The 144,179-nt window shown below is 43.2% G+C and overlaps 4 protein-coding genes and 2 long non-coding RNA genes across 11 annotated transcripts; 1 reads left to right on the top strand and 5 right to left on the bottom strand.

Annotated features, from left to right (window-relative positions):
* Positions 1-13,477: 13,477 nt before the first annotated feature.
* Positions 13,478-17,383, bottom strand: HLX (H2.0 like homeobox). Its single transcript, XM_064707037.1, has 4 exons — positions 16,491-17,383; positions 15,745-15,924; positions 15,092-15,276; positions 13,478-14,297 (listed from the first exon to the last, which is right to left on the bottom strand). The coding sequence occupies exons 1-4, from the start codon at positions 17,053-17,055 to the stop codon at positions 13,959-13,961; spliced, it is 1,269 nt and encodes a 422-aa protein (XP_064563107.1). The 5' UTR covers positions 17,056-17,383; the 3' UTR covers positions 13,478-13,958.
* Positions 17,384-17,633: 250 nt separating this feature from the next.
* LOC135445000 (uncharacterized) lies at positions 17,634-19,842 on the top strand. The gene is made up of 4 exons (XR_010439418.1): positions 17,634-17,728; positions 18,203-18,260; positions 18,378-18,472; positions 19,010-19,842. It is a non-coding gene; the product is annotated as an uncharacterized LOC135445000 (long non-coding RNA).
* An 18,393-nt stretch (positions 19,843-38,235) lies between these two features.
* LOC135445933 (uncharacterized) lies at positions 38,236-46,849 on the bottom strand. The gene is made up of 2 exons (XR_010439637.1): positions 41,329-46,849; positions 38,236-39,132 (listed from the first exon to the last, which is right to left on the bottom strand). It is a non-coding gene; the product is annotated as an uncharacterized LOC135445933 (long non-coding RNA).
* Positions 46,850-53,549: 6,700 nt separating this feature from the next.
* Positions 53,550-61,273, bottom strand: LOC135445932 (mitochondrial amidoxime reducing component 2-like). Its single transcript, XM_064709164.1, has 7 exons — positions 60,880-61,273; positions 60,557-60,730; positions 59,688-59,850; positions 58,138-58,278; positions 57,414-57,475; positions 57,254-57,325; positions 53,550-56,740 (listed from the first exon to the last, which is right to left on the bottom strand). The coding sequence occupies exons 1-7, from the start codon at positions 61,125-61,127 to the stop codon at positions 56,611-56,613; spliced, it is 990 nt and encodes a 329-aa protein (XP_064565234.1). The 5' UTR covers positions 61,128-61,273; the 3' UTR covers positions 53,550-56,610.
* Positions 61,274-70,922: 9,649 nt separating this feature from the next.
* Positions 70,923-74,535, bottom strand: C3H1orf115 (chromosome 3 C1orf115 homolog). Its single transcript, XM_064707036.1, has 2 exons — positions 74,057-74,535; positions 70,923-71,744 (listed from the first exon to the last, which is right to left on the bottom strand). Exons 1-2 carry the CDS (start codon positions 74,348-74,350, stop codon positions 71,625-71,627), a joined length of 414 nt encoding a protein of 137 aa, XP_064563106.1. The 5' UTR covers positions 74,351-74,535; the 3' UTR covers positions 70,923-71,624.
* Positions 74,536-77,165: 2,630 nt separating this feature from the next.
* MARK1 (microtubule affinity regulating kinase 1) lies at positions 77,166-134,728 on the bottom strand. 6 transcript variants are annotated; one of them, XM_064709162.1, is made up of 18 exons: positions 134,379-134,728; positions 111,797-112,000; positions 111,171-111,224; positions 104,852-104,900; positions 103,671-103,736; positions 102,632-102,702; positions 101,589-101,645; positions 97,683-97,919; positions 97,474-97,593; positions 93,297-93,396; positions 92,565-92,677; positions 91,167-91,320; positions 89,936-90,129; positions 87,214-87,314; positions 84,930-85,088; positions 83,859-84,113; positions 81,325-81,369; positions 77,166-79,245 (listed from the first exon to the last, which is right to left on the bottom strand). In XM_064709162.1, the coding sequence occupies exons 1-18, from the start codon at positions 134,427-134,429 to the stop codon at positions 78,891-78,893; spliced, it is 2,385 nt and encodes a 794-aa protein (XP_064565232.1). In that variant the 5' UTR covers positions 134,430-134,728; the 3' UTR covers positions 77,166-78,890. The 6 variants fall into 6 exon arrangements, with proteins under 6 accessions (XP_064565232.1, XP_064565228.1, XP_064565229.1 ...); XM_064709158.1 differs by lacking the exon at positions 134,379-134,728 and adding an exon at positions 129,661-129,899; XM_064709159.1 differs by lacking the exon at positions 134,379-134,728 and adding an exon at positions 129,661-129,893 and having other exon boundaries at positions 83,859-84,110.
* Between the last annotated feature and the right edge of the window lie 9,451 nt (positions 134,729-144,179).

The following is a 144,179-nucleotide window of genomic DNA, read 5'->3' as shown; positions in this document are numbered from 1 at the left end:
TCAGTGACTCCATTGGCAGTCTTGGAAATGTTTTTGCCATTTCTCTCAGAGCTATCAGCCCACTAGAAAAATTAATAATGTTGAGAAGCAGGACTGTGCTGTACCTACCTCGAGTACCAGAAAGCAACACTGAGGCAGACTCTGGTGCTGAGTAAAGCTTGTCAAGACACAAAATTAGATTGGGTTAAAAAGACTTCTGTATTTCTGCTCTCTTCTGTTTATATAGCTCGTATCAACACAGTATTTTAGTATGTAATGTCTATTTATATATTTAACAGTTGTTAAACTTCTGTGCAAAGCACTGTCTGGGTATTTTTATTTTAGTTTAAAAGTGAGTCAAAATACAGTTATATGTGTAGCATGATTTAAGGCTACCAGGGCTTTCCAGTGCAAAAGACAGTGCAAAAACTACTTTTTCAGAAATTGTGGATGTCCTTTTTCTGGAAGTATTCAAGGCCAGGTTTGATGAGGCTTTGGGCAACCTGGTCTCGTGGGAGGTGTCCCTGTTCATGGCAGGAAGGTTGGAACTAGGAAACCTCTCTCTCTAAGGGCTCCTTCAACCCAAACCATTTTATGATACTAACAGAGACCCACCTTGCCCATAGCCACGAGTTCCTCCCTTCATCTGAATTATGCATCCCACAAGGAGCCCTTCACTGTAGGACAGGATTATAAACACTTGCAGGGTAATTTCCAGCAAGGCTACAGTAGGAACAAATTTGCCAGAGCTGGAAAAATGAATCTGTCGTCACAAGATCAGTACTTGCAAGTAAAAGTGTTCAAGTTTAGCTTATGAAGTTGTTTGCCTTGGCTTCAAGTCTGTCACTTTTAATAGATATTTTGTATTTCAGAAGCATAGAAGTGAAGGAGTGTGTACTTCCATCAATATTTCAACAACCTCTGGCTTTGGAAATATCTCAAACAGCCCATCTCTGCACGTTTTTTGCTGTGCATATGTAAAAAATGGCATGATCTCTGCTATTTCAACAGGTGGCTTCTCACTGGAATGTGCTCCATGTGCTGCACAGGTCTGCACTTTCCTCCTGCAGTCGGGCACCTCCGTGAGCAAAGCAAGCTCAGCTCTCACACGGTAATGTCAACAGTGCAACCCAAAAGTCAAAATTTTGAAAAAACACTGCCAAGCAAACGGATCCACGCTGGAAACAAAAACCAAATACCAAATACAGGAGCTGAAAGCTGGATTCGTTTCACATGCCTGAGTAAGAACAAACTGAATCTGTCAGTCAGCAAAGGGCTGTTACAAGGAGTTGTCTCTCAGGAACTCCACTCTCTGCCATGGATGAGAATGTTTTACCTCCATCAAGCATGGGATGCCTATCCATTTTCATATATCATTCCCAGGTAGTAAGAAAAAATTAAATCAATCACAAGATTCATAATAAAAAGTAAGTATGTATCACTTCATCATCACTACTGCTCTTAGGTAACAGTCTCTCATTGAGGATTACAACGATAGGATTATTGTCCCAGATAATACCTTCTTCAATACCCTCTTAGGCATTTCAGATTTCACTCTTAAAGGGGCCAAACAAACCTGAAAGGAAAAAAATTGTTCCCAGAAATACTCGTTAACAGAAGGTACCTCCTGCCTTTTGGCAAGGCTGTTTTGAGGGGAGCAGTTCAGCCTTCTGTCAGAGGCAGTCTCCAATTTATGTCTGAAGGCATTAACTCCACCCTAGCTGATTCCAAGACAAAAACTTTAGGCACCAAACACCTCTGAATCACTTCTTGCACACAGCTGATTAGTACCAAGGCAAAAGCTTTCACTGCATTAGAGATGAGCTTAGAAAAGCCAAAGCTGAAAATAATTCAACATTCCAGTGCAACAGCAGATTAAATAATCGCTCAAGAAAATGCATGCAAGGCCCATTATTGGTACACATTTTAGGAATATTTTAGTCAACTGCCTTTAAAAAAAGACAAGTATAGATGAAAAATACCCACTTAGCATTTCTTTCCTTCAAGGAGCAGCCTAGGGTTTCATTTGACTCATTTTTCTGATTACTATTCCACACCACCCTTTTTAAACAACGTCATTCAAGGAATCTTACCTGCTGTGCTTTGTGTAAACTGCCTTTAAAATATTTACATCATGCTAAAATTTCTTTTTGAAAGGTCAAAAAATTATTAACAAACTCAGTCTTTTTTTCTACCAGCAGACTTATTGCTATCACTTTTTCTTTTTGCCCTGATTCTTTTTCTGCCTCATGGTTATAGAGATAGTAGAACTGGCAAAAAAAAATGGGGACAAATTTAAGCCTAAGTAAACCTTGGTCATGATGCATCAGATCAGTGAAACTTGGGCCCAGAATTAAGACTTCCCCAGCAGAAAACCCTTAATTTTAATCACTGCCTTTCACAGCACAGATCTTGACATAGCCTTCCATCAGTGCCAGCTCCCAGGCTGCTGGCATGGGTGAGCCTCACCACAGGGGCAGAGGTGCACACAAAGCACACATCTGCACAGCAGGTTTGCCTCAACCTTCACAAAGGGAAGGAGAGAGCTGTCAGTGTTCTCAGGACCAGTCTTGGTGTGCCCAGTTTGAGCAATGGGATCTTTGTGAGGTTGCACCGCTGGCTGGGTCAGTTCCCACTCAACCACGTTGTGCTACCAACCACCCCCAGACAGGACTAAAAAGAGCAGGGGCTGTACTGAAATTTGGCCCAGGGGGGACAGCGAGGGTTTAGCTGGAAGGGGCACTGACCAGAGAGCTAGACAGCGCTTAAGGCTTCAGCAGCCCATCAGCTCCTGGCATGGAGACCACTCCACTCACACCCACCCCACTGTTCATGGGGATGGAGAGCCACCATGCTGGGATTCATGCACTGCCAGGGTCTTCTGGCCTGCATCTGCTCCAACATCAGCCAAGGAGGACCCTAAAATAGCACCTTAAAATTTTGAGTGGGAAGAAGGAAGGGGGAAATCTGATTACGTTCAAGGCAAATGGCCCCTTGGTATCAAATTCCCAACCTCACAGCAGCAGCCTGCTGGTCTCTGGGGTTCAGTGTGACCCAGAGTGGGTGGGCAGTGAGTCACTGAATAGTGCATAGTGACCCTGCCAGTGGGTACATGGGCTGGAGAGCAGCTCCTTTCTAATGGTGAGGCAGTGGGCCAGGCCTGGAGGGCGTCAGTGACCAGGGCCAGCTTAGGAGCTCATGCATTTCAGAAACACTTTAAATGAATAAGTAGACCCAGGATCAGTAACCACTGCTCCTGTAGGAAATTTATGCAATGAAAAAGTCATCAGCCCTACCTTTTTTTATCCATTCCTCTCATTCCTCAACTTGAATTTTTTTCCATGCTGTGCTTTCCCACTCCTCAACCCCCTACCTTCAAACGTCTGTTTCCTTCAGAGCTGCAACATTTGCCACAAGCAAGGAAGAAAAAGCTGATAAAAGATGATACACAACTCCCACTATTCCACAGTTTTCTCTAGGCAGATTTAGAAAGGTCCCGAAAGCAAGGAAAAATTAAATCAGCAGGTAGGAAGACAGATGCGAAGTGAAATTCAAGATGCTGAAGAGCTGCTTTTCTCCAGAGTTCCTGCTCTCCCCTCTGTCCGGAAGACAGGAAAGAGCAGACTGTTCATGACAGAGGAGAGAAAACTTCAGGGGGTCTTTAGGGAGAACTCAATCAAAGAAATTATTTTCCCACAGACCAGAGCTGAACAAACCTTAATGGCTTTTTCCTGATTGAAGAATAAACCGACTATTAATTTATGACTTGAAGCATATAAACAACCTTCCAAATGTTTTCCAGTTCTGTGCATACTGATGCTCATGTCTTTTCTGTTTGGGTTTGGTTCTCAGCAGCTAATTTTGCTAACAGGCTAAATATAGCTCATGAAGCTACATCTTAAAAAAATAATTTTAAATGTCTAATTAAAAACAAGGGTCAGCATAATGTTACATGTGTGTGCATAGAGAAGCACGTGTATCAGAGATAAAGCATAAGCACATGGGGGGCTGTAGGGAGGGTGTTTGCTCACAAGGGCCCCTGTGCAGGTCGCTGGTGAGGGGACAGTCCTGCTCGGCGTGAGCGGGGACAGAGCAGAGGGGCTGACGGAGCGCACACGGCATCGCTGCCTGGACATCCTGCTCGCTGGACTATGATCGGCTCCCTATTGCTTTGTTTGCTTGAACGAAAGCCGACATTTTAACAACAATAAAGGGCAGGCTAAATAATTCACTGGGCCGGTGAGTGTGACCCCTGGGATTATGGGCTGCCTCTCAGAAACTGAACCCCATGGCACCTTGGTGTGTATACACCTCCGGTTTGGGTGGACGGGACAAATTGTAACATGAGATGGCAATATTTGCATCTTCCCTTGGCTTTCCCTCACCGAATAGAACTGCAGAGAGAACACTGCTCAAGCATTTCCTTTATGCTCGTAAGTAAATCATGAAACATCAGGGAACGAGACGGGTTTATGGCTTTCCAGTAAAATGCGATACAACTCTCAGACACTGAGTGATTTCGCAGTTACCTTCCCAAGTGCGGCAAACAGAACAACAACAAGGGGGGGTAAACCTCAACACCCTTTGCTTCTTGCTGTTGAAGGCTGACAATGAGGTTGCAGGAGAAAATAACATTTGTGACTTCCGAGCCTACTGCCTATGGACAGAAATACCAGCGGTAACGAAGCCACGGGACACTTTAAGCAATTTATTAGAGGATTGGGTTCAAAAGACTGAGCGCCGCCCCCAAAAATTAAAAAAAAAAAAATTATGGGTTCACTGCTGTTTCAAAGTTAGGGACGTAGTTGGGGTTCAGATTTTCGTGATGCCCTTGGCAGCCCCTGCCCGCCCGGTGTGCTGCTGCCGTGTGTTAAGGAAGAATTGAACTGCTTTCCCCAAAGCGTCCGTGCCCTCGGCGGGGCGGGCAGGGGAGGCGCAGACCCCGGGGACAGCGAAGCCACCCCGGGCAGGTCTCTGCCTTGTCCCTGCTGCCTGATGCCGGCCCTCCCCAATATCATCCCTCTTCCAGGCGGAGACTTCAATGCCCCTTACACCTCTGAGACTACAAAGAAGACGGTCGGAATACAATAAAATACAAAAATTCGCCTCTTTTCTCGCAGCACGCCTACCCGGGCATGCGGGAAGAGGGGGAAAATGAAGCATCCTTCCACCATCATCCACTTTAAAATGGGAGTGGGCTCCCCCGCACGCTCCCCTCTGGTGCGCCCGGGCTGTGACTCCCACGGGTCCGCTGCAAACGCCGCTCTGAGGCGCCTTTCCCTCTTTCCCGGCTCAACATCCCCAGTGCTCCCTGTTGGCAGGCTTGGGAGAGGTTCCCAACGCCTTCAACAAGGGAGAAGAGAGAGGGAGAGACCGAAGGGGAGTCCTGAAGGTCAGCGGGCACTCTCCTCCGGGCTGGCAGCCCGGTGCCATCTCCGAGCCCGGCTCCTCTCGGCGAGCATCGCTCTTTCCGTCTGCCTCCCGCCCGCTCCAACCTTCATGGCTAAACAAGTTCACAGTTTGCACGCAGTAAAACGTCGATATTGCTCTTAATGGTTGCGGGGAACGGGGTCTTTGCAGGGATCCTCATAAAAACCCTTTATTTAGTTTCGAGCATTTTCTTGTAATCAATAAAAGTTGTCTGTTATCTCCCGGTGCATTTAGCGGGGAAGTTTATTGCCTGCCGGGCGGATTAAGGGCGAGACAGGAGTGCACCATACATGGAAGGGACTCCCGAGTCCCTAGATCCGAGCCTCGGATTCATAAAACATAACCATCCATTACGGTGCCGATATCTGGAGCCAGCAAACATACACACGCCATAAATTGTGGCCGGCGGGGTGCGGGCCGGGGGCTCCGCCCGCCCACATTCCTGCCCGCCCGGGGGGGCCCGGGGGTCCCGGCCCATCCATCACCGCCGTTATGACTCTGCGATGCGGCAAATGGGTTGTGTAAAGAGGCGGCGTTTGACAAGGTGGCATGGTTATCCTGTCCAAATGATGCATAATATTAGTATTAGGGCTTAGATCATCGCATGCTTTTAAAATCATCACCGCTAACTAGGGCTGGTGGGGGGGTAGGGAGGTGGGGAGGTTCCTGGGGGCTGCAGGGGGCAAAAGTTTCCATGTAGATAATGATTATAGATGGTGGGATTTACGGGGAGGGATGCGCACACAAATAAACACGTCTGCTGCAGCGCAGAGCGGAGCCCGGTCCCGCCGGGGCCGCCCCCCAGGCCCGCTCCGCCCCGGGGTTTGCGGGGCCGAGCGATGGCGGGATCCCAGCAATCCATCCGCAGCTCCGGAGGGGGCGTCAGGACCTTTCCCACCGCCACCCCACCCGGACAGCATTTCCAAAGTTTTGATAATGCAGCAGAGAACTCCTCCTCCTCACCCACGGGCGGTTTCCTCGCCACGGCCGCGGGCACAGGCGCTGGTGGGTGCGGGCGGGAGGGAACTCTGCGGGATGGGAAAGGCACCACTTGAGGCGGGTGATACCCATTAAGGTTTGTCCTTGGAAATACAAGGCTGTGAAGCGAACGGTATTAAGCATTGTATTAAGTTCTAGAGAGCTGAAGAACTTCAGTAAAAAGGGTAAGCCGTACAGAGCCAAGCCCGAGCCAGAACTAAGCTCCACATCCTCCCTGTTACACCACTGGTAAAAATACCATCTCCCGAGCAGTGCTGAAGGGCCGTAGCCATAAGAAGGGGCTGCTGTATCAGCTGCAGTCTAACCCCTTATCTCCTCATCAACTGCCCATTTTTGTAGACTAAGCTCACGCTACTTCACCAAGTCATCTTATAGTCACTGTCCTGAGCATCTCTGTTAGGATCCAGACAGATGTCGTTATGGCCAGGAATTAAACATGCCTGTAGTCTAGAAACTTTTGCCGAAAAGGTATTTTAAAGACATTGATGCCTCGCACAGTCTAGTCATTTACACAGACAGGTATTTGCAATGAGCTGCTTTTACATATAAATATGCGTGTATGTGTGGCCATGTCCATACTCCAATACCCATGTACGGATTTCTGTATGAATGCGCTGAAAAAGAGAATTCTGATATACTTCCACCGCCGTTAAAATAATTATGATAATAGAAAAGCTCAAATGGATTGCTTGCAAAACACAGGCTGTAATTGCCTCGAGTTATTTTTCATCTGCAACTACATGTTTTATTTATGCGGTGTCAGAGGACAATGACAAGGCTTAGGGCCAGGTCCTGGGCTCGTTCATGGAAGCGTGGAGCGCTCTAGCGACGCGGGCCAGCTTGGGAGCTCATGCATTTTAGACTCGTACTGGCTTGTTTTCGGGGAGACGGACCGGCTCCGCGCCGCATCCCATCCTGCTTCCTCTGGCTTTCCATGGCTGCGTTCAGGCGCGGGCTCGGGAGTCAGATAGAGCTGGGCGGGTCTGTCCCGGCCCCGCACGGGTCACAGCCCTTTGTAGCTCGGCTTAAATGGACCAAGGCCGGGTGAGCTCCGGGTTAGGGGCTGGCGGGGCCGGAGTGCCTCTTCATTTCGTACCGGTTCTGACCCTTTGCCTCGGGGCCGGCACCAGGGCGCAGCCCGCGAAGAGTTTTCAGCAAATCCCGGTGACGACGGTGCTGTGAGGAGGATAAAATCCCTGCTCGGCGTGATTTATCAGCCGTGTCTGACCCCTGAATACTTGACTTAGACGGCTGGTGACACATTACCCGGGAAATGAGGCTGGAGTGATTTGTGTGTGTGTGTTTGTGAAAGCGTGTCACTTCCCCACCGACCCCTCTCTTGGGCTGCTGGGCAAGAAATCCTCCAGCCTCTGTGTTCTCTCCACCATCCCCATCCTTTCGTCACCCCCACTCTGCCATGCATGTGGCAGACCGAGCGGATAGGGCTGGTCCCGAGCCTGTTTTCGTGGCCGAGAAAAGGAACTGGTCATCGCGAGGGGGCGGGAAGTACGGGCGATGGCACGAAGGCCGGGAGAGATGGCCTAGGACCAGGCATAACTGGAGAGCTGTGATGGCTAGAAACCTTTGATTTGGGGTTTGCCCGGAGAACGGGGGTGGAGGAGGGCGACCCGGGTTTTTTAAGGCAAGCAGAAATTTGATTATAGCGTAGGGTAGAGCTCTGTGATTTGCGGTGAGCGGATTTCATTAGCTACGGCCATTCGAGTCTCCGAAAAGCTGCTCGGAGCCGCGGGGCCGGGAATGGAGCTGACCCCGAGGGCGGGTGACGAGAGGGGCTCGGTGGTGGCTCCGCTTCTCGGGGCCGGGGAGAGCGCCGCGGCTCGGGGCTGAACGGGAGCGGGACTGGCACGGCCGGACGCTGCCCGTGCCGCTCTCCCTTTCCCGGGATCGGCCCCGTGCCGCTTTCCCCGCTGCCCGGCGGACAGGGAGAGCCCCGGCCCCGTGCTTGCTTTCTGCAGGGGGGTGTGGGTCACAGGGCTCCTCCCGCCCCACCTGCACCCATGTCACCTGCGCCCATGTCACCTGCGCCCATTGTCACCTGCGCCCATGTCACCTGCCCCCATTGTCACCTGCGCCCATGTCACCTGCACCCATGTCATCTGCACCCATGTCACCTGCGCCCATGTCACCTGCACCCATTGTCACCTGCACCCATTGTCACCTGCCGCAGCCGGCACCGAGGCGGGAGGAGCGGCTTTGGCTCTGCTCGCAGTGGGGCTCAGCTGCGGCGTTTCCACGTCTGCTGAAGATGACGATGGTGGGTGGTGATGGTGGAGGCAGCAGCGGGCAGGAGGTGCCCGGAGCGGCCGCGCAGCCCAGCCCGGCCCGTCGGGGGCTCTCGGGGCTGCCTGGCGGCCGCCGGCGCTGCGGCAGGATCGGCTCTGATTGCCGTCAACGAATGTCACCGGCAGAAGGAAAAACAAAAGCTGCTTCCAAAGATCGTGGAGCAGAATTTGGCAAGGCTCCTAAAGACACCAATTAGCAAAGGCTAAACCCATTAATGAAGTGGCGGCTCTCTGGTTTCAGCCAGGTGGTGCAGATCAGAGCGCCTGTATCTGCAGCAGAGCCCCGCTTCCCTCCAGCCGGGACCTCACAGCAAACCTCCACATCAATAATGCGCTTAATGGACCTCATTAGGGCTGGGGCCTCGAGTCCCGGCCTGGGAGCGGCGGGGCTGAGGGGAGCAGGAGGGCAGGACGGATCCGGCTCCCTCCAGGGCCGACGGACGGCGGGGCCGCGGCTCCCTGCGCGGTCCGGAGCTCGTGGGTCTCTGCACGAACTGCGTTTATCGGCGGTTCTGCCCGAGATAAGCGGGACCTTGGTATCGCCTCACCGCGCTCACCAACCCGCAAGCCACACACCTTCCCTTATAACCAAAGCCGCCTCTGCCCGCCGAGCCACGAGCATCCGCGGCGGCCGGGCGGGCTGTGCTCCCGCAGCGCGCCCCCGAGCCGGGGCTGCGAAAGGGGAGAGGAAGGGGCTTCTCAAACGGATTTAAAACGAAAAGCTCCCGGACCACACCTCTGTAAAAAGGGATCGGGGGAAAGGGACGAAAAATTTCCGCTTCAGCTGGGGAAAAACATAAAAAAGGGCGCGGGGGGGGGGGAATGAAAACCGAAGTAGTATAAACCTGGCCGAGGTGAGCCAGCGTATTTAGCTAATGGACGTGGACTATGAAAAGAGACCTCATATTTCTCTCGGAGGAGTCTCTCCAGGTCCGCAGCCGAGAATACACACAGAAAACGTTGTGCTTGAATTATAGCTGAGGCTTTGCTTTATTTGAATTCACTGGTGTTTATTTAAGAAAGTGAATAAAGGTTTTGTGTAAACAGCCATTATTTCTGATGAGCGCTCAACAGCAATAAGAAGGGGGTGGTTTTTTTAGTCGAGATTGTGGCAAAAGTTGACATTTTGGAGATTGCAGTTTGTCTTGCCGACGCCAGGCAGTCCCGAGGCATGAACTGCAGGGAAAGCTGTGTGTGCCTGCGAGTGTGAAACGGCAATGCCGAGCGAACTGGGATCTGAAAACAATTATTTTTTAAGACATCAGCTTAAGCCCGACATTAAAATAAAATAAAAATATTTTGCTAAGGAGCGGGGCCGGTCTCGCTCTGCTAACGAGGGAGGCGAACTCAGGTTTCGCTGCGCCGGCTCCGCTCCCGCGGAGCTCTGGAGGGGCAGCGCCGAGGCGGGGGCACCGCGGCGGACCCCGAGGCCGGTTCCTCACCCGGCCCTTCTGCACCGTGCATCTCTTAATTAAAATATCGGTTCTGATTTGTTGTGTTATTGTTTTGGGTGTTTTTCTTCTAATGTGGCTGTTATTTGTGAGGTTGACTCAGGTCTCTGGAGATGGGAGGTCTCTGGTAAGAAATCGGGCGAAAAGTGTCTCGTTGGTCTTCCGAACACAGCGCCGGGGGAAGGTGGGGTTATCGGTAAACTGCGTCCCGGGAGGAAGGCTGGCCGGACCTGGCTCTGATCGCCCGGCTGCGCATCTCTGTGAGTGTGGATGCCCCCAAACAGGGCTGGGATATCGGAGCGTCACGGCGAGGCCTCCCGCTTCTGCATTAATCCGATTTCCCATCCATGCCAGGCAGGAGGAGGCAGGAAAACCTCCGTGCGGTGAAGTGTATCGCTCCCGCTTCTTGGTCTCTGCTACAACTTTTCATTCTAAATCAGCGCGAAAAATTTCTGCGGGGCGTGCAGGCGGGGCAGTGAAGAGACGAGGAGAGTTGGGGCGGTGAGTCTGCCCCGGCCGGCACCGCGGGACCCGGGCAGCGCCGGTGAAGCTCCGCGGCCCCTCCGTGGGGACCCCGGCCCCCCTCGCTGTGCCCGGCCGCGCTGTGGCGGGCAGGGGGTGCGGTGCCCGAGGGGTGCCCGGCACAGACACGGAAAGAATCACAGCGGATCTAGGGGAGCTGAAGGGACCGCCACGAAAGCTGCTGCCCCCGATTGAAACACCGTCAGGGATTTTCGTGTCGGCAGTAAAACAGTGCGCTCGGGCGTCTCTAGTTCAGAGACAGCCAGCATCAAAAGCCTTTCTTGTTACCTGGCCGTAGCAAGCAAACAAAGTAGAGGCTCCTCCAAGCTTTCTTTGGCCTGTTCTGGGAGCGGGGTGTTGCATTGCACTACGGACATGTCCCCTTCGCCAGCCAACGGCGTTGGAGCTGCCTGCGGTCACGACATTGTCCCTGTTTTTTCCCGCAGAAATAGAGCAGTAACTGCAGCCCCGCGGGACCGGGAAAACTTCCTTCCCTGAAGAGACGGGCACGAATCCCTCCATGGGCTCATCTTTTCCCAAACTCGTTTTCGTGGCTTTGCTGTACCTGCACGAGCACAGCAGGGGCAAACTGGAGAGAGATGTAATTAATTTTTCCTTTAGCCGGGAGAGAGGAAGAAACCCATCCGCCCCTTCCGCCGCTTGGCCCCTTCTTCCGAACAGCCCCCGAGGTGCACGGAGCACAAAAAGAGGGCGCAGGACGAAGGATTTTTATCCCATCTCTTCCATTCCGACCTGAGTGTCTTTACCCAAAGCTCGAGTCCCAACAGCATTATTTCCCCCTCTCTGTCCTTTTTTTTTTTTTTTTCTGTGTTATCTTAAAATGATGCCATAAAGTCATTGCCTCGCTCTCTCCCCGACTCCAAGTCCAGGCGGGCGTTGCTCCCATTATTTGGGGAGGCCGAGGTGGAGAAAGCCTGGACCGCGCAGCCAGCCCCGGAGTTGTAGGAGATTCCTTTAACCCAGGGGAAGAGAAACGCTTTCCCGACGCGCTTTTCCTTTCTCGTCTGACAAGAGCCACTCCAAAACCCTCTCTCCTGCACGGGCCAGTCTTCAGGAAGCAAACTCAAGAGGCAAACAAATTCCTGCCGTTCCGTGAGCCGCACCACGGTGGTTTATCAGAGGAGAAACAGTCGTGTTTCCCTGGGCATCTGTCCCGCGGCTTCCCTTGCATTTAGGGGAGTTCCAACATCACGGCAAATCCCGCGCTGAGGGGTACAGCCACTTTCTAGGGCTGAAAGCGAACTGCAGGGCCCACACCGTGCCCCGATTAGCCGTGACACGCCCTAGATTCCTCCCTGGCAAGGTTTTAAGGCAGAACATTAAATTACAAAGCCCTTACAGGTAATTTCTTCCCCCGTCCCGCTTCTCTTTCCCAGGACGGGTCGTTCAGGGGCGGCGCCCCGGGAGCGCTGCCTCCTGCGGGCATCCAGGAATGCACCAGAACTTTGTGCGCGCCCCCCTCGGGGATCGCCCTGCCTGTGATGGCTCTGACGGAGCCTCTGCCCTCCCGGTTACACGTTTTTTACCTATTCACCCGTCCCTTTTTCCTCGCGCAAGATTTCTCTCGGCCTGCTGTATGCCCCGGCTTCTTCTCCCCAGGGCTCCTGGCGAGGGAATTCTGTGGGTGTTTCCCTTTCCTCGGGGCTCTGCTAACAAGGGTGGTCCCCGAGGAGAGTGTCCTTCCTGGAAAACTCCCCCAGCCCCGAAGGACATTCTGAGCAGCAGCGGGCGAAGGCCAGACGTGCACTCGCCTCCATATCATTGCAGGACACAGGCATTTTCCCGGTCCTTCACTTTATTCCTCTGTCTCCTCTTCCTAACCATGTCCCAGGTTCAGCGCCCATCGCCCGAGCTCGTGGGGCAGAGGGAGGGCGGCTGGGCCGCTCCTGCCCTTCCCCTGGCTCCGTGAGGAGCCTCCCGGCCCTGGCGGACCTCTGTGCCGAGGCAAAATCTCTGTTCCCAGGGGGAAGCGCGGGGGCTGCTCACGGCCGCGGCTCTCGCTCTAGTCCGTGCTGCTTGGCAAGGGAGGAGGGGGAAGCAGAACGCCTCAGAAGCGGCCCCCGTCCTCCCTCGTGGCCCGGGAGGAACGAACACGGAGTAGCGCGGCGCTTTGTATTTTTCCGAGGGCGAAGCTAACTCTGCACCCGAGCGGAGTGGTTCCAGAACCACTGGAACCACCCAGGCTCCCAGCCCCAGCGACACAGGGCGAGAATGGGCCGTGTGTCCGTCCGCCCAGCCCGGGGCTCACCCTGCCCCGCGTCACCGCGCGCTGCGCCTCCGTGACGTCACATGGCGGCCCCGGAGCGGCGCTGTGACGTCACGGGGGCTGGTGGAGAAGCGCGCGGCGAAGCGGAGCGACAGCAAAGCGCGGCAAAGCGAAGCGAACCAAACCGCGCACGTCGGGTCCCTCCCGCTCCCTAAAACCGCCCCTGCGGCTCCCGGGAGCGGCGCCGGGAAACGCGCTGGGTCGGACAGCCCAGCCCTGCCCGGCACCCGCAACCAAAAACCGCCGCACACGGCTCCGGCACATGCGGGCTGCGAATGCCACTGGTGACTTTCTCACCGCGGGCACAACTTTGCGTCATCAAATTCAGTCCTTGTCACTGCCTTCATTAGGAAAAAAAAAAAAAAAAAAAAGAAAAAAAAAAGAATAAGAAAAGGCTGCCTGGGGAGGCTCCGAGGCGAGGAGAGGCAGCTGCTGCCTTCGAGCGGGGTGAAGGAAGCTGGGACAGCCACGCCAGCCCTCGCCCCTGGTCAAAAGACTGACGTGGCTACAAACCATAGCAAACATTTTATTTACAGGAGTTATATATATATATATATATATATTTTGTCAGTGCAGTATTTCTTGGCCGGATTATTCGAAGCAACAAGTTGCAACCAATGAAGACGTTGGCAAAATACTTCACATTGTAAATTGGTTAGGGGGTGGGAGGGGGGAAAGGTGGGTATTTCTGAGAGCGTTCTCGCAATCCCTCGCTCGGATTTTCCTTGAAGAGAACGAGAGGAGGGAAACGGAGAATTAGGGGTTTTTTTTTAAAGGGGAAAAAAAGGGAAAATCCCCCGATCTCCTGCGAGTAGCTCTGAGGGAAAGGCGGCCGCCTTATGCTCTGCCGCCCCGGGGCTGGGGCTCCCCGCTCCGCCTGCATCCTCGCCCCGGCCCAGGCGCTGGGGCCGGGGCTGGGCCGGCCTTGCCGAGCTCCCGGGGCGGGGAAGGGACATAAATTAGCGCACAGGTCCCGGGCCGCCCCGACTATAGACCTCCCCGCGGCTCGGGGCTGGCGGGCGGCGGGGAAGGCAGGCCGGCGCTGCCGGAGGACTTGCCCAGCCCGGCGGCCGGCAGGCTCCGCTCGGCGCCCTCAGTCCGTTCCGTGTCGCTGGGGGCCATGTCGAGGGACTCAGCGTCGCTGCCGTCGCTGTCGCCGTCGGAGCGGCTGGGGCTGCGCTCGGGCTCCCCGGGGGCGGCGGGCGCTGATGTGCCGGCTCGCTGGGCCGCCGGCTCCGGCTCCGGCTGCGGCTCCTTGTCCTTCTGGGCCTGCGCTTCCTTGGAGTGCCGCCACTTCATCCGCCGGTTCTGGAACCACACCTTCACCTGCGGCCGAGCCGCCCTTAGACGGGCGGCCCGGCCCCACGGCGCCCCGCACCGCGCCCGGCCCCGACCCCTTCCATCGGGACCGGCAACGCGGGGAGAGGAGGAGGCGCCGTCCTCCCCTCCCCGCTGCCCGCATCCTTACGCGACTAAAGGGCTTTTCTTGGTTGTTTCCTCCTCTAGTTTGTGTATTTAAGTACTGGGCACACCCCTCCCCGTGTTTGTTTGTTTGTTTGGATGGGGTTTTTTTTCCTCTCCCTTTCTACTTCTTCTTCCAGGAAACCAAATCTTGCTCAAGAAACCACAGCGTTATACAATTCTGTGCGCTGCGAGCCTCAATAGTGGAATCATTACAGAGTGGCGTTTAATGCTTCCGTTTGAAAAGTGTTTTCACTTCCTCAGAACGAAGGATTTCACAACGCAAGGAAAGATTTAGAACAAAAAAAGATATTACCAAAAAAAAAGGATATTAAGAATAGTGTTTTCACTTCTACTTCCTTTGCCCTAAACTGCCTCCTAGAGCACTCCAGTAAAGCGCACACTGATGGCCTGCCCTGGCCCTGCTCATCTCTCCGCCCGGCCTGCTCCTCGGTGGCCAAAGCAAAGGCGAAAATTCCGCACTGGGTCGCGGTACGCCACGGAACCTGGGTGCAAGAGATGCTCGGGGCAAGGTGCAGCTCCTCAGACAGACTCCCCACTCGTGATAAAGGAAGAGAAATCACTTTGAAACTCCACTGCCCTCTGGTATTCATCTAAACTGGAAGTAAGGTTTGAAATAAAAACGAAGCCATTCTTACTTGAGCATCTGTCAGCCCCAGCATCGCCGCCAGTTGCTTCCTGTCCGGTTTGGTGACATACTTCTGGATTTCGAACCGTTTTTCTAAACCTTTCCTCTGCAGGTTGGAAAAAACAGCCCTGGACCAGGAACGTTTCCTCTTGTACGTCTGGGGCAGCGTGTCCTTGGTTAGAACTGCGTACGGACCTGGGGAGGGGAAGAGAAAGTGGGGGAAGAGAGGGGGAGACGGCGTTATTATTATCGCAGCCTGAAAGGAAGAGATTTAATCGATCTGAATACGAGCTGGAGCGCGATGTGCAGGAGGGCCGGGGCCAGCGTGGCCCTGCCTGCCCGGCGGGTCCATGTCCTGTCAGCTTGTGCTGCCTCGGGCACGGGTGGAGCTGCACGGAGCTCCCACTTCTTCCTCTCCCACCTCCCCGCTTCTTCTCTCTCTGGCCAAGGTTATTACTCCTGTACGCGATGGGGCGATCCTCTAGATCAGGCCCTAGGCGGCTCTTCCTCCCCCCCAGGCAGCCCGGCTTTCGCCCAAAATCTGAACCTCGCTACACACGCCCGGCCTTGCAGAATTGCCTGGCGGGTCCCTCCGGGAGGAAGGGGCTCCTCCAGGACGGAGGGCCCTGCGCCACGGGAGGGTAGAGGAGGGACGAGATGTACCTGGAAAAGTGTCTTGAAACTGATGCTGCACTGAGCTCCTTGGGTTTGTGTTTAAGGGACCCAGGATAGCAGAGGCCTCGTTAATAGGGTCTAGAGACGCGAAGAACTGGCCGGCGGAAGGCTGCAAGTTGGGGAGATGAACCCCAGTTTGGCGGCTCGTAGTTAATAAGGAGGTCAGATCTGCGAGCACAGGAACAAGGAGAGCGATGTTACACCGCGGTCGAGAACGACAACCCGGCACGACTCGGAGCGAGTGCCCGGTCGGAGGGGCTCGGGGGCCACCAAGCAGCCATCTCCCGCCCCCAGGGGCTCTCCTCAGGAGAGGCGACCCTGCCCCGGCAGTGAGACATCCTCCGACATATTTACTCCCTAGGTCAGGATGTTTACAGGCCGCGAGGGGAGATGGATTGAAGCGAAACAATCACACGGGCTGTGTCCTGGGAGGCAGAAATCCCCGGCCGTTCCGGGAAGTGCGGAGCGCTCCGCTCGCTACTTTCACGCTATCGCTGCTCTCCCCGGGCCTCCAGCCCTGCGCCCCGGCTCTGCCGTGCGGAGGCCGGAACGGGGAGGGAGGGGGGGTCTCACTGAGAGCTGTTAGAAACTTTGATTTATAAAATTTTTTTTAATAATTCTTTTCTCGCCTAGATCGAGAAGTTTTCAAATCGCGGGTGAAGTCGCTAATCACAGTACAAGTAAGAGAACATCGAGAGCGTTAGCAGGGAAAACGGATAAACCAATTTCTCTACCTCTCAGCGTGTTGCCTTCCTTGACTTTGGGGTCAAACTCCGCCGATAAAATGCGGTCGATGCCGAATTTCAGGTCCTTGCTGGCGGGCGCCGGCGCCGAGCCGTGCGTGTGGCCGCCGGGCAGCCGGGCGGGGGCCGGGGCGCCTGCGCCGCCCGCCGCCGCCGCCGCCGCGGGGCCCCGGTGCTGCGGGGGGCGGTGGTGGTGGGAGTGGTAGGCGCTGGAGAGCGGCGAGAGGCGCGGCGGGAACGCGGCGGGGGCGTCGGGGGCCACGACGGGCGTGGGCCGGAGCGGCGAGGCCGCGGCGTGGAAGGGCCCGCCGTGGTGCACGGCTCCCAGCGCGGCCGGCATCCCGGTGCCCGGCCCTCCGGGCAGGCTGTCGGCGGCTCCGGCCGCCGCCTCGCCGCCGGCGTGGAGGATGTCGGCGATGCAGAAGGACGGCTTCTTGGCCGCCGCGGCGTCCAGAGGGAAGCAGCCGCCGGCCGCCGGCCCCGATGCAGAGCAGTACGCCGCTGACCACAAGCTGAAGTTGGAGGCGTAGAAAGGAGCCAGCCCGGCCGTGTACATCCTGCCCGAGGAGGGGACGCGCCGCTCCGCAGCTCAGCTCCCGGGTGCGCGCCGCGGAGCTGCCCGCGGTCCCGGGCGCATGAGGAGGGATGGCGAGGCGAGAGGCGGCTGGTGGAGCCCTTCTCGGAGGGGCAAGGAGAGAGAGTCAACCGCCAAAAAATGACGAAAAGAAAAAATTAACCCCGAAAATTAAAAAGAAGTCCCCAGAACCCACGGCCAGACGAAGAAAGCGAGCGGGCGAGAAGAGGAGCGGCGCAAACAAAACAAACCCAAAGCAAACCCCTTTCCTCGCACTGGGGGAAGAAAAAAACATCCACCCCTCCGCAAAACTTTCTCTGGCAGCGAGCGGCCCTCGCTCCCTCCCCACGCCCAATCCACGATCCGCGGGCCGGGCAGCGCCGCCCGCCGACACGCCCACGCCGGGCCGGGGCTGCCTTCGCCGCCGCGCCCACAGCGCCTGCTCCGCGCCCCGGGACCGCGATCGGAGCGGTCTGCCCCACAGAGTACACCCCAACACACGCCTATAGCCCCTTAAATTGAGCTCTCGACTTTGAAAAACCACTTTTCCCCTTTCCCCCCAAAAACACAGCGCAAAGTCGCCGCGCTTGCTGCCACGGCGATTTCCAAACGTTTGAAAGAAATGCGCGGGGAAATTCTTGGCCATTGGAAGCAGGTCTGTTCTCTTGGAAACGATTCTCAAGGAAATCTGTTTTCTTCCCGGATAAATGAGCCTGGGATAGTCTGGAAGAGAAGGAGTCCATGCCGATGCATGCAATATATGTATTTATGAGAGCTCCCAGATATTCTGGGCCCAGGACACCTTGGATCCTGCGTTAGTAGCGATTAATTACCTAGTATTATTTTGACGGCAGTGTAATTTTTGGATAGATTTTTGTCAGGCTCTCCATCCCGGTGGCTGCATCTGCTTGCAGATCAATTACACCTTAAAATTACTTAATAATTTCTCAGACATTTAACGTCAGAACTATCCCAATTTTTCCAGTACACCAGAATCACATGCTATATTCACTGCAATGATTTAGGGACAAATCTACGAAAGCATCTTTGGCGCATTTTTTTTTCCTCCTCTCTAACATCACATTTGTCCCGACCTGACTCTGAAAATCAACTGTTTCTTTATTTTTAGTTTTCGTATAAGTGAAGCAGTCGCTGTCGTTTTGAGCAGCCTGCCGGGTCAGACGATTGTAAGTTTGCTTTGATTTTGTTTCAGAAATATAATATTATTTTTTCCAAAGCATTTCCCAAATTCTGACGGTTTTGGGGGAACGGCCAGAAAGGCGAACTATTTTTTCTTTCGCCAGGTATGAGGATGTAGCTTCTGTGGGAATATTGAAACCACCTGCGAGCTAGAGTGAACATGTTCCTTAGCCATAACCACGTTCCATAACGGATGAAGGTGAGTTTGGCTCCCCGGGAAAAGCCAGGCACCTCTTCGCTTTGGTTTGGTTCTTGTTAACGAGACAAAACCGAAAAAATGAAGATGGGCTGTCTTGCCAAGATGTGTCCCAAACCCGAAGGAGGCGAAAGAAAATGTTGATTATGTCCCAAGTTTTCCTGCCCCGACATCGGAAAGCCCTGTTTCCTTGCATCTCTCCCCCATTCTCCCTCACGGCAGGTGACCCCAGCACTATCCTCTGGCTCTCAAAGCGAATCGAACGACTCGGGTTCCACTCACGTTCCCTCCGCCGGGCAGAGCCGCCCCGCCAGCCCGCCCGAGGGACAGGCAACGAAGTGTGCCTTGGGTGCTGCATCGCGGCAGCAAGCCGCCCCGTTAAATTATTGCTGCAATTAGCACTGCTACCCCGGGGCGTGGGACCAGCCCGTGGATGCTCACCAGGCAGTCAAGGCAAAGGAGAAAAAAAAAAAAACCAAAACCAAACGCGGTGGCTTGTTGTTGTGGTTTTTGTTTTTGTTTGTTTGTTTGTTGTTTTAGGAGCTGATTGCAAAACTCCTCTGGCCTCGCTGCCGTGCAGGGCCCGTGGGATGAGCAGCACGGGGGGACGGGCCCGTTTGCAGCTCCGGTGCCGCCGGAGGCCGGGATCCCTCCAGCGAGCGCTGAAACAACTCAAAAGGAAAAGCTGAACTCCTCGCACTAAAGCCCTTCACCGCCGGGCTGCGCCCCAGGAGGGCGAGGGAACCGCGGAGTCCTGGCCGCGGGGCAGGTGCTTTCCGGGGCTCGGCTGCGCTGCGCACCCGCGCATCCTCCGCGGCCGAAACCAGGAGCACCTGCCTCGCCCCCGGCCTCTCCATCTCCCTGGGACAAGGGTGCCCCTCCTCCCCAAAGGCGTCCGCGGGCCTCCCTGCCTGCCCGGGGACCGCAGGGCTGCCGGGGGAGGCAGCGGCCCCTCCTCTCCGCGCAAGGAGGGAGAAGGCTGCAGGAAACCCAGGGCTAGCTGCAGTCCAGGTCATCTCCTGTTTTTTGAGAGGTTCCAACTCGGACTAAATGAGCGGATGTGCCTGCGAGATTTGTCCCAAAATAGAAGCGGCTTTAGTATTTTAGGATACAGCAGAAATCCTTATTTCTTCCGGAGAAAAACTTCATAATGAGCGCGAGCACTTCCCTTTTCAATATTTGTGCAACTTTATCTCGACCAGCAAGTTGCTTTGGTGACGCAAATCCGCCCTTGTGTATTGCAACTACAAAAATAAATGCAAGGAAATCAATTCCCTTCTAGCAATGAAAACATAAATATACAGCTGCGACTTTCCCCTTTAATCTTGCTTTCCGAGGGACTCGAGAAGGAGGCGAATGAACTGCGAGGCAGAAGCGATGCTGCTTTTTTTTTTTTTTTTTTTTTTTTTTTTTTGAATAGAGTCTCGAAGGACGTTTTTTCTTCTTCCTCGAGGCCGACAAAGGAGGAGGAAAAAAATTATTCGAGTTCTTTATAGGGGAAACTAGAAGGACTAAGCCCGAGGCTCTGCAGCTCCCCCGTCCCTACTCGAGGGCACGGAACCGGGAGCATCCCGGAAGGGCCGGGCGCTGCCAGCGCCCCGCGGGAAAGCACGGACAGCCCTTGCAGCGCTTGCAGCCCTTTCGGCCAAATGCCTGCCCCGTCCAGCTCCCCGGCCGGCTGCGGGCAGGTCGGTCCCACGGATCCCGCCGGGATGCTGGCAGCCCGAGCCCCTGGCCGCCTCCCCCGAGCCCCGAGCGGTGCCCGAGCACGGCGCAGCCTCTTCACCCCGCTGTGGCTCCCCGACACCAAGGGCAGCGCTCGGCGGCGCAGCTGCGGGGAATGGTAGCCGGGTTTGCCCCTGCGAGCCGGGCCAGGGTGCTGGCAGAGCGGCCTCCAGCCCTCCTTCTCCGCCGCCCGCGGCTTGCGCCTTGCACGTTGGATTTTAGGCTTCTGTATATTCTCTGATTATTCCTATGTTTGTATCTAGAAACGTATATGTGCGAGATAAACAAAAAAAAAATTAAAAGTTAAAATACCATTATATCTCTCTGGAAGAGTACTTGCAAAAATAAATATTTAATCCTCACGGGAAGCCCTGCAGGAGGAAGGTTCGCTCGGGCGGCGTTGGCGGAACCTCGACAGCGCTATCCCGGGCTGCCCGGGGAGCCGCCCCCCCACCCCCAAAGCCCGTGCTCTGTCGCCACCTGCCGAGTCCCTGGGACGGGGCTTGCCCACCCTTCCCAAACCTCCCATTTCCAAACAACCCTCTCTGGGGATGCGAGAGCAGCGGGCAAACGCGTTTGGGGAGCCCCTCCGGCCGTAGCCGCCCCGGGCTGGGGCTGCAGGGTGGGCAGGGGCCCAATGCGGGAGCCGGGGGGTTCCGGGCACTGCCGCCCCTGCTGCTCCCGCAGCGCCGCGGAGTGCGGGGGGCGCTGCAGCAGGGCCGTCCCCTGACCGCGGGCCGGGACCCCCGGCCGGAATCCGCCGCTGGAAGAGGCCGGTGGGGCTGGAGGGACTTCCCCAGCTGAGCACAGCTCGTTATCTGAGAGGCTCCACAGCAGCGCAGGCAGGAACTGCCCAGAACCGCAAGCGAACCCAGAGACTGAGCTGGTCAAACCCTTGGCGTTTCCTTTCCATTGTTTCACGCGTTATTTAGTTGAATACCTGTGTCAGTAAGTCACGACTAATGTTATGTCATCTGCTGTGCAGCCGTGGAAGGCGTCGGAAAGCAGGCGGGATCTGGGTTTCCGTGCAGAAGGGCAGGATTTCAAGCCGCCTGGGGGTGTATTTTAACTGCTGTTTGAATTCGAGTCAGTGTGCTTTTGGAGGGCAGCGCCTGATCCTCCTCACCTGCAGCTTTGTAGCAAGGAGAAGTTGAGATGCACACCCAGGAATCCTAGATGGGAATTGAGTCCACAAGACATGCTAAAATTGCTCTGAAGCAAGATTCCTCTGAAATGTCTATGTTGTAGTTGTCTGAAAACTGCACGGGGTTTTCTGAATGTGAGCAGTCCCAAGAACTGTCCATATGTTCCAGCAGAGTAGATCCCCTTGAACGAGTCCATATGGGAGAGCCGATCAAAGACTGAAGCTCCCAGCTCCAAGGACAGCACACCAGCCACTGAGCTGGAGACTTACTCTCACACTTGCACGTTTGCATACTGTGGCTCTCAACTGCTGAAGCTGCTGTTTTCTGAAGAAACACATTAGAGCATGGGAAGCTGAGGGGTTTCACGTAGTCCCCCAAATGCTGTTTAATGCCTCAGGTCCCTTCAGACAGAGAGGGGACCTGAAAACACTGATTTATCTCTGCTCTTGAGTGCCTGGCCCAAAGATCTGGGATGTGGGAGGGCACAGCATCTTTCTACAGCTATGTTCACAGAAGAAAGAAATGATCTTTCCTCTCTATTTTTTTTTTTTGGTGTGTGTGTGTGTGTGTGAGAGAGAGAGAGAGAGAAAAGCTGCAGATTCATAAATCTTACAGAAGGGTCAGGGTAGGACATATCAGCTGGAGAGAAGTGCCTCTTCACAGCCCCCAGGAAATAAGGCAGCATTCTGAGGACTAGCAGGATGAGAACATCCCTTCCCCAGGTTTTCCTATGGGTTAGAGCAGGCGCGTTCTGCTCCTTGTGTTGGCTTTTACGAATCCCATTTTTAGGCACCTGATGCTGTGCTGGGAGATAGACACTGTGATCCTGCAATGTCGTGATGGTTTAAGCTGCTTGAAGTTACAAGTGCCAGTCTGACTTTCTCCCTGCATTCCAGCCTGCCTGTTCCTACCCCTGGGGATATCAAATTAACTCTGCCAGTATGAAAAGTTTCATACTGCCATAGTACCCCAAACTAGCTTCTTTATCATGTGGCCAGCCAAGGTGAGGATGCTGGGAGAAACACACATTTGGGCAACAGGCTGGCAGGACTGCTGTGACCACCTTCTAGTCTGCTCTAACCTCTCATCAGGTCACCCATTAATTTAAGTGCTGCTTCTTGTATCTGCTTTCTGCAATCTAGAATGGGTCCTTCATGCAGGGAGAGCCCCTGAGTTTGTTTTCCTTTCCATCAGCATCATATCATGCACACCATCCAATCATGCTGATTTCATAGCTTACTCCACCTTCACGCTGCATAATCTGCAGGCAGGGGGACTTATCCTGGACTAGTTGCGATTTCCCAGGCCTCACCAACAGAGAGGTTTACAGAGAGCTGGTGTGCAATTAACCCTCTGCCTGCTGATTGAAGGTGACAGGACGTGCAGAAGTGCTGACCCCCTGCTCTCACGTGCAACCGCCCATCAGGGAAGCGTTTGCTTGCACATGCTGGATTGAGTTGGCGCAGTGCACAGTGACTGAAAGCAAGCACCACTGCGTGAAATGAAGGTGATTTGACTCTCAGTTGGAAAAGACCATCCACAGGTATTCCCTAAATCTGACAGGAGAGTGTAACTACACCTGTTTTCAGCTGAGATCTGAATAGGCAGCTCCTTAACCGAGGCAAACTAGTGCTGTTGAGGACAGGCTCAGGGTACCTCGGTTTAAACTGAATATTTAGATGCAAGTATAGATGAAAACTAAATGTTATTTTTTTTTAATTCCCATATTTGATCATCATCTCTATGGTTTTGCCAGAACAATCCCAGTCTATTTCTACAAAAGCTGACTGATGTCTTTGGCCCTTTGCTTCTCCAGCAGCAGTATATTAAAGTTACAGCACAGAAAAACCATTCAATATTGAAGAAGGAAATACTAATAACTGCCTAATAAAAGTCTTAGTAAGAAACAGTTTACTCCTTGCCAACAGTGGTAAAATTTTTGGAAGCTGGAAATAAAGATATCAGAAGGCAGACACATAAAAGGCAAAATCAACCCCATAAGGAAGGCAAGTTTCTAGAAGAAAATTACTCTGTAAAACTCATCTGGATTTTAGAATATTTATTGTTTTTCTTCTGCCCCTCTTTTCATGTTCAAAGTGGATTTCAATGCAGTAGGTACATATGAGCCCAACTTTAAAACCAGGTCTTTCCTTGCTATTAGCATGTATAAAACACCAGGAAAATAATGTCATCAAGGCCCTTACAAAAAGTCCTGTTTTAACCTTTTTTAGCCCAAGGGAGAGGCTTCATGGTGGATGCCAAATGGGAGTGCCAGCCAGAGGAGTTTCATGGGCCCATAAACAAATGTGCCAGACTATGCAGCACGTATATAGCATCTTCCAGAGCAGCTTCCCTCACTGGAACTGAATCTGCTCTAAATAAAGTCCAGCCATTGCTTGGACAGCTCACAGATTCCCTGTGCCAGGCTCCCCCAGGTCACCTCCCTGTGAGACACCCAGGAGGGTGGGCAGATGTTCTGAGAGCTGAGCAGGACGGTGTAAGCTATCCCGTTCCCAGCTATGGGTCTGGGATGCTGCCTACAGCAATAGCTGCTCCTCCACACCTGCAGCAAATGGAAACAAAAACAGAGGAGGCGCAGTCAACGCAGCAATGCAGCACACAGGGGAAGTAATTTCCTACTGATACCTCTAACCCATCATTTTATATCTCAGTGCCTGGGATCTGGTTACCTTTATCTTAGCCAAAAGACTAGCGGTCATAAAAGGTATTTTGCTTTTATCTCTTCTAAGAAATTATCATGAGATTTTGATTTATCTGTCCTGTAGCAGTGAATTCCAAAGTCTCATTATCTCCCACGTCTGCCTTCACTGTCCTGTTCTTAATTTTTTCCCTGATTTCTCAGTTCCTTGAGGCATCCATTCATCTCAGAATTGTGAAATGGAGAGAAAAAAGGCAAGGCTGACCAGTTTTTCATTTCATTTGTCACAGTGTCTAACCCAAATGTTTACTCTTGCCCCCCAGATGTATAAACTCTTTTCTAAGCCAAGACATTCTCGTTTTCCCAGCTAAGCAATCCATTTCATTTTGAGGCCACTCTGAATGGTAATATGAACCGCAACACGTTTCAGGTCTCAGCCTAACTTTGCAAGGAATAAAGACATCGGAGGTGGTCCCATTACTGCGATCTTTCTCAAAGCCTAATGAAGCAGCACCCTCTAGTGCAAGCTAACAATAAAATCCTTAATCACAGCAACCCTCCTAGGTCACATTTGATCTGGGTGCATGGCCACTGGAACTGCTGGGAGTGAGCTCAGCCACAAGGCTTTACTCTTCTCAATGAAACTTTCTCAGGTTTCCTCCCTAGGATGCTTTGGGCATCCGTTGGATGTTGGATGTTCTCCAGGGCTCTGGCATACCCAGGCAGCAGCATTGCCTGCAGCCAGGAGGCAGGGATGGCTATAGTGTCAAGCTGCTTTCTGTGGGATACTGCTACCCACCAAAGTCTGGAAGTAGAGAAATATTCCTTATGAGGAATCTGTCTCCCATCTTGGGTGTTTTGAAATATGTAAGAGGTTTCCTACCTGATTTGAAAGGACCAGAGACCAAAGGGAAGGTGAAAAGGAGTTGGCTGATGCAGGGAGGGGGCTGAGCTGAGGGTTGGGCTGCAGGAAGCAGGGCTGGGTGTGGAGGGGGGAACTGGGACTTTCACATGGAGAAAGGCACTGGTTTCTGGAAGCTCTGGGGACTAACCAGGTGTGAAAGCTGAGGCTGAGGGCAGCATGGTGTTGTATTACTTCTGGTGCAATTTGCTTTCATTACTAGCAATTTCCATACGTTTCATCAGTTTTATTGTTGTTAGGAGGAAAGAGAACAAGAAAATGACACAATTTTGGCAGACCCTGAGCAGGGGGTGACCTGTGGGGTGAGTGAGGGGTAGCGAGGTCATTCCTGGATGCCATCGGCCACAACACAGAGCCAAGTTAACTGTGTCGTGTCCCGCACAAAATCCCACTGCCTCAACGCATAGCTGGGGGTTTTATGAAAACACAGACCTCCCCTCTCACCCTCTAAAAATAATACCAAGTAAATAGCTACTTGAGATTTTGTAAAAATTAAAATAAACCATATCTGCTTCACCAGAGGTGGGAATTTTGTCCTACATTTCAAGGCTAAACTTTCATTAGGAGCTAGAAGGAAGCTGCAGTGCTTAAGGCAGGGAAGGAGGGTAAATTCTCAGTGTCAAAGCAAGGTGATGCTGAGGTTTGGGAGCCACTGTGTGCCTGCACAAACACAGGGGTTGGCATTCACCCCAGGCACATGCAGTCTTTGCAGAGCGAATACCAGAGCCAGAGCCCTGGGGAAAGCAGGCAAGGCACCAGAGCTAATGAGTTGCGTGGTGGTTTCACCCAGTTCTAATGCTTCTGCTTTCCTAATATACCACTGTGAGACCAGCTGTGGCTTCAGTGTTAAAGAGAAATGTAGGAACTGCTGCTTTTTCTTGAGACGTGAGAAATAATGTCCACAGTGGTGATTTGGTTTTGGGGAGGGCTATTTTTAGGCTGACAACAAGGAGTTCCACAGGGTGAGGTTGAACCATGTGGGTAAGGGGGTGGAGGTGGCCTGAAGCCATCTCAGCTCTCTCCAAATATGCGGCTGCCCTGGGGAGGAAGCAGGGGTGGAGGGAAGAAGGGAAGCAGGGGTGGAGGGAGGGAGGCTGGACCTCTGCTCTCACCCAGCCTGGGTGGGGGCCTGCGGGAAACAGGACAGCAGCGCTTTCACCCTGGGCCATAGCACTGTAGCACTGTTCCAGTTTTCTGGAGGAGCTCTTCCCCTCATCACCATTCCCTACCACCTCTGGGGGCTTCTGTATAGAGGCTGGATACAGTTCTGCTAGGTTGGGAAGCGGATATCTTACAAGAGACGCAAAAACCCGTTGCACTGGAAAGAAGAAATGCTTCTCTACCTTCTCCGTCTCCACTCTGTATTTTACTATTCTCTCCAAATGAAGCAAACATCATTATTTCCCATTAGGTGTTCCTGGTGTAAGAGTATTTCATTGAAAAATGGTTCTTTAATGCTAATGGGAATTATATTCCTAGCGTGATTTATATTAATAAGGCATGTGCAGTTCCTCAGTACATTCAGATCCAGATGGGAAATGGATTTTTTTTTCGTCATTCCACACAACATCTGATGAAGTGCTCCAAGCACACGATTTAACAAGCTATTCTCCTCTGGCCTTACAGATGAAAAATAGTCCGTTGTGTCAACTCCTCAGATGCCTATTTTTACACCTTCTGTTTGTTCTTAGTTTGACGTTGTTAATCACGGTCCCACCAAAGCCCCATTGTTCAGCTCTTCAAGAAGAATGTTGTTATATTGACTGTGCGTCAGTCCAGCTCTCTCTGGAGCTGCACTTGGATGAAATTAGATAATTTCCATTAGGAGAACAGGCATTATTAGTCCCCAATGCCAAATTGGAAAGAGAGCCAAGGTTACTATTTCTGGCCGTGTTCACCTCAGGAAGGAACCTTCTCAGCTTTAATGGGATTTTGCTATTGTTGGTTGCCTTCTGTTTGACACTGGGCCAGCAGGGTTGAAAATTGTTTAGAAAGCTGCATGAAATATAATAGAGCCCAAGCCATTTGCTGCAGCACATTCCAGCTTGATGTTTATTTTGAAAAAGAAAAAAAAAAGGAAAAAAATTATTGTCCTTGGCAGTGAAAAAAAAAATCCCACTAACTTGACTTAGAGAACATATGCTTCTTGTTGCTGTTGTGCTCTTACAACATGCTGCCAGGATTGGCATGTTACACAGAGAAGTGATAAATCTAATATTATTTGTAATGATCTCCAGCACTTGTAGAAGCGGATCACAGGCATAGGCAACAACTTTATGACAAGAAAACAAGGTGAGGGATGATACCAGGTCAGGCCCAAAGGATGAAGTTAAGTCCCACAATAGGCAAGAAATGTGAGTCCTTGTGCTTTGCTGCTCGGTTTTCCCATCTGTAAAATGGGGTCAACATTTCACAGGAAGAAATTAGAAGAACATGTGGTCCCTGAATGTTGCCTTTGTGGGTGCTGGAGGTCATCTGAGCCAGGCTCAGCCTCTCCCCAGCCCCAGGGGCACAGCTCTGCCCATCCCACTGCCGGCATCTCTCCAGCAGTGGCCAGGCTCTGCTGTTACTGCTATTGCTTGGAGGGCAGCTCTTTTTTCTCCCCTGTGTCGCACCCCTCACCACCACCTCGTGTGAACACCTCTCCTGCATCTCAGCATGCTGATCCTTAACATCCAGCGTGAGAGTGGGGATGAGGGCTGAACTCTGTCTCAGCCCCGAATTCCTCATGGGTTTCTTTCTGCTCCACATAGTGCTGTTTTGTTCTCTCAGTGCCATCTTATTAATGAAAGCAGAGTTGACTTTGGAGTGAAGGTTTCTGGTTCCTTGGCATTTCCAATCTATCTAAAGGTACCAAAATGCAAGACACTTTTGGGATGAGATCAGAATCCAAAACCACATTTTCCTGCCGGGCCCCTTCAGAGCCAGACCCACCTTTGCAGCACTTTACCCCTGGTCTATTCAAGCCCTTATGAAGCTGTGCAAATAGAACAAAGTTATCCATCTTTAGAAAAATAAATAGAGCAAGAAATCTTCAAAGCCTTCAGATGAGGATCCACACAACAATGCCGGTGTTATCCCTGGGCAATAAACCAGAGCACTCCTTTGTTTATATAACAAAGTGTTTACTTCTGTTTTAAAAAACAAACATTGACTGATTGCATAGTCTTGGCTTGAAACCATCTGACAAATAATTAAAAATACAATTGGGCTAAAAGGAAAAAAAAACCACGGCAGACGCCAGCCGACACATTTCCTCCACACAGAGCTGCCACCCACCTGCACGGAGTTGCTCGGACTCAGCCAGAGCCCAGCAGTGATTGTCCCCAGCAAAACCAACTCCCCGGACCCTGCCTTGACCCGGGGCATTGGCCACCTGCAGGGCCTGCCCCTGTGGAGGCTCTTGTGGAGCTGAGCTGGCAGGTGCTGTTCAGATTTGGCAGATGCTGGGCTAGGATGATCCATTTTTGTGCTTGCTCATCTACCACACCAGCTGTCCAGTGGCATTGGCATTTTTAGGAGAGGTCTGAAGCTGACCCCAGGTTCTCCCTGCCCAGAACATCCTTTGGCATTGATCTGACACAGGAGAGGTTTTGGGTAGGCTCTGGGAGATGCTGCCCCTTCCCCACAAGGCTTGGCAGCTGGAGGAGGAGGAGGTTTCTGTCCTGCAGGAGCTTTCTCTCCTTACAGCTCCAAGTGCCACCACACAGGTCAGACTCTAGTTTTGCTGCCCAGTAGGGAACAAACTGGTCCCAGTGTGACCTGTGTTCCTGTTGAGGAAAGCCACCCCTGGTGGCTTGCAGTCACTTCTCCCTGTCAGATCCCTTCATAATTGTTACCCCTGGCAACTACTGGAAGTGAGGTTCTTGGTATTTGGGCACATGAGTGTGAAGTTCATGGGCTCCAAATGGAAGTGTCCAGACATTGCGCAGCTCCCCATTTTCACCCCTCAATTAACTCTGGAACTGACTCAATGAGTGAAATGTCCGGAAAATGTAGTCAGACAGAAAATAATCTGTTTTTACAAGGCTGGGGGATCTCATCTTCACCTTGGCTATCTCTTCACTTAGTGCATTTGTTCTCTCACCAACCTTTTTATTTTTTTATCTTCATGCTGTGAAATGTTCATTGTCTCCTGTTAAGGAAAATTTGATAAGGATCTTGCTGAGAGCGGCATTTAGGAAAACCCATTGCTCCAAAAAGGAACCAACCATTGTAGAAGCTAGCACTTCAAAGTTATAGCAGTATCTTGTTTTTTTGTACCAAATAAATAAATAAAATGAAGATGAACAATGTGTTTCCATTTAAGGAGGAGTGTGGGAAAATCCAGGTCTCATCAGACTGGGAAGCCGAGTGGTATATGCTAAGAGACTGGAAAGAGTAAGGCTGTCAATTGAAGGAATTCAGGCTTGAATGATCACATCAGGCAGGCAACATCAGATGGGAATCGTGGCCCCAAACATGTCCATTTGAACTCCTTGGGATTCACATGAGGAATCACACATTGGCTCCACATGTTGCTTGTGCTTCCCGGGGAAGATCACTGGGCCTTCCCTCCGCCGAGCCGGCAGGAACACAGATCTACCCAGACACCCAACACAAATCTACGATTCCAGCACGGAAGAGCATGCCAGTTATCTGTGCCACATTATGTTGCAACCAAAGCTGGTGCCAGCCCTTCCACAACCTCTTTCCTTGCCTTCAGAGAGCTTTGAGTGGGAACTCTTAGGACCTGGACCCTGAGTGACAGAGTGATTGCAGGTTGTCATTACCTTTGTCTTCACAAAGGCATTTTCTGCTCTTCACCTGGCATTGGTTGACACATGCCCAGGCTCAGCTGGATGCCTCAGGTCTAAGAAAAGTGCTGGTTTTTTTTACCAGCCAGATCCATTGCCAGAATGGCAGCTGTCTCCCTTCTCTTGTTTGCACCCCAGGGTGCTGCAACCTGTGCCTTGTCTCCATCCTGCACTGCCAGCACCCTCAGCTCAGTCCAACCATCAAGGATGGTCCAAGCATCCCTCAGTGTTTTCTTTTATGTCTAATAAACTTTTTTTTTTTTAATTAGCTGTTGAGGAAGGGAGAAAAGAGCAAGAGATCCCATCCTTTGGTGCTGTGGGACTTGGTGCTGTTCTAATAACAAAATATTGCAAAGGAAAAAAAAATTGCAGTATATCAGCATGTTTTTAAGGTTGGTGGGAAAAAAAAGACCTCTAGTCCCAGTGGTATCAGCGAAGAAAATGTCCATTGGATTCTAGTTCTTAAAAAAAATCTGAGTCATGCAGAAAGCACTGGGCTTGGGTAATGTGTGGTTACTGGAGTGCTCAGTGAGGGGGGAGGGAAACAAACGGCCAGCCCAGAGCTTCCTCACAGCCCCATGAAAATTAACATGTCTGCGTTCTCTAAGGAGGGGGGCGCTGCATGCCCAGGGGAAAAGGGAAAAAGAGGGGGAAGAGAAGGACGGATGTTTTGTTTCCATCTCACTACAAGCTTGCTAAATTCAGCCCTTCATTTGCTGGAAAGAAGAACTGGAAATCCCACTCTGCGTGGCAGGACAATTTTCCCCCTAGTTGTCAAAGTCTGGAAAATGGCTGTCTGCACTGCAGGAATTTTTATGAATAGTGAATGACAGTTAAAACTTTATTCCCTTGCCCACTATTTTATTGAAACTTACATGAGTCCTACAATCTGTACCCACAAGGAAACCTGTTTTCCAAAGGTGGGATCAGGCAGAGACCCTCCACAGCTGCAGGGAGAGGGTGTTAAGTACATACACATGCACATACTCAAGCATGAGCAAAAGGCAGCACCACAACAGAGAGCTAGAACACCATACAGTCACTTTGCTCAGAGGATGGAGCTAGAACCATGGGAGAGGATGAATGGATTCAGATACTTCACTCTTTTCTGGAAAGAGGCTTCTTTGAAGGTAGAAAAACCACAGAAAATATCATAGAATCACAGAATCACAACTCACAGCCCCATCCCACAGCCAAGGGAAAGCAGCCTGAGCTCAGGGCAGCCTGTTGGTCCTTGCAGTCTTTCCAGATGGCATTTGGTTCTTCTTATGGTTTAGGGTCCACCATAGCATAGCTTTTGGTTTGAGGGTTACACAAAAATATGGATTCCTCCAAAGCTGTATGATTTAGGAGCTCATTCCTCAGGTTCAGACTTACTGCTAGTGTCTTAATCCACCTCCCACTACAAGTGAGCTTCTTTATCAAAACCATTCAATTTTTCAGGTTTTCAGTTAAAAAAAAAAAAAAGCCTTTGTTAAATGTTGTCAAAGGAAAACACTTTATTTTTAGTTCCCAAGGACATGTATTTTCTCAACAGCTTCATAGACAGGATATTCCAGTGGGAAAGAGATGGGTTTTAACCACTGTCCCTCACCCATGCCAGGTGGAAGAATGAACCAGACAGAATCACAATCCCCTCAATAAAACCAACCTATCTACCAAAACCAAATAAATGGGTAAGTTTTTGCCTTTCATCTACATGCAGGCTGAGGAAGGAGTCCTCTGAGATCCAGATCCAGCTTTACAACTCCCAGAATGAAAACAACTAGAATATCACACTGAAAGCATCTCTCTAAACACAAATATCCTCACTAAGAGAAACACTTCATAATCCTCCTATTCATGACCATGCCTCCAAATTTAAACATCCATTTTAAAAAAAAATAGGGCAAGGGTGATGTGCAGGAACAGCTTGCTTCTTTGCTTTTTTTAAATTTTTTTTTTAAATCAATAAAACAGCCTTTAAGAGGCCCCCTCAAAAGAGTTCAGTTAATTTATTTTTCTTGGAAACTTCCAGTCTCCTTAACTCCTTTTAGACACATAAGAGGTGAATGATTAAGTTGAAACTATTATCTTTGCAAAGGACATCTCTGCTGGCTGCCGGCCAAGAGAAGAGGAAAAGTGAAATGAAATAAACAGGCTGGAGCTATTGTGTCCCTGACGGGTCCCTGTGGCGAGGTGCTGGGAAGCTTGGAGAAGTTGAAAGGAGGTCCCTGGGTGGGGACTGCTAATGAGGCAGGGCACATTTTGGAAGAGTTTTCTCTGGCCAGAAATATGAGCATGTGAATAACTTAATGTGAGACAGAGTCAGCCCTTGCAATAACAGGTGCCACTTGGAGCTGCAGCCTGCTGGTGGCCACTCCTGCTAGTTGCGGCTGCCAACTTCCCTTCCACTGATACCCCTACAGAACACGAAAGCAAAACCCTTGCCAGTGAAGGGTATGGAGCAAATTCAGCTTCGCAGTGCCCTACTTCATGAGCAGCCATAATGTGCACCACTGCTCGTGCTGTCTCTGCACGGCTGCAGTGCTCAGTGCTGTGCACAGGGAGAGGGGCCCCTGCAGTGCTGGGCAGCAGCAAGGCGAGCAGCAGACATGTCCTCTGCCCCAAGATGTGTACCCACTGAACCAGCTGTGTACCACATGTGTGCCTGGCTCTGCCACCAGTCAGTAACAGCCTGTGTGTCCAGTTTCCAGCTGACACATGAGCTTTGGGCAGACAATGCCAGGCGAGTCTGAGAAGCATTAAGGTCCTGTGCACAAAGAGGTGAGCAATCTCAGGGTCTGACTGCCAGAGCTCCAGTAGTTACCACTCCCTTTGGGATTCCAAGGCTGGCATGTAGCTCAAGGACAGCACCAAGGCACTGCTGTGCTGGCATCGAGGAAGCTCAAGGACACATCCAGCTTTTGGTGCAGGGAGACACAAGCTCTTGAGCTGCAGCTGTCTGGGGAGACAATTCACAGCACTAGGATGATTGGGACACCAGGCTGCTCAGGGAAGGGGCTTGGGCCAAGGGACCAGTGTGCTAATAGCCAGATTGCTGGCCTTACTATGGACCCAGAGGGAGATCAAACTTGATGGCCCACTGGGCTTATCCTCACAAAACACCCGGACAAGTGAGCATCTGAATGATTACAAACACTCTGCAACAGCTCCATCTGATACAGCAGAAATTATGTGATGTCCTTAAAAATTAGGTGATTTAAAAGACCTAAATAGTTAAAGCCAGCTTTATTTCCAGATTTCAGGCTATGGATTTAACTTGTCTTGAGAAGAAATATAAGCTGGAAAGCACAGATTTATTACTACAAAGGGATTACAAGCAACACTTCAATACCTTGCTCACAACAGAGTACACACAGAGCAGTGGGATTCATGAAGGCAATTACACAGGATGCACATATTGAAGTTGCTCCAAAAATTCCTCTTACTTGCTAGTTTTATTTTAAAAAATGGTTGCTAAGGTATTGAAAATTGTCCCTGGATCTGACTGAGCCAAGGAAAACTTGAAATTACCACCATAGGCCCATGTGTCTCACATACCAGCTGACTTGCTTTGGAATTGCCCTATTGGATTAATAGAAAAAAAAAAAAAGGCACAAAAGGGGCAGAACGAACATTTACGTCACAAGTCACATCTGCTCCTGTAACTGCTTTCCTGTCGGCTGTTTTCAGTGGAGAAGGAAACCCAACTGAACCAGTATCCAACAATGGATTATACTTCCCCTCCTTGAAATCTCCAAGTTTCTTGTAGAAAACCATGGTGTACAGCTGACCCTCAGCGTGCTGCCGTGAGGACAACAGAAAAGTCAAGCGCTTGGCTTTGACAGAGTGTTTGCAGATCCATGCAAGGAAAGGAAAACGCAGAAAATCTCCCCTGTGAACTTCCTAGTGCGTAGGTAGCCCCAGACAGCACAACAATGGCAAAGTCACCTGCCAGGCTGAGCTGCTGGAGGAGAGGAAAACCCATGAGAAAGTCACAGGGCTCATTGAGGCTTAATCTTCCAGCCACTTGCAATCAAAAGACAAACAGCCCAGCAGCAATAGCGGTGATAGCACATGTGTGTGGAACAATAGCACAGCAGCCAGGACAAGCTGTTAGAGTGTGGGTCACTTAGAAGAGAGCAGAAAACCTGGCAGACTACACAGAAAGGGAATAAAAGTTTAGCTTAGTGCAAGCCATTCCCAAGGAAAACTTGAAATGTGCATCTATTTCTTATAGGTGAGAAAGGGTGGGTTCTCTGCAAGAACAAAAGGGGGCCATGATGCAAAGACTCTTACTATACATCTTAGCCTAGATAAACTAATAGATAATTTCTTTTGCCTCTTTCATACCAGAAGGAACAAGAGGGAGCATCTGTTTCAGTGCTCCACCAGAGCCAGGATTTTCTTTGTTTGGATTTCAGAGCTTGATAGATAAATCCTGAAGCATTTCAGCACTAGGGCACAGAAAATCCTTATTCTACTACTGCTGCTGCATATTCTAGCAGTGGTATAATCTTTCCAGACTGCATGCCCTCCTGCTGCTGCAGCAGCATGTCTGGATACCAGGTGCTTTGCAGAGATGTCCTGAGCAGGACCAAGCTCACCCTGGATTTGCTCAGCCTGTCACCTCACTGCCCCCACAGCAGTGATGTACCTCTGCCCACTGGAAAAAAATCAGTTTTTTCCCCTTCCTTGCACAGTAAGCATCACACAAGTTTTCTATTTTTAATTCTTTTTTATAGCATTTGGTCCTGATGGTGGTGGGCACCCACAGCTCTTGCTGGCTTAGCCTGCCAGTAAGAAGCTTTGGCTGCATCTCTGTGCCATCATCTGAGCTGTTGGGAAGAGAGCAGCCATGACTTTCCCAAGCAGATGGAAAAATGATCTGCCATGAGCACTGGATCCAGACGTTCAGTATGACTGTTAATGCCAGATCTGTGGGGACTGATTTCTGTGCTATGCCTGTCAAGCCTAGAGCATCAGTCCCATTTCATTCATTTTCTTCCTTTTCTTAAAGAAAATCTAAAAATTATTCCAAAACTATTGTTTTAGCAGACATCCAATAAATCAGACATTGTAAGGGGAGATCACCACTGTTCCCTGAGCCAAACAGATTCCCATATTTCCTGGCTGAGGATGGTGACCATCAGGACAAGCATTACGTTTCAGCTTCGCTTGAGCCTGAAGTCAGTGAACAGCAAGAGGGTCTCCATCTGGAGTCATTTTACAGCACTAGAACAGCTCTCCTCCACAGCAGCCGCTGCCTGCTAATATAAAAATACTTGGGAAAAAAAGCAATACATTTTATTAGGTAGGTAGGAGGGGAAAAAAGCTCTATTCAAGACTTCCATTAACTTTTATTAATATGTCTAAAGACATTTATTTTTACAACAGCATTGAAGCAGAGGAATAAAACCCAAGTTTCTTGACATTCACAATTTCTTACTAGAAATAAGTCCAGAGTATCTGTGTCCAAGCTCTGCTCACATGAGAAGCTCTGAAAGCCTGAGCCTGTGAGAGGAAGGGTGGGTCTGTGGCATATTCTGAGGTCATAACCTGGTGCTGCCGCAGGCTCCCTGAATGAGCTTCTCTGCCTCACTGTTTTGTGCTGGGGATGTTCAGGTCTGCTTCTGGAGTCCCACCAAGCACTGAAATAACCTGTTCCACTGCAGATTCTAGCTTGTGATAAACAGAGGTCATCTTTTGCCTGAAAGCTTAGTATTTCCACCCAATTAACACCATGCACCCTCTCCTGACTTCGGTAACTCTCAGCATTCCTGCTACCCATCCAAATTTCAGCCCTTTCAAAGCCCACCACACGGCTGGCCTTTGCTGTCTCCAGAGGCAATGAGATCCTTAGCCTGGAACCACCTCATATAAAAAAACTTCCTCTGGTCTGAATTTACCACCCTCTAATTTCATTGAATGCCCCTTTGTTCCAGTAATCTACCCCACTAATCTATTTTCTCTACACTATTATTTTCCTTCCCCTCTTAAAACCTAAAGTTATGTTACGGAAGGAGAAAAACAAAAAGAACAGAAAAGAAAGAAAAAAGCTTCCCAGGAAATTGTTCTGACAAAAATTGGTCATATTTCATGGTGTGGCCTTGCTGCTCTCTACAGCTGTTGCAAACAAAGCTGATATGACGTTGGGCTGCTGGGACAGAGGCACAGGTGTGGTGCACTGGCATGAGAAGGGCAGAAGCCAGGGAGCAGAGAAATGGAGGCACTGTGCTCATGGGCACCAGCCCCAGGAACATCCCCAGCACCGCCAGCATCACAGCTGAGAATTTGTTTGGATTTAAGGCCATGATAGGCAAACCCTGAGGCATTCCACCATTGCAGCTCCGACCCAGGCACTGCCCCCAGAGAGGGGAAGGTCTCTAACTGCCCAAGCATGTTCTGATTCTCACAAGTTGTGCTTCCATCAACTCAATGGAAAATGACAAAAATATCTCTTGGATGAGTAAAAGCCCCTCAGCAGGGAGCACTTTCCTAAAGAAACTTCCAACACCAGCTGGGAAGCAGGCAGCTGCTCAGGGTGTCTGCAAGGCTGCTGTGGCAGGTGGCTCCTGCCCTGTGCAGCTCTGGGGATGTGCTCTACAGTGCAGCCACTGCAAAATGTGAAGCAGAAGACCCTCAGCCCCCTCTGCAGACGCAGTTCCATCCTGCATCCTTTATGCTTTCAGCTGCATTCTTAAAGCAGGTTCTGATTTGTCTGCGATGCACTGCCCAGCATCTGTGCAAGTTCTGCTCAGTATAGTATAGGTGGCCTTTGAGTCCTAGTAAAATATCTCTACTGTACTTGAATACCTGTATATAGGCCTTGCCCCAGTAAATCCCGGTTGTTCTTCATAGGCTGCAGCTGCCACGTCCTTCATTGGGCTGCAGCTGTGGCTAGTGAAGATAACTGGGATAAAAGGGCCATTGGCCAGCCAGGGAGAGCCTTGAAGGAGCCCGGGAGAGCCTTGAAGGAGCCCTGACTAAGAAGGAGCAACATGCAGAAGAAGGAGTCTGTGCTGTGAAGATCTGCAGCCATAAGAAAACACCAAGGAGGTATGGGACTTTAGAAATATAATAACAACTGCTGGGAAGGTCTGAGAAGCCCACAGAAGCTGAGTGACATGGGACCAGATTTAATACTGGTGCAAGCAAGGTGGTCCCACTGGGCCCCTGCTGGGTTTTTACAGTCCAAGGGGATGAATGAACACTAGATGCTCAGCCTTGGTAGCAGACATTTGCTCCTGGGTTGCCTTTTGTCTTCTGCCTTCCTTTGAACCAGTTGAACAACTCCAAAAGCTCCAATTCTGCTGTATAGCTTCTGGAGTAATTTCCCAAGAGACCCTTTTGAGCAACTCAAACAGCTGCATCCTCCCATCACCCAGAGGCTCTCAAATGCCTGAGCAAGAAGAAGACCTGATACCACAGGGGCTTATTATTCCCTGTGGAATAGCCCAGCTCTTGTGCCCAGTCTAGGGCCACAAAGTACTGGGATGATGCAGTAATCACAACCCCTCCAACTGCTTCACCTAGCAAATCACCAACCAGCTCCTGCAGTGGAAGGCTGGTGCACAAGAGGCAGAAGCAGCAGCTTCTCATCCATTCCTGGCTAGAACAAAGAGCAGGGCTGACTTTTCTTCAGGGCTCAAACCCAGAAACTTCAGCTCACCCTTCATTCCCTGGCACAAGTGGAGTCCAGCTTGGCTCCTTATCCAGGCTGACACCATTTAGACCTTCCAAAGGTTCTAAGCAGCTCTGAAGGATTCAGAGCAAAGCATTCAGTGAACAAGCATGGTACAACCACCCTGTTCAGGTACTTGTAATTTAGATGGAAAAAACCCCACAAGTGCCTCAGGATATTGTATTTTAAAGTGAGACAAAGCTTCTTTTGCTGGAATGGCAGGCACTTATCTTTTCCAGGGAAAGAAGCTCTGCCTCCTTGCTTTGCTTCTAGTAATCTATGTCCCATGGGCAGGACATGCTGTGCATGAGAACAGCACACTCTGCTCAGTGTACTGGGACTGTCCCCCACTGCAGGGAGGAAAATAGCTCAAGGCAGCTCCATTTTAAACTTAAGAAGATTCCTATTTCAGCCAGGATAGTTTTTTCAACTGTTTTTGCATGTCTCTGCAGCTCCTGCTCCCAGGGCAAAGAAGCTCCATGTCCTCTCAGCAAATCGTCCAACTCCCTAGCAATATTAGAGTCTGGGTACATGAATGCATCTCTCTTTTACTCCACCTCAGGAATGTTTATCAGGGGATGGGGGATGCTCTCCATCGAAAGGCCGGGGCAGCAGGCTCAGCCTGGAGCTGGGCTCCCAGCTCCGTGTGCGGTACCTGACTGCCCCCTACCCGAAAGCGTGGGATGCACAACGTGCAGCTCCTCAGCAGCCGGTCCCTTCCCACCCCATGCAAAGCAATGCTGTCAGCTATAAAAAATTAGAATAAGTGCATCCAGTCCTCAGGACATACCCTCTCTAGTTTCTCAAGATTCATGCCACAATGCCCCGAGTAAGGAAAATGTGCCATTGCAAATGTTTATAACATCTGATTTAATGTTACACAGTTTCTCCCAGTCATAAACCAGAACAAATATTCCCAGGATTTATTACATCCTTCCCTCCAGGGCCTTAAGCAATTGCACTTGATTAATTCAGCAGTTAAACAGCACTGAGCAGAAGCATGATAATTTTGCATCCAAGATTCCTAAGACACATACCATTTTCCATAAGGATTTAGGTCTAAAACCAGAGAACTGAATCTTTAAATATGTACTTATCCATATGCATAGGATAATATGCAATGGACGTTTCCATCTTGCAGAGACATGCTATGCTAACTCTCTTCTTGCTCCCTGACATCAAAAATTCTTCATCACTTTTTGTAGCAGTAAATAAATATATGTTCTTCAGTTTACTATGTGAATAGGACAGATATTTGCAAACTTGCCTTAGTGCAGTGTCATTTTGAGTGAAAGAATGTTTCTCCAGTACCGCTGTTAACAAGAGTTAAAAAGGGGGGAGATCTTCTGGTGCATTTCTCCTGTAAACCTAAGCAGTGTGGAGAAACTTCCCTTTATCTGAACCCACACATAACCAAATTTGACTCAATTCTGCTTCCTTGCAAATCTATGGAAGAGTTTTGAAAGTTCACTGTTTCCTTTCTCTGCATGAAAGCCTGACAGCAAAGTCTCCACAAGGGAAGTTTCCATGATGTTGGTAGCATGCTGGTGTCAGAGTGACAGGCGGTTGTCCTCAAAGGCATTGGAAAAACCAAGGCCAATCATTTCTTATACATTTCCTTGGGACCTCTCAGGGCAGGTCTATGCAGCTATTCAAACACCAGCTAAGAAATATGAAAGGGAGCTGGAAGAAAACAAGGAGACTTTCTGCTTTGCAGCTTCTTCTGGAGTTCCATTCTGCCCTGAGAGACCTGCGAGTCCAAGAAACGGTGTTAGCCAAGGAACAAAGCCAACCTTCTTACATACAATTAATTAATTTATGGAAGCAAAACCAGAACAGAGCACTTGAGGTCTGTACTAGCCTCAAGGTTCTAGAGCAACAGCAAACTTATCACAGCAGTGGGTACTGCATAGGGTGTACTTCAGTTAATTATAATGTATAGAATTATTATAAATGAAACTCTTTACTGTACATGGCAATTTGCAATTACTGTCAGATCACAAGTTTTTTTACAGCTGATTTTTCCAGTATTGAAAAAACTATCAGAACAATATTAATTGGATGCTCCCTATGCCCTTCCATATCCTCAAAGACATTTACACATCTTCAAGTAATCAAGAAAAAACAGCCTAGATTGTTTGCATCTGATGGGCCATTACTGCTCTACAATACCCCCTGGAAAACCATGTTAACAGTGCTTTGACAATAATGTATTTGAAGACACACAAAAAAAAATCGTGGAGTGTATAGACTAGTGCTTCAAATTCATTTGAAATATGGCCTAACATTTGTCTTGGCTGCATTAACAAGGTCTGTTTTAACAATACATTTGTATTTATGATGACTAAGGGCAGATTATAGTTGTTAAAATTTGTCCTCCTGACATGAAAACACTACTTTGTCATTAATACATTTTGTAGCATAAACTATGATGTCAGGTCAATGTAAAGGGTAAAAACTTTCCTAAAGTATGCACACATCATTTTTTTAAAGCTATTGAGCCTAATGGAATAACAAAGGTCATAATAACAAACCATTACAGCTTTGGTCTTGGCAACTATGTCCACAGAAGAATCCTCCAAGAAACAATCATCATTTCTCCAATGTTATGGCATTAGGACGACAGGAATGTTTCACAAATGAGTCATGTGAGCCCAGAAATGCAGTAGCTATGTGAAAGCTGAGCAATCAATTATTCATTTGTTTACTGAGAGCTTTCTCAGCTGACATTAACCAGAACTTCTTAAAAAAGAAGGACTTTACAGCTGTCCTTGCCTGTCCCATGAGGCTGGGCTCAGAGGGTGAAAATTGCCTAATTTCTTTGTAAGAAATCTGGTATTTTTATTGAAATAAACAACAACATATTGGTTAATTAACTGGGTTCAACCTGAGATCCAGCAGGTGCCAAAATATCAGAGACCCATGTCTGGATGGATGATAAGATGTAAGACAGGGCAGAAAAGAGGACCTTCAGGCAATTAAAATTGAGTTCTTGCTCCAAATGCAGTACATGAAATCCCAAGTAAGCTTTCCTGTGCATGGCATATTGAGGATACATATACATATGTTTGTGGTGATAATGCATGCAAATAATCTGCTCTGATTGAATTATATTTTTCTCATTTCTTAGTGATTGTTTACCCTAGATCCTAACAAAGCTGTTAGATTGAAAAAACAATCAACAACAAAGGATTATGATTTAAAGAGGTTTAAATATCACACCTTCAACTCTCTTTAATTCTATGCTGGTTTTGCCTTTTTTGGTATGAAAGACCCATCCAAACCAGGGAAAACTGCCACACAAAAGGAAATGAGAAAATTTGGACATAAACACAGTGCCATGAAATTCAAAGCAAACTCATAAAAAGAGCTAATCTGAGAGGGACAAAAATGTTGCTTGGGCTTGTTAATTTGTTTTTTTTTTTACAGTTTCCCCTACACGCTAAAACCAATGAGGAACACTAAAGCTTAGGATAAATGCAGACTCCATTTCTGCAGACAGCACAAAAATGTTTATACATGGGACTCCATGTATATTTCCACCAAATTACATCTTAACTCTGTGAATATTTTGGATTAAGACAAACTGATAAAGACCTGAAATAGTAATATTCTTCATGCTGACATTCCCGTTGTGTTCAGGGTGAATTCTCAAGATGCTTGCTATCTGTGATACAAAAAAAAAGCAACTATGGAATTGGAGATTATGTTTTTTTCTACATTGCCAGTAAATAAAAAAAATCCTCCTTTGAACTTTTGGTATTTATCTTGATCAGTCAGCCTCAGTTTAATTCAGTGCTCTTTTCCAGAGTAAATGCAAAAAATGTGTGCATATTTTAGGAGAAACATCACCCTTTACATTGGCCTGCATCTACTTCTAGAATCAAGGGCAGTAAAAATGACAGTTTTAACAGTGTAACTTATGGCTGGACTCGGTCTTAAATACCTTTTTCAAGCGAAATGATCCCATGATTCTTTAAAAAGCCTGTAATATTTCTGGGGTTTGTAGAAATAATTCAGATTTTGGCAAGAAGAGTGTCCATCAGGATTTAAGAGGTGGTGTGGCACTGCTGTGAGATCCACTTGCAGAAGAAAGAAGGGTGTCACTTTTCATACATTTTTTTAGCATTTCTAGAGATTTTACCTACCCATCCCATGCATTTTTCTTGAACCCACTGTCCCTCCTCTATCATTTATAAGAACAGCTGAGTAAAACTGGTGCTTACAGGAAGAACAGCTGGGATAGCTGGAGTGCCTTGCCAACCAGAGAAAGCTTGGAGGAGACCCAAGAGTCCTGTTTTTACTTCTTCCCCTGATCATGCCTAATGATGCTGACACTTCAGATAGATAATTATCAAGCACTGTTCCATCTTCCAGCTTTATGAGGAAAGCAAGTATCAGTCCACCCATGTCAGAGATAAAATACAGAAGGCTCAGGAAAGTTGAGCAGGGTCACGTTAGGCAGAGCTAGGAACAGAATCCCTGTCTAAACAAAAGTCTCATCCATTTCACCCCACCACTCTCCTCTAAATGACTATGCCAGTCCTGTGAGCTATAGGTGCCTGCACATAAAACACTCCCTGTCTACTTTCACTAACAGATAAATGAAGAGATAACCATTACCAAAACAAAGAGCAAATGAGAGAATTGGCTTTTCTGCATTAGACACTGCAGAGAGGAAATTCAGGAGAATTTCCCATCGTGCAGCTACAGCAAGAAAAGAGATAGATACAATGTGCACTACCACTCTTCCAATACAACTATCTCTATTGTCACAGACTTTTCACGATACTTAACTATCTAATACAAACACCTGCATAGAAGGAATCTGGTAATTGTTGCCTTTGATAGACATACCTTTAATCATCTTTTCTTCTGTGTTACTCTTGTCTCAGAATTGTTTTGCTTTGTCTGGGTTTTTTTTGTGGCTGCACACATGAATTGGAGGATGGAGTTATACAGGACACATACAATATAAAGACCAGGAACTGACTGAAATGAAAGTCTATAACCTTAAATCATGTATAACTAGACACCATAAAAAAAAATCTCATTTAAAGAAACTTTTCAGCATTTCAGTTGGTTGGAGCTCTTATACATGAAATACATTGTAAATACAAACACTTCTTGGAAACACTATTCATTTGCACAAGGTCTGAGCTGCTTATTCAGATCAAAGAATGAAGCTGTCATTACAAAGTCTAAAAAGTATAAAAGTGAGATTATGAAAAATGAGAATTTGAATATCTGAGTTACAGTCCTGTTTTCAAATAGTATCCCATTTTATGAAGTTCTTTGGAAAACTGATGCCATATATTAATTAATTTTCAATGGTAAAAATGACAGGACAATATTATTTCTATACAATTCTAATAGGTTAAGAAAGTAAATAATGAGTGTTATTAGGAAAGAGAGCCAGGGCAAGGAACCACCTCATGAACACTGCTGAGTAAAGACAAAGTAAACTCACAAGGACAGAGCAGCAAAGGGAGAGCAGACAGGTGGTGAGGAAAGCAAATGAATGAATACTATCCCAATACAGATAATGGTGCTCATGGCTAGGTGATTTGCAACAGCTGTTTTACAGCATTCCTTCTGCTTGATAAAAGTTTTTCAGGTCACTGTCCAAGCTATAATTGCACAGAGAAGAAAGCAAAACTATCCCATCCCTCTCATCTAATCTAAGTGCGTTCTAGTTACATTGGTCTATTAGAGAAAGTACAGTAAACAAAACCTGCCTTCCCTGTCACACTCCTTCTGTTTCCTTACTCTGCCAACCAGATAAAACATATGGTCTAAAATAAAATTGACAATAATTTCAGGACTGATGCTCTATTAGACAGAGTAAGCATACATTGTAAGAAAACCTGAGGATCAAACATTAATATATCACTTGGTGGCATGAGAGGAAAGAATAAATAAAATTTGGCCAGTCACAGAATCTCTGCATGAGTAATATTTTTCCAGAGGTCAACATAATGCAAAACACAACTCAGAAGGGGTATGGGAGTGAGTGAGAGAGAAAGAAGCTTTCTTAAGATTCCAGCCAAAAGAGTTGCATTTTCCAGTATTACCAAATCACCTAAACAGCAAGGGGAGCAAAGTTCCCTGAAACATTCAGCCAGGGGTGTTCTGAGCTCCAGTAACAGCAACAGAGCCCTGACAGGTGAGCAACAGAAACTCTATTCAAATGTGGGTTTAAAGAGTATTTATACATTATCTATGATTTAAGATCCTAACTTTTGTATTTATTTAAAAAGCAGCAGCATTCTCAAACAGCTGACAGTAAGAGTAAAATACAGCTTTACTTCTTAAACATCTGGAAAAGGATAGGAGTAGGAGAACAGTTTGCTGACAACTGTAGAGCTAGCACAGATTTAGGACACTGTGCTGCCAAATGCAAAGCTCCTTCAGGCATGAGTGAAGGATCCTCAGCTGGATCTGTCCTTCGGGATGCAACGGATGTCAGTCTTCCAAATTAATGATTCCCTTCCCTGGAAACCTACAGTTTGTTGTGACTATGGGAGCCTAAAGTTCATGTACAGTCCTAAGACAGACTAGAGGTCATGATGAATTCTTTTATCTGGAAGAAGCTTATGAGTTTTGTTAGATGATCAAAAGTAGAAAGTTCAGTTTAGTTGCATTGAGGCCCTTCATAGGCAGAGTTCTCAATCTTACAGCCATCTTAGGGAGTAGGTACATGGCAGCAGACCACAGCAGGACTTCTTGGATGCAGACTTCAGCTGGAACAGGTCTCACAGCAGAAGTGCTGTTTCCAGTGCTGCATTTTTATATATAAATAACATAGTAACACAAACAGGGATGCTCCTGTGTGGTAAATTTATCAGGCTTGTCAGCTCAGACAAAAAAAAAAAAAAAAAAAAAGCAGAGCTCTGAAGGATGCAAGACAAACCCCAGCAGTTCCACAAAAACATCTTGAAGGAAGGAAAAGACAAAGATCATCTGTACACACTGAGATCTGAAGTCAAATCCAACTCACCTTACTCAGGAGAAATGATTTTTCAGTTTCACCTCTAGGCCTTGGAGATGCTGGATATATGGATTTTTAGGGCTTACAAACCTTTAACTTTCACAGTTTAAAGGAGATAAATTAAAAAAGGCCAGTGATTAAGGCTATGTGTATTCAAACAAGAGCTACTGAAATGTGGAACATGTCAGCAATCAAAAAAAGGACAAAATAAGTCATCCTAAAAGCATTTTTCAGTGGAAATTGAGGGTAAAAGTAAACCATATTGCACTGTGACCTTTGACAAGTATAATTAATAACTGAAGAGAAGTCACACAGGTTTGTTGTCCTTTGACAAGTATAATTAATAACTGAAGAGAAGTCACACAGGTTTGTTGTCCTCACTGGATATGTGACGCCAATTCAGGTTGTCAATGTGCCCACAGATTGCATACAATCTAGATTTTGCTTACTTTTTTGTTGTTGTTGTTGATTTTCCCAGAAGGTGCAGGGAGAGTTCAAGAACAATCTAAATTTCTTTAGCCTGCCACTTTTTTCTATCCAAAGTTATCTACTGCACAGCAGGCAGGAATTGGCATTTGTTGTTAATGATTTAAAATGCCACATCTATTATGCAAGTGCCTGAACCCAAGGGCAAAAATGTTCTGAACACTTTTCTGTACTTACACTTCTAGAAAGAATTTACAGAGTAAAGTAGCAATACAAAAAAAAAAACAAAAAACACCCAAAACCAAAACAACTCAACCAACCAAAAAAACCACCAAAACACAACAAGGGAGTGGAAGAGACTGAGATTAACCATTCAATTAAAATCCCTGCTCTCAGGCAGGAATCACTACTCTATTACACAAGGTTTGTCCAACTTGTTCCTAAAAATCTCCACCATCAAAGCCTCTCCTGATGTCTGCACAGGCTTGTCCACCTTCTCTTTCTCTTGAGAAGGAGGCTCAGGAGTGACTTCAATGCTCTCTACAACTTCCTGAAAGGAGGTTGTAGCAAAGTGGGGGCTGGTCTCTTCTCCCAGGTAACAAGTGACAAGACACGAGGAAATTACCTCAAGCTATGCCAGGGGAGGTTCAGGTTGGACATTAGGAAGGACTTCTTCACAGAAAGGGTTGCTAAACACTTGAATGAATTATCCAGGGAAGTGGTGGAGTAACTGTCCCTGGAGACATTCAAGAAACAACTGGATGTGGCACTCGATACCATAGTCTACTTGACAAGGTGGTGTTTGGTCACAGGTTGGACTCAATCTCAAAGATTTTTTTCTAACATAAATGATTTTATCATTCCCCCTTTATCACCCAGAAAGGTTTTCCTAATGCCTAACCTGGACAAGCCAGCTGCTCAGCTATACACAGACTGAGGGCTACCATACATTCATGACTCTTAAATCCTATCTGTTTATGAGGGGCAGACTGTTTGGGCAGCCGTAAAGCTAGTGAGACAGGATGCCCTGCAGAGAAGCCATTCTGGTTTCTGTTCCAGCAGGATACATTAAATCCTCAGTGAGCCTTTTGCCCTTCCCCTTATAGGAATGAAATGCAGTTTTGCCACCACTGTGACTGTGGCTCAACGCTGACTATCTGTGGTGGTAACACATGGTTATCACCAGGCTTTGCTTCAGAAAGGGAGACAGCTACCCCCTGTACTGCAAAGGAAGAGGAACTAAAGGCTCTGTACCCAAAAAGCAAAGGACAAGACAAATAATCACCCCTGTAAGCACCAACCCAAGCTCCTCACAGCACAGTGGAGCAGCAAGCAGAGATAGCCCTCAAGCAGAATTCATGTGTTACCTCTATTATGGATTCAACCTGGCAAAGCCCTGCTAACTGGCTCAAAGTTCCTTGGCCTGCACCACCATGGGCTTCCAGACCCAGCTAATGTGCAGCCTGCCTGCTGGCACACCAAAGGCTCCAGGATGCTGCCAGCTCACTGCACATGCCCTGCACAGCACACACAGGCTCCTGCCTGTCTCTGAGAAATGCCTGGCAGCCCTCCAGGAGCCAGCACTTTCTAACTGCAAAATGCTGCCAGGGTCTGACTGTCATTATCAAAGCATTTTACCTCTCATGTTTCACTCTGCTTTCTCCAAGAAAGAGAGGATGATTATCCATCTCCCTTGGGGTTTGTAAGGAACCAGGTGAATTAACGTACCTGAGGTGCTGCAAGCCCTGCACCAGGTGGCCAAAGAAGTATTTTATAAGTGACTTCTGGCTCTAATTCAGAAGTGGTTTCCTGCTCCTGTTGGCTGCAGAAGCAATATTCAATCATGTTTTCACAAACTTGTGAAAGAGGGTTTGGAGATTCTTGATGCCTTCCACCACCCACGGGTGTCACCTCCTTTGCACAGAGCTGGTGCAGCAGTGTTGAGCATCAATGTGAAGCAGGTTCCTTGGGCTGAATCATAGCAGTCCAGTGCTCAGACGAGGGATATTCCCAGTGCTCTTCCAAAAGGTAGTGGAAATGTACCTGGTTTTTTTGTAACACATGAAGAGTGCTTTCTTCCATTTGTTCTGATCCATCAAAAGGACATTAAAAGAATTTTGTTAAAAAGACCTAATTTTGGCCAAAACGAAAGGGAAAATGGGGAGTGAGAAACAGCAGTGTGTGGTTTGGGGATGAGGGCACTGAATTGAGGAGTATCATTTCTAAACAACAATGCCACCTCAAAAGCTTCCCAGAGATTTCTTTTCCAGGTGATTGTTTTCCAACTAGTTTAGACCCTGTTGCAGAATTTGCCAGAGCATCTTAAAGCAGAGAAGAACTGCTTGAAAGGTTTTGTTTAGCATACTTATTCCTTCTCAGTGACTGACAGCATACACAGTGTTTTCAAGAAGCTGATGTATGTCAAACCTTCATGTCACCCTTGTGCCCCTGCCTGACATGAGCTTATTCCATGCGATTTGTGTAAGGCTCCCTGCTATTCACCATACCACTAGCAGGCACTGGTTCCAGTCACATATGCAAATGAAACAAACAAAACAAAATTAGGCACAAAATTTCACTTGGGACAGGTCTGAAGAGAGAATCTTGGTCAGTTATTTATTTTTTGGCACTGATGAGTGCCAAGACTTTGAATTTCCTTATGGGGTGAAGACTGAACGCAGAACTTCTAAAACCAATGGGATTAGACATAAATAAATTTACTCTAACCAAATCAGCCTGGGGCATCCTATATCCCAAATTGATTTTCCATCTTTCTTTATTTCTCAATATATCATCTTAAAAAGGTAGATATTTGGCATGCAGGTGATGCATTAATCCAAAGTTTCTGTGACAGTACAGACACAACTAACTGGAAAACCCCACATGTCCCAGTACAGTGCAAAAGACAGCAACAGATTTACTGGAGCTTCAAAACCAAAATAAGTAACACTATTTTCCAGAGAAGACCAGCAGCCAGCTCTCAACTGAAGGGTCACAGCAAAAGCTAAAGCAGGCTGCAGCTGGTCATTGGCACACACAAAGCTGCTCTCCAGCTCCACTGGGTATGCCACGTGGCACCATCCAGCATGTGGAGGCCTCTTTTACCAGGGTGTAGAGATGTGCACACACTGGAGCAGTGGGAGGCTGCTGGGTCAGGTTGTCACCTCTGTGCACAGTATCCCCCCAAGTGCCATTGGGACACCTCCAAGGTGCACAACCCTTTGATACAGTACAGCCCACCAGGCACCAGGGGTTGGCATTTTCAAGAAGCGACCCCATTTATGACCATACACTCTCCAAAAACCTGCCTGACATACTGGGATAAAACAGAACTCCAGGGGGAACCGTGAGGTTTCTATGCTCCCAGTAGAACTTGCCCTTATCCAGTAGGAACCCATTTTTCACTGGGCTTTGGCAAACAAAAAGCCCAAACTATTTTCCATTTTAATGGAATTATGATAGCTGTTCTCCCTTTCCTTTCCCTGACCTCACCACACATTAAGGTGAGCAGAGTCCCAGTGAAAACCCAACACCCCCTTCCCATCTGGCTGCACTACACACTGAATGGCCACATGGTCAATTGGACTAAGAGTCACTGAAAGGCCTAGGAAAGATGTTCAACTTGCAGAAAAGGAGACTGAGCACTCAAAGGCACTAAGAGATGCACAAAGGCACTAAGACATGTATGACACTAGGGGATTAAAAGTGGAGCAGGAAGCACTGAGGCTGAACACTTAGAAGAAACTTCCTTTAAGGTGCCTAACACCAGGTCATTAACCAGTCATTAAACACAGATGAGGAAAGGAGTAAGAAAACTAAGCCAAGAAAAATAATGGAAAGAAAAAAGACAAAAAAAAAAAAACCCAAAACCCCAACAACAAATCAATCAACTTTTAAATCTTCAAAAGCCAATTATCACAACTTCATCTAGGGCTGGGACACTGTGTACCTTCCTGCTCTATTTCACTGATGCCAGGAGACTTTTAGTCCAGAGGATGTACCAAAAGTAATGCCTCCATTTTTATAGTGGAAACCTGCCAGGAAAGAAAACAGAAAAATCCATGCAAGCATCTATAATAGGTTGTGGTGAGTATGAAACAAGAATAGCAAGTCAGGGAACCTTCATATTTTGCAGGAATGGAACTTCCATTCCCTTCCACAAGTTAAACATGCTATCCCAAAAAGATTTTCTCATGGGAAAAAGTAAGCAATCAGGAATGGAAACAAACTGGTTAGAATTGATTATGTTTCTAACTCTGAGATGACTTCAGACATTCGTTTGGGGCAACCTTGGGGAATGTGACAAAACAAAGTATTTGAGTATAAATGAAAACCAACCATTTTGAAACCAAGGTTGATTTCTTAGACATTCAACAATAAATATATATGCATGCATATATACACATAGATACATACTCCACAAACTGCTGACTACTTCATAGGTTTAAGACGGAAAGAAAAACGTCCATATTGAATTACTCAATAAAAAAAGTGAGAGAGGACAGAAGGAATTGGATCGCTTTTTTCAAAACCACATTTGAGATGCATGTTTTTTTTGTGATGAATTTCAAGATTTTGCAGCTTTTGGGAGAACATGCAGACTGAACATTGACTTTCCACAAATAAACATAAACCCTAAATAAAGCCAAAAGCATTATATGAAGTCTATTTTGAATAATGGACAATCAAATTTCATTTTTTAAAAGGGATAAATGAAGTTGGTAAAAGTGTGGTTGCTTTCAGACTCACCTGCAGGCATATATCCACCAAATTTACAAATTTTAAATGGTCTTTAAATCCAGCTCCAAATCCACTTTGACAGCTCCACCTAGATGAACAGATAAAATACACTGGCCTCCCCTTTAACTAACAGAGGATATGCTAAATAGCATCTGTGGGGGGCTCCTTCAGAACAGTCATGCAAGACACACGTACTCTATCCAAACATACTCCATTTAAAAACGCAAACAATCCCAGGGGATGGGGGAGGGCAGGAACTATCTGTGATACTGACTAATAGCTTTAAATATAGTTTATTTTCTTCAAATGTAGCTGGTACCAAATGTCTTTCTGTACACAGAAAGTTCAGTGGGGTAGGAACAGCTATTTTAGGGTTGATGGAAGGTCAGCAGAACACAAGACAAGCATTGGTGTTCCAAGGCTCTTGTAAGGATGCTAAACCTGACAGGGCTTTTTAGGAAAATGCATTTTTACTAGAGAGATGCTGGCAGAGGACTTCATAATGACTATATGCATTAAATGAAGAACTCCCTTTTTGATCAGCAATGTGACTTCTCCACTGGTTGAAGCTGTGTTATCAGGAATCTTTTTCATAAAAAACAGCAGAAAAAAGATAGAATTTTTACTTTCAGGGTTTGGAGGTTTTATGGGGGGGAGAGAGTATTTTAGTGTTTGTTTTAAATTAAATTAATATTTTAACATATCTGTGCAAATAAGGTGATAATTTTCTTTTGAAAAGAAGATAAAAATAAAAGCTTTAAATGCAGTGACTTTTGTGGTCAAGCAAAGTTAACTAAGGCTTCAGACACACCCTGAACTCCATAGGTGCAGGAGCTAATCTCTTCTGCTCCCCATGCAAGGAGACTACCTAGCCATGCCATCCATAGCTCCAGTTTCTCTACAGCTGGTAAGTACAATACTTACTGTGAGGGTGGTGAGGCACTGGCACAGGATGCTCAGAGAAGCTGTGGATGTCCCAAGCCGGGAAGTGTTCAAGACCAGGTTGGAAGCGGCTTTGAGTAACCTAGTCTAGTGGAAGGTGTCCCTGCCCATGGAAGGGGGTTGGAACTAGATCATCTTTTAAGTCCCTTCCAACCCAAATCATTCTGTGTTTTGTACAGAATTAAAAAAGGGGAAAGCACACTATTTTTTTAAAATTTTAGCAGCTTTCCATTGTCTGCTGCACTGCCCGACTTCCCTCAGCTCCAGCTGCACGTTCAAACTAAAGAAATCAGATAGATTTTCTCTTGGCAATCTTAAAATAAGTATGTATGTCACTTATCCCTTCATGGCTGCACATCACTGATGCCAGCACTCCTGTCACTACTTTCCCAGAGAGATTCCACAAGACCAACCCGAGCCCAGGTGATAAACTGAGCCAGGTTATCAGCAGTGCAACAGAACTCCCAGCAGGCTGTTTAAATTTTATCTGCTCTCAGCATCCTCCCAGGTGCTGATAAGGCCCAGCAGCTTCCTGGAGCACAGTTGCTCCCAGAACAGGTCCTCTAAGAGCGCACAGCCAACACTGCCACTGCTTAAAAAAAGAAGAGTCTCTCTGATGGAGACCCCAGCTGACCACTTGGACAGGTGTTGTGGTAGCACAGCTCAGCACAGTTTCTTCAACTAGAGAGCTGGGTTGTCTGCAAGCAAGGTGCAGCTCAGACCTTCTGCTCCTTCAGATCCAGTGCCCAAGAGCTCCTCTTATTTTAATCGGCTTTTGAAGTACTCCAGTGTGCACCTTTCCATGTCAAGTAAACTCAGCCTTTTCTTAAAACCACTTCCAGGGATGAGAAGATACTTTCAGAATTTCATAAAAAACATCGATTTATTTTTCCAGGCTTTTGGCAACTAAGTTTAGAGTGATGGATCCAATTGTCTTGCTGGTTCTCTTCAAGGAATTATTACACAGTAACCTGCACCCCCTAATTAGGATGTTTGTGACTCACATTTCTGAGCACAGGAACATGAATTGGGAGATTTAGTTCTGCTAAAAGTCACATAGCCCAAGATGTGGAAAACTATCATTGGATGGCTGTATTAAACAGAAGAACAACTGAAGGAAATTAAACTTCATGTTACCTGTTCCTTGAGGTAATGACAAAGACAATATTCTGCTTTATCTTAAATAAATTCAAGTAATGGAGAGAGAATACGGACCACCAAACTGCACAACTGTAAACACAGTGCAACGGAGCTTTCAGGGAGTGACGTCTCTACGTTTGAAAGAATCCAGGACATTGCTGGTACTCTTTATCTCTACCAAAATATTCTTGCAGTCCAACTATCACTGTGACTTTTGATCTTTTACCAAAAATACCAAGTTTTCAAAGGAATCAGGAAGTTGACCCAGTGGCCCATGCTATGTGAAGAAATCAAGCAAGTATTTTCCAAGTCTAAACTTAATGTCTATTTCTTTGCTTTCTGCAGAGAGAGAAGACTGCATTCTTACCCATCTGTTTTAATTTTTTTTAGTCCTACATGTCTATGTGTGAAATCTTGAAAAAAATTGACAGATTTAGCTGCCACTTTTAAATTATGCCAAAGGGATTTAGGTAGGTCTGCTAAAATTAACTGTCCATGACTTACTATAAGTAATTGTGGCTGCTATGAGTGAGGAATTGTCATCCTACATAATCTCTCAAAGACAAGCCTCAATTAACAGTGAATGAAGCTGGTTTTTGGAACTCAACAGTAAAGAGGCTGTGAGGGTTAGCACATCAGTGAAGCACAATAATTGTTTCACTGTGCTTATTATCTAGTGACTACAGAAAGTGAGAACACTCAGCTGTTAAACAAGCAGTGATAAGCTGTCAGAACAATTTTGTGCCCTAGAGAAGATACAATTCTCTACAATACTGCTCCTGAAGGACAGGGGAATTTCAACCAGCCTAGGTGTCTCATGCATAACAATCAAAGGACAAAGGGCAAAAATGAGAGGTTCCCACCCACTCTTGACTGTGATGTACCACTAGCTGCTCCATGTCCTTGTTCTGCACAGCTGGAAGATAGTCTCTACCTGGTGTTTAGCTCAGGCTACAATTACTTGTGGTTTGATTTTATCAGTGTCCTTAAGTACCCAAAAGTGGGTATCAAGAAGAAGGATCCAGGCTCTTCTTGGTGGTGCCAAGCAATAGGACAAGAGGCAATAGGCAGCAACTGATGCACAGAAGCTCCCCCTGAATATGAAGAACTTCTTTAGTGTGCAGGTGACCATGCACTGGAACAGACTGCCCAGTGAGGCTGTGGAGTCTCCTTCACTGAGGATAATCACGAACCATCTGGACACAATCCTGTGCCCTGTGCTCTGGAGTGACCCGATGACTCACTGTGCTCCCTTCCAGCCTGACCCTCTCCGTGATTTCCAGAAGCTGATGTGATGAGCTGTGGCCCACTGGGGAGAATGGCATTCCTCAGGCCAGGTGATTGTTGAATACTGGGTATTGATGCTATTCCACAACCAGGGCTCATTCTCAGTCCATCTGCACACAACACCTGGAGAACATGGAAGCACCCAGCACCTTGCCTTTGTTGACAGTCCCACCTTGAGCAGCCCCAGCCCTAACATACACCCTCTACACATCTAAGCCTTGCTTATTTCCTTTCCCCATCCAACCATTCCTGTTCTCTGGTCATGATGAGTAAGCAGATTTATTACAGGAAAGGCCCAGTGTGTGAAACCCTTAACGAATTTACCAATTTCTTCAGATAAAATGCAAAGAATTACTAGTAACAGTGACATTCTAATTTGAGATTGTTAACATTAATGCAATGAAGATTATGTAAAATATAGTATTTTACATAATAAAATATATTCTCTTCCAGCTGAAGGTTGATACACATGTAGGCTTTATGCCTGCATCACTTTTTAGAATCTTCTGCCCCAAAAGAAACAGACTTTGCATGTGTAGTCCTCAGCCCTGCAGCTACCTAGCACAGGGAATTTCTGATGGATCTTAAAAGACAAAAAGGCAATTTAAGGTGCTAGGATGGACCAGAAATGAACACACTGAGCCAGCCCTTTTTGAAATTTTTGCAATTTGTAGAGGCAAGATTTGTAAATCTCGTCTTCTTACAGAGCAGCAGAGTGGTGCCTTTGGAAGGCTGTTTTTCTCCTCAGAAAGCAGAAGCAGATCTTTCTCAGGTTTTCTTGGATGAACATGTACCCACCACAGATCTTAAGCAATCTAGAAATTTCTGCTTTTAACAACTGTCATTCTTGTACATAGTCCTCTGCAAGAACTATTGGTACAATAAATGCTGTAATAAAAAGTTTTTGGTATTATACTCTGAGATATGACATGGATTGACTTGAGTAAACTCTCATACTTTTCCTCTATTTTAATACGTCCCTAGGAAAAAAAAAAGTCAAGTCTATAAACATCTTTTTTTTCTTCCCTCCTTACCAAATATCAATTAATGCAAAACCAGCACACTTATCTAGGATCATAAGGGATGCAAAACTGAGTCTGATGACTATTTATATCTAATGGTTCTGCTCTCTTACACATATCCTCTGGTTAACTGCATATATTTCTGAATTCAGAGGTAGGATTAAAAAAGACAATCGTCAGTTTTAACTATGAGATCCTGCTAACCATAGTCAAAATTAAATGCTGAAGCAGAAAACAAAAAATATTCACAAACAAATGTTACGCCTTAAGAAAGCTGAATTCATTAGAAGTTTATACTTTTGTTTTCTTCTTCTAGAATTAAAAAATTAACAATTGTTTAAGTACACAATTTAAAAAACAGTGACTCATGATTGACACATTTTCAGTCAATTTTCTAAATTACTTAAAGAAAATCAAACACAATTCCTACAGTTACAGCAAATCAACAGTCATACGAGGATATTTACAGTGCAATGTTCTAACTCATGCTCTCAGCTTTACAAAATGGCCATACAATTGATTTGAGTGTCACCCCCCCATGCAGACCAGTTTTAGGATTCCAGCCATATTCTACTAAGAGGCTTAACAGGAGTAAATCAGGAGGTTAGATCTATGGCCTCTCCGAAACAGGGATGCAGATGGCAGTTTCTTCTTCCAAAGACAGCCCCATTTCCAAATCAGCCCAATCAACAGCAGCCTAATGAGGGGCAATGGGATCTATACCATGATTTGTGTTATGTAAAAGATGTGCCACTAGAATAACAGTGGAAAAAATGTGTTTGGCCAGAAGCAAAAAAATCAGCTTTTTCCTTCCGCTTCTGTGACTTAATGAAGAGACACACTCTTAACTAATTGCTTTGGCAGGCCAGCAGGCTGCCTGTGCTTAATGATACCATTAGGAATTCCACAAGCTTTCAGCTTCTAACACTAAGAACTTCCAACATGTGCTTTTTAAGAGTGAATCACGGAATTATTTTTCTTTTTAAAAGATTTTTCTTTCACTTCTTCCCACTGGCTGCTGTAACAGGCATAACAATACACAAATATGCAACATGCACTTTAAACTGGGCACTTGTCTGTCCCAGGAAAACTTAATACTTACAGAGCACCCCTGCCAACAAAATGGCATTCAGAGCAACTCTGAGTTCACAAATAATAGAAAACTACCGGCTCAACATGACTGCTTCAGCCTTACCACATACATCCACCTGCACTTTCTCAAAGCTCAATGGCTCTTCATTTTACAGGTCTGAGTTGTGAACATGCACTGAAATTCCCTTTTCATACTTACAACAGAAAATGATGAATCTAAACATCAGATAGGATCATATTTGTCCTTCTTCACAATAAATTTGCTTCTTCTTTTAGGCTAGGGGCAACACTTTTCAAATTTAGTAATCCATAAACAAGAAACAAGCAGACAAGCATTCGAAAGATGGCTGGCTTTTGTCCTCGAGGCTACTTTAAAAAAAAAAAAATCATGTAACATTTAAAGAATGTTACAATTTAAAGATAACATTGCTGTAATTCAACTAGTTTTCTCCCTTATTTGTTTTATGCAGCAGAAAATATAATTGTCAGCTTCCGACAAACAGCTGACATTTTGGTTATATTGGAGCTGGACTGGGGGACAACCAGAGATTTAAATGTAGAACCAGTAAGGATGTTAACATGCTCAAACTGCAGCTTCCCAAACATCTGCTTAGCAGCCTAACTGTCTACATAAAGGGATTCACTGAGCCAGAGTGGAGCTGTGCATGAGCCCTACAGTATTGGCCTGGACAGCAGCTTGAACAGGGCAGGCTCAACATCAGATCATTTCCTAGGGCTTTTCTTCCCCTCCAATGCCCATGAAGTCTCTGACAGAGTGAACATCCAGTTCTTTTAGTCAAACTGGAAATTCTACTGTTATGTTAGCAAATGCATCACTACTCTATAGCCTCAGTGTTACTGTTTTGTTCACAGGATAAAAATTGACAGTTCAAACTGTCAAGCCGAAGTCACAAACTAAACAAGCCCACAGCCTTACACATCATTACCTGGCACCTCCACCTCTACACCGGACTAAATAGTCAGCTCACAATCTTTCTGATATTGCTCCAATCTCAAGAGACAGCAGCAATCTTCAGGAAACAACTGCAAGGAAACAAACACTGCTAAAAACTACCTCTGGACATACACAGGGCAAGATGATTAGGACCAAATGAGGGAAGCAGAGCCCTGCCATCTGCACTCCATGATCACTTGTAAAGGCAGCTCTGTCTGTAAAGACAAATACACTTTGTGCTTGGCATGACTGTTTTTGTGGTTCTTTATAGGCACTAAATGTATCTAACATGTGATGCAAACTCTTGCACACAAATTTGGATTCCAATATTATGGTTGACACAAAATTTTAGGAGGTGTGATATGCAGTAGTGCTGTGAAGTCTGTTATGGATCAGTTTCTTCTACCACAGCCTCCAGGAAAACTAAAGATCTAAAGATGTGGTTACTACAGGTATGCCAGAAGACTACGTGATCTGAAATGACTGGCACTTCACAGTGTCAAAGAACCTCCTGCACCTTAAAAAGCACAAAAAATATTGCAAGGAAGAAGAAAAAGTTATGCTGGCGACTGTGTACATGGAAAAAAAATCTGCATATCGAAGTGAAAAAGCATCTTCTGATCAAAGTCTCCTTCATTCCCAGACCATCTTGTACACAGGGTCTCCAACTTGAATTGTTCCAGTTTTGTCAACAGCAAAGTATTTCCCAAAGAGAGGGCTGGTTTTGTAAATGTGTTTCTCAGATGGGTCACATAAGCGGTAACTGCAAAGAGAAAGCCCTTCTTTAGAATAAGTGCTAACAAAAACTACACATCAAAATATCCGTGATGAAAGAGAGGACATGCAAATAATGATGCCTTGCCTTGCTCATCATATTAGGCTAAAAAGACCCAGGCAGGTCATATAAAGGGGAAAAAGCCTGACTGTATTCACACCTTCATGTTTAATACATACAAAAATATTTTTATAAAGAAAAGTCAAAGAAGCAAAGTTAGACCTTTAGATACCTTAAATACCTGCTACCCCAAGCTTTCACTGTAGCAGATATAACAGAGACAGGGAATATGGAGTTTGCAAGAAAGAAGGGAACGTCCTGAATTTTCTTACCACACAGAATTGCAAGAAGTAGACTGGAAGCCAATATACACAGACCTTCACACTGCATTATTATGTCCCACACACACTTCAAACCACTTTTAAAACACTAGTCTCACATTTGTCAGGGTCTAACCCAAATCCTCTCCCACAGTCTAAGAAACAGTAGTATTTTTATAACCTTTTCAATGTTTCCAAGGGCTCCTTTCTGTCAATGACCCCAGTGTCTGGATTAACAGTTGTTAAAATACACCTGCAATGACAGACAGTGCCAAATCAGTCAGGGTTTCTTATCATAAACCTCTTTGTTCCTATGTAAAATAAAGGTCTCCAATGTTTACCTGCCACAACACACGGTCCCTTTCATTTCCACATCACCAATAAGAATATCCTCCCAGGTGTCCTGAGGGAAGTAAACATTAGGCACATATTAGACACAAGCACATGCAATTACTTTTCCAGAAGTGGCACAGTCATTCACAAAAAGGTGCACCATTCTAGATGATCACCTTTACTAGCACCTTCAAAATATGCACAGTTACACTACAGTAATATAGAGAAAACCCTGCTGTCATTGCATTTATCCAATTCAGGACACACTAATGATTTTATCCGAAAAGGGAGACACACAAGTAATGAATCCTGTTCTCCAACATACACTTGTCTGAAGCACCGAGCCTAAAGCAATTTGTTCTTGCTGTATGGGTGATAACCTGATCTGTGGCCTCTGGTAAATCTACAGTTTTGCAGAAAGGAAATTTTTAGGGGAAGTAAGTTTTTGCTTGTCATCTACACAAGCTTTCTATTGCAAATCCTCCTGGGAGATAAAAATCTATTCCAGCTTTAGGAGCTTTTTCAGTTTGAGAAATAATCATTCATAGATCTGTGACCTCCATCAATGTTTCACATGCACTGATGTGAGCTGAAGCTTTATCTCTCTGGAACTCAGTTGTAAAAACCACATAGCAGCTTTCTTCACCCTTGTTGGCATCATCACACAAAGCAACTGAGTTACAAAGAAACAAAAGCAAGCCTTCAAAAAGACATTTAAGACAGTTATTTTACCTCCTCAAAAGCACTGCAGTCTGTTACAAAAATATTTGGCCTGAAGTTCTGTATCTTAGCTTTCTTTTCCAGCCTGGTATTTAGATCATCCATTGAAGCTTCGGAGATGATCAAGACTGGACTGCAGTCAGGATACGCGACCTACAGAAACAAACACCACCAAATCCTAATGTTGCTGTAAGAGTAGGGGAGGAAAGTCAGTGCACAGCAAAAGATAGATATTGGAACCAGTGGCCTTTTAGGCTGCTCTGTTCAAGTTTTGATTTCCCTGAAAGTAGGTTAACAAGGAAAACAACAGGCTCTTCCCTGTTTCAGTCACCATGGCAATTTTTGTGTGCTCAAACTGCCTTATCACAACACCAGAGGGAGTTCTACATCCAGAATAGCCCATACTCAATTACAGCTGTCCATTAATCAGTCTAGAATGCCTGGGCAGTGGGAGGGCCATATAAGCAAATAAGGTAAATGAACAGTATTTAAAAACCTCTAAGCCTCCAAGAAGTGGAGTTCCACAGAGGTGGGGGCATTAAAAAAAAGACATTTTGGTAACAATTTTAGTATATAACCCTCCTGCCTTTCTCTTACATTAGTCTTACTCCATTCTTGTACATGCCTTTCAACAACAAGATGGTGAGCTTTGAAATAACTATCCAAAAATTCTGCCTTTTCTTTCTTGCTATGATTCCAGAACATCAGCCCTCCTAATCTGACGTCCCTATTGCTGAAACATTGTGTCTGTATTGGTCTCAGTGCCCTTACATAACAAATGCATATCTATAGACGTCTAAAATTGAATATACCTTCTTCTCTTTGAGCAGCAACAAACATGCCCTACAAATAATAACATCGCTAAAGCAAGGTACTCACAATTTTAATTAGTTTAAAAACCTTACATTTGATACAATTCAAAGTATCTTCACCGGAGAGAATTGTTCAGAAAAAAAGAAGGGCAGCAGTGGCTAAAATGATATAAGGATGTCTTAGCACAGCATCTCCTTTCCATACCTTTCCATGACATTTCTTTAACAACATACCTTCAAGCCTCTTCCACAGAAAAGAGGCAAAACCTCTGAAACTTCCTTTTAATTTTAATTCCTAGGGCCACAACTGTAACCAGCCTGTTTAAACATCATTCCTTTGAACAAAATACAAAATGACACAACTTGTATCAGTATACTCCCAGACTTAACAAGAGATAGGGAGTGTAATCTTTCTATGCAACACAGATTACACCATCAAAACATCATTAAAGATGTAACTTTATTCTATTCACTGAGACACAAAAGGGTATTGTATTCTGCAATGTAATAGTTCCTCTTCAAGTATCAGTTTCAGACTCTTTAGCTGTGAATGGTCAACAGTTTAAAACCAATTTGAAGTAAAAGTTAAGGAAGTCGCCTCTTTACATAAAAGAATACTCACATGGTTTTATTACACAACTACACACCTTGCTAAACTGGGCTCAATCACCAAAGATAAAATGGGCAGTTTCTGGTGGGTGGGTGGAAATGGTAAAAAGGACAAGCTTCTGAGAAAGAGTGTTTATTTACCTCATCTGTGTTTCGGAAAAGAGCTATTGTGTCCTTTGACTTTCTTGGCACCATGGAGGGCTCAAAGTGCACCAGTCGACAGGGCTCAGAGTTCAGGAAGGCGGTGAGCCATTGAGCAACTTCATCACCACAGTCTCTGCCTTGGATATCCTGTCCAAACACCCTGGAGAGTCACAACACACCAGCAAGTTAGCTGGAAACATCACGGTTCAGTGAAGCTTCTTATTCAAAGGTAAAAACCTTTGAATATATAGAAAATGAATCATTCCCAAAGGGCAACCTCCTTGTGGCCACTGTTTTGAAAGCTAAAGAACATAGACATGACCAGACAATACCAGCTGGTGAAACAGTGAGCTCTGAAACAGTGTTAATGTGCCCAGAGCTGACTGCCCCATCAGTGACAGTAACCTACCTGCTCCCCCTACTCTGAGGGAAAAGGGGCCTGCTCTTGCATTTGCACCAAATGATTTCTACTGAGAAATAACTGAGAGGCAACTAATTTCAGAAAATGAACAATAGTTAGAAATTATGCGATTACTTACCACAACTGATACGTACACATGTTATTAATTAAGTGTTCCTAACTGCTAAGGAAACTTTCCTTCAGATTTTAGTGCTGTCAAACTTTAGCCAGAGATGAGTGAGACTCTTCAGCTCACACTTCACATACAAAATAGCTCAGTATCTTAAAGGAGGTTAAACATTTGTACTGGAAACAAAGTTCATGGGGCTCAAAAAGCCACGGCCAGTAGAATACAAACAAGTTTATGCAAGGAACATTTTCCTAGCAAAAACCTGAAAAGAAAAGCACATGAGAAAGACAGAATTGAGAGAGAGGGAAGGGGGAAAGAAAAATCCTCCTTCAGTACCTGCAGTTGCGGACGGGATTTTTCTTGGAGAGCTTTACAGGCACGCTTATCTTCTCCATGTCCCCGGCCTCCAAGACCAAGTGGCCGTTTTCACAGGTGGCAGAGATAAGGACGAGGCGCGGCTCCTGGCGAGCTGTCACCATGTGCCCGTCCTCCCTGATCACGAGCCAGAACCTGCGGGGGACGGGGCACAAAGGCGCCCAACAGCGTTAATGCCGGCCTCGGCAGCACCCGCACGGCAGGTGCTCCTTCCCGGGCCCTCAGGGAAACAAACACCCGACAGCCGCGGAGTCACGGGAGGCTCCAGGCCCCGGCCGGCCTACCTGTCCCTCAGCTCCCCGCTGCGCAGCCCCATCGGCGTCACCTGCGCCCGCCGCACCGATACCCCCCGGCACGATTTCACCGGGTACACGAAGAGCCGGAGCACCGTCCCGACCCGCTGCAGGCGGCGGCGGCGGCGCGGGCCGGCCCAGCGCCAGGCCCCGAGCACGGCGCCCAGGGCCAGCAGCGCCGCCGCCCCCCAGAGCCAGCCCTGCCGCGCCGGGCCCGCCGCGCTCCACAGGCCGCTCATGGCGACTGAGCCCCGCTGCGCGCCCGGAGCGCCGTGGGCGGGAGCGGCACAGCCCTGCCCCCTCACACCGCCCCTCACGCCGCCCCGGCCGGCCTTCGCGGCCTGCCACCCGCCCCGGCCGGGCGCAGCGCGGAGCCGCGACCTTCGGTGCGAGAAAGGGGGCGGGGAAATACACGGCTGAGCGTCCGGCTTGGCAAAGTACCATGGAATGATGTGTTCCGTCTGATACGCGGGCTTTTAGTGAAAGCAGCGCTACAGGAAGCGTGGTCTGTGTGGGAATGCACAAGTGCGTCAAATTCGCGTTGGGTTTGTCTCGGGGAAGAGGGGAACAGGTGGATGGAGGCGTGGAGCGCAGCAAATGGGGCGTCCAGTGCTGTTCGGCCGCCTTGGGACATCTGCACACCGCAGCTGCCTGGTACCGAACTCCTGCGAGCCCTTCCGAGAGCTTGCTGCTTGTTGGCAGGGTCTCAGGGAAGTTGCTTTGTGGGATACCCAGCTGCAAGGCAAATATGACATCAAATACGGGCTGGAGCGACAAATGGCACTGTTGCCACAGGTCTGTTCTCACAGGCAAAGCAAGAGCTTTGGGATCTGATGGCCAAACTCACAAACTGAAATTTTTATGATAAGTCTGCTGAGAGCAACGTCCCAGAATACAGAAGATGGGGAAGCTCAGTGTTGGGCATTTCTGGGGAGATCCAGACAGCCCAGCCACAATGGAAATACTCCATCTGCAGCATCCTGGTGGAGAGGGATGTTGAAGATGAGGCTGTTGTGAACCTTTTTGATAATGGGTACGTGTGAGCAATCAAGTCAGGAGAGTTCCTCACACTGACCTCAAGAATCACTTGATCCTGACCAGGATCAGAAAATGTTCCTGTGAGTGGGAATCACCACAGATTGTAAGAAGTATGTTGGGATTTGTGAAAATCTGCTGGTGGATGAAGACAATGTGATGGATGTCAGAAGCAAAGGCAGTGACAGCAGATCTCTCCCTATTGGTGTGACCCCCAAAATCTGATTTTCCTCATGGGCAAGCAGGGAGTCCACAGAGGAGTCCTTTATTAAAAGGACCAGGGTATGACTGTGGGCAGGAAATCATGACACAAATAGTGCAAAGAGACAGACAGCTACCTGAGCACAGAGAAGGGAATTAAACCTGGTTTTGTCACAGATGACTTTGCCTGCTTCTTTCAGATGAGGGGTGCTGGGCAGGCAGCAGTGCTGGGACACCAGCAGTCCATCTGAGTAGGGGTGGTACAGAAGGGAGTAATGTGTACATTCCTCATCAGGATGCTCTGAATTACTTTTGTGGTCTCCCAGCCATTTTGGGTAGTTGCACCTTTTTATTCATGTGTTACTAATTGATGTTGGGATAAAGGTCTCTGGTCACATTAGCTTTGTGAAAAGACAAGAAGGAGGGACAAAGACAAAAAGACAAGAGAGCCTTTGCCCTGTTGTTCACCACTTTGCTGTTCAAACCATGCCCTGATTCCAGTCATGGGTTTTGGGACCTTTCTTCTTCTACAAGTACACCACAACATTAAAGATAAACAGAACCTGTGTTTATTTTGAATTTGCCCCCTGAACAAGCTCAGTTCTGGAAATTAAGTATTGATCAGCAGAGCCTTGTGCTGCTGTTGGATTGTGTGGGGGATGTGCAGAGACAGCCTGCTGCCTGTTCACCTTCCATGTCACTTGAAAGCCCATCTTATGCTACTTTGCTGGGACACCCTGTCCTCCTTATGCCTGGGATCCCCACATTGCTCCAGGTAAGTCATAGGTGTTAAACTGCATGGTCTGGTAAAACCAGACCTGCCCCACCATCTTCAAATCATTGACCCACTGAGTCAAAAATAATTACTTGTGATTGCTTTTCTGACTCCTCCACAGACACAAGAGGGGAACCAACCCTGCTGAGCCGGCTGAGAGCCCTTGCACTCTTTGGTAACCATTAATCTTCTGATTTAACATGAAGTCTATATTTTGTTGAACTTAATTGAATTTACACAGAGGTCTTTAATCTGCACCTGCACCCACATGAGCAGAAAAATGCTATAAGGGGAACCAGGCATCTTATGTGTTAGCAAATGTTCAACAAAACTGCAGCAACTGTCTAATGTCTGACAAGCAGTGCTTGCAAGCAGGAACCAAACATACTAACAAAATACTAAAGAGAGAAAAACAAAAACTAGTTTTAGAATTTAACTAGGAAAGCAATGCATCACATGAAATAAATGAAAAAAACAAACAAACTACTATTTATGCTGGCCTCTCCTGACAAACATTAATGCTTATTTTCAAAAGCTTAAGGCAAAAAGGAAAAACTAACTCCTGTGGTTTCTTGAGCACAGTATTTTCCACTGCGCAAACTACAAAGTGCAGAACGATTTTGCTCTCTGAACTTCTGTGTGTGAGGCATCAAAACAACAGAATTTAAAAGAATTTTGAGAGAATTTTTTCTGAAAAAAACCTGGGGGATTTACTGCTTGCTTGCTTCGTCTGGGTGCCAGAGAAAATAGGTCTGAAGCATGTATATACTCTACCAGCATGAGAATTTGGAGAAGTACAGACCTTGATGGTTGTGAGAAGCTAGAGCTCTTTCCTAGCTGCACATTAGGGGCAGTACAGCAATGTAAATAAGCAGTTCTTTTAGTTCAAATGATTTATTAACTGAATTCAGAAATAACTCACTTTGGCTAACATTCGGGTGTTAATTTAGAGAAAAAAAATATTTGAAAATCCAAGAAGGACCTTAAGCTTTCATTCCCTAGATCTACTGACCTAAGGAGCCTAAAGAGATTTTATTTAGACCAGCCCTTCTGTTACATTCAGCCCTAACTCTTCTTAAAGAGTATGGTGAGAAGGAGCTTAAGGAAATAACAGAAGGCAGCAGCATCTGTATAATCTCTCTTCTGCTTTGAAACACAGATCATAAAATCAGAAATAGCTGTGGACAGCACAATTGTGGCTACATGTTTCAGGTCTGAGTCTGCAGGCTTTGAGGAAAGCCCTCTTCCCCCATGCACCAGGTATCTCCCAAACAGCCTTCAGTAAACAGCCTGGCCAGCAGGTTTGTTTCATCCTCCATCCCAGGCACACTGGTTCTTACCTAGGAGCCGTCGGCTCCTTGCCCTGTTAAGCAGTGTGAATAGAGCCACTCAGACAAAATAGGTACTGGTTTTGTTGCAATCCAAGCAGAGCCTCTTGTGTGACAGAGCTGTGTTTGTTGTAGCCAGAGCAGGCACAGTATTCCTGCCCTTAAAAGCAAATGACCATGTTTTCAATAGCTGATATCATCAGCAATTGAAGTTCAGGACAGTTGTGTTGAAATTCTCTGCACCAGGATCTTGTTTCAGGTTTCCTTAAAATGTGTCTGATCATATGAAAAATTCACAGTGTCAGTCTTGCAGCAAACTGGGGCTGGGCTCCCTCAGTCATGAAAGTGATGATGCCGACATATCTTTAAAAAGCATGGTGTTAACTCAGTAGCACAGGACAAATTTTCAGGTAGAAAAAAATTTTATGGAGAATGTGAAAGGCATATCTGCCTTCAGATGTAGTGGGCAATTCGAGATAATTCTAGAGACAAACCTAGACACTCTTGTAGCAGCAGCTCAATCAGAGGCCTAAGATAAATGGTGAAGAAAGAGTGGAACAATTTTATTTGTTTCCACTACAAAAAAGACCAGCAGCTGTGGATCTTCTAGGTCTTCATTATGTACACAGTGCTGTACTTTGCAAAAGGTATATATTACCACATTGAGGGGAGAGGTTTGGATGGACGTTATGGAAAAAACAGTGACAAAGACAGCAAAATGCTGGTCTCAATTAGGTGTCATTGTGTTAGGATAGAGCTAAATGTAGCCTGGGCTTGTCTCAGTAAAGGAATTAAATGCACACATCAGGGCTATGGCAATTGTTTTTTCAGTGACTCTGATAATTCAGCAAAAGGCAGGGATGAGGGGATAATGTCGCAAAGTACGCTGATTTCAACACAATATGATAAAAATCACATTATACTCACACACACACAAATTATATCCTTTATATCCCTTTTCCAAAGTTAGAACAGACAATAATTTCAAAAATACCTTCACAGAGAGGAGGGGAGGATAAAAGCACTGCTGTTTCCTCTTAAAATCTTGCAGGATATCAGAGTTCAGTGAATCATGCACTAGAAATGAGCTCATTGAAATTCATGTGTGGAAAAATCTCAGGTGAATAATTGGTGATGGTATAGTTATAAGTAGAGTCATTAATAATAGATGCCTTTTAATGGAGCCAGAGCAAAGAAATAAAAGGATCTCTCATTTTGATGAGGTTTTTCCTCTATGGAGAATTATTTATACCTAAACCCAGGTGGGTTGATAGGCTACTTTGGTAGCTATCAGCTGTAACTCCAGACATATAGGAAGATGAATTGAAAATTCTCTTTCTCTTCCAGTTAAAAGCCAAACTACAGTCTCTCTAAATGCATCGGGACAGCACAGAGATTGTTTTTCCTGGCAAATGTTTGGCCCAGTATTAACAGAGGCTGTTGACATTATGAGTTCTCCCAGTGTTCTGTAAATGCTATTTTCTATCTGAATATAACATCCATCAGCAGCTACAGGTGTCTGAGGAGTCAGGGTAGAGCTGTGTCTCACCTGGGAGTGCAGGTAAGGACCAAAGGAAAGAATTTGAGGGGAGCAGGGCATTTGTTCTGCAGCACAAACATTAACACTTCTGCAGCTCTGGTTTATCAGCCATCACGGGGCAGGATGGGATTCACCAAGGACAGGAAAGTCCCCACCCTAATTCAGGCACAACTGAAAAAACAATCTGATGCCAGTTCAGTGTCCCAGGAAAGGAAGGAGCAAGGAGTCCTTTACGGGAAGCCAAAACAGGGGAATACAGAAAGCATGAGGAGGCAACTACTTGTGGTTTGCTGGAGCTGGGGTCCAAGGCACTCCTGGGGGGAGGGGGATGTCTCATTCCAGTCTGCCAACCTGCACTTCAAAATTCCTCATCTCTCCAGAAGAAGATGAGATTTAGAAACAATAAGTGGCCGTGGCTCATTCCCTCGCCTTCAGTGAATCTTCCTTAAGGAATCTTTTTGAGAAGCAGCAAGAACTTCGGGGCAAAGTACAATACATTTTTAAGTGTTGAAGGGAAAAAAAAACCCCAAGACAAGAACAATGTTCCTATGGCTTTACATTTGAAACACTTGGACAGAGAAGGCTCAGGATTCCACTGGGTAAGAAACACTGGTGTACAGAGGTGGAGGTTACACTGCTGAGACCCCACATCCTGAGGATGGCTCTGGACAAACAGGGAGGCCAGCCTAGGGAAAGGCAGGAAATCCCTGAGGCAGAACAACGGGGCAGGCTGACGAGGCTGGAAATCTGTGGGTTTTTTCCCAGGAGATGGCAGTAATGGACAATAGGCTTTCAGCCAGCAGAACGCAGGGAAGTGGAAGCAGTGGTGGAAGCTGAGCTGCTCCTCAGGCAGCGCTGCCACCCTCGCCAGTCGCTTCTTGTTACCAGGAGCAAAGCTTTATTCCTCGCGTCAGTGCTTCTAGCAAGGGTGAGGAGCTCAGACTTCTACATTTCCATACAGTAGGTAAATTAAAAGCTTTTTGCTTACCATGGCAGAATCCCACTCACAACCTCATCCAGACTGGAAGAAGCCCAGGAGGTCTCTCCTCCAGCATCCTGCTCACAGCTGGGTGAATGCTGCATTTGCACTGGGTTGCTTCCCACTTTGTACAGTCGTGTCTTGAGACACTCCACAGACAGACTTCAGCCTCCTGAAGTAACTTCTTCTCATGCTTAATGATCATATTACTGCTTTCCCTTACTTGTTTCTGGCTGACAACTGCACAGTTTGGATTTATGACCATGACCTCTTGCTATCTGGCTGCAGACTTCAGTAAGGAGCCTGGCTCCATCATGTTGGAAACCCTTTCTTATGTATTGAAAAGCTGTTGTCAAGTTTTTCCTAAGTCTTCCCTCCTCCAGGTGAACAAGTCCAGAGCCCTGCATCTCTCTTCATGCACGTTGCAGGATTCAGAAAAGTGCACTGCCCTCTCTGAGCCCCGTCTAGACTTCACCCCAAAACAGGCCTGGCACCCTAATACTACTTCCTAAAAGGAGAAAAAAGGGAAGGATTTTATTCCTTTATCTTCTCTTAATTTAATTATCTCCATTAATCTACAAGTTCTTCAGGCTCTCTACTTTTCCTTGAAGAAACAAGGATTTCCAAAGCACACTCTGTACAGGTAACTGCAGCAACTTTGTGCATATTTTAGGATCAGTTTTGTCTTAGAAGAGACCAGTGTTCAGCTAACAAGGGACTCAGGATAGAGAAAGAGAGACAATTGGTTTTACTGCATCCCAAAACAAAACCTTCCCCTTTTCCAGTCTTACAGACAGGCAGAGATCAGACAGGACATTAATCCCTGAAGTGATCCATGACCTGGGAGGGGCAAAGATCTCAAAGTGCTGTGGTGTGGTACAGCTCTCCTCAGTCACTGCACTTCCAAAGCATGTTGTGCAAGAGTGCTTCCTTGCTGCAAATGTTACAGGACAAAGGACAATAGCCCTGAGTCCTCTGCCATTTCCTCAGAGCCTACAGTAAGCCAGAGGAGTAATTAAATACTCTGGCAAAACCAGCAGAAATATGCTTTTTTTTATGCTCTGTGACTCATTGGGCAGTCACCAGGAACAGCCAGGATTTTAAAGTAAAAGTGACTTGCCAGGCTGTCTGGTTAGTGGAGTTTGTTGCTGAGAAAAGCATGGACAAGTTCACTACGTATTTCTTGCCACTCTTGCATGTATTCACCTTCCCAAACCTATTTATCCTGCCATTTTTCATAAAGCACAGTGAAAGGTGTATGGGAATCTGAAGAGAACCAGATAGGACAGCAGCACACCACTGGAGACAAACCTGGCAAATGAAGCCATGGGTAGAGGTTTCATGCAAGGGGCTGAAGGGAGGAACATATTTTCTCCAGCTCAAACATCAAATCAAATCTTCCCCATGTACTCATCATGATATCGACCACATCTCACATTGTTTATGAGCAAGTCAAACATCTATTTTGTTCCTCAGAGGCACCAGGAGTTCAGCTGCAGGCAAGCCTGCTTTAGTAAGAGAGCCTGTGTGCACCTGTGGGTTGAAAGCTGTCCCTGCTGGGGTGGCTCCTCCAAGGACCCCTTTGCCAAGAATACACAACCCCTGTGACAAAGCCAAGATTCAGTCCCACACTGCCCTCATGGCTTGGCACCTGCCAGGGCTGGGAACCCAGGTTCCTCGCCAATCCCAGCCTCCTCCCCATCACCAACATCTTGCTCTCCTTCATCTCACATGCAGACTTTCAGCATGGCAGATCTGCTTTCAGGTGGAGGCTGCCTATTTTGCTGGCGGAGCAGCTGACCTGCCAGCCGACGTTGAGGGGGCCAAGAAACATTTCCTCACCTCTCATGTCACTGAGACAACATTCAGCCACAGAGCTGCAGGACCTGCCCTGTTCCACTGGTTTGCACCATAGCCAAGCCAGACCACGCCCAACAGAGATGCTGCCATGACTGATAGGGAGTACAGCCCTCTGCCATCCACCCAGCTGAAAAATGAACCTCACCCTCTGGATTCAGATTTTCTAGACACTGCTTCGTGAGCTGGGCTAATGAAGAGAGTAGCAAACCCTGAGGCCAAGACTTGGCCTCACAAATTCCCTTCAGGAGCTGAGGAGTGAATTACTGCTCAAAGAGAACTGATAAAGAGCACTGATTGGTAACCTCAACGAGAACCATCGGTTCAAGGGAGGAAAATGAATCATTAGCTGGTTTATTGCAGCAGCACAGGTTACTCACTTGCTTTTTCTTTCTTTGTCCTCTTTCTTAGTTTTTGGTCTATTTTAGAAACATTGGCCAGCCAAAGCTGATTTACCAATATGCCTGAGGCTTTTCTTTTCTCAGGCTCACACAGAAGAACCATGGACATGTCATTCAGGTTCTGTATGGATAGCAACCAGGTTATTCCCTTAAAGTTCCACCAGGTGAGCAGAGACTGGATGTCAGCAGGCAAAAGTCCACTGTGCTGAGCAGTTCAGGAGCTAAGGTTCATGTTTACCTTTGTGGAAAGTCTGAACGGGCTGGACTCTGTGTGTTGCAATGAGGGAGCAGCCTTACTAGTCAGGGGACATAGAGACAAATAGATGGGACACTCACTCCACACAGAAAAATGGAGACACAAATCTCTTCCTACATGGCTTAAGTAGTTTGAAAAAAGGTCTAATGATTTATGCTGTAAGAGCACTGTAAAACATGGAGGGGTGTAACAAAATCTAAAGTTGATCCTAAGCTCTGCAGGCTGGTGTGGCATGTGGGTGTTAGGACAGCCCTGTTCTTATTGCATTATAACAGCCCTATGGCATGCTGGTGGGGCAGACAAGAGGGACAGGTCTGCCTGACGCTGTTGAGGCAGAGATGGAATGAAGGACTCCATTCTTCAGAAGGGGAATCATAAGGCTGAAGGCCAGCTTAATGAAAGTAGCAGGTCCTTTTGCAATGTGGCTTGCTAAGGTGAGACTTGATTGGTCTCAAAGTAAAAACCTCTCACACTATTGGTGAATTATGAATAGCACACTCTGGAGAATTGTATCTATAAACAATGGTTACAGAAAGAGAGATAATAATTGTTTTAATTCTTTTCTCTAAGTTTCCCACAGCTTCTCACAGCTTCCCAGGAAAATCCTGGCACAGCTATGTCTCTCTGTTCAGAGGATATGTGATTACTATAGTCTGTCCCCACAAAAAAGCTCAAGAGAAACAACTGAAGGTATGAAATCAATGAACAAAATCCCTTTGTGGCTGCTCCTACCCCAGCTTCTGCAGCCTTAGATCCTCTGCAGCCCCATCTCCACACCTTGCTGTTCCTGAGCATTTCCACATGGTCTGGGCTACAATCATGTCCCACCAGGGCCCTAAGGCCACAGGCAAAGCAACATGGGGAAGTTTACACTGCAGCTTCCCCTCGCTGGCTGGGCTGCTGCTGAGAAACTCTTTTGTGAGCTTACTTAGGAGTGTAGGTAAAAACAGACGTGGATCTCATGGCTTTTATTTACAGTCCAGTTAGAAAAGAGCATAACACCCCGCCCTCTCCCCCCCATCTGATTCATTTGCTACATTTAAAAGAAATACAGTGTGGTTTGCCAAGACATACAAACTCCTTTGTTCTGAAAAGGCAAAGAAAGCAAGTGAACAGCATTTTTTTCCAGTTAAGTCAACTCCTTGATTACAAAAACACCATCAAAACTAGAAAGATACATAATACACAGAGAAAGTGCTAGCAGGGAAGTCAGTTACGACCACCACAAAAGACTGACAGAAACAAACAAAAAAAACACCCACAAAATTTTTAAGGCCCATAAACCACCTTGTTCCTGTGTCATCAATATACAGTTTATGTCCCTGGAGGTGTGACATGGAAGCTGCTGCATCTGCAGCACTGAGCTGAGCTATCTGGTATTGACATCCTCTGCTTACAGCTTCCAGGTGCAGAAATGATGATGGAGCTGCCAGGTTATTTGGCCCCATTCTTATACATCACACCTGTACATTCTTATACCAAATGCTGTATGTATATTTTTTTTCTCAGATGCAGCTGGCAAACATTTGTTTTTGCCCTGGTGAACACCACAGAATTAGGTGTAAAATGCCCAGCTTCCAGAATCAAGTATATCACATATAAACTCCACTCCCAGTAAAAAAATACATGCAGATTTCATAGTAGCAGAGGAAAAGTTTAAAATGTTAATCACAGTGAGCCTTTAATGCCCCAAAATCACAAATACACACCTTGTTTTCTTTCTGTATTTTTACATCTTTCTCATGATTATTTAAAGGCTTGTTATGTCCAGGGTTTGAAATGCACAACCATGGTGCAGCAAAGCTCTCTGTGTCTCAGGCCACATTCCATTTATGTCCAAGTATATTTTTAAGTACACTCATAATCTTAACCCTCTCAGGTAAAAAACCACAACAAACTCAGAATCTCAGAAAACCAAAGACTATATTTTCCTAATTCTCTGCTATCTGTTCCCTCTACTGCTCTGACAATTTCTCTCACTATTCAAACTCATCTCCCCCTCTCCAGCAGCTCTGCCATCCTCTGTTGTCCTTCATTTCTCTCTCCCTCATCTACTTGCTTTTCCATCCATCCTTGGCTCCCTTCCACACAGCAGGAAGCTCTGGAAAACCAACTCAAGCCTGAAAACAAACTTCAGTTCAATTATTCAAAGATTATTTTCTCATCCTTATACTTCTTTGACTTGATCTGATTTTACAAAGCACCAGAATTTTTTTCAGAGAAGAGCACTCAGTCTTGGAGAGGGCCTGGTACAGGGGCTCAGGGGTGTTGGTCCAAGAGGTTTTTCAGATCCAAGTCTCAAATTTAATCCTGAGAAGGCAGCAATGGCCCTGTGTCCTCTCCCGTGGGGCACAGGGAGCTGCGCTAGCGGACGAAGGATGCCACGTGTGCTGACACTCCAAAGGGAGCAGAATAGGCTGCTGCTAATCCTTGCAGGCCAACCACCAAGTAGTGACAACCCTTCTGCAGAACCTTCCCGACATTCTGGGGAGAGAGATGAGAAAAAGGAATAAAAAAAGATAAGGTGAAAGAAAATACCTTCACATAAAATCATTCCAACAGCCAGTGTCACAGCCCCAGAAAATGAAATTCTCCCATAGCTAACAAGGGCTGGAGAGTGGAAAAACATTTTACCATCTATTTTTACATAGGCCTACACACCCACAGGGTATAGTTAAACTGCACGGATGCAGCCTCCACAGGAAGCCAGGCTTTTACATGTGATTCTATTCAAGAATAAAATTAGTTTAAATTCACCCTAGTTTCTAGAAGTACGTAATTCCTACATTACATGTTCTAACTATGTTAGCAATCCTAGAAGTTCATAATGTGCTAAAACTGGAGGTAAACAAGAGGGCAGTAATCACTGAGAATATTTTTAAGGAAATGTCACTGCTTTTTGTCAAAATAAGAAAGTTTTGGTCCACATCAGTACACATTCAGGAAGTCACCTACATACTGCACTAGAGATAAATTTGCCATGGATTATTTAACCAAAACCCTTAATCTAATTTTAATTTCATTTTTGATAGTTTTTGCTCATGTGGCTGCTCTCAACTGGGGAATTAATACAATGTAGTCAGATTTGGAGGAAGATCAGAATTAATTGTTAGTAACTCCTTATGGTTACATAGGACTAGATTAAAATGACCTCTTATAACATGGAAAAAAACCAACTCTGAGTAAGTATTTTTAAATGAGTGAAATCCAGCCAATATCTATTATATTCTTATGATTTCTTAAAGCTGGATTACAGAGGTTCTAGCACATAAAAACCTTCAGCTGTCATGATGCAAAAACAAGTTAAACTTTGCTGGTTTTACTCCCATGGAAACTTACTCAAAAGGAGTAAAGATGCCAAAATAAAATGTGTCTGGAGCCTGGGGGCACATCCTGAGGCTGGAGGAGGAGATGCAGGGCCTTCCCTTCCCACATCTGCCCCTGCCTCACTATGTCACGCTGGAGTCTTCTTTCCCCCTTCCTGCCCTTCACTCACCCAGACCTCACCTGTTCTTTGTTGGGTTGTTCTTTGTGCCAGAGCCAAACTGGCAACCCTTCCCTTTGGGAATGTCATCTGATCAACAAAATGGGAATACACAGTGCCCAAGAACTGGCCTGTGCTCTAAACACCATTAAAAACCAACAGCACCACCAGCAAAGTCATGACCTGCTGCAACCATTCTCACAAGACTGCACTGCACAGATCAGGCCTACAGCTGAGTAGGAAGCTTGTAGGAAGCTTGAGACAGCTTCCTACTCCATGGGACCTGGAAAACACAGCGCTGGAAACTCAAAGAATCAAATTCATCATGAAAGAATGAAATATTCTGGTAATTTCTTTATGAAACAGTAGGATTTGAGAGGCAGTTCCTGACAATGTTGACATCTGTAAGCTGAATTTCAAAAGTAACTTTGCCAGGCTTAATGGCATTTTCTGCATGTCAGACATAGCAAGCATATCTTTACCAAAATAATGGGGTTTTTAATAGAATGCAGTAGAAAATCATATCTCATGCTGACATCTGTAATGTCAGCAGCAGGAAAGGATTCCTGACAACAGACAGGTTTCTCCTGATAACACAGAAACTATTTTTTACTACGAACATCCAAGGCATACCTGAAATGTACTTAAGTGACATGAACAACAGAAAACAATAGAATTCTTCCACATGGCAGTTTTGTAACCAAAGGCACCCATCTTCCGGTGGGAGGAAAACCAAACCACCAGACTGTAGGACTTGTGATTTCCCACACGGGAAAGCAAAAGAACAATTTTGATCCAAAATTGTTGTTACAGATGAAGAACAAACTGCTTTTTTTTTTTTTTCCCTGTAAATCACAGCAGTGATTTCTAAGGGTCACCTTGGCCAAGGAATGTCCTGCAGGGCTTTTTACCGTTTCTTTCGGGCACTTCAGTAGAAGGGAAAAAATGCAGGCCAATTAACTGGAAGTTTTAGAAATAGTTTTAAAATTATGACGCCGAGGAACGCAGAACCAAGCGAGACAGCACCCGTCACCGTCACATGGATCAGCTTAGTGTCATTTTCACTCCGAACAGACAGATTTTGTGCTCTTTGATCCAGGCGACGGTCGGCGTCCGTCCCCCCCCCGCCCCAGCAGCCCTGGCTCCTTCCCGAGCAGGTCCAGAGCAGGCGCTGACCCCTCCCGGAGCCGAGCGCTGGCTCCGAACCGCCTGCGGGACAAGGGGCATTCCGAGAGCCCCGTGGAACTGCCGGTACCGCAGGCCCCGTGCCGGGGTCCCCGCTCCGGCCGTCCAGGGCGCGCTGTGTCCTCACCTTTCCGTACTTCTTCAGGCGCTTCCCGTAGGGCCGCTTGCCGGGAGCCCGCGGCGGGCGCAGCGGCTCGTAGGAGCCGGGCAGGACGGCGAAGCGCACCTTCCTGCACCCAGCGCCCTCCTCCTCCTCCTCCTCCTCCTGCAGCGCCGCCGGCCGCGGGGCCCCCGCGCTGCCCCCGGCCCCCGCCGCCGCCTCCTCCTCCTCGCCGGGCAGGATGGACACTTGGTCGTCGCCGGCCCCGTGGCGGGAGAATCTGCCCCTCACCTTGGCGCCCAGCCGCGCACCCACCGTCATGGTGCCTTCGGCCGCCGACCCGTCTGCGCCGACCTCGGGCGCTTCCTCCGCCGCTGCGCCACAGGTGTGGCCGGAGGCGGCCGCTGCCCCCTCCCCGGGGCGGGCCGGCCGCGGGAAGAGGCGCCCCGGCCCGGGGCAGGCGGGGGCTGGTGGTGCCCCGGTTGCGGACCCCGGCCCTTCCGCCGCTCCGGCGCGGGGAGCCGGGAGCCGCTGCGGAGCCCGCGATTGGAGTCCGTCAGCTCAGCGGGGACAGGCGAGCGCTGCCGGGGCGGCACAGCCCCGCACCGCGCCCGGGCTGCTTCGGCCGCGGCTCTGCGAGGGCCGGCGAGACCCTCGGAAGATCCTTCCGTGGCACCGCACGCACGGCCCCGGCCCAAGGCAGGTAACGCTCTTCCCTCGTCAGAGAAAAAGGCCAAGCTCCTTGGAGATCCCTCAGTTCCTACTAAAGTGTTCCTACTAAAGCCACGGATGAACAGCCTCTTCTGCGTCCTGGGCTGCGTTCGAATGCCCCTGGGGAAGGGGAAAGTGATGAAGTTTCTCAGTGCCTTTGCCCAGATGCTGGGGGAGGCTGTGATAGCCCCACCTCCGCGGCTGGAGTGCTGTAACAGCTGCCTCTCCTAAGCGGTGTTCCTCTGCTAGGGCACATCAAGAAACACAAAATTGTACAGGGAGGATAGATACAATTTATTAAACCAGTTGGTGTATTTATCAAGATTTGATATGCATATGAAGGTTTGCACAGGCAGATGCAACAAGGGGACAGACTAAACCTTTCCCCTTTAGTAAGAAAAGTCTAAGAAACAAAGCCTTGAACCCGCATCTCCCCAAGACGTGTGTGTAACATTCAGAAAGTAAACCCTGCACTTCACATTCTTGCCTGCCCCAAGGATGGTGATTCACCACCTTCACAGCTCCAGAAAGAGCTGTGTAAAGAACAGGGGGGGGGGGTGTCCCTGAAGGGTGGAAGCTGTGAGCTAAGTCTCAGGACTGCCACTACAGGAGAAGAGCTCTATCTCAATAAATGAGAAGCTCTGAGGTAGATAATTTTTCCCTATTTTCCCAAGAGAGGCAGACCTTTCCCCACAGACTTGGTTTGCACCTCGCAAGCTTGCTTCCCTTTCCAGAACTCAACTATCAAAAACCTCATAGAATACATCTCTCAGCTGAGATTTAGTGTCTCCAATTGCACAGTGGCAGGAGAATTATAACATGTTGAGATGAATAGGTCCAAGGTACCCTCAGGTGTATGACATCAGATACCAAAACCTCATGTCTAAACAGTTCATGGAGTTTTAGCATCATCCACTACCATATGGCATAATAACCCCACTTGGTTCCCAGCAATGCCATTCATTCAGTGGACCAGGAATGACTGTTTATTGTATTTTCACTGATTTATATACATTTTAATATTTTTAAACTGGACTGTGTGAAAAGAGATGCGCTAGTTTTGGAAATGTTGATATACCTCAAAGCAAGAAATGCAAAAACCCTCCCAATCCTGACTAGCTGAACCATGCAGTAACCTCACTGCTCACCCTCCACCCATCTCAAATACCCCTCAGAGATGCTGCCAACAAATTACAATTGTGAGGTCCCTAAAGATTTGAGGCATCCGTATCCTTGCCTCAAGCTGGGAAGTTTGATGTGGCATTTAAAAACTTTTGTATTTCTAAAGGTAAAGCTGTGCTGATAAAACGCCACACCAGTCCCCTCCCACATGGAAGCTGGGAACATTTGGATCTGAAATGCAGCTTATCCCCACTCTTACCTAAGGAGTAACTGATAGTAAACAGGTCCAGCATAAGGCAGCTGTTGAGGCAGCCCAGAACCAGACACTGAGGTTGGGTAGGCACCATCTCACTGATCCCAGACTAAGAAGACTCTGCTAGCCAATAAAACATGAGACCTTTCTCAGAACTGCTTTCTTTGATCTTCCTGTCTTACTCCTGCTGAGGCAGCAGATTTGGAAAACCAAATGCTGCACTTGTGTGGACCTACACCTTTTACACTCAGACTGTGTCCTTGAGGAAGCTGCAGGTGTATTTGCTATGGAGAGCGTGAGGTGGGTCACAGCTCGTCTTCCAGCAAGGCAAAAAGAGGGCACAGTGTTTAGGAATCAGGGCACTTTCACACTGCTGGCAGCCACTGGACAGAACACCATTTGCAAGCTGCTTTGAAATATAAAACATTAAATTGGCAGTGCCATGTTTCATGGGAAAGCTGAACTAAAATTTGTCAGCTCTGTCCTCTGGAAAAGCTATGTGTCTTTTATGGAAGGTTGCTACATCTCTGGTTACACGGAGCAGAGAAAACCAGTGGAAATCTAGGGCAAAGTTAGCCATGGAAAAACAGCGCCTGCAAAGCGGGAAGCTCTCCTAAGTACTTAATCTACTGTCTCACAGCATGACCTATATTTTTTTCCACTGAACCTTCTGAAAAGGCAAAGGGTTTTGTTTCATGAACAAGTTCACATGTGACCTTATATTAACATCACGGTTACATTCCAGTTGTGTATTTTTAAGAATAATCAAACATTTATAAGACATGTATGGGTAAATTGAGTAGACACACAACCTCCTCCTCCCCAGATCAATTTTTGGTGAATTCCTGTAAAAGCTCCTGGACATCCATTTCTCAGCAATGCTAAAGCACCAATAATTTCTGAACAGTGCAGGACCACTGAATTTATGCAATGCTAATTCAGAATTCACACCATGCTGAAGATGGAGCCTCTGCACCTTGAAACTGTTTTGCTACCTGCAGTAATGACCGTGCTTTTATAAAGGGCAAACAACAAGTATTTTAGTATGAGAACTGTTCAAGTAAGTTTTAATAGAGTGCACCAGTGAATCAAGATGACTTGCATCAGATTTGGTTCAATGAACATCAGATGAAAAAAAAAGAAAAGGGGCTACAGTTCTTTCTTTCCAAACACCACCCTTTTTCTAAGGCAACAATACACGTCCATTTCCGAACATAACTGTTACATAGGAAAGCTACATCACAGTACAGTATGTAAAGTCCATCTTGGTCAAGAAGCCATTAGAGAATGGCACATTTACTACACTTACAGCTTTCTAACTTAGGGTTACAGAGTTTACCACAGCTTTTTTTTTTAATTTTTATTTTTTAAAGTGACGATTTCTTAATGAACTTTCTATTCTTCACAAGAGTGTGCAGATGGGGCCCATATGTTGATATTACAGTAATTACGACATTAAATAACATTGCACAACCAACCTCTATGGTTAATTCAGTACAAAAGAACAAGTATTAAAATGTACCAGTACTAGTGGTTTTACATCGTTTATAATCATTAATTATGAAGGAAAAAAAAAGTGGGGCTGTTTTTTTTTCTTTTCTGTAGGCAAGTGCCTAATTACAAAGCTGCACATTACAGGCATAATGATGTGGAATAAATACAAGAAATCTGGTAAAATATTAAACACAAACAGGTTACATGGGAACAAACTGTACAACCACAAAAGCATAAATCAACAATTTATCATTATAAACAATGTATGTTTAGCTGTAAAATATTATGTGGAATTCCATGTATTCTTTGGGGGCACATGTTCCAAAAGCCAAGCTAATTCCTGAGGTGGTGTTATTAACTTACACAGTTGGTCAACACTTCAGATTATCTTGTGCTATTAAACAGTCCCAATCTTAATAGAGTTCCATAAAATGGAATTTGTATTATTCTGAAGACAGCAAATAAGTGATATTTTACACCAAGATATTAAAATAAAATTATTCCGGTACTTTATTTTGGTGCTACATTTGTTAATGGGCCATGGGAATAAGCACTGGAATTTGCAGACAGAATCACTTATGCCTGGTTTCTGTTCTCCCACAGCTCCAAGCTGGCCAAAGACAGAACAAAGTTTCTAAACTGTAAGTGCCAACACTGTAAACATATTTGTCTCTTCTTCAACTGAACACTATCCAATAACAAAGATAAGAGCCAAAGATAAGCAGGAACAGTCTCATGTAGAACAAAAGCCAATTACTCATCGACTTTTGGTTCAACTCATGAACTATATTTAAATAATTAAAAATGGTCATGCTACAGTTGTGAAAACTAGTTTGTGCATTTGACTCAGGACACAAGTTTTTTAAAAAACGCATGGTAGAGGTAAGACTTATAAAACCCACCAAAAATGTAAATGATAGGGAAGAACTTTTCCAACTCAAAGCATCAAACATACATTTCTGTGCAGAAATCTAGACAACTATACAAGATCTGAATTTAAGCAGTCATCTTTTTATTATACAACTCTATGAACATAAAATGAACAGAATGCTCTATATACTTACCTGTACATGTGAACATAACTTCTTTAGCTACAGTTATTTAATATAGGTCATACTGGATTTAACTTTACAATTCTGAATAACTATGTATAACCTTATTGCAATAAGGGCGATTTCTACATGGGGAGTTTCACAGGCCAATCACATTAGGCAAAACCAGTACATTCAAAGTGTAGATCATGTATGAATCTTCCCTGATCCCAAAGAATTTAGGTTCTCTTTACAGCTTAAGCTCGTTTGCTATCTTGGATGCAATGTTCTTAAATGCAATAGAAGTCCCAGATATTCTCTTGAAGCGAACTCCATTGAGCGACAATCGTGGCAGTTTGCAGACTTCCATCTCCCACTGAACAAGGCTGTCTTGTCGTGCATCACCGTGGACACAGAAGAGCAAAAACCTCTCTTTTTGTTCATAATCACAGTTATTGGCATCTAACACTTTCCGAATCTCTCTCATCATATCGTTCGGGTCCATAGAACTTGTGGTCTTCATACTCCACGTGAAGCGCAAGGAGCGTGGCTTCGAATCTTTGCTATCCTCCTTCTCTCTGTCCTTAGGCTCCCCAGAAACACTCCTGGAACAAGTGACACAGAGCAAAGTCAAAACCAGAGCAGTGTAGCTGAGAGAGAGAAGAGAAATACAGTTCTTGAACAGGGGTTTCTAAACTGCCATTGAGATGCCACGAGTCAGGGAAAGCTAATTCAGAGAGTGGATGAACACTGCTGGAACAGCCCTGCCCCACGTGCTGCGTGTGTGTGCTCAGCACAGCACTGTGCCACTGTAGTGGCACGCAGCAAAGCAAGTTTGGAAACCCCTGCTCTACAATGTTCTGATGACAACATATGCAATGGGAACTGCAGCAGACACACGTTACTCCATACTGCTCCAAAGAAAGTGGAATCTATGTAAAAGCATGACTGAAGTTCTGCTGATTTCATGATCTGGAGCATGCCATACACCAACAAAACTGAAGTTGAGGGACACAATCCTGAAGCAGAACTCATACAGTAAAAGCAGCAGAGGAAGAAATCCCACCCTGCAATTCACAAATCTTTAGTTAATTCCCTCCCTTCTATTCTGCCTCCCCCCGCCCCAAACCCTTTTGTATTTGTTTAGATTTTTGACCTCTCTCTGTGTTAAAAGGCCTTATAATAACATGTTTTATTTTAACTGATGAGGCAGATTTTGGACTGTAATTTGGTTGTGAACAGCGTGTTGGTCACCATTTGAGTACATGGCCAGCAGCTTTTACAAGTAAGAAACAGCAATGTGCATTTTACAAATACAGACAAACTATCTTATTTGATAAAGGACAAAATTGCAAGGGAGCAATTTCCAATTAATGCTCTTAGTCTGATGCTTCCTTATCAAATAGATTACTTGTTCCACTGCAGAAAACATTTTGAGAACCAGCACTAATTATTTTAAAGTAATTCCACAGTCAGCTGTTATCTGCTCTTGCCCCAGGGTACTCCTGATGCTGAGGCCTCCCCATCCATCACTGGGGAAAGGTGCTGCTCTCATTTCAAGTCTACACACTGTCATCATTATTCAGAGAGGAGTCAAAATAAGCATTTTTAATTCAACTTTGTGTGACCCCCAGAGAACCACATTGATATTAAGAGACAGAGCAGGGATAAGATCTCAAATGACTTTTTAGCCCAAAACAGACACTGTAGGATGACAAAAAGCAGAGAAAGCTAGAGAATGAAAGCAAGAGCTGAAAGCAACTTTACACTTAATTTGAACACTCAGTCTCTTTTCCCTTTCCATAGCCAAGAATTTGACAGCTAAGAGACTCTGAATTGAAAAGGGCTAACTTAGATAAATGCATTGTGCATTACTTGCAGTCTATCTGGGTAAGAAAGTACTGTTTATTTTTTTTTTAATAAAGGCTTTCTGTTTTGAAAACTAAATCAATACTTTCTGTAAGTGACCAGTTTAGAATGAATGCAAACTACAATGCCTGTTCATTAGAAAGCAGAAAAATAAAGAGGTATGTACTGTGCTTAAGCACACCAAAAGCAGAAACATGGCAAAATAGCAGATATACTGGAAAATGAGCATATGAAGAATGTTTTATTGTTAACAAAGCATCTATACATTTGTGTACAGTGGTTGCCACAGAAATTCAATATTTGGCAGTCACCAACCCTTCTATCTGAATGTCACTTGCTTTATCTCTTAGAGCAAGCGACTTTCATTTCTCAGGGACTATAAGGTGTTTACTTATGGTAAGCAGCAGCTTTAGTAATGAGCACGGTATGTAACTATAATAAAAATTTAATAGATGCACATATACACACTGACACACAAAGTATTTACACTGTCCACTGAAACCAAAAGTAAACACATTAAATATCTGTAAGTCAAATAATGATTTTAAGTGCCTAAAGGATTGGTTAACTCCTACACGGGGGTTTAACTGTTCAAAGGAATACGCTTACGTAAAGTTTTTTATTAAATACTTCGCAAGAAAGCAGAAATGAGGGAGAAAAAGGACCTCAACAAGACCCCCTCCCCCCAAAGAGAAAACATTTTTGAAATACAGAATACTTAATCACTATTCTCTTTTACATCCTGATTTAAAAGATTTTAAGAAATCACTTGATTTGAAAGACCTAGGAGCGAAGTATTAATAGTGACTCCTCACCTTGAGGTGTCAGTTCTGCCACTGGCTTCGCCTTCACTTGGATCCCTCAAAACAAAGTTAAGGTTGAGATTCAATGATAAAGGTGAAAAATAAAAGTTAAGAAAACCTACACCTAGAACAATGTTAAATAGCTACTGACGAAAAAAAAGAATCAGTATAATAATGTTAAGCCTAATACTATTTAAAAGAATTTTTTCACAGCTGTAATTTTTGTTTCCCTTTATGACACCTTAGTTTTTTTCTGGCTCTGACATGTAATTGTTTAAATTTTTTTCCCCAATTGATGTCAAAATTAACATGTTGTTCTGAACCTACAGCAGACAGACCAATGGCCACATGTAACTCCAGCAAGCACCGAGGACAGTTGGTCAAGGTGGTCCAGGGGGCTCCATTCTGCACCCTTGTGGGCCAGGCCTTTTGTATCCCTGAAAGCACTTTGAGACAAGCCCACGCTTAAGCACACTCAAGCAATTAACAATAAGATGTGCCTAAGAGTTTGAGAGACCAAATGTTTGCAGCCCAGTTCAGGAAGGTTACTTCAACATCTGCTTAACTTTAAGCAAATCAGCTGTTACACTGACTTCCATGAGATTACCGAAGAACTTGAGATTAAATGGATCTTTAACTTGTTGCATTAGAGCTGTGCTTTGCAAGGAACTGTTGTACATTACGTCTTTTTAGTATGAAGCAACGTGAAATAAATTCCCAGATTGTGTAAGCCACGTAGGTATGTTCCTAGTGCTGCTGTACCAATATTTAACTCCTAATTTCAATTACCTGATTAATGTAATACTTTCAAAGCACTGATACTTTAGTAACTAACACCAGGGAAGTACCATTTGACATAAACCATTGATTCAAAATACTTCAATACCCTATTCGCTAAGCATTCTCATTAGGCATTTATTTTATGTACTTACCAGAATGGGCATTTACCCTTGTCAAAAGTTAGTAAAAAAAGTCTTTCATGACACCTTCTAGTAAAAATATGTTTTAAACCATTATTTCCTGAACAATACAGAAGTTACGTGATCCAACTCAAAGAACAGCAAAAAAATAACCCCCTGGACCTCCACCCAGGTAATCCCAGCCACTAAGTCTTAAACAACCCAAATTAAAAATAAAAAATTTTAAAAAAAGAAAACAACAAAAAAAAAACCCTACCATCACCAATAACAAAACAAACAGACATCCTGCAAGGCCACGACAAAATATATTTTTAACATTATAAAGCATACTAGGAAATTGTATAAAATCTTCTATAATAAACATAAATTTAAAATACATAAATTTAGGGTATCTTAATTCTAAACACATAATTTAAAATATAATTTTAATATTTTAAGGTAATGTAAACATTATTTCTTTGACCTAACTCTTAAAAACAAAGTCAAGATACCATTCCTTGCAAAAAACAAAGAGCTATAACACAAAAAAGCAGCCTGTACTCTTGAAGTTGATTAGTTACTCAACAGAAAGTACCTTTCTTCCTATTTAGACATCTACACTGACAACAGTTGACTAGCTTTACTGTAATACTTTTTTGCTCTTTAAAACCGGAGAACAATTCTCTCCTTACAACTATATAAGTGCTGGAGATACCAATAATGGAAAATCACAGTCCTGTATGTTCAGGTTTCTGGAAAAAGAAAATAATTCATACACTTTTTTTCTTTTTAGGTCTTCATAGGAGGTATTACTTAGACACACACTGATGCATTATCAGCTCACCAGATGAAATTCATAGATAAATCACTGGTAGAAAGAGGCAACGTGAAAATTACGTCCCCTTTTGGGAAAGCTCTTGTGATTGATAAGTCAACAGTAATTTGATCTTGAACAGTGTATTTGTAAACCTTTCTCAGCACCTCTCCTCACAGGATTATTACTGATCGCATCATCACAGGAATGAATGCAGATCCAGATGTGGGTTTTCCTCTTTCAGAAACCTGAACTTACATTTGAAGAAGCTGCTGACATAATAAAACAGGCTGTATGATACTGAAATACTATTGTTTCTGCACCTCCAGATTTCTGCCTGCTTCTAACTTCTCATTTGTTCACAGATTTTAGAATTACCTGAAATAACTTGTGAACACCTACTCCTTTTATGCACAGCAATAAAGTGATTGTAAATATCATCCTTGCAACAAACTGCATCCAATTAAAAAAGTAAAATACTGTTAACATTAAATAATGACTTATTTTGAAGTCACTCTTTTCAGTATTTAAATGAGTTTGATTTTACTTTAATTGTATCACAGCTGTGAAACAGGGGTAAAAGCCCCTTCTGACCAGCCTTCTCTTGTTCCTTTAAGGTAAAGAAGAATAGCTGGTCAAACAATGGTTACAATATATACACAGAAGTGAAACAAGGCAGATTCTGGAAGGAACACACAAACAAAGCAGCATTCTAACTAAATTTATATTTACTTCAGAGTTAAACTGGAAATTGTCAAAGACTTCATAATAAAGTCCTGCTTACAGGCTGGGCTTTTGTAATTCTTTTTTCTCCTGAAACTCGAGGTACCAACCTGCGAACGAACTTGGAGGTGATCTTGCTGATGATGCCCGTGGACGTCCCTCTCCTGGCGTGCGCGAAGGCGCCGGTCTCGTGGGAGGGCGAGGCGGGCGGGCCGTTGTAGGTGGCGTTGCGCCGCTCCCGCAGCTGCTCCCCGTGGAACGTGCTGCGGCTGGAGCTGCCTCGCGGAAAGCGGGTCCGGTCTGGAGTGCTGGTGCTGATGCTATGAGCAGATGGGGAGGCAGCAGGCACTCTCTGAGTTGCACTGCTGGGAAAACAGAAGCATAAATAACGAGAAAGACCAGGCTAAAAGCCCTCCTACATGACAACTGTTTCTCAAAGACGGGAAAGAAACCCTGCTCTCGATTATTTTAAACAACTGAATGTGCTACTCAATTGCTCTTAGGATTCATACTTGGTTTGATTTTACAATGAAAATATCTCTTATTTCTATCTCAGGTATTAGAGCTGAGATATACTGTGTATATATACTTTAAAAAAGTATACAGATAATAAGACAAAAGGAAAAAGGTTAAAAAAGTGTGTAGCGAGATCTGAAGGTGCCCCCAGCATTCTTCTGGAAAAATGTGTTCACTAATACCCTTAATGCACTCCCAAAAAACTTCATGGATATTTCTTAAGTCATAACCTGACAGAAATAAGTGTCTAAATCTATTCAGGCAGTTAATAGAAAGAACAACTATACCACGGTGCTTTTAGATAACAATGACTTTAGCAATCTACAAATCAGAAAGTACATTCCAGTATTTCATTTCAATTTATGGTGGCCTGTGTTGTACAATCCCATCTAAAGTAGTCAAATTTTTAACTACTTAAGTTTCCGAGAAGTCTCTGGAGGGAGGCAGTCAAGGAATTTCTTTAACTGTATACAAACACGTGCCATGCACAACATCAGGTTTAAACCATCATTTAACACCCACAATACTCGAGCAAGCTCCTGTTTAAAACCAGAATGCAATGCGGCAGTTTTGACTGGATTACAAACACTTTGATGTCTGTCACAAACTGAACAAGGGCACTTCTGAAGTGCACAGCAAAAAAGAAATGCCCACCAATCTGTTACCTTGGTCGGTAAGCTTCAGTACCATCTTTGATGGTTGGCAGTGTGACTTTGATAGGGTGACCAGAGGCAGACATAGACTTTTGATGCCGAGGGCGTGTAGAGACAGAGGCCACTGCAGAGCCTGCAGAGGATGTGCTGCTTGCAGACATTTCTGTCAGGCTTTTCCAGGGTAGCAAGGCAGCAGGGATGGACAAATGGGAAAAGAAAGGTTAGTGTAAAACCCATTACAAAAAAGAGAGAAAAGAACTAATTTATTCTTTTAGAACTCAGCAGTACTGCTTAATTAAACAGAAGACTGGGTGACCAGGCTGCCTGAGTCAGCTAAAGTAAAGAATACAAAATTCTAAAAAAATTATGTTAATCCATAAATGAATTCTCCATATACGTTAAGTTAGGCCTTTTCTTTGCTCCCACAATTAAAGGTTACACACACATTATTCAAAGTAATGAAGAAAGACTGCAATGAATACCAGGACATAATTAAAAAATACTGAAAAAGAAATTCACAAAGATTGATTAAACAGATTTTCCTTTTGTGAACACTCTTATTTGTAGTTAAAAAAAACATGTAAAACATGAAACAACTGGAACTGCTGTCACATTATCACTTGGAAGTGACTGGTTTTTAAAGGACCAATTTGTTGTCCTCTGGACAGCGTCCTCCAGACGCTGCTGGGCTGGGTCAACCCTTTCAACGTACAGTTCCTTCTATCAGTACTTTTATTTTTCCTTCCTTAAGTGGCAAGAAAGATGAAAGTAGTGGCGAAAGTATTGTGCCATTAATTTTTAAAACAAAAGTCAAATGAATTAAGGCAAAACACAGCTTTGCCTCTACAAGCATAAGTGAAATTGTATTAATAATGTATTAGCAACTGGAGTCCCACAGCTAAATATCAATAGCAAAGAGGTAACGACTTCAGATGAATAATTTGATGACACAAGACATTCAGCTGCACCAAATCCAAATTCAACTGCAACATAACATCTTGTAGGAAGGGCAAATAATATAACTCAAAAGAAAATTCTTCCTAAGTTTTCAGAATATGCTCCAAGAACTGAGTACAATATTCACTGCACTCATGAAAGGAACAAGGATTAGGGATCTTTCAATACTATATAAAAAATCAACTGTAAAATGAAAAACTTTGGGAAAAGTCCCTTCTCTTGACAGTATTTTATGTATTAAATCTCTTGAAAGAAAAATATCTTTGTCAGATCAGAAAAGTATTGTAATACATATTATAATGGTCTATCTAAGAAATATCTGTTATCTGTTTGGTTTTTTTTTTCAGAGAAGGATTTTTACTACCTTTGTTCAAATACTTGAAACTATATACAAAAAAACCAAGTGTTTGGGAAAACACTTTTGAAAGCACCCATCCAATAATTTGAAATTAAAATGCTTTAAGGAAGTACATTAAAAAGCAGAAAACTAATTTGAAGTGTTTAATTTAATAGTTGTCTTTCACATGTTCCACAGCTCATAATTTTACTGTAAATGAACAAACTTGTACTTCTTATCTCCAAAATTTTACGCATCATTAAAAAATTCAAACATTATGATGGAAAACAAAAGAAAACTAGTTTACTAGATTATGCTACTTCATGCTATAAGTTTTTTATTCATTTTACAGTAAGTGTTTTATTAGAATAGCTTGAAAAGCATCAGAGTAAGAGCTGTTATTTGAGTCTCAATTTTAAAAATCCAGTTTTTATTACACTCCATTAAAGCCAGTATTTTATTTTTCAGTCAAGTACAGGGGTTAAATAAGACTAAGGATGACCAAAAAATTTTCAAAAAAGACTAACTGGCAGTGTTAAACACAATACTACTCCACAAAACATACTAAACTGAGCTTCACAGTCATCCCACAAACAGACACAAACTGGTTACCATCACTATGAAAATACTACTTAGGCCAAAAACTTCTATTGTAAGCAATTGACAAATTTTAACCATTTCAGCTTTTTGAGGGGTTAGGGGAAAAATTAAAAAGGATCAGGCTACACTCAGAGTAATCCATCTGAAGCTCTCCACAGCACAACTGCCCACTGAGAAATTAACTATTAGCACAATTACTTCCTCCTGTGTTGGAAAACAACCCTCGGTAATTAATGTGTCCATAAAAAAAAGCAAAGGCTGACTGACACATTTAGCTTAAAAATTCATTGCAATCAAAGAAGCAGCAGTGGAAGATAAAAACATTCACTTGGACTTTACGTATTTCACATTGTGATTCAGTTCTTGTACCCACACTAATAAACAAGGAAAGGTGAACAATACCTGTTGTCCTTCCCATTCTGTATTGCAGAATAGCGATCTGAAGAACGTTCACAAACATAAGTGTTCCTCCTTGTCATTCCACTGCCAGAAAACACATTATTCTAGAAGAGGATTAAGATTAAAGTTAAATACTTTCTACTGTATATATATTGGACAAAAATCTAAGCATTGGAAGAAGCAAATCAAAACAATGCTTCAGCTACTTATGTATATTGTTAATGCATTCAAATGTACTAAGTCAACCTGTCAACACAAATCACTTATATCATCAGCTGTTTTTTCCAATAGCTCATTCACCATCTCATTACTTCACCACTGAGAATACACTGAGAGAACACAAGGAAGTGTAATTTTGCTGACACACACTACTAAGTATTATGCAATTCCCACATACTGTATTCCTATACTGTTTGTCCCTGGGATCAAATAAAGTGGGATCCTAGAGAACACACCTATGGCTGACTGAAAGGTTTTCCTGCACAGCATAATTTTCCAACAAGCACTCTGGTTTGTTGCCCCTGTCAAAAGAGCTTTCAAGAGGAAAATGGAAATACTATCAATCTATGTCAGTCAACCCAGAAATTATGATGCAAATAACATGACAAACACTTCTTGTTGCAAAAATACTGATGGTATTTCTTTCTGTTGCTAATTTCACTTTGGACAGACCTCCTAAAATAAGCACAAACATACTCTTCCATCCCGACCAAGCACAGGTTAGCTATTGAAGGCTTAGCTTTAGTACATGACATACAATTCTCACTTTCAATACACTACATACTGAATTTGGGGTGGGAGAGGTTGCGCTGTGCCAACATTACATTCTGATGCCTGCTGGCAAATGATTTCAAATATCCAGACTCAGGTACTGTAGGACATCACAAACTCTGCAAGATTTACTATGTGTAGGTCTCTCTCACCTGCAGTTTTTCAGCATTAATATGAACCCACAAAGATCACTTAATAAACTGTTTTTTAAGTGGCCATTTTTTACAATGGCCAATTGTAAGGAAGATTAACAACTGCAATAACTGTTTCTGAAAGTCAACTCCCCTGAGTTACACAAATATGACTGATGGTCATAAATATGTTTTCAAGAAACTCTGCCTTTCTGAAGGTAACATCACGTTACCCCCAAAGTTACACAAAAGTATTTTTAAACTATCCACATTAAATTAGCTTTTTTTTCCACTTTAAATGTTTGAATTTTAAACAAAAATACTCACTATCTGTGTAAGCTGTTCAACCTTGAACCTTGTTGTAATATCAGACACCAATATTCCCTAATCATGCCCATCACAAAGCCTTTCAAAGTCCCCAGTATAGTAACAGAGCTAAAAATGCACAAATATTGAAGTTGCCATTAGCAAGTAAATCAATTTCTCATTCTTCACAGCAAAGATACTCCATGTAATTAGCTCTCACAAAGCAGAGAAATGCTTGTGACATATCAGCTTCTACCACACATTACTCTAATCAGCTTTGGGGCAAGACATTTTGGAAAAGCTCAGATATGAAATCTAATCTTAGAAGACTCAAAGTTCCTGCATGCAATCCACACCACCATAATTTCAAAGATTTTTAGAGGGGTGGGGAGACAACAACCCTATTTAAAATAAAAAAAAAATTAAAGCATGTGCAGATGTATAGCAGACATAGCCTGCAGAACATTAGGAGTTAAATGAACTTCAGCATTTATTTTGCTTTAAGAAAATCCTAATAGAAATGCACATCATCTTTCCAGAATATCCCAGATGGAAGCACACCAAATCCCAAAGGACAATGAGAATTCTTGCTGCCAGTCAAGTGTACTAAAAGAGGCAAGAGTTTTTGCATTTAATAGACCATGTCTCCTTAATAGCACAAAGTATACTTGAATCTTAAATCATGATTCAGGCATATTTTTTTCTCCTCACATGAACTTCTGCTCCTAAGTAGCTGTTTAAACACCATGCAGTGTTTAAATTTTTTCACTGTGAACCCTAAACATCAATCCTACTGCACATGAATTACCAAAAGGCAAAGTAGATGCTTTCACAGTAGAAGAGACAGACTCTCCAATTTGGAACAAAGGTGTTTGAGGCAGTAATATGATAGCAGTTTACAGAACTGTGAATATTGTAACAGAAGCATTAAGAGATTATTCATTTGCTAGTTCAGTTCCTTAATACAACAACCAGGCTGTAAATCACATTAGCAGGCACAAGGGAACAAGTGGGCTGTTCCAACTCATTGCACTCCATTTCTGAAGCTCAAAATTAGGTGGTTTTAGAGAACCCAACAACCAAATTTACAGAGAAAGTTCAGGAGATATTATGTAGGATTAATCAGATGAAATACCTGAATCAGAAGTCCATTGACTTCCTTTGTAGACAGACAAACATTAGAAACCAGAAAAAGAGCACCCCATACTGGCTCCATTCTTATGTTCTTTCCTTAAATATCCAGTATTTTTCTTGACAGAAACTGAAGTTTGCCCAAGTGCAGATATCCTCATGTTTACTGTTATGTTAGTGTTAGAAAAAGTAAAGTTGAGGGGGAAGGGAAAGGTTTATTTTAAAAGGCGTCTACTGTAGCCTATTTCTGTCTGCCAGTAAAAGTTACCAGAAATAGACTTAGTGGCTTATTCAGTACCCATTATGTCTATAGTAATCTTGTGCTGCACATTTTGTTTAAATAGGGAAAAATAAATATAACAAACTCAAAAGCACACCCAACTCACACTGGTAACTGCACTTGACTTCTTTCTTTCTGGACCCACAAGTGGACTTGCAGCCATCTCTCCTTTGGATCCTACTGTAGTGCTGCCGTGTTTGCGTGAGACATCCTTGTCCCAGTCCTCTTTCTGCTCACTTTCCACACTGTTTGCCTGAGACCTTTTTGTGTATGACACAGCAGGAGGAATTGAGGGGCCAACTGCCAAATAAAAATAGAATTAATAAATACCTAAAAATAATCACTGCATTTTTCTTGGCCAAAGTAGCCTAAATATAATTCCCTGAGTCCAAAAAAAGCATTTGAACAACTCTGACGGCAAACTCAGCACACAGACCAACCTACTAAATCGAGCTGTGCTCTTTTTACCTACTCTCTCTTCAATTCCAATTTGCAGTTCAGAATTACTTCCTATTTCACATCAATATGTAAAACCTAGAAGAGCATTTTAATTCTCATTTTAAATCCATGCAATTTGTACAGTATTATAAAATATATTTTTCAAACTTTTTTAGTACTTTTTTCTGTACACCTTTTCTTCTAAATACTATGAAATATTATTTTCCCCTGAAAACCCTAGGCCTACTTTGTTTACAAGCATGTCTATACTTGAAAAATAACACAATTATTTTCCCCTCATCATTCTTTAAAATGTTTTGGGAAAACTCCACCATCAGCAGACTATTACATTCCTTTGAAATAAAATCATATCAGCTAACAAAACACAGAAAACAGTAATGTAAATTAGGCAGAGAAAAGGGCAAAACATTTTAGAAATGTTTATAGCAATTTGACAGCTGAGGAAAAAAATAATCTTTCATTTAATGTTTCAAATATGTATACTCTTTTCATAGAGTAGTTTTCACCTGAAAATGTTTCCTGAATACTTAATAAATTTGTTGTCTCTTGGAAGCAAACAATTCAGCCCCATAGCCAAATGTAATGATAAAATAATTGGTGTGCTGCCCTTCGGGTTATCCAGAGCAATAGCTGCCATTAGTTCCTAAGCACAAAACACCCTCAGTGTCTCATTTAGTGAGTCAACCAAGTAACAAGCCCAAAGAATTAAATCTGTGAGGTGCGCGGATCCAGATTTACCGCGGAAACCTTCATACAGACACACATCCCGATCGGCTGCACAACAAACGCACAGAGTGGGGGCCCTGCCAGGCTTACAAACCCTGCCCATTCCCACTGAGCTGGGTCTGTAAGTTCACTTGCTGGAACGCCATCCGCACCGTGGTCGCTGAAGCGACGCTGTTTCTGGTTGGTGGAGATGCTCCGCTGGACCTTCAGGTGAGCGGGGGACTGCACCGAGCTGTTGTTGAGGTCACTGCTGGGGCGAGACCTCTGACCCAAGTTGCTGCTGGACAAGGAATCACCTGCTTCAAACTACAAGGAAAACAAGTTTTCAAAGCATAAACAAAATTCAACACTACTGGTACTTCTATAGCATTATAAAGAAAAAGTTCCAATCAAAGGCACTTAAAAAAATTTAACATTGTATCCAGAATTGAATATTCTTCAAGATTAATTTTATAATTTCATCTCTGTTTAATGTGCTTTAAAAACACACAGCTAAACCTACATAGTTAATGAATGCTCAAAACAAAATTAGAAGGATCATGACAGAAACAAAAACGGTGCTATTTTAAAACCAAAGCCATAGAGTGGTTTTCCCTGACTTTTTAAATTTTATTTTTAATCCTAAGAGCATTCATAGCTCCAGAACAATTTTAAAATGCACTGGACTGAGTCAGAAGGACTAAAAAAGCAAGTACTGACTAAAGGATCCTTTATGGCTTTCAAAACATCTTTATAAGGTCTGTATCTCAGTCACTGATTTGTTCATCTTTAAGAAGCCTAAGTTCTACGTAAATGCAGAGGAAAAGACAAATACACTCTTCCAAGCAATTTGAGCCAAAATGATTTTAGACCTATTCCCTCCATGCTCTGCCATCAGAAGGGAATTCTGGCTCAGAAATGTGAGAAAATGCACTCAATGATGCACATATCAGATCCACACTTTCTTGGAATTGAAGGAAGGCCAACGAAGCAGCAGGGAAAAAAAATCCTTCAAAAAAGAAAGCCTCGGTCTTTGATTTCTTGAAAAATCCATGTGGTCTAAAAGATGTACAGATCATTCTAGTTCCAAAACAATCACAAGATTTTCTGCCACAAATCTATTAATTACTACAATGCAATAACTTACTGAATAATTCAATATACTATAAAACAGTATATGAGTGAGAAAGGATGAGCATATTTCTGAGAAATAAAGGATGTCACATCTGAGTAGCCAGAAAAATAATTGTTATTAACTATTTCAGATTTTAACTGAAAACATACACGACAAGAAGAAAACTCAGCAATTAAAAGTCATGACACTTCAGATTAACAGCCAGCTTTTTAAAAAAGCAATTCAACACATTTACAAGCAAACATGAACGTACTGGAGGATTTAATTTATTTCTTCATATGGGAACTAGCAAGATATCCAAGAGGATATGAAAAGGGAAAGACATTCATAAGTTATCAATCACAATAAAAAAAAAGTTACAAAATAATAAAAAAAAAACCAGCATTCAACCCAGCAACATATAAAGGCCGAACCAGAAAATATAAACAGCACTTACTTCAGGTGGTTTTCTACCTAGAAGCAGGTAAGTGGCCATGACTTCATCATACTTTTGGTTTACTAAAGATTCATGGATTTCTTCTCTTGAAAAGCCCATTGTGACCATAATGTCTAAAAGTAAAAAGAGCCAGATGTATCAGCAGAATGTGTTTGGGTTTACTGACAACTTAAGAAAAGTGAAAATAGAAAAACAGCCTTAAATTTACAAGTAGCTAAGATTCAAATCAACCCAGTGAGGTTTTCTTGCTGTGCAAAAATAGAAAATGCTACTAACTCCTCTCTTTCTTCTTATTTTTGTCTTGAAAACTCCCAACTACATTATACAACTCTGAACTAATTTATAAAACATTCAATGTTATTCAACAACAAATAAAGCACTGGCAAATAGAAACTATGAATAGCTAGTGGGCCAAAACAGTAACTTTCTCTAACCACGGTGGGCAAGAAGTGTTGCCTCCATAAGAAAATCTGCCTCTTTCAGTCTGTCAGATTCTGTAGTCTTATTTGTCTTTTGCTGTGCTTCAAACTAAACTTCAAGATTGATGTCAGCTCAGTGAAATCACAGTAGTAGTTATAAGGAGGCCATTGTAATGGAATTTCTCATTTAAATAAAAAGAATGCATTTTACTTGTTTGATGAGATTGTAGGTCAAATTCGTAAAAGCTTAGTTTGCCTTCCAAGATAAAATTGCCGGTGTGCACCAGATGTAACATCCTTCTTAAAGTCTTACCTATTCTTTTGGTGTCATTGAAATCTGGTTCAGGCTCAGTATATGGCTTTAGTTCTTCTTCTTCATGGCCAACATTCATCCACCGATCCTTCATGATTTGCTAAGAAAATAAAAGAGCTTTAGGCCAACATGCTCTTTACCATACTCCATTACACTTGTGCTAGCTTGTCTGATGAAAAGCAATTTAAAGTTCACAATAATCTGAATGCTGCTTGCTTTTTCCCTCATACCTTTTCTCCTCACGTCTTATTTTTCTTTTATCTTTCACATCCTTATGCTCCCATAAATTCATTCCTCCTATTTACCATTCTCTATACAATCACCCTGACTAAAATACCAGAAAAAAACACTGAAAAACAGAATCCTTCATTTTGTTCCTTCGCTTCCATGTGCTCTTCTTGGTTAGCATCCTAAGATGCTAATGCAATACCAGCTCTATCATGATAAAGAGCTCCTTTGAATAATAGCAATGGAAGTGTTTAAAAACTAAGGTATAATTCAGGAGAGTGCTGATGCTTCCTACAGTCATTAGTTTCAAGATCATGATGCCAACTGGTCATTTTTTCCTATGGATCTGCTCACTGCACTTGACCTAAATATGTTTGGCTGGAGGGACAAATGCCTCTTAACTCTATAACATGCAGTTATTTACTTCAAAAGTTTCTCCTGCCTTCTTTGGAAAATTTCCTCCAGTTGTGGCCTGGATCTTTTCGCAGGCCTTCAAGATTGATTGCCCAGAATCCCTAACCATTACAATTTTTCCTTTAAGAGCATATTCATCTTCAAACAGCTAAAATAATTTTTCCTCCTACAGCAACTGGCACGCGTGTCTCTTCAGGGGCAGATGCTAATACTGCTCACTACATGGACACAAGAACAAAACAAATGCCAGCAAGTCAAGTTTCCCACAGGCTCCAAATCTGCCTCACAAACACTGAATTAAGTTATTTCTCACAAAGAGCCGAAGACTCAATTTTCCATTGATATAACCAAATTCTTTGTATGTAGTGCTGCTGTCAAATTACAGACCCTGTAATTTGTACCCTTACAAGAACAATACAGAACTTTGTGCCAATTAACATTTTGCTGACAAATAACACCTTAAGATTTTTTCTATCATGGAACTGATTTTTTGGCTTTTGAGGGGATAAAGAGGGAGGGATGGTGAACACACACTGCTATACTGTATTTCTGACATACAGAGCACAAGTCTACTTGACAACAGACTTGGGTTATGTATTCGTAGTCTTGCAGGAACAGAAGAGACTCCCCAAAGTGTACTATGCCCTCTCTGCAATCATAATTTTGTAAAGATACTGTTAAATAAATCTGAAGTTTAAGCATGATGACATGGATGACAGAAACCACTGCTCAAATTCTACCTCCCTTTTCTTTATCCTTCTTGAATGAACCAGCCAGCCTGGAAATTCTCACTAACAGTTTTTCATGTCTCCTCAGTAGGTGGATCTAGAGTTCAACGTAATCTGCTCTCTGTTTCCATCTACATTTCTGCTGGCTTCTGCCTTTTAAATACATGATCTCAGAGGCACACAGAGTTATTGTACAACTCTTCAACAGGCTCTTACAATTAAGCATTTTGAAGCGACACAAACAATCCAATTCCAGGATCAATACTACATTTGTGTAAGTTCTGCTGGGCTTTCAGTCAGCTGATTAATGAGAAGCAGCCTTGGTGAGGGTATTTAGAAATCTGACTCAAACTGTACTTCTTAAACATCAATCCAAACTAAATTTCAACCAATTAGATATTATTGATGAGTTTTCTCTCAATTTTCAGGAAAATTAACTAATAAAAATCTGGTCGGGCTCAAGTCCTGTCTGTGTCAAAATTATTTTGCTTTATTATACTCTGTAAGCATAAATCTGCTCTGGAAAAATTTCAGAGCAACACTATGCAAAAGAATTCAGTACTGGGGCAGAGGGAAAGAGGAATTTATTGAAAACCTGACAGTTAAGAAGTATTTTCTGACAGTATATTTTTCCCATCTCTTCCTGAGAAGATTTACTGGTTTATAACAACATTCTCTTGTTTTGAAAATGTTTCTTCTCGGCTGCAACCATAAAAAAGTTGAGAGGAAGCATTTTAATAAAGATTTGCCTGGTCCTTACCAGAGGACAAGTGCTAAACCTAACTCATATGGTGCTGGTCCTCTGTGGATCTCAGCTTTGATGCTGATGTCACTGACAAACATCCTTTTGGATGGTCTGCTAAAATCATGCATGGGAATTGAGAAGCTGTATGGCTGGGACCGAGCAAATATCCAGAATACAAAGCACAAAAAAAATCCTCCTCCCCAACCTAAGATGACATTATTCTTCCACTTGTAGAAGCTTCCAAAGCATTTATACTTTCATTCTAAACATGTATTTTTAGAAGTGTTCAGACAGAAATTTCTTTCCAAACCACATGCCACACTTTTTAATTCAGCAAATGTGATTTCAGGAATATTCATTCGACAAAAAAAGATTGTGATGCCTCTCTACCCCTCAGGTTAGCATACTGATCAATGCCTGATATCCGTATTTTGGGACTGGCTCAAGACCTTGGTCACACATAACATTTACTTTAGTCTATTCCACACAATCTGACTGCCTTGTCCTTTCAGTGAGGCTGCTATCCAACACCTTTCTCCAGGGACAGGAAGGAATTTTACAAAAACTGGGTAACACTACAATACCTAGAATGAAAGTGAAAATAGATTTGAAGAGAAACTGCTGAAAATCCAGAGGAAAATCCAATAAAAGAAAAAACTATTTCCCTAAAACCTAAATATGACACATGTAAACTGTGATCTTTGAAGTGACTACACTCTTACCATTGTGTTCTTTGACAGTAATCACAGAACATAATGAGCACATATCAGTAAAGCAGACGCCATCATTCACTAGTCTCTTCAGTAGAGATTTTATTCAACTTAGAACTATTTATAAATAAGCCATAAACCAGCATCAGCTCAGAATGAGTTGCATGCAGACAGAGCTCAGTGAGTGCATTCTTCCTTGCACAGGTAGCCTCCATGCCAGGAAGCCTAAGTCATGCCACTACAAACAAAAAGCTGCTTAAATGGGATTTATTCTCTGGAACACATCCAGTGCTGCACAAGTGTAGAAAGATGAAACAAAAGCCACTAGTGATTGACTTATGCCAATACTATTTAAAAAGTATTCTATTTATCTTCTGCTCTACTTTCATCTCTATGGTAAGTAGATGTTATTTTAAAAATCCCTCTCTGTTAAAGAATTCATACAATAGAACCAGGCAGCTTTTGGAGTGAACTCTACACCTATTATTTGTTAAATATCACCCATGCATCAAAGTATTATCCAAGACATCAATCTTGAACAAAACAGCTCCTTAAAAAACACAGAAGCTTTTACACAACTTACAAGTTGTGCACAGATCTTTTCTGAATCACATGAAAACTTAATTTACTAACAACAACAATCATAATTCCTTAGAAATCTCATAACTCATTAAAAATCCTCAAAACAGATTTTACCCAAGGGATACAGCAGGAATTACTGTATATATAAAATTTCCAGCTACTCAGAAACAAAACTACCAGAAGAGGGAGAGGAAAGGCTCAAACAGAAATAACTAGCCATGATTAGCTTACCGTTCACAGAATTTGTAGTGTTTACATGTATTACAGCACTAAAACAAACTCCACACTCTTTTCCATAGTTATTCTTCCACCTATCCTTTTTAAGAAGTCATGAAAAAGCTAATGGTATTGCCTGCTGCTGGTTGCTAGTCTTGTTTTTATTTATATATATATTTATTTATTTTTATTTATATGTATATATTTATATGTATATATATTTATGGAGGTTATTTACAATCTTGTCCTGCTTTCCACAGATTTTGAACTAGCTCCGTTATCTGACTGAAACAAGTGGGAACAGTTTGCACTTTGAAATGCTCTTATTTTAGTTGTTAATCAGCTGCAATTAAGGTTAGGTTTTGATTGATTAACACTTTCTATTTTCAAGCTGCGCTGCTTCTGGAACATTGCCTCTTTTGTTTTAACAAGACTTTTGGGCCCTTAAAACAAGAACAAAGTATCTATCCTGAAAAATTAAGAATTCTCAAGCAACTGTTGTATGTATTTCATTCTTAATTTGAGTCCCCTTTTTCCAAGACAAAATTACTTACTTCCAAGCTGCCTCGTTTTATTGGATTCAGTACTAGTAGCTTCTTCAGTAGATTTTCACAGTCTGTGGACATATAGAATGGAATGCGGTACTTCCCCCTCAGCACGCGCTCCCTCAGTTCCTGTAAAACCAGAGTTTTTAAAGATGAGCTCCTAATGACACAGAAAATTTAAAGCCAGCAGAAGCCAAGCTTTCATATTGTAACTGTACCTTTAGATTCTGACCATCAAATGGCAGCGATCCGCTCACTAGTGTGTACAAAATCACCCCAAGGCTCCACACATCCACTTCAGGGCCATCGTATTTCTTTCCTTGGAAAAGTTCAGGAGCGGCGTAAGGCGGGCTGCCACAAAACGTGTCCAGTTTATTACCAACCGTGAACTCGTTACTAAACCCAAAGTCTGCAATTTTAATGTTCATATCTGAATCAAGTAGAAGGTTTTCTGCCTAAGAGGAAAATAAAAGAGGAAGATGACAATTTTTATATCAGATTAAGTATAAATATATATATATAGTGCAATATATAATTTATCAATAAATACAAAAATGTTTTTTCTAAAACAGTTCACCATCTGCCTCTTTCTTGCAGAATAAAATAAACTAATGCCCCATATATGTTACAAGGACTGAAAATAAGGAATGTTTACTCAAGAAAATATAACTATTAAAAGCAGCTAAACAAAATTAAAGGTCAGCTGGTCAATCAACTATGAACATTTTATACTCTGGAAGAAATAACTTAGTTCAGCTTTAGAGTGACGTATCTAGACATCTCAGAATAGCAGTTGAAGCTTCTGACACGTTCATGCCAATTTCTGATGCCAAGGAGAGTATACCGAATCCTAGACATCATCTACCATTATGGCAGAGTAAATGTTAGAAGGAATTTAAGACTTCAGAAAAAGATACCTTCTGCTTGTAAGATGAAACACTTCAAGCTACACACTGTACTTTAGCATTCTGTACAAAAAAATCCTCTCCCTCTTATTATTAGTGTTTGCTTCAGCTACAGCCACACCAGGGTGTCAGGACCCAAGTATTTAATTCTTTTCACACAGAACATTCTATACATCTAAGATTAATGCCTGTGCAGCAATCATGTGAATGCAATGCATCATGCCTACATAGATGCAAGTGTACAGGTACCCGCAGAGTCAGTAAACAGTATCTTATATTTAGCATCACAGGTAGGTAAAAAGATTAAAAGGGTGAAGTTACATAAATACTAATACATTATTGGGGGAATATATTGATTTCAAAATGCAAGACTGCTGAGCAAGGAGTGCAGTAGAACTGGGTAATGTTTATTTATCTAACTGGGTGTCAGCTCCTGATCTGTGTGCCAGCAACACAAGACAGCACCAAGCAGAGCACAAATCATACTTTTTCAACAGGAGGCCAGATGTTATCCAGACTAGAGGGTTCACCTTATTGCCAAACAATAGAATCACAGCAAAGAGACATCTCTCATCAGATGCTGTGTTCAGAACTGAGCCCAGAAAATACAAAAATGTTTTGGCTCACAATCAGAGAAGCAGCAATCTGATTGTCATCGGATTTGATTAAAAGGGAAACATGATTTTGTCTGGGTTTGTTTGAGCTTATTTCTAATAATTTCACTTACACTCTGTGAACAGAATAGCAGACTATTAACTATCAGTATATCAAGCCAATAGCTGCACAACAGAATTTAGTCTTTATCAGGAGTAAAATACAGCCCATTTTTACAAACTCTATCCTGGAAAATATTTTATTTTTCCAATTCATGACATGTAATCCCAGCTGGTTCCAGCAGACAGATTCACAGAGCTGTTTTCCAGATCGGACAGCTTTCTACACTACTTCACAAAGACTTCATTTTCCTTGTGGTGAAAACAGTACTGTCAGTGCAGCTGCTCTGTGATTACAATTGTCCTCCTAGTTCAACAGTACTCTGCTACCCAAGTGCCCCACGCTTACAGGTTCCTTACTTCAAACAAAAACACCAAAAGACGTTTTTAATATGCCAAATAGAAAGACAATGCTCTTTTTGATTACATGTTCAGGGCAAAAACTAGGACCTGAAAAGGTAAGTTCTGTGCATCATAGGATGAGCAAAACTGGAATTGGTTACAGACCTCTCAAAACAAATTGTTTATAATTACAAAGTAAAAAGGAGACAATTTTTCAACCAGAATAGACTGGAAAAACTCACATATTTTCTTCCATATCTCTCCAGTTTAGTCTGAAAAAACTTGTAAATAATAGAGTTTACCCAGTTATTAAAACCAAAAAGTCTTATCAAAAAATATCCAAAGTGGTGCAAGATCTCTGTCTTGTTGTGCTGCAATATCAATTGCTCAACTTGCTAATATCCTAGAGAGTCAATAGAAGCAGATGAGAAGGCAGACACCACTTTAAAGTTGCTTTTCCTTCTCCACAGCTCCATGAGAAGAGTTTTAAATGAGACAGAGATGTCATATCACTTGGAAAGAAGAGATGAAGCAGAAACACCTCCTCAAAGCCACACATTTAGCCTTTTTTCCTCTGGAAAATATATTTTTCATCAGCTAGGCTGACTGGCTCTCAATCACACTTTACTCTGAACTTTTCAAATGAGTCTAGCATAACTCCAGCCAAGAGACGACAGAGAAAAAATAAAATAAAATTTATTTTGGAGCCTGCCTGGCTGCCTTGCAAATAGGAAAGAGATCAGCAGCAGACTCCTTGTTGCAGGTAGTTCCTGTGTGAATACTGCAAAGCTGTTTAGCACAGGCTTGAGAGCACGGCCTGTGAGCTGTGTGTGCTATGGAACTAAGAAATGGAAGAGAGGCGGAGCCTCTAAGGGGCTCTGGGAGAAAGAGCAAGTCACAGGATGCTGAGTAACTGCAGGGGTTAATGAGGCAAGATTCAGTCACACAGCTGGGCTGAGGGAGCCAGAGCTAGATAAGCATGAGGAAATGGCTGGCGCCCTACTCCCAGCCAACCTAGAGAACTAGGGAAGGGCTTGTCCTGGCTGCACAAGAGCAAAGCTCAACGGACGTGGCTGCAGTAATCTCCAGGGAGCTTGACAAAACATTGACAGGCTCCAAACCATCAGGCAAGATACAGAGGAATTTTTTTAAATCAAGATTTCGGCAAGATCCAATTCTTTTTTTCTTCCTTGCATTCCGACTTCAGAGTGCTGGGCAGGCACCTCCACCATCAGATGACAACTCAGCAGAAATGGATGTATTTATTTGTTATCCATCCTCATGTGCACATGCAGGAGCTGGGAGATTTGCAGGTATCAGGGAACAGATTGTAGGAATGAGGTTGAAAGTGTGCTGCAGTGCATTATAAGATAAGACAAAAGATACTGGTGAAGAAAAACCCTTAGGAATTATTCAACCTCAGCTTTTCACAAGTATCCAGATACATTAGTAAGAAAGAATCAACACCAGTGTTTTCTTTGTAAATTTTCAGAGACATCAAAGCAACAGCACAAGACCGCTTTTAAGTGGGTGAGGATGATGTCCAAGTCTCATGATACCTGAACTTGACATGAAGACAACTTCAGGCAAGGCTTAGGTAGTACCTGAATTTGCTTAACTCTTAATATGGTGGCTTACACAGATACATGAATAAAAAATATATATATATTAAAAAAACACAACTAATTTCTGTTTACCTTTAATTGATTTTCCTGCCCAAATTAAACACTAGAATACACACCAAAAGCTCAAAGAGATTAAAAACTTAATGTATTTCTTATAAATCACTGAGGAAAGAGTGTTTTATATATCCTTGCAATATACCTTAACTGGAAATATTTTAAATAAGTAGTGATGGCTGGTATCAATTGATCATCCACTGTGTAGATACCAGCATCACAGAAGGTATAATTCTCTGGAGAGTATGTCTTGTTCTTAAAGCCAAAACTGGAATGAAAGTAACACACATTCTATTCTTGTCTTTTCTCTGTTCCTAGAGGCAAGCTACGTTATTTTTGCGCTTCAGGAAATTGAGAATGAAATACAAGTGATAGAGTTCCTTCATTCACGTTTGAGGCATTAACAGGCAGTGGCAAGGACTAAGACATGGAATGAAATTAAGTCTGTATAACAGGCAGCAAAAATAAAAGAAGAAACAACCTACCTTAAGATCACGATGAACTATGCATTTTTGATGACAATACTGTACAGCGGATACAATCTGAAACACCAAGATGATCAGTGAAATATTTTATTTCAACTTCACTTACGTTTTTGCATATAATTTAGTAATTTTGTTTCCTGGTATGATTCATTAGAATGTAAGAAATGAATAAAGTGTTTATCTTAAAAAATATTCATCTAAGTTTCTTTCATTAAGGCTTAGATAGTAAGGCCAGAAAGTCCCTATAAGCAGCTCATTTTCCTACTAAAAAGTTTTATACATACCATTCAAGATAACTGGAGAACAATATTTTTAAAATGCAAATCACCCAATGGCAATAACTATTGAAAGGAAATTAATCCACCCTTCAAGACAGTAGCCAGATACATCAGCTCAGAATTTATCTTCTAAAATATCAACTGTGCACCTTTGCAATTCATCCCTAGCAGAACAATTCATTTGACATTTTCATGTCTTTCACATATACAACAAAAAACAAGTCAGAAATAGAAAGTCAAGAGCAGTTTTTTAAATGTTGATTATATAACTTAATTCTGAAAAACACCAAACTTGATATATTTATCTGATTAAAGCTTTTACAAAACAATCACTAAAACCAGAGTAAGAAAAGGATTAAGATGAGAAAGTCTGTAATAAGAATATAAAAGCCTATTACAGAATAGCCTTCATACGAAACAGTCACATTACACAGCAGTACCTGTCATCGTATCAACATCTCTAGATAGAACAGCTGTAAAATTCTAAAATATTCAGAAAAGGATTTAAACCTCAAGTGAGTCACAATAAAAAAAGTGACTCTTAGGAAAACTGACTAAAAGAAAATGTAAAACAATTTTATTATCTTTAGACAGTATATAAGAAGCAGATATTTTTCTCTTCTGGGACTTTTTTTTCCAATGCAGCTTTCATAAACATTACAAAAAAAATTTTTGTTAAGTAAATGAAGTTTGCTCACACTCATGTCTATCTGAAAGCAACATAAAAAGAAACAACAAAAAAGAATGGACACACTAATTTCATACCTGCCTGAATTTTGAACGAGCCTCTTTCTCTTTCATTCTTCCATGTGCAACTAGGTAGTCAAACACTTCTCCTGAGCATGACAAGGACAAAACATCAGTATTAATTTTTTTTTACTATCACACATAAACAAAACATGCTTGAAAATACCACACACTCCATGGTGCCCCCCTTCTTGAAGGGAAAGCAAATAGACGCAACCAAGAAAAAATCGTTCTGACTTTTTGTACTGGATTTCATTCAGACAAATAATAACTAAGAAGTAAAAACTAAGTAGTATGAAGGAACCCTTCATACTAGGACTTCTTCAATTTTTAACATAAATTTACTTAATCACTGTGAAACAAACAGAATCAATCATGAAAAATAGTCACCTCATGAGTAAGACACATTAGGAATTAAGCAACTTATGCACCAGATTTGTTTTGCACATCTCTAGTGGCATCACTTAATGCTATTTATATGATTTCTGTTTATTCCCTCTCATTCTTTTCCTAATAAAGCTGCTCAAATGCCTTTCAGATCCTCATCTTTGCACTGTCTCACAGCAGCCTTTCCTAGCTGGTCACTGGCACTGTGCTGGATTCTCTTCCTACATTCAAACATTTCCCATTCAGATGCTAAGCAGCTTCTCAAGCAGGCACTCACTACCCCTCTCACTATGAGCCTGCTGGTTCCCCTTCCTGTGTTACTGATTCCCATCCCCGGATCTGCCTCTTCAAGAGCTTTGGCACACATTTGCAAGATAAAATGAGGCACCAGTGCTTGCCTAAATATAGCTGATAAATACGAGTGGAGAGTTTTTGCCAGAATCTGTGCCAGATTATCTCCTGATACTGCAGCAGGAGCCTCAGAATGAGAACCACCCTTGAGCACAAACCTAAGAGGTTGCTTAACAGAATCGAGAAATCCTGCCCTGAGAGGTCTGCTGGGACTGCTCTGAAGGCCAGATTGAAATAACCCATTAAATCCTTAAAGCGTTTCTAGGCATGTAACTGGCATTTCAGTTTATCCTTAACGCACATTTCAGAATCTACTTACCCCCACTGGCATATTCCATTACCAAATACAACGTCTTTTCAGTCTCAATAACTTCAAATAATTTTACTGCAAGAAAAATGAATGAGAGAGATTGCAGCCAGGAGTAAAAGCACAGCACAAACAAACAATCATACTCATGGAATGAGTATAATTTATGGCCAGTGATAACACTAAATCATACAGAAACTTTATATCCTTTAGGTAAGCATTCTTTTGAGAGGGAAAAAGACCAAAAATTAATTTCTAAATCACAGTTGATAATAAAGCATATTAATCCACAATTTTCTCAGAAGTTTACGCGCACTGTACAAACGAGTTCATGCTGAAATTAGTTTCATTTGACACAGACTTCATTTAAGATCATACAAACCTCCCCTGTTTTGCTAGCAAACTGCTCACAGTCAGAAATCAAAAATTCTGACCAACTAAAACCAAGTGGATACCAGAAATGTTAAGTTTGACTTTCCTCAGATTGCAATATAACCACTCATTTAAAACAAGCACACCACCACCACCACCCCCAAGAAAACAAAAAACGGCAGAAGCTATGAATGCTGAAAAGCAACAAACAATTTAAGGGATGAGAAGGGAGTGCCTAGCATGTAATAACTTGTACACCTCATCCATACCTTGTATGCAACAAGCCCTCTGGCCAATTCAAGACCATTAACTGTCTCTGGAACAAGACTGTCCAGCCCTCCTCAGCCAGAAGAATTGTCATCACAAAGTAGGGCCCTGAAGCTGTGGGGTAGGTGAAAGAACTAAAGCAGAAAGGGAAAATTACATACTTGGTAATTCTAATTTTCTGGAAATATCAGTCAGCAGGAGTCTTTCCTAGACTGAACTAATGGAGTTCTGCTACTCTCACCTAAGAAAGTATGCTTTTGGGTCTCAATAATAATTTCAATAGAAGAGGGGAATTGGGGTACTTGATAGATTTAAGAGCTCACATCTACTCTGTGTAAGGCTTTCCTGGACTGAGCAGTTTACCTCCTCCGAGCAAAATTCTTGATGCAAGCAGAGGCAATAAAAGAGGGGAGACAATGAAGCATTTACTGGATGCTTACTGTCCCTATTCGCTCCAGAAAAAGTTTAACAGAAGTACATTCAAATACAGCCAAATAGAGTAAAATGTAAAGAGTATAATAGAAAAAAAGGCAGTAGAAATGCAGGGCTCCTACCAATATTGGGATGATTCAGAATCTTCATTATTCGTACTTCTCGAAACAACTGTCAAGGAAGCAGGACAATTTCCTTAGAATGTGTTTATTAGGGAAAATTACACAAGATATGCAATTTTAAATGGCAAGAAGACAGAAAAGGCCATAGAAAGTAGCATTAACATAAAATACAGACAAATATAGTGCAGTGAACTCCAGAAAATATAATCTACATCTTATATATTAAAATAAATATAATGACCTCAAATATCTACATACCAAAGCCAAGCTAATTTTTAAGCATTATGCAAAAAGACACACTAAGTTGCACAGCTCTTTCTGAAGTTCCACATTGACCAAACCCCACAGATTATTCACACAAGTAGTCACACTCTCTTTCTCTGATTTCTTTGGTGACTGGCAAGCTCAGCCAACTACCCTGAACACATCGAAACTATAGGTGCAAGTACAAGGTGCAGCTCTAGATAGAAGTCACATACAGATGCTCAAATGGAATAAGCTACCAGGAATTCTGACATCCTCCAAGTCCTGCTTATCCACAGAGGTGAAGCAGGCAAGTTTGCTTTCCCCACAACTACCAAATTTTACACTGATCACAAGCAGTAATGATGCCCCCTCTCCCCCCCTGCAAGTCCTGAAGATTTATCATTGCTGAAAGTCTGCTGTATGACACTGAAACACATAATTATAAACAACTGGACAAACTTAAAGCCCTTAGTATATACACTTCACACCGATTTTTTTTTAAACAGAAACAAGAGGTTATTGGTCTTAAATTTCTACCATTCATGGCTTTATTAATTAGAGGTGCATCAAGATTAACCTAGGGGCTCAAAGGAAAGAAGGCAAATAAAAGAAATTTAAAATGCCTATGTAGTTTGGTGCCATGTACTTGAAGTTGGCAATACTGATAGGTTTGCCCTGTTTAATTCAACAGCCTAGCCCCTATTTAATGTGCTGCACAATCTTTGGTCCTTTATTGGGCTAACTCAGGATGATGAAATAAATTAAGAAATGCTCACTCTTCAGTGTAATGCTTAGACATTTTGGAAACATCTTATAGTCCTCCTTAGAGAGAAACTGAGCTCAACACATTAAGTGTGTTGCTGCTGTTTTGCTTCTCTCATGTTGCAGAGACATCTCACTCTCTCCATTTTCAAAATGAGTCCCATTTGATCAGATGCAACCACTGCAAAAGGGTACAGTGATGCAATGCAGAGACCGAACAGCTCCCTAAGAGTAGCACTTCAGGGTATTTTATGTTTCTAAAATTCTGTATTTATTCTACAAGTTAAGACTACAGAGCAACATCTTACTGATACTCAGCTTTTGATCATGTACATTTGCTACAGCACAAGTAATAATATTACAGATGTATACTTGCATTATTCGAGTATTTCACACTAGTTACTATGCATTTGCCTTGTAACTGCCATTAAAACAATTTCAGAGGGAAGCAAAGACTACAAAAGCATTTCTCTAAGCAAATATGAACAGATGCGGTTTGCTTACATCCAAAACAGAAAACAAGGGTACGTAATATTATGCACCAGAATTAACTTCAGCAAATTTGTTTTCCTCATAAAATCAGCCATTGTTAAGGAAAAACACCACACCAGGATGTTCACTGTGAATTTGTTGTTTTTTTTAAGTACTGGAGCTTGTTGCACAAGAATAAATTTCTCAGCTAAATCAAAATAAACTAGTCAGAAGCTAACAAATCTAATCCTATGGATGGTACAGCATCAGTAGAGCTTCTAAGCAGGTATGTGGAAAATCAGTTCCTCCCCTAAAGACTGGAAAGACATTTCATAACTTAAGACTGGTCTATGAGGTATATAACATAATTTAATGCTGGTGTAAGAGGTACAGCAGTGAGTCTTCATAAACAGGATTAAAATGAGACTTCTATAGAAAATAATTTCAACCTTCACATTTTTATATTGAATGTAAAGTATATGGGAATTGAAAAAAAAAATGACACGCATTATTCTATTCCATATTCTCAGAAGATTTAGAAGTTTACTAACTGGTTTAAGACTCTGGTTCAAGATTCAAATTGATTTTACAGCGAAAAGAAATGTTGTTCCACAAATATTTCTGAATAAAAGCCTTAACAGTATTCAAGGACATGATGTTATATTGCAACTCTGCATTCCATGAAGCATTACTTTGACATTAATCTCCTCCCCGACACTTTCCCCATGCAGAAGCACACTGGTCATTAACACCTACAATGCCAATAACCATGTATTTACAAATAGAAACGTCTTTGAACAATAGCCACTACACCCCTCAATAACACTCAGGATACACTTCTTGGCATATAGAGGTATTTAAGCAAAAAGAGCACAATTATTTCCTACAAAGCCAAGTTGGTTAAATTTACAAAAATCGGGACAGAACAGTGATGTTTGTTCTCTGAAGACAAGGCAATCTGCTGCAGGATTATGATCTATTTTACTGATGAAAAATAGCTTTTTCAGAATTCAGACACACCTGTATTTTCCTGAGCAGCAGTGTCCTTCTCTCTCAGAAGGTGTAAGTGACTTATCTCCCTGACTTATCTCTCATCACCCCACAACATATTTATAGGACCACTCTTCATTCTTAAAAAAATGCTATCATTCAAAAAAAGCTCTTGAACAAGTATCTCCTTGTTGGAAAGGTGCAGCAGCCTCAAAAGCTTCACTTATAAAAAGAGACAGCCAGCACTGTACTCGGTTTCTAAAACATATAGTTAGGAAAAAGCAACAACACTTGAAAAATTGTTTCCCATATTTCCAGTTTAATTTTTCAAGGCACAAACTGCAGAAAGCAAAGATCTGCCACACCATTAAAAATATTTCTACTTGCTGTCAGATTGACACCTATGTTTAAGATTTACTTTTTAAAGTTACTACAAACTGAAAACATTCAGTTAACCAAGGCTCTGTCTTCTTTGAGAAACATGCTTGAAAGCTGCTCAACTTTCTAAACTGTTACTGAGAAAGGATGTGGCAAAAGGAGCATGACTCTCAATAGGTAACACATTGAAATTATTCCAAATCTTCCACACTACTTTACTTCTGTTCTGATTTTCTCAGCAACAAAGGAACTTAAGTTAGAGGCTCCAAACATGTTTAAAGAATAAAAGCTTGCTGACCCCTAGAAGGGTTATATCTGAAATAACCATTTCCTAATTAAACCTATTAATGGAAAAAAAAGGGCACCTTCTGCTCTACTAGCAGTTTGCAGAAGAGCAACAGAATGCTGTTTCAGAAACATCCCTGGTGAAGCCAGTAGAAGACAAAATTTTCAATGTAGCAGACACGAAAAATAGACCAGCTATTTTGATACAAACTTGTGTTATGACAAAACCCAAATACTTACATTTGGAAACAAATTACAACAGTGACAGTGGAAAGAGCTAAGTCAGTACAGTAAGTTACTATCAAGATCGCAAGTCAATAAAGCCAGCTCGGCTCTAAACAGATGCTCACCAAGTACTGTGGTAAGCATATACTGAACAAACTGAAAACAAAGTAGAAAGGCAGGACCCTTAATTCAACATAGGATTTCTGTTTAAAAAGGTAGATGTCCTGGAGCGAGAAATACAATTTAAGTTAAGACATTAACATAAGCTATCACATTGCATGGACAAGAAGGCAAAATTAAAAATTCACAAGGTCAGCTAACTTAAGCCATCAAATGTCAGGCCATGACACAAACTAAAATAACTCTGTCTGGAATACCCTGTGCATACAACAGGGCATGAAAATCACTGGTGAGCAGCTAGGAAGAAACGAAACACTCTTTGCTTTTACACCTGTGACTAACTACAGACCCAGCTTGTATAACACTTCCAGCAAGTGAAGTATGTGCTCAAATATTTCTGTTTACAATACAGAATGGTGCATGTGAAGACATGATGACTCATTTCTCTTAATTAGGTCAGTAGCAAGTACTGTAGCAAAACTGACTCGCACTCAGTATCTTTCATACTTTGGTGAATGGAAAGGGGATGGTTTTGTAAATGACCCTACACCCAAAATAACCAGAAATTTGTCTTGTTTGATTAATATTAATCAGTGGTGATTGAAGATCTGAAAGTTTTGCTGAACTGCAAAACTTATCAGCTTTGAAGTTCTAGAGACCATCCTCTCAACCATGAGAATTTAGATGGGTTCAAACTCAGGAGTGGTATGTTTGTGCCTGTAACACACTCCAGTATCCTCTATAAACCTTCATTAGATAAGTGTACGTTCCTATCAACACAATACTACTATCACTGCTTCCCACTCCCAGCACTGCCTCCTGAAGAAAAAAACCAACCACTTAACAGCCCTTCGTACAGCATAAGCCTGATGACAAAATTATAAAACTTCACATTGCAGACATAAATAGTACAAAGAGAATGACAAACAAAATGTAATAGTTCAGCGCAGAAAGAAAGGAGTGACTGATTTCATAGAACAGAACAAGAAATTTTATTATTTGACTAACAATCCACAAATGACCCACTAAAACACTAACAGAAATTATCTTAACCATGCTAATAAACCACCCTCTCATCCTTATTTGCCTTGTATTTACAACTGGTTCAGTGACTGTGAAAAATTGTGTTTAAGTTTACTTTTTCGGGCAACCAGTATTCATTCACTCAGTCACAACTAAAGACATATAACGCTTCAAAACAAAGATTATTTTTTCTGAAAACCATAATCAGTATTTTACAAATGAAAACATGATCCCAACAAATTACCCAGTTTTTCAGTGTGAGCAGAAGTTGCATCAATATATTTACAAGTTACTGAAGAATGAAATTCCAGTTAGATCACTAAATTTAAATGTCTATTCCTAGTTCTACTACAAGCAGCTTTTAAGAGTACCTAACACTGTTTGTCTTGTTGCCAGCTTCCCACTAAAAAAAACCAAATAACAGCACCAATGTCCTATTGCATGAGTACTTTATGTACTATCTGTGCAGCGTGACAGCATCTTTTGTATGCTGTGGAAGTCTTATTTATACTTGGAATAGATTATTGAATTATTATTGAGTATTTTTGTATGAAATACAACTTAACATTAAAACTATTCTCCCAAAGCTGAGTTTTTCTCACTTAGTTTTCTAGAAAGTTCTAACATATTTTAGCTTCTCATTGCTCAACTGTGAGACAAACCCAGCCCTACAAGTGTGAACAGCAAGCTAGCTAGGAAACAAGCTATGTGAGCAGCACAGGATTTCCACAATGGGCTCTGTCACACACTGCCCCTGTGGGTCTCTCTTCTCTAGCTCAAATATTACCAAAGAGATTTGCTTAATAAAGGATACAGGACTTAATAGCAAAGCCTCTGCATGAACTGCACAGCAGGTTGAATTTAAAAAAAATCCAGAAGAACCCACACTCAAGTACCACAAAGGAGACATTAAAGCAAATAAAGTATAAAAGAGACAAAAGAAAAAAAGAAATTAAAGGAAAACTGTTTACAACTCCCCATAACCAAAGTTACACAATAAAATAAATTGTAGCAGCAGCCAGAGATAAAAGAACAGCAATAAGCCCTGGCCTTCTCCCATTTCTACAGCAACAAACAGCAGTCTAGTATTTGTAAACAAAAAATACCCCAAAATTTTATAATGGGCATCCTCCAGTAGGACAATACAACACTTCTGTACTTTAGCCACAACAAAACATACACAGAGTTAAGTAGTAAAAATCCAAAGCAAACTAGAATCCCCAGAGTTTTGATAAAACCTTGATCACAATGACTATGAAAGACTACTGAATTTCTATCTACAGGCATAAACATCACTGTTTTGATTACATTCACTCATTTTGTCAATTCTGTGCACAAAAAGTAATTGCCACAGGTCCCCTGAGTTCAGCAAATATTTCATTAAAGTTGAAAGACTATGAAGACAAATGTAGAAAAGCCCATTAAAGCAACAGAAGTTGGTACTCTTAAGTCCACAAAAAAACCAATTAGTACATTAAAGAAAAAAATCCAAGAATACCATCCTTTACAGCATTAAATCTTGGTTTAGCATGTAGACAAACTGTTTGTATACCTAATTGGAAAGAAATGTTACTGTTGGCAAAGAGGAAAGCTAGAGGAGGAAGGAAGAGCAAAACAACAAAGCTCAGATAGGAACCACATGGAGCCACTGCCCCCAGACAAATGAATGTGCACATTATAGCAGAGAGACTACGCTCTCCCAAGGTCACACACAAAAATGTTGTTTAGCAAGATAAGGGGATCAAATATTTCTGTCAAGTAAATAAAGGATCATGGCTCAACTGTTTACAGAATTTCAGATGTTATGGTCTATTCTTACCTTTTGCAGGCTAGTAGGATTTAGCTGGGTTTTATCTATTATTTTCACAGCAACCTGGGGAAAAAAACAAACAGCTATGAATTACTAAACTTAGAAGTTTTGAACAAAAACATGCTGCACCTCTGTGAACAAGAGCATAGATGCACCTCTAAAACATGCATGTGTGTCTACTTCTACACATTTCATCAAGCAAAATTCTCAAACCTATTAAGATTTACCAGCAGGAGCTTGGAACTTTGCCACCAAGGAATCAGTTTTATACATCTGTCTGCATTTGGACTGAACAACATTACCTTGTCCAGGCCCTCTAAACATCAGATTTACCTATTAACAGATCACCAATATCAATGAAATCTGCCTATCAATAGGTTTCTCTTCAGTTTTAGAAATGCTCGGGGATGAACGGACACCTTCCCAGCCCCAAAATACCGTTTGATGCAGAATGAACATTTTGATCCTTCCACCAAGAAGATACATTTTAAAAAGGGGGTGGGTGGGTAGGTGGTAACTCAGGCATGTCAGGTAACTTCTTCTATATGCTGAAACATCCTCTAGAAGAAACACTTACTATAAAGATAGCCAAAGAAAACAAATCAGACTGTCAGTCTTTCTTTTTCAAGGCTTACCTCTCTTCCAGTAAGCACATGCCTTGCCAGCTTCACTTTGGCAAAATTTCCTTTTCCTATTGTTTTCAGCAAACGATAATTTCCAATGTGAGGATGCTCCTCATTTGTGGATGTTATGGAGTTCCTACATCGGGGGATGTTTTGTCTGCTACTTGACTTGATAGGCTGAATGTGTGGTTCAGTGTATCCATCCACAGAGGTGTGCTGCAAGGCAGACAAAATAGTTGGGAATTTAGCTACTTGAATTTTAGACAATTGAAACAGAATAGACCACAAGTATAAAAAGATGTAAAGGGGAGTAATTTATTTAACTTCTGCAATATAACTGATAACTCTGGACAGCAGTCTAAGGAGAAAATGCTGCCTCTGGGCAGAGTTCAATACATGTCTCATAAAAAAGTCTGCAGAAAGATTTTACCAGCTCTAAAAGCAAAACTAGATACCTAGGCAGTAATCTACAATCCATTGAAGACTCTTTAAACATGCCAAACCACACAGTATAGCTCTATGTTGCAGATAAATCTGTCTAATTATAATCAAATTTAGTCTTTTAAAAATACACTATGCAAAATATATTCATACCTCGGCATATTTGGAAACAAGGTTTCACTCTTGTTTTGTTAACCTTCTTCAGTCAAATGAAATTACTTCTTTTTTCAAGTAAACTTCATTCCCCAAACATGTTTGCATCTTTTTAAGTTCTTGTTCAAGTAGCAAACTATCTACATCTTTATTTAAAAATAACCATTTTTTAAAACTCCGTGAGATTGCATAAAATATTTTAAACCTCAAAAGTCTGAAGAACTAAAAGGAAGTTATTTTTAATGCATGCCAACACATCATCCCACATTAAATGTTAGTCACTGAAATCTGCTTCTGTACTCTAACTTCCAAGTATATAAGGGGCAAGTTACAGATGGGGCTTGGAATTGTTCCAAGGAGAAACCAAAGTAATGAAAAATGTCAAAGGAGTGCTAAGTGTTTCAGTATTTCAAATACTTTCTAAGAGTGGCAGATGGGTACAAATGTTTAACAGGTAAAATTTAGCTTCTAATCTTTTAAGTTACAGACTTTGAAAGCTGGTAAATACTGGAGGTAGAAAGAATGTCTTCCCAGAGCAGTTTTTAGTTTTGTAGCAGAGAGGCATGATTACTCCCAGCTAAGCACAAAGCACCGACAGACACCTGAATATTACCTGAATATTTTCCCGTCACTGATTGCCTCAATTAAAAGGTGGGCATCTTCGTACAGAGCACTAACAAGCCTGTTTCTAGATCCATGACCTCCAGCTGAAAGTAGTCTGAGGGTAGCTGGAGTTTTACTGCTTCTCCCAGTACCCAACCTAATGCTGGGCTGTGCTGACCTCATCCATCATTCCTTACGGAATTATTTTCATTTACAACCAGAATTTAAAGAAGTACTTCCAGCTTCAGTCTGCATTAGTCAATCCCCTCCTGTAAACACTCAGGGAGACAGGCAGTCCCACTGAAGCAGGCAAGATTATTTCAGGACATAAGCAGTAGTGGAATTGGGAAAAGCAGCAAACAGCTGCAACACAACCGGAAAAAACAAGGAGAATACCACAACCAGAATGTTCTTCCCAAATGTAGCACAACCCTACTTACATCACCTCCAGCATTATTAATTATTCACTATAGCCAAGAGAACAGCCCTAAATATAATTTTGTTTGTCTTTTCTTTGCATGAGTCCTTCTGCAAAATACTACTGTACTCCCACTGCTAAACTGTTTTCCAAATTACTGGAGAACCAAGCAAGCCAAGCATGTTTAGATTCTGTATATCAGACAAATTTATTCAGCTGTGAAATAACACACTAGCAATAGTATTTATTCTTTAGAAGCACATCATTAAAATACTTTTTGTGGATTTTGAAGAAGATCAGAAGGGCAGCTTCAGGCAAAAAAGGCTTTGAAACATTCTTTCAGCACTGGACACCAGCCCCACATGTGATAAACCACAGCCCTACAAAAGTCTCCCCTAAAAATACACCCTGCAAAATCAGTATGTGTGTGGTGCTAACAACAAATACTTCAGCTGTGCTTAGAACCCCAGCCTGGGCTACAGCACTGTGCTACACAAACAAGTTTTAGAAGTCTTTAAGCCTCTTTACTCACCGAATTAGATCTTCGCTACAGGAAATACAATGCCTACCAGAAGCATTAGCAACCCTAACATCAACTGCCATTCATATGCTTCACAGGATTAGACTACTCCCAGCAGATACCTCAAGGGATCTCTTCAAGAAACAGTTGGATAGACTTAACCAATGCCATGGGCAAACAAGAAGATGCCTTCACAGAATAGATCATTTCAATGCAGACTGAACAGGGAAAACATTATTTAACCAAAATGACAGTATAAGAGCACCAAACCTGAAGAGGAAAAAAGAGTAACAAGGTTCATGGTCATGAGGATTCTGGATTTTAGTCTTTTTGTGACAGAAAACTAAGCCACTCTGGATGGTTCCTAATTATTCCTTCTCAAACAGATTCTCTTCAGAGTCAACCAACCATTCTCTCCAGCTATGCCCAAGGATGACAGAAATCATGCATAAAGGTCAAATTTCCTGGTTTGTGAGCCACACATAACTAAATATATACAATTTCTGAATTTGAACAGCACTAAATGAAATTCAAATTATTCTTGTAACAGGCCTCTTTTCTGCACAGCAACAGCTCACTATTGTTGGAAAGTAAAGAGGAATTTAAAGTAGAAACTCATCAATTTCTAGAAATAAACATTCAGTGAAATTGAAACAAAATATTAAGAAACCGAAAAAAAATTAAAATCAAGGTCAAGTAACAGTATCTCAGAGATTATTTCCAAAATATACTAAAGCTGAATTTCACAGAAGTATGCAATATCCACATCTGTCTAGAAGGGCAGGCTACATAGTTTTCAGATTCTTCTGGTCCGTTACAATACATTCATTATGCATCAGCTACTATGTGGCTATTTAAAATGCCATTTCAGTAGACCAATCTCTAAATTCTGAGAAATTCCTCAGGGTGCTGGAAACAAGGGGGCTGTAAAAACCAACACTCTCCTTGCAAGTTCACTGTCATCCAAAAACAATTCCAGTCAACAAGCTGCATTTTCCACACAGGATTTCAATCAGAGATTCTGTTACTGCACTAGATACCCTGATTTTATATATACACATACACACCTATATATATAAAATGTAGTGGGAAACACTACCTTACTAGTACACCATAAACATGACTCAATATATTCATAATTTATGGCAGTGTAAAATCAAGTCTTTAGAAATAAACACAAAATTAGATGTTTCTTAAAATAAAATGCAATTTTAAACAAAAATAGGGTGAAGCAGTAACAAGCTTAGAGCTGAAACAGTTTATTAGAGTATTTAGGTATTTTGCACATTAGTCAGGTACTTTAAAACAAGAAAACTCATGTAAAACAAAATGCACCTTTTCAGGAATCCCAAAAAAGTATTTCTAACATTCAATTTTAAATTGCAACTGAAGAGAGCTCGATTAACGCTTACTGCTCCATACTAGGTCTGCTTCTGACATATTCAAGCAGGGTCGTTACAGAAAGCCAAGGGCAGTGACCACAAGAGAGTTAATCTGACCCATTGCTTCTCAAAGCTGTAATTTTCTTTGTTTACCCATGGTAACTTTGCCAAAGCAAGATGACCCGATGGCCACATCATCATTAAGAAAGTGCAGAAGAACTAACCCTACCAAGTAGGTACAATGTGTAGGTTTCACTACTTTACATATTCAGCATCCTCTAGCCACTTACTAGCCACTGGAGTGGTACTCTCAGGGATTATACACTGTAATCAAACTTACAACATCACCTATATATTAAGTGCTCCAACAGCTTGGTCTTAAAAATTCCCCCAAACCATTCCAGTCACCAATTCATCAAAAACACTGAAGGCCTCTATAGTCCTTCATAGTAAGAGGGTAATTTCCACACATCAATCTGCCTACAAACACACCTCACTTGATTAAACAAGCCTCTTAGTCCTGAATTTTTCCCATCTTGATTTATCACAAGGCAAATTCTTTGGTAGAGCCAGCCCATGCAAGCAAAGTCTCACATACAGTTCTACTTACAAAAGTCAAATTATCACACTTTTCTCACTCAGTTTTTCTATCCTGTCCTGGACATGAGTATCTTGCAGCCAATTTTTACATTCATAACTCCTACCATTTCCAAGCATGTGCCATACACACGAACATTTATAACAGCTGTCATATTTTTCAAATATGCAAATATTTTTCCAAATAGCTAGCCCAGACAGAGGGCATCTGAAGGGTTGAAGAGAAGATAAGTCTTCTAAATAGCTCTGATCTGCAACAGTTTTGCTCTTAATATATGTATATTGTAGGGGGAAAACATTCCTTTACTAGTACAACATAATAGGACTCCTGATATATTCAGTTTATGTCAGTATTAAACAAAGTCTCCAGAAACAAACACATTAAAATTAAATTTTTCTTAAAATACAGTGCCAGGAAAGGAAAGGGAACAAAGGTGCGAAATACTGTCCTGGATGTCCAGCTGCTGTCATGTTGCCCTCTGTCACTAGTCCTTAGGACCTAGAAGCTTATAGCAAGACACCTCAAGAAAGATTTTGCTGAAGCATCAAACTGAACTGAAAGAGTCCAATTTTTTGAAAGCCCTTGGTGAACGTCAAAGTAGAAACCACCAGAGATGTTCAGATGAGCTTGTTCTGCATCATGTGTCAAGAGCAAGCAGGTGGTACAGGTATGATGCAAACTGCACACAATTATAGTACCTGATGCCCCAGTTAGGGGCAGAGGAAGATGGAGATTCCCTCCTTTTCCAGGTAAGCCTCACATCAGCACAAAACCACACCTTACTCCTGTCACACATATCAATCACATCACACTACAATTCCTAAAGGACCTCTGCTCTAATAGAGCACTATCTAATTTTTCTTCTCAGACATGTGGAGAAGTGCTTTGGAACGGCCAATTTAAAAAATTGAATGCATGTACACATGAATTTTAAAGTTTCTTAACAGCAATTAAATGCATACTAGATTGTGAATGCATGATAAAAACTTTCCTATTTAAAAAAATCACCAAAATGCAAAGCAACCAACCTTCCCCAGTGAAAGAGGGGGATAATATGCAGGACTAAGCTCAGAAAAACCAAAGCAACAATGGCAGAGTGAGGAAAGAAGTAGTTGCAGTTTGTATATCAGATACCAAGATCAGTATGGCAGACAAAAGAATCAGACAAAACTCTGATAAAATGTATAATGCACCCTGTGCCTACTCCTGCACACTTTCCAAAAGTGCAAGAAGAAAACAATCAAACATGTGCATGTACATCTGTCTCTTTAGATCACTTATATAAATACATTAAAATGCCAGGCATGATCTTCTTGAGCTTATCAGCTATAAGATAAAAAAAATTGTAGAAAGCTGGCCTGAGTCAAGCATACACAAACATTTCATTAATTGATGCTGCAACTCTGAAAAACATTTTATAAAACTTTAATAACTCCAAACTATACAGCACCAAGAGACAAAATAAACAAAATAACTTCCTCATTTTATTTTCACATCTCTTCCTTTTTCTTTCCAGTTCTACTATTGCGTATCTCACAAAAACAACTTCAATGGTAACAGGAAAACATTTCTACCACAAGGTGAAATAAAATCCCCCAAAGCCAATAGACAAATAGTGTTCCCTTCCCAAAAGCAGACATGTGCACAGGTGACAGGTAAATTTATGCTGAGCATTGAGTAAATCTTAATCTGTGCTTGTTACTATGGTAGCTAAACCCCATGGAAGTTTTGTTGGTGGTTTTTTTTTGGGGTTTTGTTGTTTGTCTTTTAAGTGCTCAACATATGTGAATCTATGTGAGACATACAGAAATAAGTTTGCCAACTTTGAGACAGAACTGGTTTTTTCACCTCAAGCTACAAAGGATGCAATGTTTACAGCTCCACACTTGAAGGAATCTAGGAAAGAAAACATCCCATGATCTACCAGCGCAGAACTAGACACAGCTAGTAGGAGTTTCAGAAGTTCATACAAAAGGATCTTTGGAATAATTCTTATTTTCATGTGGTTACACCAACCTGTATTAATCTTGTGCATGATACAGTATGCTCATTCCCTTTTCTTAAAAAATGCTGCAGTAACATCATATGGAAGGGTGGAGTTCATTATCACATGAATTTACACATCCTTTTTGATAGATAAAAACCTTAGAAATGTGCTGTTCATCCCCAAGATGACAGCCAAAGCATTTCAGAAAAACAAATACCTCCATAGCATGAAATCAGGTCTTGTAACCTGAACTCAGCTTACACGTCTCCTTCTCTCCCTAGGCCTGAAGCCCACAGCCTGGCCAGGCACGCAGGTGCAGCAGAACAGGACCTTCCTGCCTTTGTTCTATTTCACTCAGAATTGGCAGAGTTATTTCAACCTGGCACTTTCCTTCCTGACTCATCCCAAACACACAAACAAGATTTTCCAGGGCTAATTCAGGACAGCCAGCCCATATCATCTCCATTAATTGCCAGGACAAAATGAAACCCTCCCTGTAGCCCCATGAAAACTGAGACAAGCCAGCTAAAAGCTGCTGCAGCAAAACCACAGGTGGAACCAACATGAGGGGGAGGAAAAGGATAAAGTTTTTGTAAAATCCTCTTGTTTACTCATTTTTGTTATTTGGTAAAGTACTAAAAATTACAACGTGCCCTATCAAGCAAGAGAATAAAATATTTCCTATCCTGTCAAAATAAAATGTTAAATGTCCCTCACCCATTAAAAATAACACAAAACTGGTGTTTTGAAGGAAAGCACTTACAGGAAGGAAGGAACAAAACTATTCCTGCATCCTTCTGGACACCTCTAAACACAGCCCTTTCACAGAGAAGAGTTCTTTCAACATTTCTTGCCAGCCTCAGGAGGTGAACAGTTTACCATGCCAGTCTTTTTTGACTTATTTCATGAGATCTTCAAACTTGCCAGCAGAGAGTTGCCAGTGAGCATTCCCATCTCCCCCAGGACATCCTGCCAGCACTTGGAGGCACAGGCAGCTGCAGGGCACTACTGATTCTGAATGCCACAGCGCCCACAGCTTACTGAGAAATCCCCTGTGAAACGAAAACTAAATGCAAATGTCGGTTGTTAATTGACCCAACCAAACAAGAACAGGAACACACCCAGAAAGCGAAACTTCCGGCAAAGGAAACTGGCAGGAGTTTTCATTGCGCTTAGAAACGACACAGCCAGGTCATTTTTTGATCGGCCTGATGAAAGGCAAAAGAAGGGAGACATGAAACAACCTACAGTTCAGGATCATGTCAAGCACTTGGAGCTCCTCAAACATTTGCAGGGCTCAAGAAGCAGAAAATGCTTTAATATCCAGCTTCAAAACTGAGAAGAAAGGGCTGTTTCTACAGTCTAGAGACTGCAATCCTGAAACCTGAGGCTTGCCTCCAGATGAGGAAAACAGCAGCAGGAGGCAAGGTTTACTCACAAAAGAGCCACCAGATTAGAGTGTGAAGCATGTCTGACACTCAGGATCAAACAAGGGCTCTTCTGGGTCAGCTAAGGTTTTCCTACAGAAGGAAAGGATACAACAGCTAATTGGGACCAAGCTCTGAACTGCAATTCATTCTTCCCCTCAAAGTTTATGCAATGGGCATTTTTCCCTTATCCACTGCATAGCTACAACAACTGTGGAGGAGTCCCCATGTGGCACGATGGCTGCTGAAGCTGATCCAACACCGCTCCCATGCCCACACACGCACCTACAACCTCGCTACTGCTGGGGCAGCAGGACACAGGACAGAACAGGCAGCCGAGACAGAGAAACCCTCGCAATTCTGTTGCCAGGGTCACCTCCAGCGGAGCACAGGCACGCCCTGACACCGCCCCAGCAGCAGCACGGGCACAAGGACAAAAGGCACCACCCAGCACTGGGAAGACAGGATCACATCAGCTCTATGTTAAACTGTTGTGGAACTGCGCTATCAGGACGGGAACATGGAAAAGAAAATTGATCACACTACTTTTCTTGATAATCCAAAGGGAAATTGACACCAGTAGTGAAACTTTAGCTAGGACATACTTATTCCAATTCCACAACAAAGTTAAAACACACAAGGACTCAGAAAAAGAGCCAAAACCAACACAACAAAAATCCCCCAAAACACAAAAAGCCTCAAACCAACAAAAACAATCCCACAAACAAGGCTTGCTTACTGCTGTTGTTTACCCTCAGAAAAGCACACAATGTGAGCTCAAGAAGCTCCCCTTTAGGGATGACATGAGTGGCAAAGCAGCATCCCAGCATTTTACTACACAAAAAAGTTCCTCCTCCAGCAAGCTGGACACTATTTCTAAAGTCTTCATATACCCACTACTGGATTCATCCAGAAGATCCAATGACAAATTCATCAAGACAGATCATCATCTCATTTTGAAGACTATCTTACCTCAAGGTCTTATTAACTGTCTGAAGTAAAGCCAGCTTCTCAAAAGTAAAGAGATGCCCAATTAAAATATCCAACCTGATAGCAGTACACACTAATTGATGCACACGTCCTAGAAAAGAAACTAACCCAGGCAATGCAGGACGATTTGGCGTAGGCAGACAGCGCTGGTTATCAGTGCTCCTCACAGGGCTAAAGTCATGAAAGGCTGGTGGAGATTGTCTGATGTTGGGTTTACCGGGCCTGTGACTCCTATAATGCCGCAGCCTCCAAATTTTGGGAGCAGGGCTGCTAGCAGCATGGAGCTGGCAATGGGGGCTTCTACGTGGAATGTTTGAGGATCACATCAAGCTCTGTTTCAAATGCCATTACCCAATGTTCAGCATGATTTTCCCATTTTCTCTTGACATTGTCCTTTTAGGGATCTTAACAATTCCTTTCATACAATACCGTACATTCAAAATAAATGTAGATAGAAGTAATTCTCAAAATCAACTTGCTGCCTAGACAGAAGAGGGGAATAGAAAGCATGGATCTACAGCGGATTAACAAGGCTTATCTCAAGCCCTTCCACAGAGCCTTCAAGGGAGGGCAGGGAATCCTTCCTGACCTGAAGAGCACTTTCATGGCTTCTTGCCCTAGAGCAGACCAGTTTAGTTTCTCCATCTCCAAGGCTTGATAATATGTGCTGGTCCACCACCCGGCAGCCAAGGACTTCTGGTGTCAGTAACAAGTCTTGCCTCAGAAGACTGAGCTGCAGAGGGTCCAATGGACCTCATCTATCAGGAAGACACTGTGTCATATTTAAGCCAGAATCTCATCAGACCCAGCATTCTGCAGACATTTTGTTTTTCATAAACACAAGGTTGACTCTGAGGAGTAACACATACCTTCTCACAGGAAAACCAGAACACCTTCCTAAGAGGAGGAAGCACCTTAGCTGGCATGGACAGCAAGCCTGCACTCAAGCAGCATTCAGTTACAAGAGTTTTGTCTCCTGAGAACAGGCTAGCAGAGCATGACCTGATGGTGGGAGACATAGATAAAGTTATAAGGACACCATTCAGCTTAGTTTATGCTTTCAGAAGACCAACTATGTTTTACAGCAGAGCAAGATTAAGGCAATGTATCCAAGTCAAATGTCTCAGACATGGTGAACTCAAAACAAACAGCAAAATGAAGAGTGCCTTTTGCTGAGTGCTCTCTGTTTTTCATTCAAGTGTTAATTAACAGATCAAATAAAATGCCCTCAGTTGAGTGGTAGTAATTATTTACCTTTATCTGGATAATGCTATACCACATTTCAACTCAGCAAATACATTTACAGCCTTGCACAGATTTATGCTTAACTTTAAGATGTCCAAACAGCATCTGGCCCTTGGACCTATCTTATGATCAAAGAGTGTACTTCTCACAGAGCTCAGATGACAATATCCACAGCGCCCCTTGTTCCTAAAGTCGTGTAACCACCCTGTTTTAACCTTTGGGCTTCAATTATTCATGATCACAAACTGCAATGTAGCATTCCAGAAATACATGCTACTAGGAAGATAAATTGATATATGGAGAAAAGCAAACAGCAGCAATATTCCTCAAAGATTTTGCAAAGTATGTAAAAGAACTAGAAAAAAAGAACACATTTCTTTAGCTGTTTTACACTGAAAGACGCAGTGATACAGCAGATAATGAATACTGAGAAGCACACACATACAGCACATAGATGTCAATGTGCTGAATTCAAACCATGGACAGAAATCACACGTGAGTGTAACTGAGATCTAAAAACAAGCACAAGAAAAGGAATGAACAAAACAAATTTAACAGACCATGTAACATAATTTGGCTAAGGAAGTAAAAGAAAAAAAAAATCACAGGATGCAAAGAAAATACTAAAACCAGCAGATACTGCATTTACCCAGACCACTAAAATAACAAGTTAGGAAAATGTGGAAGAAATAATGCACACACATATATAGGTAAATCTTAATAAAACAAGTCAGATAATCTGTGTTTAGGGGTTTGAACAAATCTAGTATGTCTTCAAAATGAATACAGTCATTAAAATAAGCAGCAAATCCAACAGTAAGAAAAAAAACTGTATTACCTTCTCTAGAGTCCTTGACAATTTGTGGGTGAGGAACCCCAGATCCCCAGCTATGGGCTTTACACAGGAGCCCAGCCTGCAGGCTGTAAAAACTGGGCCTTTCAGACTCCTTCATCTAAATGGTGAGACATCAAATAACCAGTAGCAGCAACAGCAGCCTTCAAGCCCAGCATTAGCAGGGGCAGCTCTCAATTCTGTCCCGAGTTGGACATCAAACCAGTTTGAATAATACAAGAGCAGCATGCCTAGAAATTCCCAGCTGAAGTGCCTTACCAAATCAGATGCTGTCTCATATTATAACAGGAACTAATTTGATTCAGTCCCAAGGAAGGGAAAGTCATAAAAGCAGAGGAAGTCATGGGCACCTGAGGGCAATGTCACAGGTGACAGGGATTATACAAACCTCCCTACTGGAAACTGAGAATTTGTCCCCAAACCTTAAAGGAAAATCATCTCTAAGCAGATTTGAAATGGACACAACTGATTTTTTTCAGGTCTTAGGATGAGCCACCAGCAATGTTTTGTTCTCTCTTCCACCACCAATGTGCCTTTCCCACTCACACTGCCAGAATGCTCCTCACCTCTTAGAACATGAGGAAAGACACAGCGTGGGAGAAAAGATGATCACATATCCCTTTATGCAGCACTGCAATCCCTGAATTATCACAGGCTCGCTGGGAGCTCTATTTTTTCTTTAAATTTACCAAACCAACTAGAATGTTCCCAGCCACTGGGGATGACAACTATTGTGTTAAGATAATATTTTTCTCTTTTCAACAATATTTTTCTCTTTTCATTTTCTATTGTCATCCTATGACCCAACAGGTGACCTGAAATCAGGTATAGTTTTGGAGAAACAGCAGGAAGACAACTGGAGGTACACTTAATTCCAATATATGTGTGTGTGTGTGTGTGTGTGTGTGTGTGTATAACCCCAGGCCATAAACCTGACCGTCTGCTTTCTTCTTTTCCTCTGTCCGTGACTTGCTGAGTTTAATCTTCAATTAAATCAAGACAATATTAGGAAAACAGCTGATGCACCATTAACACTTCACTTGATTGTAATTCCAATCCAATACTCAAGTGCTGCATTTAATTCAGCTTCTTCAGGTTAGAAATTATTTCCTGAATGTAATGAAAACAAACAGATGGATACAGGAGTCCACTTTGTCTGTTCTACACCACTCCAGAAGGCTTGACGCCTCTCACTTGAAAATAATTCTAGTGAAACTTCATGTTACACACCACTAGGAAATTAATTTAATGAGTAACAAAGAAAAGGTTTGCACACAATACCAAAATACAAAGTTTTGCAAAAGGTCACACAAAAAACTAATAACAACAGTAATAATAGCAGCAGCAATAATAATGTTATCTTGTACTGTTTCGGAAACATTGAACTTGACTTTTATATGAGCACTATACCTCAGCATACTTCAATCACTGGATGAGCACAAATATCTTTCCTAAAAAGGACCTTTAAATGCAATTTTATCAGTCTACTTTGCATAGGCTGTGGGATTAGATTTCCCTTAGCCTGACTACAAACACTGCTGGAGGCATACATTCTCTGATAATAATAATAATGTCTTCCACTGACTAATTCTAGCATCTATATTAGCTCAACCCTCATTGCTCATACCAGGTTTGAGGATAAGATTTCACTGGACTCTGCAGCAGATGGAGCAAGAGTTACACTGTAAAAGGCTTTCATAAATTTTCTTTGTTCATGTGCGTCTTATGACTATCACTGGAAGAAAGAAGTCTAAAAAGCAGCCAGTCTTTTTCATTTAATATCAAATGAAGAAAAACAAGTTTGAAAAGCTATTACCCATACATATGTCTGCTAAAGACTACTCAGAACAGTATTATTAATATTTTCTGTACCCATTTCATTGCATTGAATGATTAAAAATGCTATTCCTTTGGGAGTCTGATCTTGAGGAAAAAATACTATTTTAGTCCTCCAACAAGTAAAGACATTCTTTGATTTTTTTTTTTTTTTTACCACCAGCAGACTGTCCCTACTACAATGGCAGGGGGAAGAAAATCAGATTACTGTTGGAAAAAAATTACTAAATAAAACCCCAAATGCTTTAAAGAATTACATTACCTCCAATCAATAATATTATCTGGAACAAGATATGAGTAAATACATTACACATGTAATCCATTTGTGGAAAACAACCATATCCTCTCTAAGAGCTCAATGTAGCATTTTATACACTAAGGTAATTTCCATGGCAAAAACAAGACTCCTCTTAACACATAAGATTCTCTAAATTTCTGAGCTATGCCTCTACTTCTTTTAAGTGAAGACAAACATCTAAGTAGAAAGATACATATGATTGAAGCCAAGCATGCACTCTCAAAAGGAATTTCAGATATTTACTGTTTAAGCACAAGTAATTTACACTGCTGCTACACAGCCTGCAGTACACCCTACCCTCCCCTTCTCCAGCTCCTCAACTCTCACCCATTAAAAATTCCTCACGTATCTGAGTGTAGGGAGAGGATCTCTGGGAGAACATGATAAAATTGTATGTCCTGCGTAAGTAATCACTACGAAGCTTTGGTTACTCTTTGCTGTTACCTGAGAGAAGAAAGCCCAGCCCAGTAACTTTACCAGGGTGGAGGGAAGGAAAGGTGGAATGAGGAAAATATGGTCTAACTGATGAATATTTCAAGTTGTAATAATCATTTTTGCTAATATTTGAAAGAGCCCCCAACACAGAAACAGGTCTTCCCAGTCCACTAACAGCAAAGAATGTTCTCATTCCCTTTAGCTTTACAATTCAAATTATTCCCACATTAAAATGGTCCTTGAGATTCCTACAGAAGGGTATTACTTGAAGGATAAACAGGCACTACAACTACATGGCTTTTATAAAGCTTTGTATTGGGTTTGCTTATGTCATTAAATGAGCAAAACTGGAAAAGGTCCCAGAAAGAGTGAGAAGCATAAGGAAGCTGGCAACGAGTATGCCAAGTTCCAGCACAAAGCACATTAGTAAGCAAAATGGGGGAGAAAACAAGGGGGGGTGGGGGGAGCCAGAATGTGAAATTATAGCAAATTGCAGGGATTTAATGGCCAGCAAATTAATCAACAGAGTCAGTTCGAATCTTGCAAAGACGAATTTTGGATATGTAAGGATAAAGGTGATGTGATGGCAAGTTATAGATTAGCACCAGGTTTAAAATTAAATTGGTCACATTTTTGAGGGACTAAATAAGAGAAATTATTTATGTGACAACCTTAAGATTAAAAATAAATGGCCTTCTCCCTTCAGAAAAAAAAGGCTGCTTGAAGACAAGTAAAAGATGTTTTACTTTATTTTTCTCTTACTTTCTTCTTGAGCATTGAGTTAAGCTGAAAAAGATAAGAACCAACAGTGGGGAAGGGAGGACTCCAGGAGGAAACCTTCCAGGAGAGATTAAAATAGTACTCTTCCCCAGTGACTAAGGCTGAGCCTCTGCTTACAAGGAGATGTGTGTTTTACTGCACCACAGTGAGGTGTGGACCTCCTGCAGAAGCACAGCACAGGCACTACAGGTTTTACCACAAGTCTCACCTTAGGCAAGAGCCTTGCCAGCAAGCCCTGCTACTATCCAAACCTTATCTATTTTCTTCAACCACATCTGTCTAATGAAAGATATCACTTCTCTCTAACAACCTTGCCTAATTCTGTGCCTGCTTAAGATTTTAAAAGTTATCATGCACTACTTTAATTTATAATACAAAAGCAATTAGACTTTGTCACTAGTAATGTTATCATTATCTGCTTTTGCAAAAGACTGCCATGGGCTATCCAGTAACTCTGTATGTTCAGCTACGTGAACACTGATGTTCTACACAAGTGCTTTCATCAGAGGTGAAGTAAAGTTCTGTCTTATTAGTCAACATATCCCAACTGTACATATTTAAAATACCATTCTGCAACTCAGCTGGACAAAACTCCTTATGACTGATCACTTGAAACACATATCAAATTCAGACATCATTCTCTACTTTGATTAAAATTCTGCTACTTTTGTGAATTCTAGAGGTGTTTAAACAAAAACCAGGATAATTATTCTGCCTCTTCCTAGCACTTCAGTAGGGCCACAGTGAACAAGGCATATTCTGCCTCTTCCTAGCACTTCAGTAGGGCCACAGTGAACAAGGCAGAGGCTGCTCTGAAGTCCCAAACCTGATTCATTGTGACCGCAGTAAAACTCCATTACGTGCAACAACTCTTACCTCAGAAATCATTATGGCTGTGATACACATATCAGTGTGTGGCCATTCAATGCTCTTTTAGGTTGGGTATACAACTTGGACATATAAACAATTACTCTGGCTAAAGCTTACTGTAAGAGTCCTCTTTCTGAAGAAGGCAAATGTGAAGAAAACGAACCCTTATCTTCACAACACATTGTGTTGCTGTACTTTATATTTAGGTCTCTGTAATAAGCATACACTTTTATAAAACATTGCTAACTGAAATAGTTTACACATAAATGGACAGAAGCCACTGGTACTGAACACTTAAATCTTGAACAGCCATGAAGGGTTCTCTACAAAAGTCATCTTAATGGTACGGTACATGCCTGCCAACCAAACAAGTGGAGTGCAGACCACTTCTCATTCTCACATCACAGCCTATACCTAAGGTGTCCCACAAGCATAGGAACAGCAAGATGAAAAAAGGAAAATTACTTTTTCCTGAAACCATATGCAACAGTGAAATAGAAGAGCTTAAAAAACCCACAAACACATTCACTCCAGCAAGACAGCCTGCTTTCCACAAGGATTTAAGCAATGTGAAGTGACTGTTCATCAGCTGTCCTGATCCGATGGAGAATTGTAGCATAACAATGACTTTCACTTGACAGAGATGCCCAAAAAACCTGTGCTTTTGGGTTTCACATAAATACAACTATTGATCAATCATTAGACACTAAGCTGTGGAAGTGTTCCATGAGCATGTCTGGCTGATTACTTTTAAGATTAACTGCAGCCCAGCTGAATTTAACTGTGCAAGCACCCTCCTACAGCTGTGAATATATGTCTCTCAGCAGAAGTTGCTGTTTTCTTTGAAAGCATACAAAAAAAGAAATCCCTGAAAAAGAAATGCTTATGTTAAAAAAAAACCAAAAAAAATCCCAACAAACCAAACCCCACCACCAAAACCAACCAACCAAACTTTTTTTTCCAACTGCCATCCCAGATCAAAAAAGAAGCAGGATTATGACAAGCACAGAGTGTGGCTTCAAATGCTCTTGCCTTCAACTATTTTCCTGCAATAGCTACAGCATGATTGGTCACTACTTAGGAAATAAAAGTTGAAACAGTCACAGGGAAATGTACTTTAAAAACAAGGGCCATCTTATCATCTTGGAATTTTTAACCTTAGATTCACTAGGATGCCCACTAAAACAATCGAAGCTGCATCATCACATACAGCTATGAAGTCTCAAACTGACCCTGAGACCTCAACAAGTCTTTGATTTTGCTATTTTACTAAGTTATTCACAGAAAAACAAAGATGATTCATTCTTATGTGAAATACAACTGGCCCAATTTAAAGCTCGGTTTAGCACTGAGCATGGAGAACACACCAAAGAAAAGCTAATTGACAATGTGAAAGAAGCAGAGAAATGCTAACAATTAACCAGGCTTGCTAGCTGATGTGGAGAAAGAGCTTCTTATTAAAACTCAGATTGAGATGCATTATATTCATTACACTGAACAATGTGAATATTTTGATGAAACTTTCCTGTTTTCATAGCTGTTTTCACAAACAGTCAACTGTGGAAAACATTTCTTCCTAATTTACCACTGTTTAGAGCACAGTAAACATTCAAGAACCAAGAGCCAGAAAAAAATTGTGAAATCCTAACAAAAATTTTTTGCCTATTCTGAAATTCCAGAAAGATTAAAAAAACACAACAACAAACCCGACCACAAAAAGCAAGCATTGTGTTTCCAACAACAACAACAACAAAAAAAAAATAGATGGTGTCATGACCAAAACATAAATAAGCTGTATTTGAAACTTGTCACTGTCGGCAGCAGCTTATAAGTAGTATGTTTAACCTGGAGGGCAGCACAGACTGTAAACATGTACTTTAAAATAAAGGACAGGCTGAAGTTACTAAAAGATAAAATCTGAAAAGAAGTGATAAAATGCTTTCTCTCTGATATTGCAATATATGAAAAGTTTGCTCAAGCTCTCAAGCCATGAGTAGGGCAATCTGTAAGAAGCCTGTCTTCAGGCTTCAGACACACTATAGTTTTTTAGCTCCACACTAACTGTAAAATCATCTCCTTACTGGATAGTTTCTTAATGAATCTGCTGTACTGGAACACTGTTTAAAGTTCTCTCAAGCATCAGTAAGATAGTACAGTCAGGTCTATCTAAATTCTGAGAACTAGAAAAACTCTACAACTACAAATCACTAATTGAGAATATAATTTTAGAGAAATCACAGTATCTGCACTTAAAAATTTAGTCACTATTTTTTCTGTGTTTAAACTACTGATAACAATTGAAAGCTGGCAGGAGATTCCTCTGAGCAACAGCAATTGTGATGGTAGAAACTTAACACACTTATAGCAGAAACATTAGTTTGCAAATGTAATCAGCTATCATGGGGAAATAATCTCCTGCGTTTAATGATGATTGAAACATTTAAAATGCAGAGTTTAAATCTCTCTTAATATAAACAGTAAGTCCATAGGATCAGAAATATACAATGGAAAAGACCCCACTGGTCAGTTTTCCCAGAACATATTCTTCTTGTTCTAGTTCAGTGTTTAAGTCCACTGACCATGTAAGTACAGTTTTCAGAACACCAACCACAAACAATCCAACTTTATGTTTACCTATGAACCTCAAAACCCCATGAAGTACGAAATGAAACAAGTACTACAAGCAAACTGCATTAACTCTTTCTGAACCTTAACACTGTATACTCATTCACGATGCTTAGAAAGAACACTGAATCATGAACATTTTCAGTGCTTTGTACCAAAATTTTCCTCTTTACATGAAGAATATGAAAGTAACCGTGTGTATTGCCGGTCTCGTTATTCTCTCTGATCCACACAGAAGGTTAACTTCCAAACAAACCTTGCTCTCTCCATGCACAGGGCTCTAGCTCAGCACATGTTTTACCCCCACAACACAGGAGCTCAGCCCATATGTGAAGCAAAATAACAAGTGAATATCTGCATAGAGAAAACACAAGAACCTTCAAAACAAGATTAGGAGGACATACTCTCTTCTTACCGTTTCAACAAACATAGAACCTAATGGTGTATTTATGATCAAGGAAAATAAACTCTCAAGGAGAAAACTCAGGCATTCTTCACTTTGCTCAAGTCCATCTCCTGTGGATACGAAAGATGCAGCTGTACTCTTGAACCCATAAGGCTTGGAAATTAGGCCATTCTTCTGCTTAAGGCACTGGAGGAAAGAATTCTTGTCAGATACTTTCTCCCACGCCCCCTCTGTCCAAATCAAAACCATGTGTTCTTATTGTGCAAAAGCACATCCAGAAAGGAAAAAAAAAAAAAAAACAGCAGAAAGAAATTAAACATGGTATAATCATTATCATCCCAACTTGACCATTTCATTCTATCCTCTTATCTCTTGCCCTCTTCAACTTCTTTCCTCTTTAAAATGCAGCTATCTCGTAGGCTCCCCTGTCAGAAGGGCATCCTTAACCACACCCCTTGAGCTGGCATCTGAGATGTCACTGTCCGGTAGCTAACCCACAAATGGGTGTGAATGTGTCAAAGTTATTTGTATGATAATGAAGCAAATCACATGGTCATATGTCACTGGCTTATCCTTCTTAAAACTTCCCCTGCCACGACATCTCAATCATTCTCACACAGCACTGCCTAGGTAAAACAAACCACAATTCCCACACTGCACCACGACTCTGGCCAGAGTTATCATCCAGCAGTCCTGCCTTATTCATTTCTTCTTCCACTGTAAACATGCCAGATTCCTCCAGCAGAATTAAACAACTTTGAGGTATTTGAAAAAAAAAAACCAAAACAAAATAATACCTTAAAACTTAGCTAGAGAGGTGAAACCACAGCACAAGTAAAGAGCAATACCTTCACACATAGCAGTAATATCTCCAAAGGATTAAATTACACTTACTATACAAGGAAAAAAAAAAGTATTCTTATGTCAGATTAAGAGGTCCTTATGACAGAAAAAGCAAACTGCTTTCAGCATTCTCATTCTTATTAACTTAAAGTAATATACAGCAAGTAGTATAGAGCCAACTGTTGAATCTCCGAGTCTTTTCTTAAACACAGCTTTCCAAAAACATCTAAGAGAGCATATTACCTATGTATTTCCTCTCTTTTGCTTTGATTCAGGAAAACTGTTCCTCAATTAAATGACACAATACAAGGCAACATATTACGAAGGGAAAAACATAAAAGCCCCTCTTTCCTCAATTAATACCAACTCAATGAAAACAGAAGAGATACTCTAGCTCAAAACTTTTGATTCCTGTTCTTCTCTTTTTCCATCAACACAGAGATGGGAATCTCAGTTCACCCAAACTAACGCCACATGCAATTGTTTGCAGTGACATACTACCTGTCACAGTCTACAAAAAATGTATCAAGAGAAGGCTGTAAATAGTTACATGTACAAAATCAAATCATAGGGAAAATTATTATTTTGCATACTGCTCTTACCCCTCACTTGAAAAAATAAATCCAGTAATACACATGAAAATACAGTACTCCCTCCACCCAATAATTTCCCTAAGATTCCAAATAAACTGTTAGTAAGAATAAGTGTTTGATAATCATAATCGACTTTGCTTCCTTAAACACAGCTTTCATGAACGAGAAACAACAATTCCAGTGAAAAGTATTTACGGACATATGCTAGGGAAACAAAGCATAGCACTGGGAGATGTCAGGAATAGCAAAAAAGGGAAAGAAAAGGAGTGCAAAGCTCCACAGGGCAGGCCTATCAGTTACATACACACTGATGCTTCCCAGGCCCTGGCTCTCTCCACCTGTTGCCGGTCCCTTGCTGCCGGTTCCTGTTCTTTTCACTCCAGCTTTCCGATAAGACTTGATAAAGTAATATGCTGCCTGATCTTATCCCTTCTAAAATATTTTCAAAGGGCACTGTGGGACAAGAGGCAAAAAGCATTATGGAAACAAGCAAGTTTTTCACCCATCCTACCAGGAACTCCTGTAATTCCTCAAGCAATGTATAGGTGCTATACACAGTATTATAATTTCTTTTTTCAAATGATAACACAAATGCTTGCTCACTCACTGAGAAAAGCACACATTAAAATTTTGTTTTCTCTTTCAAAGTACCTAAAGCAGCTGCCAAAAGAGAGGGGCTGGTGGTGGCAGGGTAGCTGCCCATGATTTCATGCAACAGCCTCAGCCCATGTGCAGAGCACAGCTGGACATACTCATAGGGCTGTACTCAGAAGCATCAATCAGCTCTCTCCGCACACAGAGCCCAGTCTGCCCCTTGGGAGTCACTCAATGCAGCAACACTGCGAGATGGCCACGAGCACCAGGTGGAAGAAAAGAGCCTCTCCTGAAGATCATCATGAGCTGTTCAGGACAGCTTTGCTAATATACATACCAGAGAACTGGAAATATGCACTACAAAGATGGACATTTTACCAGCTCCTTAATTCCTCACTCTTCCCAATTACTTCTCCTTTTAGTTACAACTTCTCACCACCTCAGTTACTCAGAGCTTGCTAGCTTGACTTTGTCCATCATGAGCCACCAGCATAAACAGTTCCCCAGTCCATTAGAAGGAAGCACATCAAAAGTAATTTAAGAGTCTCACCTCACCCTCACAGAACCCATTTTAAATCAAGGAATGTTGCTGATCAGGAAGTCAGCAACGGACCACCTACTCCTCCTCCATCCTCCATTTGCCACTTTAGCCAAAGGTCTGACGTAAGAGACACCACTGGCTGTCCAACAGGCAGAGCTCAAGGTCTCTGCTCCAAAATCCTAAAGACGCCCACTAATGACAGCACTGGAGTGACTCTGTGCAGACTGGGGAACTTACACCTGCACAGATCTTTGGCGTTTATCTGGCTAGAAGATTATACTCATTAGTTTAAGGTTTCATACTTACACCAAAGTTTGCAGAAGCAAATGTGCGACTTTAAGTATTTTGATACTCTGTACAAACCTAGGTGCTTCAGATGCCCAATGTACTCTCCGAAATTACAATAAAAAACTAACACTTAGTATTCCTTAGGTTTCAAAACTGAGCACTCACGAGTAGCATAATATTTTCTAAATTAATGACCAACACTTTGACGTTTTCATTCCATAAAAGATGATGATATTTGAAAACATTTCCATTTGCCTTGTGCAAATCTTGCAAGTCTTATGGACTGTATCACTGGATATATGCATAAATACTTCTTATCCTTTCCTATCATCTATATTCCTACATACATTTGAAATAGAGACTCATGAGTAACATGTATCATGCAAACCTGGACTTTATCATTTAATTAAATCAAAATTTTCATCCCAAGGACTTGCTTTTGTTCTTAGAATAAAACAGAACCCATCAGTCCATGAAGAGTAAGGAGAGACCAAACATATCTATTTGCTTTACTAGTAATAAGTCTGATATTGCTCTATCAATTAAACTTCCACTGAGTGACTGATACTAAAAGCTCATTATAATAATTCACTACACTTGGGTTTCACTTCTCTAGCTATATTATCTCTTTCTGTTACCTTTGTCTTCCAAATCATCTTCTTACATTCCCTTTTCGTTTCGTATCAGTCAGTAACCTATTCAGGAGGCACTACTGCTTGGGCTGGTACTGTAAGAAACCTTAGGAACTCCTGCTACTAGCCAGAATATCTATAGAATAGATTGATGCACTACAAACAAACACCTTCTTCAACCCATTTCACCCCACTAGGCCATCTTCCTTCGTTTCTTACCAATCACCTTCCACACAAATAGAAGGTGGGTATGACTGCATGTGTTATATTCCTATGACTCCTTTTCCCCCTCCTTTCTGCCACCCCCCCAAAAGGTAATTAAGTATACATATTTCAAACAATAGTGCTTTTAACACTGGTCCCCTCGCCCAAGAGGAAAATTTCACAACTCCCACACTACTATGAAGTCACCACTGATGGACAGGACCAGACATGGTCCAGCATTCCTCAGGTACACCGTCCATCATGGCCAATTCTGATTATTTTCTATGAAAGACCACTATAGCAGAGAACACTCCATCGAGTCCGGGCGGAGCAGGGAGGACCGCAAAAATATTTAAACTGAGCACAAAGGAAGATACAATGAACTCGGGAAGAACCAAGGACACGACCACAGCCTCCCCTCAGAGGCAACACAAAGCAAAGCAGAGGAAGGAATACAACAACACCAGGGACCGTCTTGGAGGTGCAAACCGAACAAAGAGCAAGTACCGCTGAACCCCAAAAGGAAAGGCAAGGCCAAGGGCCAGGCTGTCAGACAGCCCACAAGTGGCAATCCCAAGGCAGGCGCGGAGGTGCCGTGTGTGGGGGCCGCCCTAAGGCGGGGCACCCCGGCTGCCGCCCGCAGGGGCTACAGGCCTCTCGCCGGCGGGGGCCCGCAGCCAGCGTGAGCCGACAGCCGAGGACATATAAGGGCAGCGCAGCCCGGCCCAGCCCGGCCCGGCCCGGCCCAACAGGGCTGGAAGGGGCTGCTGGAGGGTTCCCCGCGGGAGGCCCGGCGCCGCGGGCGGGCTGGGGCGACGTGGAGCGCGGCGGGCCGGACCCGCCCCGGCAGCGCCGCATGGAGGAACCTGGGGCGCGGGCAGGCGGCGGCGCTGGCCCGGCGCTCGGCACGGCCGCGGCCCGCCCGCCCCTGGGGCACTCGGCCTGGGCGGCACGACGGGCCGGGCCGCCACCCGGTACCGGGGAGAGGCGAAGGAAGCCAGAGAGGGAGAAGGGTCCCGGCGCGACACTCACGTTCTCCGTGTCCCGCTCATTGACGGTGGGCAGCGGCGTGCGGGTGGACATCGTGCGGGCCGCGGCGGAGCCGCGCCCGGCGCTCCGAGGGGAGAGGCCGCTCCTAGGCCTCGGCAAAGCCCGCCGGCCACCCCCGCCGGCAGCCGGGCGCACACGGCGGGACGCGGGGCCTCCTGCCCGCTACGCACCCGGCGCCATCGCCTCGCCCGACCGCCTGGCTGCCCCTCCGCCCGCCTCGCCGCCGCCGGGCTCCGCGCAGCTCGGCCGCCGGCTCCTCCTCCTTCCCCGCCCTCCTGCCCGCTCAGGTGAGAGACCAGCAGCGCAGGGGGGCCGCGGCGCCTCCTCGCAGCATCCGGCGGCGGTACCAACTCCGCCTCGCTCCCGTCCCCGCTTCTCCCCTCCTCCGCCTCCTCCCCCTGCCCGCCCCCGCGCCGCCGGCCCCGCCGCAGGAAGCGCCGGGCGGTACGGGCGGGCGCGGCAAGCGCGGGCGGGCGGTGCTGTGGCGCCAGCGCCGGGGTGGCCGCGGATCCGTGGCGGGCCCAGCCTGGGTGGGGGCCGGGCGGGAGCGCGCCCTGGGCTGAAGTGAAGTGGGATCTCCTAGTCAACAAGAGGCAGGATCTAATCTCTTCTCTGTGGTGACCAGTGACAGGACCCGAGAGAATGGCCTGGAGCTCAGTCAGGGGAGGTTCATGTTGGATATCAGGAAACGGTTGGGCACTGGAATGAGCTCCCCAGGGAAGTGGTCACAGCACCAGCCTGAGAGCGTTACAAAGCTTTAGGACAGTACTGTTAGGCACATGGTGTGGTTCTTAGGCCTGCCGTGTGCAGAGCCAGGAGTGGGACTCGATGGTCCTTGTGGGTCCCTTCCAACTCGGCCTGTGCTGCTGTGGGGCAGGTGTGAGGCCCCGCCGAGGGGAGGGCGTGTGGACTGTGGGACAGAGACCTTCGGGTCCTGGGACCGCTAATAGTGGCTAATGGGTTGCCAGCAGCTGTCCCTCCTTGGCTCTCCTTTCTCTCTGGTAACCAACAGTATGAGGAAGGGCAGTGGGGCAGCCCTTCTGCCTCTAGCACAACTTCAAGTCTGCAATTCATGCTTTCTCTGGAGGCTTGTAAAACCCTGTTATTTGTGCACCTCAGCCAGCCCGCCAGCCTCCTTTACCCACTTGAAGCTGAAATGGGATCAACAAGACCGTGCAGTGCATCCTTCCGCTCATGTCTGACCAGCTCGCAGTCCTTGAACACTTAACCAATGACCTCATGTGCTTAAAACTAGAACCATACACTCATTTTTGTCTTTGAGAAGTTACAAATGTTTACACAACAGCAGCTTTTGCCGGAAAACCGGCCAAACCCTTCACCAAAATCTAAAAACAATCTGAAAAAAAAAATGCAAGAAATCCCCCAACTTCCCCTGCACCAGAAGCAAAATAGTGGGTCTGAAATTTCATTGCAATATTTTGACAAAGTTGTGTAGCCGAGGCTGTAAACATCTTCATAAATTCTGTAAACACAATCCTTGTTCTGGAAAACCTTCCTTAGGAAAACACTTGGGAAGGCACTTCATGAGTTGTGTATCTATCTTCAGGAAGCTCTTATGTGCTCATGAAAGAGCACTGACTGTTATACATTACTTATAAATAACACATATATATGCATCTCTATGTATAGGTAAACACACTAGTAGCATATGTTTAATTCTGGCTATATTATGGTGTCATTCAAGAGGTACCCCCAGCTCCTCAGCATTGGTCGGTCCACAGTGGAGATTTCCACATATTTGGGAAAACAGCTGATGCAGGTACAGGCAGAGAACTGCTTCATGTTGTAGGAGCAGTGTAACTGGACTCGTTCTTTGCACATTCAGCATTGTATTGCTCTGAGCATGCATGATTTGTCAGTCTGGAAATTACAGATGTTCCCAGCTCATCCTCGGACCAAAGCCTCTCAAACCCTGGCAAGGGCTTCTGTGAATTCCTAGCTGTCTCCTCACATAGCTGGAACTACCAACTGCAAAGGAAATTTTAGGGTCCTTCATTTTACTGGGAACAAAAAAATCCAAGATTGGGTTAATTCGAGGTAAGCAGCCATGGTCTAGCCAGCATGCCCAAACAGGTTTGTTGACAAACTGGATATTAACCCAGTTTAGTTGCTTAGCTCATCAAAATGCACTCACTTTTATCCCAAGTATGAACAAGACTATGTCTAGGTCTCTGTGTGGGGCCTGACTCTGCAATCCTTACTCAGTCAAAACTCCCACTGATGCAAACCCATCCTGGTATGGATTTGGATATGCACCTGTGGTCAGGGAAGAAAGAGATGTGAGCTCCAATGTCTTGTAAATGTGTTTAATGGCACCACTAACTAAGGCAAAGCTTAGAGAGACTTCCTGCCTTACAGTTTGAATAAGCTTTGGTCAGTATTTCATAGGAAAATTTCATCAGAAATTGAAAGTGTAATGATGTAGTAATTAGTGTTATCTGAAGATCTGCTTTGCAATTGTTTTGCCCATGGTTGTCACTGTTGTCATCTTCTTTCATGTTACCAAGGTCAGTCATTCATTTAATAGCACTTTTTAATTTTGTTGTGTTATTACTGCAGGCTTCATGTTTCCCCCAGATGGGAAAATGCAGGGACAATGACTGAAGAGACAGTGACCACAGAGATGGTCCTGTCATAACTCAGTCACTCTCTAAAGAGACAAAGCAGGAGAAAGGCTGAGCACAAAAATAGCCCGGAAGGAGAAGGCTTCAAACTGTCTGAGATCTGCAACTAAAATTTGCCAAAAGTTATTGCTGCTTCAAGTAGCATTGAGTCCTGCTTAGTGCCCAGCAGGAATGATGTATATTTAGTGAGTGACTTCAGTTTTGGCACTGAAAACATGGATATTCCACCACCTTACCTGGACCCAAATCCCATCCACTACTGTAGTAATGATTTCAGGCATTGGCTTGAATGAAACCTTTTCCCACAATTTTCAAATTCAGTTCTCAACAGCAAAAGGGTGAGAGGTTCAGAAATAACACAGGAACAGGTGACCACTGAGATGTGAATATAACAGAGCAAAATCATGTTCTTTATTGCCTTTCATTACACCAGGACATCTGTTGTAGTGTGGAAAACTAAATGAAAGACCTGGCAAATATGAAAGAGTAAAGTACCCCTAGCTGCATGCAGTAAGGATGCAATAGCATTAAGGAATCCTGAGGTCATTACAAACTACAGGTACAGGGCTCCATGGGTTGTTTACTTTCATAAGAGACACTGGAAAAAAAATTACATGTACTCTGAATATATGTAGACTTTGTAAATATGTTAATAGTTACATTCAAGATTCTGATTTTGCTGTAAGAATCATTAGGAAGTACAATCTTAGTGGAAAGTTAAGTAACTTAAAATTTGTCCTAATACTTTAAACCTGCAAACAAATGAGGTTGTTTTTTGGGTTTTTTTTGGTGTTTTTATTGTTGTTTTGTTTGGGTTTTTTTGGTTTTTTTTGGTTTTTTTTGTTTTGTTTTGTGTTTTTTTTTTTTTTGTTGTTGTTTGTTTGTTTTTTTGGGGTTTTTTTGGTGGTTTTTTTTTTTTTGTTTTTTGTTTTTGGTTTTTTTTGGGGGGGTTTTTTTTGGTTTTTTTTTTTTTTTTGTTAATAGCAAGCCATACCTATTGGGAATACTCTTATCATGTATGTACAAAAAAACCCCCCCAAAATGTTAAATACAGTTAAATACATTTAACAGAACAGAATTTGTCTCAAGGTCAGTTGTACTGAAATTTAGTAGTTAACTTTGTGTCTTCACTTTTTCTGGGCAACTGAAGTTTTTTATTGTTTCAATGCCATTCCACAGAACTGCCCTAAGAATAAGCATGTAAGAACTTTATATGAAAGCAGTAAATAAAAGCAGCATTTGTCACTGATTTGCCTGGACATCTGGGAGAAGGATAATAAAATCACAGCACAGCTTTGTTGTTGCAAAAATTTCTTGCACATCCCCAAGGCCTCTGAAATGGTATCAGAAAATCTACTCCAGAGAAGAGAGAATTACCTCTTAAACATGTGGGTTGCTGGTGGTCTGAAGAAGCTTGTAAAGGCAATTGCTGTGTCCCTGGGTATGTCTCTGATGGCCTAGAAAACCAGAAGGTCCCACTATGTTAAAGGTCTCTGTCCTGTCTCTTAATAACCATAGCTAAAAATAGTTAGTTCTGATTGTTTCCTTCAGCTTTGATATCGCACCTTTCTTTTGATGCCCCCAGTCTCTTCAGCCATACAGCCAACTTCTTCCCACATCTGAAGAGTTTCAAAAGGAAACCAGCAAGCCACCATAGCATTGAGGTAGAACCACAGTGAAACCTGGGGCAACGACAACTCTGTGAATTTCACCTCTTGTTTTCTTTTGCTGCAGCATTTTTTGTCTGTTGTGGCTTTTAGTAGTGGTTTCAAACTTACTTTTAAAAAAAGTTTCATATTTTTTCTTTCCTTTTTTTTTTGTAGCTTGAATTTAGATTAGTATCTTGGCAGAGGAGGTAATGCTTGAATAATTTTCATGCATCAGCACTGACAACATCTTTTTTGCATTTTTGGGAAACATTACCATTCTTAGAAAAGATTATCAGAGAGTAATAATGAAAACCATGTAGTATGTTGGAAGTATCTGTAATGAATATGCAATATCTTGGCATTCCTTTTATCTGAAAATATTTATTTGTTATGAAAGCATGTTAAAGAGCAAAATAACTATTTAAGTCTTCATAATTCCTATCACAGTTGTATCTGAGCTATCAAATAAAACAATGCATCTCTACATTTGAGCTGGGAAGCTTCCTGAACTGTTGGTAAGCTGTAGATCTGAGGAGAAGAGAGTCTAAATGGTCTGTACAGCAGCAGAGAGAAAACCAGGGACAAAGGAGACAGCAGACTCACTAGAAGTAGTCCTCAGGGACCCTCTGGATATAGTTTTAAACCCAGCTTTAGATAACCCCAGGAGATGGGGCAGGATGGCAGAAAGCCTGCAACAAGACGCCTGGTGATCTGCCATTGATCTTCAGAGGGCCACCAGAGACCAGAAGTGGGGGAAGAGTTGGGAAAGGCAATTAACCTAAGTGGTCACAGATGTTCTCACTCCACATCTGCCCTCTGCAGACTTCAGTGGTGTGGTTTCTGTGGAAACAGAAACTCTGTACTAAATGGAGCTGCTATCCCTGTCAGGATCTAATTTTTCCAAAGATGTATTCTGCAGTAGCACAGCAAGAACTCCTTGATGCAGAAAGGTGCAGAGCTATCCTGCAGCAGTATTGCATATTCTGATCCAAGGAAGAACAGCTTTTGATCCAGGGACAACTGCGGGATTTGTTATGAGTTGATCCAATGATTCTGTCAAAGGAAGGTCTCTGTGGCAAAGACTCTATGTAATCCCCAGGGAGCGCGGGGTCAGTCTGAAGTCTTTCCTCTGCCCATTTTAAGGTGACCAAGAAGAAAAATATTTGAGCTAAACCCTTGATACAGCATTTAGTGTGTCTGTGTATGTCTCTCTGTGTGAGTATTTTTTTACTTGTTTTTGTAATACCTTATTTGGTTAAAATACCTTGTTGAGTGTACTAGGTTTCATTTCTTATTGAGTCACTCTACCACTTTAGAGGCTTTAAATGATTTGGGTTGTGTGGTACTTTTTTCCCCTAGCTCCTCCTCCCCCCCAAAAAAAAGAAGTCGCCTTGTTTTGTTTTCTGCTGACTGCACTGAACTGGCAGAATAGCCTTAACTGACAAAATGACAGGATAGAATAAAATGTTGGAAGGAAAGAACTGACACAGGCATTCCTGAACTTTTTAACAGTTCAACCACAATGGCCTGTTCAAATGAATTCATTACTTCCACAAGTGAAAGTAAATTTTTTCCCTCCCAGAATTTGCATATGGAACAAAATGGTCAACAGCTGCTGACTGCCATGAGTCGTCCTGGCCATGTCTTACAGTGGACTGAAGGCTAAGCTGAGATCCATCTCACCTGCTCCAAGGTTATCAGGCCTCCTGTAACAGCTGCTGAGACAGAGCTGGCAGTAACCTTGACTGCAATAGCTTCAGCCATGGATTTAAAAGAGGACAGATTCTAGAAATCTTCTTTAAAGATCCCAAGAAGGAAGTAAAACACCAGATGAGAATGACAGGGGTTCACTTTTAATTGAATCAATCTCTGCACAAAAGCAGCACCCCAAAGTCAGGTGCAGGGAGAGGGAAGGGAACCTTACTCTGAATTACCTGGCCACTCCTGAGGTGGGATAACTGGCTATACAGGGCCTTAGTCTGCCACCAGAACCATCCCCTTGAAAAACCACATCATCTTGCTTTCCTGCTGGGAAAGGAGGGTGTCTGGAAACAGATAGGAGAACACAGCAAACAAGAAAATAAGCACGTTGTCAGATTCTAATTTTTAGGTTAGCCAGAGAAGTACAAAACAATGTGAACCTGATTTCCAAAATGAGATAAAAATAAACCAAAGGGGTTATTTTTAGATGTACCAAGCTATCCAATAATAATTCAGCTTTATGGCATGTACAAATAGGATCCAGATTCTGATTTTGGTTATATTGCTGGAAGTTTTCCATTGGCTTCAAAGATAATTAGTAGTTTCACCAAAGTAATTTGATCAGAATTTAGCCATAGATATGATGTTCCTTGATATGATGCACTTATTCAATAGGTTTTAGGGGGAAAATAATGATTAAAAAAGTAAAAAGAGGCAACACACTGCTCTACTTCAGTTTTATTGAGGTTTAAGTTATTGTGTTTTGAGAATGAACAGTGCTCTATGTCTGCTAAGCATTATTATGCATTATATAAATGCATAGTATCAGGCTTCCTATTTTCATCTTTGCCCACAGCATGGTAATGACATCTCTGCAGTGGGATGAAATGCAACACTATATTTAATAAAGGTTATGGATTTTGTTTCTATTTCATGTTGTTAGGTGCTGGGCTGCTTCTGGTATCTAGGTCACTGTTCAAATCTGCCAGGAGTTAACCATGGCCAGTCATTCCTATCTGCCCCTCTGCTGTTACACAGAAACTCTGTAACTCATCAGCTTAGTTTAAAGTTAGCAAAAATGCTCTGTGCCAGTGCTTACAGGGATGGAAGAAAATGCCAAACTTTATTCTGGGATATTCATAACTCAGTGTTTTTGATAGTGATGTAAAGTGAATTAAGGACATTTAGCTGAAACACTGAAGTCCAGCATCTTTTAGGACTACTAAAAATCTAAGTAAAATATCTGGCAACAAGTTCAGTAAGCTAATGGTTTGCTTAGAACAGTTTCATTTTTTGTGTGGGTCCGATGTGTTTGCAATGAAGCATTAGACAGAAGACCTCACTGGGATCAAAGAACACTTTCCAGTATGGTTTGCAAGTCTGTCTTTGGCAACGACAAAGTTTATTTCCGTTGCAAAATTAATTATATATATATATTTGTGTGTGTGTGTGTGTTTGTATATAAATTCTTTAGTTTATATTTATGTCTCAAGCCTTACTTTTGGCACTGCTCCTGTATTCCCACTATTTACCCTGAAGAAGTGTATAAAAATGCACTGGAACAAATCTTAAGGTCTTCTGGTCAGCTTTTTATTGAGCTTTTACTAGAACAGAACTTGCAGTAGTTCAAATCCTGATGGATAAAAACAGCAGGGCCCACACCCTTCCCTCTGATTTCCATAGCAGTTGTTGCTGAGTAAGAACTGGATGCACCTCCTGCTCCTGTGTCAGGACTGCTGACATGAACAAGTGGGAGAAAGATGAAGCTCCGGCAAGGACAGACTTTAGGAGCTGCTTCATTCTTCTTTCACACGGATGGGAGTGTCACAGCGCGCTTTCCTGTCTAATCAGTCTCAATGCAGCCTTGCACAACTCAGCCTGCTTTAAGCTTTTAACCAGGGTGTAGGAGTTCAGGAAAAAAAAAACACCTCCCTTCCCCCAAGAAAAATGTAATTGCAAAGATTTGTTTCGATGTAGCATGTGCAGTAAACTTGAATCACTGAGAGGGAACCACACATTTGTGCAAGTATTTTTTCTTTCCCTCATTTTCATTCCTAGTTAGCTATTAATTTTATTTACCTCCCATAGAAAATGTGCTAGAGACTGGATCTGACTCCCAGTGAGGCTCGTGGTGGAGCTGCCAGAGCCACAATCCCCAGGGCTGTAAGACAGCTCCTCTCTGGTGACCCTGCTGGGGCTATCCCAGTATATACCAGCAGACAAGCTGGTCCCCATCATCATTCATGCAGACAGTGACTCATCTTGTGGGCCAAAGCAAATGCTAATGCAAAGTAATTATATTAAAATAGTGCATGGTGATAGATTCCACTCTTGTTGTAATTGTGTTACTAATTACAAGTGCTACTCACTCTTTGTAAGACTCATTTGTTTTAGTACTCTGAGAGAAATCACGAGGTTAATGAATTTAAGGCTTCATACAAAAGCCTTGATGTTACAATATGATCTGCACCAAAAACAATGCATATATGTGCAATTTCAGTGTAAAGATCATGGTGCTTGTAAGCTCTCTAGACCTCTGGTGAAGCCTACGCAGAAGTTTCAAATTTATTCTTCCATTAATAAGCTCAGAATATGGATCTTGGTTATTATTATTACCAGTACATAGCATCCTGAAATGTGGAGGACAAATGACAGAGCAGACTAAAATTCAAATTAAGCAATAAATGAACATAGTAAACAGCAGGGTGAGAATGGAATATCAAGAGACAGAACTAATAAAATATTGTTCTGTTTAGGGAAGATGATCCAACAAAATTGACTAATATTTAACAATCACATACTCAGTGTAGAGTAATTTATTGTGACAGCAATAAGAAAACCACCAGTGAATGACTACAGAAATATACAGACTGGGACACTTAAGACAGATCTAAATCAATGGACCAATGGAAATAGGAATTCCTTGACAAGACAAAAAGGCTGGGAATTGAGGTTGTTCAACTTGGAGAAGAGAAGGACACCTTAGAGCACCTTCCAGTACCTAAAGGGGCCTGTAAGAAAGTTGAAGAAGGACTTTTCACAAGGGTGTGTAGTGATAGGACAAGGGGGAATGGCTTCAAACTGACCGAGAGTAGGTTTAGATGAGATATTAGGAAGAAATTCTTGACTGTGAGGTTCATGGTGTACTGGCAAGTGAGGTTGGATGGGGCCCTGGGCAACCTGGTCTAGTGGAAAGTGTCCCTGCCCACTGTAGGGGGTTGGAATGACATGATCTTTGAGGTCCCTTCCAACCCAAACCATTCTATGATTCTGTGATATTTCTATCTCTGTTAATTATAAAACTTGTTTTATCATGGCACCTGAGCATCTTTCTCATTACAGTCCGCATATCCCCTGCAATTGGAAAGCTTTGGAGTAGGCTCTCAGCATCTGGCATCCCTGGGAGGGTGGCAGTCTTCAGGAATGATACAGCGGCATGGGCCGTCCTAGCCTGAGTACCTGAGCCCTACCTCCTGATGGCACAGCTGCTGGCACCACCACCTAGCAGTAGCTCTCCAAGCCTTCCCCATCCCATCCCATCCCATCCCATCCCATCCCATCCCATCCCATCCCATCCCATCCCATCCCATCCCATCCCATCCCATCCCATCCCATCCCATCCCATCCCATCCCATCCCATCCCATCCTTCTCTTCACCCTTGCCCTTGCTTTTCCTGCAGCATGTCTGTCCCACTATGTCAATCTTCTTCCCCTCTATTCCCAGCAGCCTGTGAGATGCAGGAGAGAAGGTTGGGACTGCTGCTTCTCAGAGGAAAGGAGAGAGCTGT

The sequence above is a fragment of the Zonotrichia leucophrys genome, chromosome 3 (genome assembly GCF_028769735.1).
Source record: "Zonotrichia leucophrys gambelii isolate GWCS_2022_RI chromosome 3, RI_Zleu_2.0, whole genome shotgun sequence".
NCBI lineage: Eukaryota > Metazoa > Chordata > Aves > Passeriformes > Passerellidae > Zonotrichia > Zonotrichia leucophrys.
Note: the sequence above shows the minus strand (reverse complement) of the source record. Positions and strands in the feature narration are given on the sequence as shown.

Excerpts from the sequence above, each read along its gene's own strand:
- HLX (XM_064707037.1), bottom strand. The coding sequence starts at position 17,055 with ATGTACACGGCCGGGCTGGCTCCTTTCTACGCCTCCAACTTCAGCTTG. Across the intron at positions 15,277-15,744 it reads GTTTCAAGACACTTTTCCAG|GTCCGTACGCAGTTCTAACC; the intron begins GTACATCTCGTC and ends TCCCCTCCCCAG. Across the intron at positions 14,298-15,091 it reads TGGGGCTGACAGATGCTCAA|GTGAAGGTGTGGTTCCAGAA; the intron begins GTAAGAATGGCT and ends GCTCGGCCGCAG.
- LOC135445932 (XM_064709164.1), bottom strand. The coding sequence starts at position 61,127 with ATGAGCGGCCTGTGGAGCGCGGCGGGCCCGGCGCGGCAGGGCTGGCTC. Across the intron at positions 59,851-60,556 it reads AATCCCGTCCGCAACTGCAG|GGTGTTTGGACAGGATATCC; the intron begins GTACTGAAGGAG and ends GTGACTCTCCAG. Across the intron at positions 58,279-59,687 it reads TTTTCCGAAACACAGATGAG|GTCGCGTATCCTGACTGCAG; the intron begins GTAAATAAACAC and ends TTGTTTCTGTAG.
- C3H1orf115 (XM_064707036.1), bottom strand. The coding sequence starts at position 74,350 with ATGACGGTGGGTGCGCGGCTGGGCGCCAAGGTGAGGGGCAGATTCTCC. Across the intron at positions 71,745-74,056 it reads GCCTGAAGAAGTACGGAAAG|AATGTCGGGAAGGTTCTGCA; the intron begins GTGAGGACACAG and ends CTCTCTCCCCAG.
- MARK1 (XM_064709162.1), bottom strand. The coding sequence starts at position 134,429 with ATGTCCACCCGCACGCCGCTGCCCACCGTCAATGAGCGGGACACGGAG. Across the intron at positions 91,321-92,564 it reads TAGGTAGAAAACCACCTGAA|TTTGAAGCAGGTGATTCCTT; the intron begins GTAAGTGCTGTT and ends TTTTCCTTGTAG. Across the intron at positions 90,130-91,166 it reads GCGTCGCTTCAGCGACCACG|TTGGCCCCTCAATTCCTCCT; the intron begins GTGCGGATGGCG and ends TTTATTTGGCAG.